Source organism: Tachypleus tridentatus, chromosome 13 (assembly GCF_004210375.1).
Source record: "Tachypleus tridentatus isolate NWPU-2018 chromosome 13, ASM421037v1, whole genome shotgun sequence".
Lineage (NCBI taxonomy): Eukaryota > Metazoa > Arthropoda > Merostomata > Xiphosura > Limulidae > Tachypleus > Tachypleus tridentatus.
The window spans coordinates 77,292,316-77,436,494 of NC_134837.1; the positions used below are offsets into that span (position 1 = coordinate 77,292,316).

Sequence of the window (144,179 nt, forward strand, 5' to 3'; positions counted from 1 at the left end):
CGTAACATACTCGGTGTACCACTATATACTGTAGGAACTCTAAACGTACAGTATTCCCGCAAGCCAGTATTATCAATAATTCTTATTAATAAATGTTAATTAAAGATATGTTGTCACAGCGTTAATAGCACGATGCTTATTACACTGAACCGTGTAGCTTTACAAAATTTAAAACAAACCCAACCCAACCCGCTTACAGTACAGTTAGAGATTACATTTCCTTAATACCGATAATGAGGTCGCATTCGGAAATGTGTTCGTGACCACATAAATGACTTATCTCCTTAGATATTACGAAAGAGCGGAAATTGCGAATAGCTTTTGATATTGGAATATATATTAATCAGGTGTTAGTTAAAACGGCTAACAAGTATGTAAATATTTCTGAAAAATAATGAGGTTTACAGAGATTACATCTGACGAACTGATGAACAACCTATTCATCTACTTATCGTTTTTTATACTTTCTTCTATCTGTCTGATATTTATTTATCTTTCTGTCTATCCATCAATTTATCTATTTGCCCTTTCCTTCAATATATCACACTGGTATAAGGGTATTGTTTACTTAAACAAAAATGCCAGCTTTTAAATTAAACCTTTTTACGTCTACTCATATTAGGTTTTTTTCTGCTGTAACATACTAGGATTATAACATTTTCAAAGCTTATGAATACGAAATCTAAAGCGAGTAAGATTTCTTATGTAGTTTAAAGAAATATGTTTTAATGTTTCAAGCATATGTAAAGAAAAAACGCTATAAACTAAAAGTACATTACAATGTTTTATATCATGATTGGTTTTGGTTTTGAATTTTGCGTAAGGCTACACGAGGACTATCTGCACTAGATGTCCCTAATTTAGCAGTGTAAGACCAGAGGGAAGGCAGCTAGTCATCACCACCCACCGCTAATTCTTGTGCTACTCTTTTACCAACAAATAGCGGTATTAGCCGCAACATTATAACATTTCCACGGCTGAAAGGGCGAGCATGTTTGGCGCGACGGGATTCGAACCCTCAACCCTCAAATTACGAGTCGAGCACCGTAACTATCTGGTCATGCATGTTTAGTGCGACGGGGATTCGAACCCTTGACCCTCAGATTACGAGTCGAGCACCGCAACTACCTGGTCATGCATGTTTAGTGCGACGGGGATTCGAACCCTTGACCCTCAGATTACGAGTCGAGCACCGCAACTACCTGGTCATGCTGTGCCAAGCGGTTTGGGAAGTCTTTATTGTCCCCATTCCATTATCAACGTGTGTTTCACTTAATAATATTTTCTAAATTATAATAGCTCTTCTCATCTATATGATTTATACGAATTTTTTTACCTTGATAAGGAATAAAACATTTCAGGAAATTTAGTGGTCTTTCATATTCAAGTATAGTATAATAACATTAGACGTCCCACTGGGCTTTGTTGATCTTAAATTAATATGGCAATTTTCCGGATAAGCTGTTCTAATAGATATACTTCTGCTTGTTTGGAAAATGTATTTTTTTCTTGCTAATACACAGTTTCTTATTCGATTTTTTTTCTATCAAATGAGATACATATCACTCACTATCTCCTGTTTTTTTTTCTCTTTTTTTAACGCATGAGTATATGAAGACTTGCTGGAACTTATTATTCCTTTCGAGTCTCGTGGAATAACTTTTAGAGTACACAACACGGTATTAATATGTTTTGCTAAGAAGATTAAGTTATTATTTACCGTCTATTAAGTCATAACCATGCTATTAAATCGCGATATTACTTTCCATTCAAAGTGTTCTCGTTTCCTCACCGTAATAGAGAAGAGGCATAAAGTTCTTCTACAGGACCTTGGCACGGCCTGGTGGTTATAACACTCAACTCGCAATTTGTGTATCGCAATTTCAAATCCCCATTACCGAACACCCTCGTTCTCTCAACTAATATGGATATCCCTCGAGCTGGTAGCTTTGCGCGAAATTTAACGTTATCATTGAACAACGAAATGTAATAACCTAAAACTTTATGTGAAATGCAAACTGTACCGTTGTTTGTAGTCCTTTTTGTAGGAAATCAAACCAACAGAGGGAATTATTTTCGTTTAAAAGGAAGATTTACTGTTATTTATATATTATGTATCTAACAGTTTAGATACGTTTACCATCAGTTATTGCGTGCCCGTACCTCATTTTATGGTTGTTTATAAATGTCTAAATATCTGCTTATGAATTTAAATATATGTACCTATCTGTTGGTCAAAGTTTGTTCTTGTCTTTTAGCCATTCCGTACGTGTGTTTGTTTAGATTGGCGTACATAAACTTATTTGTTTTCAAGCAAACATAGTTGTTTTGTAAACGTTACTGTAAAAATAGAAGCTATATTTATTAGTACAGCAGAAATTGTTTCACAATTTCCCTCTTCTCTGGTATCTTTAAATATAGAGATAATTACAACTCAAAATGCCAAGTCATTTCGATGTTATAATTTTGATAGACCTAATCCATAAAATTAAAAGGCAGATACTCTCTATATAAACTTAGCCAAATGTATAATATACCAACAGACAAAGACGTTATACAAACTAAGCTAGGCTTCACAGATTCACGTGAACATTTTTGTACGAGCGATAAGAAATTCCAGGATTAGGCAAACATTAGGAAGATTTTGGAGACTTGAATCACTGTAAATATATTCAGTTCTAGACAAGCAAAAGCAGTTTATTACATTTGCAATCTACAAAAAATGAACCAAGGCACTGGTTTGCTTCATACAACATAGCTTCCACTTGATGACGAGAAACCAACTTCAAAACACACAAACTTTTGTTAACCTGAAGATGGCCTAGGAAGGTCGAAACGTTGTTCTATGCTTATCAATAAAAGTGTTAATACCCACACCAGCCATTCTGAGATACAATAGTTTCCACCTTCTAATTCAAGATCATGAAGTTGAAGTACTCATTAGTCTTTTTTCAATGTCTGCCTCTAGAAGACACATACAAGTGGGCAAAAGACATTGAGGACCATTCTCTGCAACCCTTCAGGAGCCAGATGGTGTAATAGCTTTGAAGTCTGATGCAATTTGCAAAGACCTTACAGTAGAGAAAAGAGACACATGCTACATACTTACAATGCCTTCTAAAGATAAAGAGTCTTCTTCTAGTAAAAGTTGTAAAATGAAGAGTAAACTTAAGGAGCAATATGGTGTGTATCTTACAACACTGACAGAGACAATCAAACATCATTGTGACATATCGTTAGCCAGTGTAGTCAAGACAGCCAATGACCTAAAACAAGAACTGAATACCACACGATTTAATCTTGGATATTGTATCACACCTGAATGCGGTCAACCAGACAGCAATTGAATATTATGTCATGATGTTTCAGTGTTATGGAATGAGATGAAAAGCTCTAAAGCATCACAGTATTACCCAATTCCAAATGAGGTTGGCCTTCAAACTTCCTCTGACCACCAGCTACCACTGCATCCTATGGTTGATGAAAAGTGAAGTGTACAGAGGAGAAACTTCAGCAACTATCTGAAGACATAAAGAAGAAGTCTTTCTCGTGTATTCTTGCTTGTAGCAGAAAGATACTAACATCTCTTCAACTTGAAATGGCTATACAACTTCACCATGATCATCGATCCCGGAACACTTTGATGTTCTCAGTGCTCACAAATCAAGTTGTTCCTTTCTGTACTGGTTTTAACTAGAAAACCTCAGAAATTAATGACATGTACAGTAGTGAGATACGCTTTAGTTATTAATGCTAAGCCTGTAGACATGTACATTACAAAGAAGTTATGCTAATGAATGATGCTTTTTACACAGAATTATATCATTCAGACCATGAGACAGCAAATTTATGCTATTGTCCAGCAAGTAAAACACTCTCGACCAAAGAAGTTTCAACATCAACAACAATGGTTTACTGATTTACATACACTATACAAATTCATAGCACCAATGATAAAGCTATGGGGCAATTGTGCCTGAATGCCTTACTGAAAGAATAAAATGTCTATGAAGCGAACACAGTTGAAATTATGTAGAAAGGTTTACAATATTGCAGAGGGATGAGAGGCCTGAACTGCCATATGAAGCATTTACTGCATTATACCTTTGCTATTTAATGAATTGGTGTGAGCAGCAACAAAGACATCTACTAAACACTTCTGCAATTTTGTGAGTAGCTCGTTGAAACCAAGGGGGAATTTCACACAGAGATTGAAAAGCGTATCTTGAGAGCTGTTCAGGAGCTTAATGATGTCTTGGAAGAACATATGAGGCCACTTTTTGAGGACTACCATCAAATGGGCTTTGGAAAATCATCTTTTTACAATACTGGAACAACTGATAGATGTAGAGTTGCTGCTCATGAACATTCAAACAAAATGCGATGACAATGGGAGTTTTCACTTGCATGTATATATTGAAATGTTTTACTTCTTCATCATCAACAACAGAACTAACTATGCATGTTGGCTGATAATCTTAATCGTGGATATGTTGGATTTGTCCAATGATGTGAAGGATATCTTTAAAAATGACTAGTTATCAGTAGTCAGAAACCAGGAAGTTTGAAGGATTTATGGTCTGATATGGTAAGAGAAAAAACCATCATCAAAGATTCCAAAAGCAAAATTGGAGTAATATGTTTAACAATAAAAAACTCATCTCTTGCTTTAGCAAGATTCTGAGATGATGTAACAGTGGAAAAGATTTTGAGTCACCAGATAGGGCCAGTACCACCACTATTATTCCGTCAAGACAGAACCATGTGAAAATCAATAAAGGATGTGCTGGGCCAGAAGCATCAAAACTTATTGAGTTGCTCACTCTGGAAAAGTACTTTTCAATGTATATTTATGATGTTATGGCTGGTGTACAAATAATATGTGGTTAATAGTATCACACTTTTGGAACATTACCATTGGATACATGAGCTACCTATTTAAAAGACTTGTCAATGGTGGTAGAGTGAATGAGGGTTGTTACAGACATGACAGTAATAACTGAGTCAAAAGTAGTGAAAGAGACCACAAAAATATTAGTATCATGAGATGATACCATGACGAGTAGTTCTTACATGAAATACATTTATGGTGTGTGTCAGAAAATGAGCAGAATATGGTTAACCTCCTAAATATTTCTATAGTTCATAATGGTAGTTTTAAGCTGGCTGATCAGCGTGAGAAAAGGCTTTGTCTTGTAAGTGATATCAATAATTATGACGATTACAAATGTGTCACATTAAAATGTGAATACCCTCACTTGTTCCCAGTTCTAGGGCGAGCATGTTTATTGGAACAGGGACTCGAACCCTCGACCCTCAAATTGCGAGTCAAGCGCTTTAACCATCTGCTAGATCAAGTTGTCATGGATTAATACTACTATACTTTGACGGAGTCATGGTCTCTGAACTCCTAAAGTTTCTGTTATATGCGTATTTCATGACCAATATATGCCTTGTACTGGGCTGTGTATACGCCAGGGTACAGGAGACTTTGACAAATTTTTACCCATACCACAGACCTGGATTATTAAAGGTGTTATCATTAATGTTATTACTCATTGCCATTTTTATTAACGTCTACAAGTTGACTGCCATATGTCTTGGAAGTTTGATACAATGGACTTTTCAGGAATAAGTTAAGCACTCTTATAAATAGTTTAATGTACAGCTTCCTATATTGTACAAAATATTTTATGTCTTTTGTAAAATTGTAAAAAGACTTAAAATATAAAAGTAGACATTTCTGCTGCTTACTTTGTAGCTATTGATAAACGAATGCCTGTTTGTGCAAAATTTCATACATCTGTCTTAGTTCCAAAATCAATGCCTTCAGTGAAATGCATGCCAACCATATAAAATTTGTGTCTGATTAACGCAACTTCCCATTGGTGTGGTTTGGGTTTGTTTTAAATTTCGCGCAAAGCTACACAAGGGGTATGTGCGCTAGCCGTCCCTAATTTAGCAGTGTAAGACTAGAGGGAAAATATCTAGTCATCACCACCCACCACCAACTCTTGAGCTACTCTCTTAATAACGAATAGTGGGATTGACTGTACCAATATAGCTCTTCACGGCTGAAAGGGTGAGCATGTTTGGTGTGACGGGGATTCGAATCCGCGACCCTTTGATTACGAGTTGAGTGCCTCAACAATGCTGGGCCCCCCCATTGTTGTGTCATAATCTTGAGTGAACAACACCTTAATAATGTTTTCCACCATCAAACAAAAAAAGATGAAAAAACAAGAGATGGAACCCACTAACAATTCTAATTAAATAAATGTGTGGGTACTTAGCTGAAAAATCAATATTTGAAAACCTAACAAAGTTTTAAAATATCTTAAATTTATCCGGAGGGATTTCTTGACAATAGCTAAAACTTTACTTGGTTCCATGAGTGTTTCTTTCTAAACTTCAAAATATGTAATTTTTTAACCAAAGCAAGCACTTGCAAAATGCAATATTCTACAATAAGCTCACAGAATGGATGACGTTTGGTGTTCCAGAATCGCAAGTAACCAGGTCTCTAGAAAAGAAAGTCAGTTTTGAGCTACAATAAATACAGAGAAAATGTTCCAGACATTTAAAGGAATTGAAAATTGCCATAGGTACTAAGTATACTAAAAGGTGTTCTTCTCAAAACAGCACTGCAGGATAGCTCTACAAGATGTCTAATATTAAATAAAGTAAATAAGTTTTAAAAGTGGTTTATGTTGTGGTATGGATGACGAGGAGGCATCAATTTGACATCTTCTTGGAATCTCAAGAGGCGAACAAATTATTGTCTTATCTCATTACAGTTCATTTTAAACTTCAAAACTTTTGTTTGTTATAGAACGTTTACATATCTATATCTGTCTTTCTATCTCCTGCATTCCACGATATCTTAACTTTACGTTTCAGGTAATTAATTGTACTGTTAATACTAAGGGCTCAATTCCGATGGAAAGAAAGTGGAGATAACCCATTTTATATCTTTGCTCTAAAAGAAAAATAACTCTTTCCTGTATCTGTAATGTATGTGCTCTTTTCTTGTCATAGGTCTATTACTTAAAAAAATATCTATGTTGCGAACAAAAAAAAATTGAGATCTACATTACATAGCATTTTGGACCTAAGATAATCTTACGTATTACTTGATTAAAATAACGTGCATTACAAGTTACTCCTTCTATAATCCAGTTATATCAGTTTATTATCTTGTACATTCTTAAAGGCAAGTGGAATTAGAGTTGACCCGGTACTTGATTTCTTTGTTATTTGTACTATTTCTTTCTCTATAGCTACCATTTTAAACATTACATGGAGCGTTGTGTGATAGAATATAATGCCTATTATGTATCTAACAGTTACTAAAGAACAAAATTGCGCTACATAAATCAGTTTCCCAGTGTTTGTTTAAAGGCTATGGTCACACAGTAATCAACAGGTGCAGCTTCTAAGTATTATCTGTAGTATGTCTTCGTATATCTACTCGCGGTGATTGAGCTGTACGTTGCGGAAACAATTTCTATCCACGCAACTTTTTCACTTTACAAGATGGAGATCCTTCACTTTACAAGATGGAGATCCTTCTTTGCCATTTTGTTGAACCCGAAGATAGTGTTTACCACTAACCTTTGTGTTTGTGATTATTACTCTATCGCGAAGAGTATTATTTCTATTGGTGATAAAGCACATCAATAATTTGTGTCTGGTAACGAGAAGTCAGGTATGCAAAACAAACAACCGCGTTGAGAACAAAGAACCAGCGCGTGAAGTATAGAAATAAAAGCGTACAATTTATATTTTTTGGTTTGGTGGTTTTCAAGCAAACCAAATCGGTATTTTCCCACGTGGACGTCTTGGTCATAACTTATTGAATGTAGGTAAAGACACTTTGTCAGGGGCTGCTTTGAAACTAGATCAATGAAATCACGGCTTCACATCAACAACTTTTGGACACAAATTTCACATAATGGATGGTCACGTCACACGTGGTACTTTCAGATAGACCTAATTACATGAAAGAAATAACGTAGGAATTAGCTCTATTACACTATTTCGCTAACTAACAGAACAACCCTACACAGTTAACAATTTGAGTGTGTTTGCAGAAAGCCTTAATATAAAAGATGGAGCGTTGTCGTTTAATAGAATGAAACAAAAAACTTCTCTAAAGTTGACACTACGTTCTTGGTCTATTAGTTTCTACATCCATTTTCTGATTATTTTTTAATTTCAAAATACTTTCTGAAAATTCTTTATATTTATAGATGGAAAGTGATAATTCAGGGTACTCAAATTTAGAAAGAAAAAAACTGGTTTCATCACGATGTTCTCTAATAAACAATAACCTCAACGCAAAACTCACAATGGTTTCAACAACGAAAGAAATGCGGTATCAATGTATTATCTTCCAATGGTCACTATTATTCGCGCTAATCAACTACGGAAAAGTTTGCTACTTAATTTTCTGGGAACTAAGAACATCTTATAGTTGAGTTGTTACAACCAATGTTTAGTATTACAGTATTTCATTACCTAAAATATTACTAGAGATATAGAACCGTCACTTAACGAGATTGCAATCAACAGTAGTTTTTAATTACAAAAACACCTGAAAATTAATATATTGTGTACATTTTAATATACAATTAGTAATTATTAAAAACTAATGCAAAAATTCGCTAAAACATAAATAATTTAGTCATCCTATACACAGAAAAATAAAAGTATCTTAAAATAAACTATAATTCACAAATGAAGTAAAACGCTGCTCCCGAAACTGAATTATACAGCTTTAATTTCTCAGTCTGTTTTTTTTATAATTTCAATCATATTCAAATATTTTTCCTATTGCTCCAGTGGCTCAACAGTAATGTTGAAAACTTACAACTCTAAAATCCGGGCTTAGATACCTGTACTGAGCACAACACAGATAACACCACTATGTAGTTTTGCGCGTAGCAACAAAGAAATGAACGAAATTCAATAATGCATTTATAGTTTCTCGCAGTCTGTGTAGACAATACAAATATAAAGTTAATATAGATACATAAGAAAATATATATAATACATTATTATAATATGTGTTTCTCTTACAGAAAAACCACGTCAGGCTACCTGCGGTGTCCAACGAGGGGATTCGAACGCTTGAATTTAGCGTTGTAAATCCAAAGACCGCTGTCGAAGCGGGAGACCTTCATTATAATATGTAAATCGTCAGTATAAGCAGCCCATAACAGTTTTACCAAACTGCTAATCCTGTAAACTTATATAAGATACAGCGAAAATATTATCTTAGGAAGTACTAAAGTTCTACCTTTCGGCATTGTGAACTATCAGGCCCGTACTCAGAACATTTGAAACAAATTTTAAATTTGAATAAAAACTTTTAATGAGATTAAATGTGGAAGTAATTTTGCAAAAAAAAAAAAAAGGTAGCTTAAACAATTGCATGGTTGTTTACTTATTGTGACCCAATGACCAGTCAACAAATCATTCTGTTATAACACTGTATGTATACCTATATTTAAATTAACATAAACATGTATATTTTATTATAGTAAAGTACTGTAATATCTGTATGTACAGTAGCTATTAATTGTTAAGTTATATTACTAATTTAAACAACTCTGTACAACAATATATTTCAATCTTTGGGATATAACTAACTTATGTACAGTTTCAGTGTTGATAGAACTATCATAACGGTTAGGAATTAAAACTATAGCACTCAGACTTTCTTCGGTTTGTGTCTAATAGTAAATACCCGTAACAGTAAGTTTATTCAACCCGCCGAGAGCATATGCAGAACGTTCACATGGACACAATCTTAGTGCTAGTGTGACAAACAGTTTCAGTAATGAAGATATTTGGTATACTAAAACACGTTTTTTAAGCAGTCAGCCGATCCTACAGAGGTATAGAAAGCCATCTTGTCTTCCATCGATGCATCCTTCACAAAATAATCACGATTTGGCAAATATTCCTCGTAAAAAGTCTGTACGACTTCGAGCTAACAATTGCAAAGCGTCACCAGAAGCCATTGCACGCGACTATTTTAACCAATGAAATCCTAGCTCTTCATCGGAAAAACTGATTGATTGTTTGGAATTAAGCACAATGAAGTATCTGTGCTCTGCCTATCACAGGTATCGAAGTACCTAAAAGTGGACTTTCTTATCACATATTCATATGAAAAAATATTAATATTCAACAAATGTGATAGAAGTCACTATGTTCTATTTGTCGTATGTAGCTGTGGTTTACCGGAGGAGTTAATCTGCAACAGATGTTAGGTATATTCAAGAGTTCAAAAACTAGTGATTATAAACTCGTGTCCCAACTTGTATACGTAAATTCAATATAAGTTTTTCTCTATTAGTCTTTAAGCCTTACATAGAAGTTTGGTTTGTTCTGAATTTTGCGAAAAGCTACACGAGGGCTAACTGTGCTACCGGTCCCTAATTTAACTGTGAAAGACTAGAAGGAAGACAGCTAGTCACCTCTACTCAGCGCCAACTCTTGAGTAACTCTTTTACCAACGAATAGTAGGATTGACTTTGACGTTATAACGACCATACGGCTGAAAGGGCGATCATGTTTGGTGGGACGAGGATTAGAACCCGCAACCTTCAGATTGCAAGTCGAGTGCCCTACCTAAATCATACAAGTTCAATACAATGAGAATAATACACTTGATTTTCGATTTTAGTATTTAATATATTGCCTATTTTAATGACTGCTTACGTCATTTGAGCATTTAAAAATAATCATATTTCAGTTTATGACGACGCAGTATCAACTATCTTATTAACAACAACATGAAATATGCAACTGAAGTGCTAATTCATTAACAGTTTTGAATCGCAAGGTTTCCCTTTATGACTTGTCAATCCCTATGACGAGCTTGTAAAGTTCTGATGGACTCACAGAATTCTTAGAATATAAAATATAAATGAAACTTCATAATCAGAAAACTTCAATATATAATTAATTTTTATTCATCATAATACCGTCATTACGAAGTATAAAACGTAAATAAACAAAAATGATGTTTTAATTTTCTCCAATGAGGTGGTTGTGCCTGATGGACTATAACAACTGTAAGAATATTGGACTGAAGGTTTGTGTGTTTCAGTTTCGAGTGTCCGCGTCTTTCGTATTTGAGTATATTTCTCTGTTTGCTCAAAAGACCATTTGCATGGCTAAATCCAGCTTCGACTATGAACGAATTTAAAAAGACATAAAATGGTTATTTTCCATTTTTGACCCTTAGGTCATTATTCATCCCTTCTACAGTCTCAATGACTGGGTTCGGTGTCGACCACTTTGAGAAACCCTGGTTTGCTTAATAAAGAAGTACATTAAAAGAATAACTTTTTTAAAAGATGGTTCTTTATTAATATATTAGTTATCAAGTTGACTTTTATTAACAGAAAAGTGATTATTTATCAACAAATTCGATAGTGAGGTTGTTGTTTGTTAATGGACTAGTTAATAAGTTAATCCTTTATAGACGGATTAGAGAGTAAAGTGTTTTTTTCAGTTTCTTTTTTAAGAGATTAGAGAAAAACAATATTTATCCTTTTTACTTTACTTTTGGGATTTGGGTCACATTAAACACTGAACGCAACGAGCTTTTAATATCGTAGTTTTACTTATTTACGAACTTGCAGATTTAAAAGAAACTCAAGATTCCTTTTACTGTAACGTCACCATCTTTTTCTTTTAAAATATGTTAGTAATTAAGTTTGTAACATTAGTAACTATTGGCTATTGTATCCAACTATGGAACTGCTGGTTTATTGTTTGCTTCTCGTTTCTTACAGCAAAAACAATAAATGAACAAAATATATATCGTCCTCTTCAATTTTTTAATCAGGGGGATCCTAATAAAGAATGGTTGTCAAATGGTATTATTCCAACACGTAAGAGAAGTCCAGAAATTAGTAAACGGTGCTGTTGGCTAGCTGTCTTCCTTTAAGTCAATCAGTTCAAAATAACAGATAACCCTGAACATCATTTGTAAACACTCCAAATTAAAGAATCGTAGGAGAATATCCTTTTCTTTTTTTCTCAGTTTTCTCAAGCGACGACTGACTTAATCAAACCGCTTTAAAGCATATGAGATTGAGATTTTTTTCCGTATTTCCTGCAAGCTTGTCAGAATACAGCTTATTTTATTAAAAAAACAACAACATTGTAAAACAACCACGAAAGCGGAGATACAGTGAATTTTATAATGCTCGTTAAAAGGGTTTTTCATTGCCAATAGCTTCTGGCGATCTTTTATTTTAAAGTGAATTCACTGGAAATGTAGCAGTTAGAGACACTCGTGATTGAAAAAGTAAACCATGAAAAAAATATTTTAACGTATTTAAAGTAGCTTTCAGACACGCCAATAGGTAGGAACATTCTTCCGATAGTGGAATCAACAACAGAGTGAGAAACAACTTTAAACAACCAAGGAAAAAGCAAATGAAATCTTCGATCTTTACAGTAAGATTGGGTGATTGATTATTTAAAATTAAACACCAAGCTACACAAAGGAATATTTGTGCTCTGCCTGTCACGTGTATTAAAACCCGGTTTCTCGCAGTATGAGTCTTCAGATACACCGCTGTGCCACTGACGTGCTTACGGTAGGATGAAACAAAATCTACGGTAATAGCAGAAGAGCTACGTGCTAAAATACACAAAGTGAAATAGTTCAACAATAACACATTTCATGTGCATATCACAGGAATGTTGATGGTGGAAAAAACACCGAGAAACAGTGGTTTGATTGAGAAAGGAAATTATGATTGAGAAAAATGACTATTGTTTATTACCGGTTCAGATATGCCAACAAAAGAAAATATAAAATAAATAGCAACGTAAGGGGAAATCATGTTCGTCGATTTAATAAAATAGGTTTGTTTGAAGTTAACTACAAAGCAACAGAATGTGCTATGTGTGCTCTCCTCACAACGAGTACCGAAACCCGATTTCTAATGTTGTACGTCCTCAGACATACCGCTGTGTCCTTGGAGGACGAACTAATAAATAGGAAGAAATACACTTAAAGAACAATGATGAGTAAGGACTGATTGACATCAAAGGTCGATGTCATAACTAGCTCCATTGTAATCGTTGTTAGTCGTATAACTGAAAACGATCGCCTTAACTTGGTCAACGTTAAGACTGTCTAACTCTTCACTGATTCTTGTTGGTCGTACGACTGATGGCCATTTAGTTCAATTTTGATACTGTTTAACGCTTAATGCCAACTGTATCAGTATGATCAGCAGATCATACCCTAATTATTCTTGTAATTTTTCCAGACTTTTCAGGAAAACCACTCGGTGAACTCGAGTAATTTTCTGAAGTTAATTCAGGAACATTTTGTAAAACTAAACGTTATTATTTCTTTTTTAACGAATATATTAAACACATTTAGAACTTCTGTATACAGTTGACGAAGCCTTTAGAATTATTAAGCAACTTGTAGTGAACTCAGAAGAAAAACAGACATATGTGTGATCATAACTCTGAGGGTTGCGGGTTCAAATCCCTGTCACGCCAAACATACTCGCCCTTTCAACCGTGGAGGCGTTATAATGTGACGGTCAATACCCTATTCGTTGGTAAAAGAGGAATCCAAGAGTTGGCTGTGGAGGTGATGACTAGTTGTCTTCCCTCTAGTCTTACACTGCTAAATTAGGGACGGCTAGAGCAGATAGCCCTCGTAGAGCTTAGCGCGAAATTCAAAACACAAACAAGGAAACAAACATGTTGCCTCTTGACACATTGTTCCAATAAACACTAAGCGTTAAAGTACTTCGAATATTTATACTTTAATGAATAGTAATGAATAGAAGATAAAGTATTTTCCAGACTTTAGAGCTTAATACGTTATTCGTAAGAGGTTTGATATAAAAATTCAAAACATTCATTGAAAGTACATTACTCATCCTCTATACTTTAGCACTTTTGAGAACGTAAGACCAATAATTAAGATTTTATCTTAGCCTTGAACGAATATTATAAAATATCAATGGCGAACTGGACTCTTCAAGCACCTTAAATGCACGTGATTTAAACAGTCAAACTAGAAATTTATAGGATTCTCGAATAGCCAACTCTAAGTTTGAACTACTAAGTAAAGGGAAGGCAGCAGTGTCCACACACACAATGACTGGTTGTTACTTTTATAACGTGCTTATAATTAAAACTATGGAGCATAGAAAGTGGGATCACGTCTCGAATTCTAGACTTTTCAAATCGCAATGAGACATGTTAGCAACTAGTCTGTGACTTATTAATAAATACTCAACCAGCTAGTTAGGTCATGTCACTCGTACACACAAGTGTGCTTACTTACATCTAAAATACAAATGAACAATAAATAGTTTTTACGCAAAGCATATTTAATATTTCGTTGTTCACAAATATAGCAAATAACACATTTAACTGATACAGAAAAACAAGCTGCAGTCCCACTATTACTGATTATGTGGTTAACCAAAGAAATTAAGATACTGAAACACACATTAAAAGCAAGGAAATGTCATTCTATTTGTATGTTAACAACGTAGATTATATGGACAAAGTAACTGTTATTATTCTGCAAAATCAGACTTTGACTGATTCTATAGACAACTTGGGGTTTTGGAGACATTTTGGAACTTCAAATTAAAAAAAAAATATTATTCCATAGTGCCATCTTTAGGTTTTAATTAGAACTAAATTGTACAAATTCCTGGTGTAGATGGCAGCATGCACTTGGTATGACTTTATATATATATATGTGTGTGTGTGTGTGTGAGTGAGAAAGAGAGAGATCGAGTGAGTGAGTGTGTGTGTGTGTGTGTGTGTGTATTTCAACGTAAAATCAACTCTGAACTTGCAGATTCGTCTAGATACAATGTTTTCAATAGCTTATTGATTTAAAGGTTAAAATTACTTTGACGACAGGTTAATAGCACAAATCTCATTCTAAAGAGTTAAGCATAAATTTATTAAACTGAGAGCTGTTGAAACGTTTGCTGTTTTTGTTTCTTTTGAATTTCCTCTAAACACAGTCTTCCTTCCCCACCCTCAAAATCATTTGAAGAACAGTTTGTTCAAACTATCAACGAAACTTCTATTTATTGTTTCGGTATTCTATTACCGTAAACTCTTGTAATACCAAACTCGTTTTGTTGTCTATCACAAGGAGCCCTCTAGTGGCACAGCGGCATGTCTGCGGACTCCTATACTAAAAACCGGGTTTCGATACCAGTGGTGGATAGACCACAAATAGCCCATTGTGTAGCTTTGTGCTTAATTCAAAAATAAACTATTAGAAGGAAATAACTTTACACTTACGTGAGATAAACTGTTGAGGTTTTTAGAAAAAAATATAAAAATCTTAAGGAAACTTAACGATTACAACCTTGTTTCTCGAGTATAAGGAAAAAAATGTTTTATTATCTTTCCTATATGTTTAAAATTTATGATAACAGGAACAAAAACACTGATGAAATAAAAAGTTATATATTTCCTGAGATGCAAAAGACCGAATTGATACAAACGTTTTATTATGTATTTTAGGAGGAAAAAGAAACTGTTATATACAGTGTTTTTACTTTAGTGTAATATAAATCAAATTTTGACTTATAGTTAGAGAATGAATTTGCTCATAACTTTAGGTATGAGTGGGTCGTAGTGCTCTATTTGTGTAGTTTTTGTTTTATTGAATGTTGATGAAAAGTATGCGTTATGAGCACCCCACAGTTATGCTGAAGGTGTTTTTGATCGGTTCTTGTATTGATTATTACATTATGAAATTAGTGAAATGAATGAAAACACATACAACAGTATAACAGCAGTTATTTTACAGATTGAAACAAACAACTATCAAAGATAAAATAAACTAAAAACTACCGTGAGGTATGCAATTTCAAACTAAAACAGATGTATGCCATTTTACATACATTAGAATAGGCATTCATTTATCAGTAGCTACAAATTACGCATTAATGGACACCTACTTTTATAATTTAAGTTGTTGTACGGTCTTTCACATGACATATATAAGTTTTGTACAGCATAGAAAACTATACGTTAAGCCACTTAAAATAGCACTTATCTTATTCATTGTATCAAACTTTCAATAAAATATGAGTCAACTTATAGACATTGATAAAAATAGCATTCACTAGTAACGTTCATGATATTAGATTTAATACTTCAAGTCAATGGTATGGGTAAAAATGTTTTTAATGTCTCTTGCACCTTGATATACACATAGTTCAGTACAAGGTACGCATTGGTCATGAAATACACATATAACAGATACTTTAGGGGATCAAAGACCATGGACAGATGGTTGGGGCGCTCGATTGTTAATGTAAAGATCGAGGATTTGATTCCCCGTCGCACCAAGTATACTCGGATTTTCAACCATGGAAGCATTATAATGTGACGTTCAATCCCACTATTCTTTTACAAAAGTGTATCTCAGAAGTTGGTGGTGGGTGATAAGAAACTTTAGGTTCTTATTAACTCTACTTATGCCAAAATAAGCATCATAAATAAAGTTAAATATGGCTAGAATAGTTTTAAAAGTGGGGTTGAGACACTTACGTATAAATACATTCATTGAGTATTATTATGTTGATAGAAATGTTTGTAATCTAACACCCTGTGAATCTGATCAGTTTTTCTTCCCTCTTCATAATAACGCAAACAACAAAATTTTAAAAAAAATCAACAAAAAAAAACATTCCCGTGTTTTACCAATTTTCGATTTTGATTTGTATCTTGCCTTCTATTGTATATTTACTATATTGATTTTATTTGTTTTACGTTTTATAATTTTTATGTTTTTTACTTTTTACGGGAACTTTCGTTAAAAAAACATTTACTTCTTTATATATGCATTGGTTTGGCTTTTTTTATCGGCTGTTTGGGCCCGGCATGACCAGGTGGTTAATTAAGGCACTCTACTCATAATCCAAGGGTCGCGAGTTCGGATCGTTATCACACCAAACATACTCGTCCCTTCAGCCATGGGGGCGTTATAAGGTGGCAATCAATCATACTATTCGTTGGTAAAAGAGTAGCCCAAGAGTTGGCGGTGGGTGGTGATAACTAACTACCTTTCCTCTAGTATTACACTGCTAAGTTAGGGACGGCTAGCGCAGATAACCGTCGTGTAGCTTTGCGCAACATTCAAGAACAAACAAACAAACCGCCTGTTTGGAGCAGATACCATAGCTGCCTAGCGCCAATAAACACCAAACAAGCAAACTGTACCATAATGGTGGCTCAACTAGCTCTCAATATCATTATTCAGCACCATAATTCTGGGTCACATATAAATAAACTACAAGTGTGCCTCACTTACCTGAGTTTGGACAATAAACATTAAATGTTCATATAAAAATCGTAGTGCAGCCACACAATTTGAAATTTAATTATATCGATAAATTAAACGTAATTAAACAAAGGTAATAAATAGAGTATAAAATAACATATATTAGATGGTTAATTCTTCAGGGACTATATATTACAAATTTTGATCAGGGAACTACTCTTTACCGGCGATAATGCCCTTGCTACCAACGAACATAAAACGAACACGTGTTCAAGAAGTTTTCTCTCATCATCAGTTTTACAAAGACTGTTATGTTAGGACAGGAAGTTTGATCCAGGCGACACTTCTCGAAACGTAGTCAAGAATTTCAATTACCCTGGACTAACAGTGTTTTATAGTTTTAAATAAATATAAGCATTGGAAAAGCAACTATCATCTTTAGCAGACTACCAAAACGAGCCTGAAACGAGTCGAAACTCGCCAACAAAAAATCAGTACGTTTGTAAATAAGGCCGGTGTGTTCAGAATCCAGAGAAACAGAGGAACAGGAACAAGATGACAAGAAGACGAACAATATCCACCTACGCTGCTTACGTCACATCAAGTAGTAAATCAAAGTGACATCCAAAGAGGTGCTTCACAAAAGATGACTACCGTTCGTGACAGTAGTTTTCAGAAAGAGAGACTTCCATTCTGATTGAGAAAGAACAGAAAATGGACGAATTCGCAAGGACATGATGTATGGGGAACTAACAGAAGGTAGAAAACCAGTCGAGGGCCCAAAGTCCCTCTTCAAGGATACGTGAAAAAAGGCATGAAATGTCTTTGGAATTGACCCAAGATATCTGGAAACCTCAGCGGGTGACAGAAAGAAGAGATTCACTCTTATCCATCATGTTTGTCATGAAGAGACACGACAAGAAGTGGAAACACATCAATTTAGACCCATCCCCTGGCATCACATACAAGTGTAACAACTGTTACATAATCTACAAGTACACTATTAGTTTCTTTAGGTCACGTGAAAAGTAGCATCCATGCAACATCTATAAGCTTCACTCTTCATCACTTTGTTCGCAGATAAACGGATTCCAACAACAACATACATTGCAACTAATCAGTGTTTGAAAAAAAGTTAAGAGACTTAAACTTTTTGTTAGATTTTCACATTAGGGTTTAACAATGAAAAACAAACTTTGTTACCGTAGTAATAATTATTCTGTTTCTAGACGTAAAAAAAAAATCGTACTTGTCCACCTTACGATCTTGGAAGTAACAAAATAAAGAGAAATTACAATTTCCGGTCTACTTAAGAACAACACATATATGGTACAGATCTGAGAACCCGGGAGGTTAGAGCGCTCCACTCGGGGGATTGAGGATTCGAATTCCTGTAATACCAAACATGTTCACCCTTTCAGCACTGGGGAAGGGGCTATAATATGACGATTAATCCCACTATTCGTTGGTAATTTAGTAGCTAAATACCACAGAGAAGGCAGCTAGTCATCATAACTCATCGTCAAGTCTTGGGCTACTATTTTACCAACGAATAGTCGGATTAATCGTAACATTATAGTTTTCTCCCTCACGGCTGAAAGGATGAACATGCTTGGTGTTACAGGAATTCAAACCCTCAATCCTCCGCAAATAGCTCTCATGTAGGTTTAGACGAGTCCCCAGTGGCTCAGCGGTATGTCTGCGGACTTACAACGCTAAAAACCGGGTTTCGATACCCATCGTGGGCAGAGTACAGATAGCCCATCGTGTAGCTTTGTGCTTAATTTAAAACAAACAATGTACAGATCTGTAAAATGTATTGATTTGTTTCCATTATTATTTTTAAAACATATGCAATTAAAAAAGAAATTAACGCTTAGTGTTTGTTCTGAGAATTTTTAGAGGCAACCTACTGCCTATAGGATAATCATAAATTTGTTTATCTGTTTACTAAAAGTCCTAAGTGTTTTTAAAATATGTTAAAAGATAACACACAAGGACAATAGTATTTTATGCGCAAACATTTGAGTTAAAACACACATTTAATATCCAGATGTACGGATAGGATTTGACATTTTTAACTTGAAAGCGTCTTATGCGACACATTGGCTAAATAGTGAAATAAAAATTAAAAAAAAAACATTATATTTCAGGCATGGCCATCTTTAAGTTAGAAATGATGACCATAGGAATTATAACCAATCATCATAGCATGCCACCTACAAAGTTACTTTTAACTGAACAGCATGGTTAATTCTCACAACTGGAAGTTCTGAGCGCGATCTGCTGCATATTTTGAGCTGGAATCTCAGACCTTCTACTTCTCAGCCTGCCTAATCATTATAAATCACAACCGTCTCAAAATTAAAAGTACAAAAGGAGGTAAAAATATGATAGATAAGGGTACATGTTAATTTTAGACCATTTTGTAAGTTCGTTTAGAGTTAAACACAAAGTGACGCAATATACGATCTGTGCTCTGCCCACTCGGGCATCGAAACCTGATTTCTAGCGTTGTAAGTCCGCAAACATATCATTGTGCTACTGGGGATCGACTTAAACATTAATGACAAAATATGGTTTTGGAGAGATATGAAAAGAAATTCGAGATGTGATTTGACATCAGAGGGCTTGAAAAAAATTCCAGTAATTTATTCACTTCGTATTAAAATTATAAAAAAGCATTTGAAAGAACTACCAGATTTACCCGTAAAACAAAAAAAAATCTCTCAAATGATTCATGGGATTTGGAAACGTAATGCAATTGTGGAATTAATGTTTTACCAGTTATGAATATAAATTATTTTTCATATTTTTGTCCTAAATACACTACTAATGATTAAAAGTTTCTATGTTTTTGAATTTCGCACAAATCTACTCGAGGGCTATCTGCGGTAGTCGACCCTAATTTAGCAGTATAAGACTAGAGGGAAGGCAGCAAGTCATCACCACCAACCGTCAACTCTTGAGCTACTCTTTTACCAACGAATAGGGGGATTGACCGTAACTCATAATGCCCCCACGGCTGAAAGGACAAGCATGTTTGATGCGACGGGGACTCGAACCCGCGACCCTCAGATTACGAGTCTGATTGAAAGTACTTAGACTGTATGTATACCTCATGCAATGAAAGAAGAAACTTAAGAAATCCCATCACTACTTCTACTGGCCACCCCCAGTGACTGATCTATATTTAGCCGACACTGGAGTCATTAAATCTTGCGTTTCAAAACAAAAATAACTTTATATTTGATTAAACTATACATGATAGGTACAAATGCAAAATTCTAGGTGGAGTTGGAAGAAAAGAAACAAAGGAATTTCTCTCAGGTTATTAGTAGGGTGGTCAAAAACTCGAACTGTGAGACCAGTTGTTAGACTGTTATTTTTAACTGGCTGACAATCATCAACTGTCTTGCTCTACTCTAAACAGTTATTTCATACAAAATATTAAAAACCCTTCTTAGAAACATCACAATTGTAACCACGGAAATTGCGAACATATAATACACTATCTTCTCTCCCATGGCACTTCAGACGTGTAAATGTTACTGCGAATATAATCACTTGATGGCGACACTTGTCGTGATATAAACCAGTGATTCCCAGCCTTTTTTAAAATTGTTCACCCCTTAAGTTCGGAAAAAAGATAAAAAAGTATTGAATTAAATTTTAATTTTTATGACTTAAATATACATCAAACTACAGCTAGAGTGAATAGAAAATAAAATAAATAAATTTATCAAACTACAAGTAAAATACATAATAATAATTAATTACTTTTTCTCTCTTAAAAGGGCCCGGCAAGGCCAAGCGTGTTAAGGCGTGCGACTCGTTATCTGAGGGTCGCAGGTTCGCATCCCCGTCGCGCCAAACATGCTCGCCCTTTCAGCCCTGGGGGTGTTATAATGTGACGGTCAATCCCACTATTCGTTGGTTAAAGAGTAGCCCAAAAATTGGAGGTGGGTGGTGATGACTAGCTGTATTCACTCTAGTCTTACACTGCTAAATTAGGGACAGCTAGCCAGATAGCCCTCGAGTAATTTTGTGCGAAATACAAACAAACTTTCTTTAATTTGTTATATAAATGATAATTTACATTCACACTAACATTTAGATTTCAGTAATTTCCGAGTGAAACACTCATTCATTTGTGAAGCACTGTTTTAGATCACAGAAATGCACAGATTTTATTTTGTTTGTTTTTTTCTATTTTTAATCGTAAAATTACACAGTGGTAACCTAATATGGATATTGAAATCCAATTTTTAGCGTTATAAGCCTTCAGACTTATTGTTGAGCCACTGAGAGACAGAGACTGTATTAAACATAGATCGGGATTTTAAAATCTTGGACTTATTTCTGCTAAATTTTACAGTAGTTGTCTGTGGCTTATTGGTGATAAATTCTAAAAATAAACGGACATCACTCAATCCACTTGACTTAAAATAATATACTAGAAACATGTGGTTATAATAGCTGTATTTATGGTTTTAAATATTATATAACTGTAATTGTGCCTTTCCTCGATAACTATATATCTATATTTTATATATTCCACAAAGCTCAGTGGTGTAACTCAGATAAAGACCATGTCCATTTTGCAATCAATTTGCAAACTAATTCCAGCTAACTAACAGAAAACAAGTATGAATATCTGAAATCATTTAAACTCGTATGCACTGATGGAAAACTGTATTGAAGTGCGTAATGGAATTAAAACAGTTTCTTTACAAACAAATTGTGTAAAAAACAAATAATTTTAAGGTGTTTTAAAGATACACCACTCAGAACAAATCTTTGTTTCATTTAATTCCAAAGATGCACAATGGGTTATAGCACTATGACTCCTCCAGGGATCTAAACCAGAATTTAAATGTTATAAACACTTGAGCATATGTTGAGCCACTCGGAGTGAGATGAGTAAAATGGGAAAAATACAAAAAGTAAACAACGTTTCTTTAACGTTCAAGAACTAAAAGAACACTGGTACGTTCTCTCTAGAAGTACTACTACCCTGACATAGTTTAATACGAAACAAACAGAAGATCCATTTTCTAGGTATAATAGGTTCTCCCTCCTGGTAATACAGCGATATGTCTGGGACTTACAACGCTGTAAACGGGGTTCGTTACCAGTGGGGGGCCGAGCACAAATAGCCCATTGTTTAGCCTTGTGCCTGACTACAAACAAACCAGATATGACACACACACATATATATTTATATAAATACAGTGATAGACAAAAAATGGTTTCCTTTGAAAATGTTGTTAATTTGTTATATATTTCATTAGATGGCAGAAAAATGTGTAAAACTATGCGGTTTTAGAACGCATTCAACGAGATCAGTTTCAATGTGATCTCAAATCCTAATGTTAACACTGGCTTTTATATATATCTGAACTTCTTGTAGTTTGTGTTACAAAAACATGTATTGTGCACTTGCTGTAGTTTCTCACATCTTCTTGTTCCAAGTAGCCCACAAAATAATTTTGTTGATTTTGTTACATTTTAAAATATAATAGAAAACAAAACAAGTAAGTATCTAAATGCAAAAAAGAGGAAAATATACCAGAAGAATAACCTTTAAAATACCTTGCCTCTGATTTGCTCTTATTACGTTTCTTCAGCTAGCTATTTTCACACGTTCTTACACTGTCACGCTTTATCGTTTTAGTAACATTAACAGTCAATAGATGTCTGTAGTGAAGCTTTAATTTCAGACCGATTTACAACGAGGAAAATGTATCTAATTGTAGTGAAACTACATATAAACGCTTTATAATTAAGTTTAACGGTAATTTTTTAGAAAAATAAATGTAAATGTCAGTAAAATTAAAGGTATTTTCCTTAAGACTCATTTTCTTAGAAATATATATATATCGAAGATCATGTCAGTTCGAAATTTTTTGAAAGATCTTAATCGAAGATGGCGGTTTAGACAACGGATTTATGCTTTTATTACCTAAGACTATTATCACAGTATGTTTTAAAACATACTATTGATGTGTGAGGAGAAAGAACAACAATTATCAATTATTCTTATCGTAATTACTATTTTTTTTTTTTTATTAAACGCAGAGCTACACAAAGGGATATCGGTTCTCTGCCCATGGGTAATGAAACTCGATTTCTAGTGTTCGAAGTCCGCAAAAATACCGCTGTGCCACTGGGATGCTAATTACTACCAATGAAAAAACTAAAAACCTCTTTTACTTGTTGCCATTGGCAACAATTTTTTAATTAATTTAAAAACCATAAGCCCCCACTGTGTTTAATTACAAGCAAACAAACAAATTGAAACCATCAAAGATTTTAATTAAAATCTTCTATGTATGTATATATATTTAAATCGAGGAGCAAACATACGACAAGTACATAATAAGTGAGATGTTGTTCATGTTTGAGACTTCTTGTCTATATAAGTGTATAAAGTCGCCATCTAGACTGACAATTGTGGACGTCTCTGTAATCCGTTAAAAAACGCAGTAAATAAGATATTAAAAAAGACAAGAAGAAACACAAAGTCCGTGTCCTTTGGAACATATTAATTTTCGAAAGAAGTTTTTTCCTTGGTTTGTTTTGAATTTCGCGCAAAGCTACACGAGGGCTATCTGTGCTAGCCGTCCCTAATTTAGCAATGTAGCCCAGGAGTTGGCTACTCTTTTATCAACGAATAGTGGGATTGATCGTTCAGCTGATAGTCCAATGTGGTTTTGTTCACAAAAACAACCAAGACCAAAATAATAAAATAAAATAATGCTTTGTTAAAAGATGAAATTATACATCCTATATATATATTACGTTTGAATGAAACAAGTGTTTCTTTTTCATATTCGAACATCAGCAAAACTTTAATTCATCAAAACGTAATACAAACATTTTACATACCCGTTTGTGAAAACAAACAAACAAAACTGTTTATAGGATTTCCAGAAAGTTAAGGCGAAAGCTCGTGTTCTGAATAAGGTTAATACTAAAAAATATTTCATAGTAAAAGGACAAAGTGTACTTCTTATCAAATCAAAAGGGGAAAAATTGCCGGTTTTATATATATATATATATATATATTTATATACTATGTACAAGTGACATTGTAAGAACACGACAGAAGATAAGTTGTCAAAGGTAATTGTATTACATTGTTAATTTAATATAATATACGAAAAACTCCAATTTCTAGCATCTTGAAAATACAGTGTTTTGTACTTACATCAAAAGCAAAGTTAAAAATATAGGAAGAAGGAAATCATTTCTCATTATTGATAAGGAATTCCTCAAAAATAGTCATATTTCTTAAGTACGTTGCTTAAAACGTAATGAAATAGTTGAAACGTCCAAAAGGACAGAAAGGAACATTTTGATATCAATTCCAGGAATAATTGAAATGCCTCTAAGCTATTAGTCCATCCAATAATGTAATTCTAACAACAAATAACAACTCCAAATATCTTAATAAAACACGCCATTTACGTGTTAAAATTATTAAATAATCATTATTATTAGAAATGTGATTTAATTTTCATTGTGTTGAATGTGTCACTACTAAACTCGTTAAGTTTACAATATTTCACAACAACTGTAGCTCTGCTCGTTTAACATTAAATATGTTTGATGGCTAAAATACGGATTCTTCAGCCATCGTTGTTATTCGTGTTGCTTCTTCTGTTTGATTGTTGTCTGACGTCGACGACTTTTCAATCACACTATAGGAATGGTCAAGTTTTGCTGTCTTTTGTGTGAAAAGCAGATTACAGTTTGTACAGTCCACACATCCTGGATCAGTGACTAACAGCTTTGATAATTGAGGTCGGATTGCATTGTCCAATTCTTCTGCAAGCTCGTCCTCCTGTAGGTCGTCCTTGTTGTCATTATCATTTTTATCCTGTTCGAACCGTATCCTAGTTTGGAAGTTGGGTTCACTTGCTGTTCTAGGGGTATGTAAAACGGGAATGGCTAGAGCACTTTCATCCGTCTTCTGTTGTCTTCCTCTCCCTTTGACACGAACATGTTCATAATTGGGGTTCTTAATCCACTTTATTGGTCCTGAAAGAGGAAGAATATCAGAACTGTTGGTCATCCCCAGATTTCGAAGTCGAGGCCACGAGGTATTACGACTTAGTCGGAGACTATTTGACGAATGGTTCCTGTACAAACGGATAGATCCCTGTGAACTAGAGTTTTTGTAGCTAGTAGCTCGCTGAGAGCGTTTATCCTTGCCACCCTGCCAAACGCAACAACAAGAAAAACAAAAGCAGTAGATACTGGGAGGTCCTGTACACAGTTTCTCCCTGAAGGCTACCCGAAAACGATTGGACATAACGCTGTATAGGATCGGGTTGATGGTTGAGTTGAAATAATAAAAACAACCTAAAGAAACGATAAGAACATTCAAAGTATATTGAAATATTTTTGGCTCTCTTATCATACTGTTTGAAAATGAATAAAGTTTTGAGCTCTGTCGAAAGGTGGACCTTTCTTCTTTATGGGCAAACTGTTAGTCCTTGTAGAAGAAAGGTCCACCTTTCGAAAGAGCTAGGGTTATAGGGATTTTATTCATTCTGGACGAAGACTTCTTGAACTTAATTGTTTTTCCAACATTATATTGTTTCGATGGTATATTAGATATTAAATAAATAATTACTTATATAAATACCAAAAACAAACAATTTTGTTTAAAATTCATGGTTTATATTCTGAACCATCTACTTAATTAGTTGAAGTATACTATTGAAGACTATCCAATGTTTTTTATTATTAAACAAATAAATTATTATGTTAAAAGAGTGATACCATTCAGGTAATTTCATTATTAAATAAAGACAATATCACATAGATAAAGAAAATCATTTCCCAGTTACTTTCATTATTATTCATATTGAAGTTTTGTTAATATATTGTATGTTGTGTATTATTTACAAATATGGAATGTTTTTATTCCCTTAAAGGAATATTCTTCACAAAGCATTGTGATTTTTGTGATTCAGGGACTTTCCTTATTGGAATCTTCGGATTAACTCCCCTATCCATAAAGATATAAAAGCCACAAAAATCAGAAGAAAAAAAAAGTCCACACCTTTCATTGTATCTCTTTAGAATATTTCATTACTTTTTGATTTGTGTAACCTGAGAAGTTTTCATTTTAACAGCTGCTAATATCTACCATTGCTAATACACTTTGCATTAATTATTATATACAACGTTCAGCTTGTTTGTTTCGGGTATTCACATAAAAAAACTACTCAAGGGCTACCTGCGCTAATTGTACTTAATTTTGAAATAACAGACTAGATGGATGTTAACCAGCGAACACTATGCCCACTAACTCTTGACTAGCCGAATATTGAAATTTGATCGCTATAATAAACCATGGTTCCAAACTGTGAAGGGCAGTTTTGCTACAACGTTTTAAGAACTAATGATCATCGTTTAGCCGTGTTCAAATCTGAACACATCATTTCTTACACTGATCGCCAAATGTATTATAGAAAACAAATGATTTTACCTCTTTGAGAAAGAAAATTTTGGTTCATCTCTCCACAGCAGCTGTACATTCCAAAGAACACACTTTTTATTATAAAAATATAACATATATACATAAACAACGTAACTTACTAATAATAAAGAAAAAACACGTAATATGTTGTACTTTTAATTTCAGACCCAGCATGGCCAGGTGGGTCAACTCGTAATCTGAGGGTCTCGGGTTCGAATCCCGATTGCACCAAACATGCTCGCCCTTTCACCCGTAGGGGCGTTATAATTAACGCTCAATCCCACTATTCGTTGGATAGCCCTCGTGTAGCTTTGCTCGAAATTCAAACTAAACCAATGAAATTGAGAACAAGAGATACACACGTCTAAGCTCCCAATCTGAACACATAAAAATGATTTGATACTACGGATATTTTGAATCGGAATGCTATACGTTGTTTCCGAAAGCAATAATTTTTCGTGGCGTCACACGATTTACCTAATACCAACAATGGTAAAATATAGTTCTAATATGTGTCGTTCCACCACGACTTTATATTGGTTGTGGTTTTCTCGTGACTTGTTAATCAACATATTTATTTATTTTTCATTATTACGTATTTTACTGTCTGTATATCTTAAATGTTTTGAGTTTTTTCATAGTTTTATGATAAAGCTCACGTCTTTCTTTTGAACTCAAACTTTTTACTGGTTGTGAGGCAGGTGTGTCGGGTCGTGTGTCTCTTTTATGCTAATATCTATGGATTAGTTTAGAGTTGGTTAGCTTATTTTCTTGAGACGATTACTGATAGTATGTGAAGACATCAAATAAACCTGAAGTTGTTTTAATGGGTAACATTAAACTATTGTAATTACTTGTGTTTGAACTGATTGACTGATAACTTATTAGATCATCTAGATAAAAACTAATAAAGTTTTATTTCAATCGAACAAGACTTATCAGCAGACGTGCTCATGATTTTTAATTATTTATTTCTCTATATAAAGTAGATTGCACACTGGCTATCCTTGCCGTACTGACACGTGACGTCAGCGGTAGCCATATTGTCGGACCCGACATTGTCGAGTTTAATTGTGTTAATGGTAAGGATATCCAAATGAAGTTTGGATGTTTTGTAATAATTTCACTCTTTTAAATTCAATGATATCAATTTTTACGGTATTTTTGTAACTTCACTAAGTACAACTTAATATACTAACATGTCTTATTTGTTTTAGTGTTTATAGCAACTATGACAAAAAAAAGGCTATATGAATTACAAAAACTGGTTTATACAATTGTTATTGTAAAAATAACGAGAACAATAACTGACAATATTGTATTAGTTTACATTCATTTCATTTTTATCTGCTACATTATTAATAGAGTTCGAATCCCCGTCACAACAAACATGATCGCCCTTTCAGCCATGGGGGCGTTATGAAGTGACGTTAAATCCCACTATTCGTTGGTTAAAGAGTAGCCCACGAGATAGCGGTGGGTGGTGATGGCTAGCTGCCTTCCCATTTGTCTTACGCTGCTATATTAGGGACGGTTAGCGCAGATAGCTCTCGTGTAGTTTTGCACGAAATTCAAAATTAAAGAAATAAACAAACTTTATTAATAATAAAGTAACAAACAAGTTTGTGGTAAAGTAGAAAGTACTGTACAAATACCAGCAATTATTGATATTAAAATAGAACAAAACATATAAGTACACTAATAAAATACGGATACTACTAAATTAGGTTAAGTTACTCTCCATTGTGTATATGAATTTTGTAAAGATTAAACGTAACAACTGATATAATGAGTACTTGATATAGTTATTTGAAAACTTGTAACTCTATACTATTTGGATGTTTTAAAAACGTTTAACGCTCTATACAGTTTGAAACTATTAGTGTTTAAATAAAACTGACTTTGAAGGTTCTTCGTTTTTGCTTGCAACTTTCGCAAAATATTCCTTAACAACGAAATACATTCGTATTTTTCACATAGCACATAATTTGACATTTTTATCAAACTGTAAATACTATTATTTTCTGATGTTCAATCAGAACTTTTATTGATATCAGTCAGAAAAGTATCAAATCAAACTCACTTCTTTCAAATCAGTAACATGTATTTCATGACTAATTTTAATTGATGAGAATTTTTGCCATTTGTTGGTTTCAGAACACACCTTTCTGTTCCCTGAGAAACTTTAGTCACACTTGATGATGCCCTTATCAAACAATCCGTTGCTAAAGTTGATAAGTTTCTAGAATTTGTTTATGTTAATGCCTTCACTCCTTACAGGGAGAAAGGGTCGTTGCTGTTGCGTGTATCTTGGTAAGAACGGTACACTTTAAGATCATGTATGTGTGTCAGATATGTCTAACACATCTGCAGAACCACTAGGTAGTGCCATGTGATCTATTGTGACATGTAATATTGATGCTGTTTACTGGACAGTACAGTTTTCTGCTGCTTTTGTTTAAAGACTCATAAGCAACCTTTTATATGCAGCTTTGAACTGTTGAAGAGTTGACATTACAACTGAGAGATGACCTAATCAGTATCGTGACTAATGAGAGTGAAGCTGATAACATTACATATAACTGTTAGGCAGAACTGATTGTAGTTAGAAACCCAATAAGTGATGATTTACTTGAAGTTCTAAACATTCTCTGACTTGTGATGTCTTTTAAATGTAAAACACATTTTTTTTTCTTTCTACTAGAAAATGTTTCCCAAACAACTTATTGGAACTTTTTATTGTAATAATTTTAGCCAATGGATTTTTGGAGTTGAACAAATCAAAGAGTCTTAAATTTCTTTTTATAAGTTTAACTGTAGGCTCACGTTCCTTAACCTTCATCATACACGTTAAAATATGCACCTTTCAGTACAACTGGGATCCATATGGACCCCGCATATATTTAATGATCATAATGTTGAAGCTATGATTTCGATGTTGAAAATTTAACATACTGGCTTCTCATGGCATTGTGTAGATAAACTGTAAGAAAAACTGGGCACCATAAGTATATAATATGTGATTTATTAATACAAAGTACGAAATTTATTTATATCCATTTTCTCATATTTAGACAAAATATTGTCATCATTGACATATATTTTGATAATATAGAGCCACTTTTTCTCCAATGACATCTCGTTATTAATATTATATAAAATATTGAATGAAGAAACAGATATCTCAAATGTGTAACAAAAAACACTAAATTGTACGAAAATGTGCTTGGGGTCCGAATAGACCCAAGGGGGTCGAACTAAATCAAACTTTGTTTCAGAGATAAACTATTGCCAAACATTGGACAACATGTAAGCAAAACCTATTCTGAGTGAATATAAAGTGTTTGTCATATTTTTTACCAGTCATTTTACAAACACTCATTACACTGTACACTATGTGTGGAGTGATCAGTGCAGACATGGTTTCCACATGCTGTACAGAATTGACAGACTTTCCTGTCCGCGATTCTTAGGCAAAGATAACATTGTTTTTTGTTGTTGGAACACCTTGACCAGCATGATGTCTTGTGTCAAGCAATCCTAGATCTACAAAGGCAGATTTGACGTCTTTCTGCATTGCACGGGGATTCCGGATACATCTCTGAAGTACGTTCTACTCATTATTTCACTTCAGGAGCGATCTAAATACGTAATCACTGTTTATTACAATGGATAACGTCTGTGAATCCATACACACAATGCCTGATAAAGACACAGAGCTCCACATCTTATTACTTGGGGTCTGCACGGACCCTATGCAACTTTTTATTCACAAAAATTATTCAACTGCAAAACATCTAAAGTTTTACTATTCATGTGTCAGAGGATGATAATGCGACAGTTACATAAAGATATAACTGGTCAATAAAAATATATTAACAAATATTTATTATTGGGGTCCATATGGACCCCAGGTGTACTGATGAAGGTTAAAAATACGTAAGGTAAAATCTTTTTTGCAAAGTTCTATGGCAAAGTGCTGCAAATTTTTCCTTCTATTATTGAATATATCTTTATCGTAATTTATTTTTTAGGTGTAAACTTTTTTATTCTTGCAATTTCTGCAATTCGGAAATGAACTGATATTTAATGAATTCACATTTTTAAAGTGTTTAAGATGACACCTAGTAAGTGTCATATATTAAAACATCACATACATTTTGCATTTGTTATTACCAGAGTGGAAACGCCATATCTGTAAGTTTTCTGACGTTATACTGACATTTAGGTTTTTCAACATAAAGTAGTGGCAACATGGACCATTACAAACAAGCACCACAGTTGTGGTTGTGACATCTGACAGCTTCTGTTGGTGTATTCTCACCAAGCTTGTTCGTTCTTGTGCTGTCATGTCATTAATAAAAAAATAGACCACAGATACATTCTGGTTATGCTTTATATAAACAAAACGTCCGTAATAACCAATATATCGTCTTCTATATCTGCCCTAACATCAACATAACCATCAGATTTCTTTCTTTACCACTTCATCTGTTTCATTATCAGATCTCCATCTAACATCAAAGCCCAAATAACTTTACTTGTTCACTTATTTCCTTTCTCCTACTTGAAACCTGTTGAATGCTTGTTGTGTGAAGCCTAGAACCTTTTGAAGTACACACGACTGTAGCAGAGTTAGATTGAAAGTACGTCTTACAGAGCTGTAGTATTTGGTGCAGTAAAACTGCAGTGTTAAAGGAAAAGATATAACGTGAAGGGTATGCTTTGCCAGCCATTTTTTTCTTCGATTAGTAATAACTATTATTTAAATATTTCTTGAGAATAATAATAAAAATTGATGCTTAGCACATTAAACTTTTTGGTGGATATTAAATTTACTGTTTTTACAAAGTTTGCATAATCAATTTTAAAGAACTAGCTGTTAGTTTCAAACGCTTTTGTTGTGAAAACTTTCCTTTTTTATGGTATATTCCATATGATTAACTGTTTTATCTATATTTCTTTTTATAGTCGCTCTCACATGGGAGATATTATCTATAGGTACATGATCTGTGCACATGTTGTGCTTGTGGTAGCTGGATCAGAAGCGGTATTATACTTGGATCGATGTCTCTTTGTTCCCATGTCCTCTTTTTGTTTGACAAGCTACAAATAAATCACAAAATATAATTAAATTACAAATTGCTATAACATTTACAATATTTCCTTTTTTATAACTACTTCGTTAACTGTACAATCTGCTTTATTGTTTGACTATTGTAATTAGTTCATGTTTAATATTTACTATTATCTTCTATAGAAATACTATTGTACCATTAAAGATGAAAATTATAGTCCATGTATGTAAACAAACGTAGCACGAGCGTCATTATTTTGACTTACACATATAAATGAATATCCTTCGAAACAACAATTGTACCATAACTGATTAGTGAATTTCAAATTCTCACTGATGTTATGTTTTTAATCAGATTACTGTGAATATATAACTTCAAGTATACTAAAATTTTTAGTTTGTTAACAGTACAATAGTCCTACGTGTGGCAGCACTTTATTTCATATACTTTTTTAATCTTGTTATAATAAACATTATCCAGCAAAATATCTCAATAACTAAAATAACTAAAAACTTTATGTAATAAAAAAACCCAACTACACAGCTGAATATCAACTGAAGGTTTCACTTAACCAGAGTTTAACACTTAAACATACTTGAATCATTATACTATATCTTTTGTAGATGCTCGGGAAATTCATGTATAACAGGAAAGTATTGCTATAATAACGCCCTCTTCTGTTCTAACTAAATATTCTTCTGCTGGCTTTCTGAGTATTTACAATCTATTTTTAAACACTATGGGTCGTGACCATAGAAAGTTGTATGACATTTGAAAATTCATGAAATCAATTGAGTTACAACTACTGCATCTTAATCATACCAAAGAAAGTTATATGTGTTCAAAAGTCAATATCAGTTATAGTTAAGTATTTTTAATGCCATTAAGCCTTAAGTTACTATATCTAGCAGTTAAATAACATTAGTGCTGTTAAGGCTTAAGTTACTATATCTAACAAATAAATAAATTTACTGCCACTTAGCCTTATTATTACATCTAGTAATTAACTAACTTTACCGTCACAAAGTCTTACATTATTATATCTAACAATTAAATATAGTACTCTTAACTTTAATTACTATATTAAATAAAGTTATTACTATTAACCTTAATTACTATATTAAATAAAGTTACAATTATTAAGTCTTAAGTTACTATATATAACTACGTAATATCTAATCAGTTTATATTAGTTTATTTACCCAAAGGAAAAAGGGAAATACTTACCAGTGAAACGATTCAGGAACAGCTCGTGGTCTATTTCATAATTCCAAGCAACACACACTGACAAGTTCACGTAAGTTACAGGTTACACTCCAAGCTTTAGCAACCGAAAAAACGCTTAGGGACAAACAAAATGGCCGCTTCCGGTGGTTTTATGTGGAAGGATCAATGTTCAGTTATGTTCATTATAGATCTTAGTATCTTAGATCTCTTTAAACTTCTATATGTGTTTGTTTGTTTCTTTTAAAAATAAAGCTATAAATAAAATTTATTAATTAAAAAAGAGATTTTAAAGCAATTGACTTTTATAAAGTAGTTTCTAAGCGACAAACACATATTTTAAGATAATTTATTTTATATTGTCTTCCGATTGTAAATAACTAACAGTATCGTTGTCTGTTTTTTATCAACTGTTTTATCGTGGTAGAATTGAATTAGAATCGAAGTCTCTGGGCATGAGCGCAAACATTCTTTTCGCTCCTGTTAGAAGTAATAAAAAACTAACTGTTGCCTAACAACCTCTCAAAGTGATTTAAAGCTTATTTAAACCTATTAACCAAAATACGTTACGTAATTTTGAATTCAAATGTTTCCAGTGAAACGATTTCAATAAAAGAAATTAAAGGTAAATATTATATTAACTCAAAATAAGTTTGAGGAATTCGAGTTTGTTCGTTTTTATAACTTAGATGAAATTAGCTAAGTGGGATGCATATAACAAAATCAAACAGTTTTAAGACAATGTAAATCACTTGCAGAATTAACTAAAACAATTGTCATTGGTTACAAAGACCACTTTGAAGGAGTAAAAACTATATGCTTAGTTTGCAGATTGGTAACAACGTATGATATCATGTATTTAGTGCGAACTTGGGTGACACAGGCGGACCATGTGTTTAACCTGGTATTGGGTAACAAAGTAGGTCCACGTGTTCAGTGGCTAAACAGAAACGTCTGTTTAGTGTAGAATGTTAACAAATGAGGATCACATATTCAGCGTGGAGTCAGGTTACATACAAGAACAATGGTTTTAGTGTGGATTTGGGTAACAAAGTAGGATTTTGTAGGATATATGGAGTTTTTGTAAGATAATGGAATATCATGTGTTTCGTGTAGATTTTTTATATCAAAAGAGAATACCACGTGTTTCACGTTGAGTTTTTGTAACGAAGTAGAGCACGCGTTTACTTTGGATTTTTGTTTGAAAGTATAAAAAACACTCGGTACGGTTTTGTAACGAAGTGAAGTATCATGTGTTCAGTGTGGAACACCATAAGTTTGGTGTAAAGATGGGTAACAAAATAGAACACAGAGTGTTTACAATGGGATTTTTGTATATAGTGTAACACTATTTTGTTTATAACGTAGTTTTGTAACAGACTATAACATGCTTAGTGAGGAGTTTTGTATAAAACAATATATTTACTGTAGGGATCTATATCAAGGTAAGATACTATGTGTCTAGTTGTGGGGTTTTTGTGACAAATTACGATATGTATTTCATGTGAAGCGGTGTATCAAAGTAAAGTAATATGTATCTACTGTTTGATTTTGTATCAAAGTAAAGTAATATGTATCTACTGTTTGATTTTGTATCAAAGTAAAGTAATATGTATCTACTGTTTGATTTTGTATCAAAGTAAAGTAATATGTATCTACTGTCTAATTTTGTATCAAAGTAAAGTAATATGTATCTACTGTCTAATTTTGTATCAAAGTAAAGTAATATGTATCTACTGTTTGATTTTGTATCAAAGTAAACTAATATGTATCTACTGTCTAATTTTGTATCAAAGTAAAGTAATATGTATCTACTGTTTGATTTTGTATCAAAGTAAACTAATATGTGTCTACTGTTTAATTCTGTATCAAAGTAAACTAATATGTATCTACTGTTTAATTTTGTATCAAAGTAAACTAATATGTATCTACTGTTTAATTTTGTATCAAAGTAAACTAATATGTATCTACTGTTTAATTTTGTATCAAAGTAAACTAATATGTATCTACTGTTTAATTTTGTATCAAAGTAAACTAATATGTATCTACTGACTAATTTTATATCAAAATAGAATAATGTGTGTTTACTGTATGGATTTATATCAAGATAAAATACAATGCGTCTAGATATAGAATTTTAGTAACAAGTTTAAATATTATGTGATTAGTAAGGGAGTTCTTGGTTTGGTTTGTTTTGAATTTCGTGCAAAGTTACACAAGAGTTATCCGCATTAGTAGGCTCTAATACAGCAGTGTAAGACCAGAGGGAAGGCAGCTAGTAATCACCACCCACCGCCAACTCTTGGGCTACTCTTTTACCAATGAATAGTGGAATTGAACGTAACGTCGTTATAACGCCCCCACAGCTGAAAGGGCGAGCATGTTTGGTGTGACGGGGATTCGAGCCATCTGGCCATGTCGGGCCGGAAAGTTTTTAAAACAAAATTGGACATGCTTAATGCGATATTGGATAACAAACTAAGGTATAATATTACTTATTAGTGTAGATTTGAGTAATAGATATGTACTTTAAGTAACACACAAAAAAGATTGAACAGCGAAGCGTGATAACTTGTTCAAAATTACAGTGTAAGTGACAGTTAGCTAGAATTATTTTTTCATTAGCCGACGAGGATATAACTCTTTCTTCTAGTGGACTTTGTGTTATGCGTAACCTTCTTTAAAGATAATTTTGTATATATCCTTAAAACCGTTTTATTGTGTTAAATTCATGTTGCGTAAATAAAACTCAAATAACCTTAGACTCAACATAATGATTGAGTATATTATATTAAAAACAAAATTGGACATTCCGTATCACCACATTCGATCATACTCTATGTATTGGACTACAGTACATCTTGACAATAGTCCGTTGCAAAAGGCTTCGAACAAAGACTGTTATGTGTAAAAACACCTCTCTGTCCTTGTAGGCTTTCCATAAGCAATCCAGTGTACGAGAACGACGCTTTGACGTGTATGTTTTCTTACAGAATAAGATTAATACCAGTTTCATGTACATATACAGTATTATCAATACAACGTTTTGGACAATGTTCTACTTCAGGTATCACTAATTTAACAATAAATCTCTTTTATCTCTTTCAGTAACCACTACGCGTAATTTCCTACACATATATTTTATATAGTATAGGAGTGCTATTACTGGTATGTTACAGTGGATTATTGGATATGTAGACGAACACTACTTGATTTATAAAAAAAAAAATACGTTTTTTACAGGAATAGAATGCAGGGTATGTTGGGATGAATTGTTGGGTTTGTAGGAATTGATTGTTAGGAAATTATGGTGGAGTAAAATCGGGCAAGCACGTGCAGGGTTGGTTGTAAGTAAAATAGTGGGATTGACCGTCACTTATAACGCCTCCATGGCTGAAAGGGCGAGTTTATTTGGTGTGACGGAAATTACGAGTCGAGTGCCTTAACCACCTGGTCAGGCCGAACCAAGTAGAATTTAATAACCTAGCCATTTCATAACCATCAGATACAAGCATTACCATATCAGATACAAGCATAACCATCAGATACAAGCCTTCCTCTACCAGCACTAAAGCGTTTTATCCCCATCATATCTCTCTGTTTACCCATTATGTACTTTAAAAAATCTTTTCTGTTAATTTTTATGTTTTCAGTCAATATTTTTATGCATTCTTTTCATAAATGCATAAATAAGAATCTGTTGAGAAAATGTTGAATAAGTGGACGAAGACAAAACTGATTGAAAGGAAACATCAACAGCTGTAGAATATTGAAGAATACCAAATGATCAGGGAAAATGTTTTTGTTGTTTTTGGAATTTCGCGCAAAGCCACTCGAGGGCTATATCTGCTAGGTGTCCCTAATTTAGCAGTGTAAGACTAGTCATTACCACCCACCGCCAACTTTTGTGCTACTATTTTACCAACGAATAGTGGGATTGACCGTAACATTATAACTCCCCCACGGCTGAAAGGGCGAGCATGTTTGGTGCGACCCTCGAATAACGAGTCGAACGCCTTCACACACTTGGCCATGCTGGGCCTGATTAGAGAAAATGGTAAAAGAATAAAAAAAAAAAAATGGATAGCGCGGATAGCACGTAAGTACGTAGAGGCAAAACTAATATTATTGCATATTATAGAGGAATATTATTTCTCTTGACATTAGCATGATAAATCATGTTTAATAATAATATTACGTAGATCTTAGCATGATGATAAAAGTATTTTTTAGATACTTGTATTGGACTACATGCTAAATTATACGGTGATAATTCTGTATGTGTTAGGCTCTTCCCATATTTTCGAACGTATATTCAATCATTTTTTGTTTTGTTTTTACATTTCGCGCAAAGCTACTCGAAGGCTATCTGCGCCAGCCCTTCCTAATTTTGCAGCGCAAAACTAGAGGGAAGGCAGATAGTCATCACCATACACCGCCAACTCTTGGGCTACTCTTTTACCAACGAATAGTGGGACTGACCTTCACATTATAACGACCCCACGGCTGAGAGGGCCAGCATGTTTGGTGCAACGGGGATCCGAACCCGCGACCCTCAGATTACGAGTCGAACGCCTTGACCCTCCTGGCCATGCTGGGTCCCTATATTCAATCATAATTATTCATTTGATTTTTCAAATGTTATTTTCTTTATATGATGCTCCCCGCTAGTACAGCGGTATGTCTCCGGATCTACAATGTTAAAATCAGGGATTCGATTCCCCTCAGTGGGCTGAGCAGATAGCCCATGTGGCTTTGCAATAAGAAAAACACAAACATACCCTTATAGGACACAACATTAACTGGTAAAAAAGTAAATATTTTTTTAAATAAAGGAAGAATAGAAACAAAAAATCAGCAATTGTATCGGAGTGTAATTATATTTATTTTATTCTCTACTTATTTATAAAAACTGTAGCTGACAGAAAATATATAGAACAGTAATTCCTTTATGATCCCCAGTGGAAATCTAATCTTGTTTTTTGCTGAGAAGATGCGTATTTTCTGAGTAAAAAACATTACTTACACTGAGTTTCATTAAAATGAAATGAATTAATTTAGACGCGCAGTTCTTATCTGTTTATAAAACTCAACTACTACTTGAATAAGAATCTGTTTATAGCACGAAAATACATTTTATAAACAGAGAAATGGTGGAAGATCGTACAATGCTGTGATAGTCCTAAATTTAATGGTGTACTTGCACGCTTCAGTAGTTATAAAAACGTGCAGTTAAACTTGATTTAAATGTATTTATCGGTTGAACACTGTTATTTAAGGTATATATAAATGTTTGTTTGTTTTTTGAATTTCGCTCAAAGCTACTCGAAGGCTATCTGCGCCAGCCCTTCCTACTTTTGCAGCGTAAGACTAGAGGGAAAGCAGCTAGTCATCACCATTCACCGCCAACCCTTGGACTACTCTTTTACCAACGAATAGTGGGATTGACCGTCACTTATAACGCCTCCATGGCTGAAAGGGCGAGTTTATTTGGTGTGACGGAAATTACGAGTCGAGTGCCTTAACCACCTGGTCAGGCCAAGCCAAGTAGAATTTAATAACCTAGCCATTTCATAATCATCAGATACAAGCATAATCATCAGATACAAGCATAACCATCAGATACAAGCATAATCATCAGATACAAGCATAACCATCAGATACAAGCATAATCATCAGATACAAGCATAACCATCAGATACAAGCATAATCATCAGATACAAGCCTTCCTCTACCAGCACTCAAGCGTTTTATTCCCATCAAAACTCTCTGTTTACCCCTTATGTACTTTAAAAATCTTTTTTGTTAATTTTTATGTTTTCAGTCAATATTTTTCATACATTCTTTTCAATCTCCTAATTTCCTGTTTGACCAATTCTCTAAGTCTTCTATAATTTTCTAAATCTTCAATAATACCACTCAATTTAAATGTATTAAACTTGTGATACTTTTCTATAATTTTATCTCTTACACCCTTTGTGAGCCAACCCGGTTCTCTTGCAGCTGCTCTTTTCTTTCTGTAAGTAATATATTTGTTTTGAATATGGAAATATTTTTATTTAAAAAGTTTCTACATTTACTCAGCGTCTCCAAACAACTCACTTGCTTAAGTTTTAAATAGACAATTATTATTGTATCGTTTCGATTTTTTTAAAATTTAGAATCAAAATATCATTATTTTAGATTTCCATACGGAAGAAAACATCAAACCTAATACAGTAGTAATCACTTGTATCTGGGTATTCCCCAATCTCCATCCTCTCAACCATATTTGTATTCAAAGTTAATAAATGTAAAATAGCATTATTTCTAGTAGGTTCCTTGAAACGTTGGTGAAGCAAATCATTTTATACAGTTTCCAAAAACATTTCTCCCTCATGGTTTGACTCTAACAATTTCCAATCTATGCGTCTGAAATAGAAATCAACAATATTTATGACTTCATTAACAACTGAAATCTTACTCCCATTGTAAAGTTTTTACTATTTTCATCAGTTTCATCTGGTGGTCTGTAACAAATTCCTGTTAAAACTTTTTTTTGGTGTCCACTTAGGTTTCTGTTACCTTTAATATTCTCAACGTCAACAGGATGTAACTCACACTTTACATACAAGGCAACTCTCTTTACTAATCTGTCCCTATAACCTATAACCACGTATTTCAAAGAAATCTTTGTCATCAAAATCATTTATATTTAACCACGTTTCAGTTATTTCCATTATATCAAATTTTTGTTCCTACCAGTGCCCTAAACTCATCTACTTTATTTCTTATTTTTCTAGCATTACGATTGTAACAATTATTACTATTCTTTTAATTATTTTTATGTTTATTTTGTTTGTTAAACTTTTTTCTACATCTCAATTTTTTCATGTAATTTATTATTGCCTTCACCACTGTCCCAGCCTAAAACTTCTCTTACAGCTGGGTTAATAGCCCTTAGAAACATACCAAACTCTTTTCTATTTAAATATAAACCAGTCATTACAAAAAGTTCCCTCCTTCAACGGGCCCACCACTAGTACAGCGGTATGTCTTTGGATTTACACCACTAAAATCAGGGGTTCAATTCCCCTCGGTGGGCTCAGCAGATAGACCGATGTGGCTTTGCTATAAGAAAAATCACAAACACAATCCTTCAACGAAATTGGTCCCAGAAGTCTACCAGCTAACCTGCTTAACTTCACATATTAGTTTCAGTGTACCATTTAGCCCTAGTGACCTGCTCAAAATTTCATCTCCGCAATTAATTCTTGACAGTGTCTCTGACACAATTAATAAATGGCCTTTATTTTTAAATAATGTTATCAACTAACAGTAATTATTAATAAGGTGCTCTAACGTACTTTTCTCTATATTATTAGCCCTTTCGTGCGCAATAAAAAACTGTACCGTTGCCCGTCCCCTTCATTATATCTCTTGTTCTGTCAGTTATGTCGTCCATCAATGCCTCAAGGTAGCATAATCTAACTCTTTTCTCCATACCGTACCCCAGAGACTATTCTATCCACACTTATAACTATAACCTGTTTGAGTTCATAATTCACATCCTTTTCTATTTCTTTTGCTTTTCCTCCCTCCAATAGTCTCTTGTCTGCATAAGATAAGGACTGAAATCTGTTGCTCAATAGATCAGGGTCTTTACAATTTAGTTCATTACTTTTAACCCTAATAGTGCACTTTTTAACTTTCTGCATGTCATTGTTAATCTTAGCTGATGCCTCCCTTGCATGTTAAAATAACATCGGACGTATTCCATCACCGAACCTTAAAATATTTAACTTTCGTTTTTACTGACAGTTAGACTAAGCTAAAGATGTATGAAAAATTCAAACTAAACTGAAGTTTCACGTGCAATGCACGTGTAAGAGAATTCAACTACGTTTCAAAGTAACGTGGCTGAAAATCATCACATAGAATGTAAATTTTAATTGTGTTACCTGCGAGAGAGAACAGGTAGTGGTTCACTGTCCGTAACTGGGTCGTCCATCTTGAATAAAGAGTTACATAGAGAAAGAGCAGACGTTGTGAATGGAATGGGGCCCAACACACGAAGAAAGCAATAACAACAGCACCTAGAGAGAAAGGAAAACATGGGAAGGAATTTTGGAGCACCATTAATTTTCAAACAGCTATATAATTGGAGAAATTTGATTAAACATTTTTACTATTTCTTATCTTTTACAATATTAATACCAACCGGTGTTTTTTAAATCTAAGGTTTTTTTTATTACACGTAAATTGTTGACCTACTCAGAAAACATATATGAAGAAAATAATTTCGTGAAAGGGATTCGAATTCCACACCCTTAAATTGAGCATCCTAACCACTAGGTCATGATAGGCCACTCTAAGAATTAGTTAACTTTAGAAAGTAAGAAAAAACACAAGATTAAATAAAACGGTAATGTGAGAAAAAACATACATTATTACTTTTATTTAGCAAAACGAAATAAAAAAAACACTCAACGTTCCGATTATTAAAACTTTTCACGTTAATTTTTGTTGTTATGGTGAAATTCTGAAATATTTTGGTAAATTAATTCTATTTATATATATATATATATTTTAGAAATGAAAGTTGTTTTACACTTAATAATATCCTGGATATTATTATCTCGACAAACTTTTAATGTCTTACTGTTATTTAAGGCGTTAATAAAGTTATTTAAAAGATAATATGACGCTGCTTTACTTAACATGCGGACCACGATTCGTCGAGATTGTATCTTTGATCGTTCTCTGTCTCCTCGATAGGTAGCGCTCCCTTCGGATGTACATCTGCGGAGGTTTTTGGATTGGTGTAACGCCATGGCTATTCTTACATACAAACCTATTATGACAGTCATTGGAACAACAAAAAAAAGAAACGTGGAACATAACATTAAAGTCTCCCAGCTTCTATCTGGTTTGTTGAAAGGAAAACCACACCAAGCTGAAGATACGAGTGTGATGCCTTTATCATCCGTTAGGTAATTCACTCGGGTAAATATTCCATAGGGCGTTGCTCCAACAAATGATAAAATCCATATTACAACAATATTTCGTACCGCACGGGAGAGCTTTGATTTGGTCTGATGACGTATAGGATGACATATAGCTATGTAACGTTCAGTACTAAACGTTACTATAGTTAGAATGGATGCGTAGGCGGTGGTTTCAGGAATGATAGCACGAAGCTCACAAATCAAACTTCCCAATTCCCAAGGATACTGCTGCCACATTGTATAGAGCTCTAGCGGCATGGCTGAAAGGAGAAAAACAAAAAAACGTCAGTCAATGAGAAAAAAAATCATCATGAAATGTTATCGCGCGGGTTGATACAAAATATGTTCCTAAAAATATATATAAAGATCAAAGTGCACACTCTAACAGCCTGAAACTAAAATAAATTCAATATTTGCTATATAACTTAAAACCAGAAGATCCAATTTCGCTAAGATGGTCCACTCAATCCCAAAACTATTTTGGCTAACCGCAGCGCTCCAAGCGGTAATTTCATAGAAACCAGCTGTGGTAACGATGGTTACTGCTCAGACAGACCGACGCATAAAAAGCTTGTTTGTTTTAGCTACATAACACCTGTCTTTTCTGTTTAGGATGGAAAATTCGATTCGTTAATTTAAAGTTGTAAGTCTCTAAACTTAGTTTAGACCTACGAAGGCATCCATATAAACATATATATATGTTCAGAAACTCAATATCTAAATGAACCATAACTAACTGAATGAGAAACTTAATTTCCAGTTTTTATTTAAGTATTTAGTAAACGTACTTAATTAGCGACTGCAGAAGGTTATTTTGTTTAAAACATTAGCCTTTGTTTCATACCACTATTTCTTACATCTCCCAATTTCTCTTACATACTTTAATTTTCCAACAGACCACAATTTCAACTAAACATATGCCCAAGAGTCAGAAAGATAATTCGATTTTAACCTCATCAAATCATCAGGTACATGGAATGCGACTTTCACAGTCGTCTTTCTCGTTGTCGTATATGCAAACGCTGTTCTACCAGCACTAGTATTTCATGTGCGTGAGAAGTGTCAAAAATTAGCCACGTGTAGTAGAGACGACTGAAGTATGTTGGCCCCCGCCAACTCTTATTACAACTCACAGTTTTCCCAAATAAAACTTCTACAATTAAATATGATCACTTAGGAATTTGAACTAATACACACTAAAACATTAAGTATACAAATATTTTATTATTTCATCTGTTTATATCGTGTCATAGCAAAAAACGAATAACATTCTTTATTATAAACTAAGAACTTTCGAAACTATAATAAAGTGTGCAATTGAATGGGTAGTTTAAAGAAACAGCTAGCATGTGGTGTATTTCAAGTTTCATTACAATACTATGAATTCCGTCATACCAAACATGTTTGCTCTTTCAGCCGTGGTGCGTTATAATGTGACGGTCAATCCCACTATTCGTTGGTAAAAGAGTAGCCCAAGAGTTGGGGGTGGGTGGTGATGACTAGCTGCCTTCCCTCTCGTCTTACACTGCTAAATTAGAGACGGCTAACGCAGATAGCCCTCGAGTAGCTTTGCGCGAAATTCAAAAGAAACCGAACCAAATTCTATGAATAGGAAGACGGCAATGTTAGCTTCATAGGTCTTTTGACATTTAAATAGGCAACTTAAAATATCTGCCACACATGTACTATACAGCCTCGTACATTAACTTAAACATGCATTACACTGCCTGAAAACACCCTTAGTTAAAAAACATTTTACATAACCAAAAACTACACTAAGCAAATACGCACTACATAACTAAAAGTAAAGTTCTTCTAGATGGAAATTCTAGCGTTGCTACGACATGTTTTATATATTTAAGTCTATAGATTAGTCATTGCATATCTGTTCCGTTAACAAATATCATTGTCAAAAACTACACTTTAGTAGTAAATATAGTAATAATAATAATATATGGATGTATTGGGCTAAGACTTCTTCCATAATGAGTGTCTGTGATTTGTTGGCTATAAATTTAACAGTAAACGAACAGAATGCACTCCACTTATTTTTAAAATAATATATATTTTTGAAACAAGTTAAATGTATGTACAGAAGTTCTTTACACTATGAAGAGCATAGTCCCATCTTGAACATTATATAGTTCTGTTATTTATGTCAAAAGATCCCTTAAACCAATTTTATTGCTTTAAAATTCAGTTGACAAGCTAAACTATTTTTCTCTATTTTTATCACAATAGTATCTATGTATAATTCACTTACGATGTTTTGTGAGTTACCGCAGTCGTATCCTGAACTTCCATTAGTCGCTTGCTTTTTGTCTAAGTCTACACAAGCGGGTTCATTTAGTTTAAAACACTCTTTGACAAAACAAATTATTCTCCTACATCTTTCAAACTGTTAATTTCACTCAAGTATTTCAACCACTTGACCATTTACTCCCACGACGATTAACTTTACGTTTTCTAACTTTTCTATAACAGAACTTCTTTTTCACATGACTTTACTTTTAGTCTATTTTCACTCACCTGGTCATAACTGTTTATACATCTGTATCTCAAGACGGCTGGTATGTGTATTAAAAATTTTAGTAAAATAAAGTAGAGAACAACGTTTTGACCTTCTTAGGTCATCTTCAGATTAACCAAAAGAGAGTTTGCAACTGACCGTTGACGGACACGTGTCTTAGGGATGAGAGTGGAAACGGGTACGGGATTGTAGAGGATATTGCAGTATATATTAGATTAGTAATTAGTGTAGATATAAAGATATTCCTTTATATTGGTTTAAATTTAAAGTTTTTTGTATAAGTAGGGTTTCTTTGATTTTGTGTTTGTTTGTGTTTGTTTCCCTACTTAGTATGTGGGTGTTTTCTATGGTTATGTTGTGTTTATTTGATTTGCAGTGTTCAAAAACGTGTGAAGTGTTTTCTGTATTTTTTGAATATGGTTTCCATTTTTTTTCTTGTTTCTCCGATATAAAAGTTATGGTAGTTGTTGCGTTGTATTTTATAAATTATGTTGGTGTTATGTTTGTCACTGTAGTTTTTACATAGTATGGACTTCAGTTTTGTACCTGGTTTTTGAATAAATTTAGTGTTTACTGGAATGTTGTGTTTTGTTATAATTTTTTTCAAATGTTGGTTATTTTTTGCTAATGTTGGGAATATATGGTATACAGCAGTGTAAGGTTTTGTGGTTTGTTGTGTCTCGAAATTTATTATTGTTTGTTTGTTGTTGACTGTGTTGCTGATTTAGGTTGTGTGTGTGTGAGTATAATTTTTTTCAACGGTTTTTTGGAGGAAATTTGTCGATGTTGATTAAGTGTTGTTTTATTTTACATCTCAGTGAAGATGCTAATTATATTCTAACGGAAGTGATTAACGTTTAATTAGAATTAGTGTTACGTTTAACCGGAAGTAAGAACGAGCTTGTTTTAACTGTAGATGTAGTTGTTATGTAAATAAGGCGACAGTTTTAAATATTACTTTTAGAAACACCGCAGGATGAGAGAAGCAAACTTAAATTGCATTAAAACCCTCAAAATCAGCGGGATAAGTAGGGGGTTTTGTTTGTATTAACAATAAATCTTCAGTCTGAAAAAATTTCTTCCAATTGTTTGTTTTTTTTAATTTCGCACAAGCTACTTGAGGGTTATCTGTGCTAGCCGTACGTAATTTAGTAGTGTAAGACTATAAGGAAGGCAACTAGTCATCACCACCCACCGCCAACTCTTGGGCTACTTTTTTACCAACGAATAGTGGGATTGACTGTAACATTATAACGCCCCCACGGCTGAAAGGGCAAGCATGTTTGGCGCGACGGAGATGCGAGCCCGCGACCCTCAGATTACGAGTCGCACGCATTAACGCGCTTGGCCATGCCGGGCCGTTCTTCCAATTACTTACGGGTTTTAGTGGGCTTGACTTCAGTGTGCATTTACTTTTGTAGTAGAATTCCTGTTTGAGTAAGGATTAACAAAGAGTCACAAAGGAACTGCTGGATTCCTAAGGAACTTTACAAGCTAATAGCCAAATATGTCACTTACCTAATAGGAATAACTGAATGAAACCACTTGTAAAGGGCCGAAATATTTATATTTTATATTTAATTTGCAAGTCGTGAAATATGTTTGTGTGTATGTGTATGTATGAATGACCATTAAGGATATAATTGGAAATTTATTGAAATTAGGTGTCCCTTAAACACCTAGATTATTTTTTGGTTCTCACACGGTTCTCTCACACTAAAATCAATGTTGGAAATTTAAAAAAAAAAAACTAATTAAAGTTAAGGCAGTAAGATTAAATATCTCTTTAATTAAAGTTCATCATAAACATGCCTATCAAAAACAAGTGACACTAAAATAAATGACTGCACTAGGGAAATTATGTTAAACTGGCCACCTCATATAATAGATCGTTAAAGCGAAGTAGTAGTGACGAATAGCTGTAGCCATATGACATAGACAGTGGAGATAAAATAGATGAAGTTGGTCTTCAGATACATTATAGTTTCCTAATATAAAAAAATCGGTTATGGATTAAATATGAAGGTGCTCGCTGAATTATTACATCATCAAGTATTAAAAATATTAGAAGTATTAGAAGAGATATTAGTTTACAAGGAATAAACAATTCTATTTTTCATGGTAGTTTTTGTCAAACTTTCAGTGCCCTTTGTGGTTCATCAGTGCAAAGGTTACGATATCCGTGATGAGCAGAGCTGGAATAGCCTATTATGTAGTTTTGTGCTTACCAACTGCCAAACCAAAGCACTTTTTGTATACCACTCACTAGATATCGAAAGTTATATTACGAGTGAAGTAATGGCATAACGACGTCAAAGTAACTAATCATTCTATGTAAAACAAAAAAAAATCCCTACTTATAATTGATTGGTCGAGAAACAACAAACAGAGAAATGCCAAGTAATAGTGACAGGTTAAGTGTTCCACCATGAAACTGAAATCATTGTTTTGGGCTATTCATAAAATCTGACTCATGAAAAGTTACTTAAAGTGAAAAAAAAAAATTCATGAAGTGAAAACATTTCCTTCCCAGAAGAAACTTAATTTGAAATGGTTTCATAAACAGAACAATCCTTAATACGGATATCTCTAAAACTGTAGGTTATGAATTCATTGTATTTATGTTTCAAAACACTCTTTACATTATTTAATGATACTCCAAATATCAAATGAATTGAAACTTCCGATATGTTTTTCACTGTTATAACAACTTTGACACAAACAGCATATTTGTTTGTAAGTTAAGAAAACTTAATTCCTTAAAATTACTCGTCGTGGATTTTAAAATAATTCACGATATTAGGAGATTCTTCAATTCCAAAAACATTGATAATTATTAAAAACAAGGTAATACCAAAAAATATTTATTACGAAAGTTCAAAATTTCCTTAAATTCTATCATTAGCGTTAATATATCAGAAACGTTAGTTCATAATATTTGAACAACAAAAACAATATTACCATTGAGCAAGTTCCGTATTTAATCAGAGATTTATGAAAAAACAGATTTAAACATTATGGGCGGGGGTGTAGGTGCTCAGTCCTTATTTACTGAAATCCCACTTGAGAAAACAAAGTCATTAGTAAAATATTATTCTCATCTAAAAATTCCCTACACTCAAATAAAAAATCGAACAGCTTTTTAAGCTGGCCCTCAAAGTTAATCACGAAGTGTTTATGGGATCACTTCTAGTTCAATTTTGCAGATACTGTTTTCTGCTATTATGAATGCCATTGGTTGGATAATTACAATCTTTATTATAAGTCCATCGCTGGGACAGTGGAAAGTATATGGATTTACAACGCTGAAATGAAGGATTCGATTCCCCTCGGTGGACATAGCAGGTAGCCCAATGTCACTTTGCTACAAGAAAATACTCATACACACTTTATTATAAACCGGTATTATATAGAAGATACTTTAATGGCATGTTTCTACTTTTTCACAACACTGACCATGCCAAGAAGTTTTCAGAATATCTGAACTCAAAACATCCATGTATAAACTTTACATGTGAGATGAAAGAAAACAATAAATTAGCTTTTTTCAGACATCCAACTAAAAAATATCAACAATCTCTTCTGTTTACGGTAAGAAAACATTTACTAGCTTGTAGATTCTTCTCAGCAGTTTCACACTACACTCCTTCAAACATAACTTTGTTCTAAACAAACCACATAATATCTGATCTGGCTACTTCTGTCTTCAGACAGAAATTTAAAAATCTGTAGAATATTACAAAGTAAGGGTTATCCATTTATGTTCTTACATTCTATCGCACAAACATTTCTGAAAAATAAATAGGGAACTACCAAAAGCCACACGCCGTCTGGAAATAGCCAATAGTTCTTATCAATCTTTCCATTGGCAAACAAAGTTTTAAACTCAGACATGAAATTCAGAAAATGATCGAAACATATTACTCACAAATTAAGCTACGTTTCTTACCTACGTCAGCATTTAGAATTTTAAAAAAATCGTTTAAAACCAAAGGCGTTCTACCCATTCCTATGCGGTCGTGGGTCGTATATAAATATACTTCTGGTAGATGTAAAGCTACCTATGTTGGTAAAACTACACGTCATCTACAAATACGTGCACTCGAGCACATGGAAATTTCAGTAAAAAGTGGATAGAAACTAACTAGTCCACTAGAGACTTGTATCCGACTGCACAGTGAGAATAACAAACACATCATACCTCCAGAAAACTTCAAAATTCTCGACTACGAAACTAGAGATTACGAACCCTTTAGTAAATAAATTTTCTTTGTTTTCAATAATAACCAACTAAATAATAACATTAACTTCTTTCTGTCGTCATTAATGTAATAAAGTACGGATTATCAGTGTTTTAATTTGATATTTATCATTATTAAAAAAAAAACAGTGTTTATATTTTTACTTAAGCCTTTCTCTGTAATAGTTTCTCTTAACAATGTTATTTATTAAAGATATGTATGCTGCACGTATTGTTGTACACACTGTTACATTGTTCCCGCTTAAATCGTTTCTTTATAAACTTCTGATTGAAAACTAAACTCACTCATTACTAATGTTGTTGTCGTTATTTCTTGCAGTTCGAACATTACGAACTAATTTTTTTAGATATTAAAGTGATGACGGAATTTAAGGTATTAAAAATGGTATTACTGTGTTTTTAATATTTATTACAAAACTTTCATTTCACCTGATAAATCAGTTGCAAAAATATTAATATTTAATTTTTCATATTGCGTGTATAGTCTGTTGTGTTGTGGCTTAGCTATAATCAAACAAATCTAGTGAAAAATTATGTCACCGAGTCATCACGAATCTAAAAGTGTATTACTCACTTGTTTAGTCATACGTGCTTTTCATGTTTTATGAATGTAGCACTTGATGTATATATGTTCCGATTGGTACACGAGGTCAACTAAATATGTTTCTTGTAACTTGTCTATCTGACTGCCACCTCGGAAGTCAGTATGCAATCTTTTAACGATATCGTATCATTGCTTGGGCCCGGCATGGCCAGGAGGGTCAAGGCGTGCGACTCGTACTTTGTGAGTCGCAGGTTCGAATCCCCGTCACACCAAACATGCTCGCCCTTTCAGCCGTGGGGGCGTTATTATGTTACAGCTAATCCCACTATACGTTGGTAAAAAGAGTAGCCCAAGAGTTGGCGGTGGGTGGTGATGACTAGCTGCCTTCCCCTAATCTTACACTGCTAAATTAGGGAAGTCTAGCTGAGATAGCCCTCATGTAGCTTTGAGCGAAATTCAAAAACAAACAAACAAACAACCATTGCTTAGGCTATGACATAAGCAGTCAAATTCTATATCTACTGAAATATTTACTATTTTTGAGACAGGGAACAGTAACTGTTTTTATACATTTTAGTATCACAAAACGTGATCAACCAAACAGACTTGGATACTACTTGTTAGTTGTTTGCTACTTCTGTAGACTAGTATCTCACGAATGTTCATATGTCAATAGCAGTAAGACTTCTTTAGTTTGTAATAAATGACAGTAAATTTTATCGATACAAGTAAAACCACCTCACTACTCTTTATCAGTATCCAGATGATCACTTGTTTTAGACTTTGCAGGACCTGGTGTAACGTGTTTTCTATTACATGCTTATTAATTGAAAAACTACAGGTATTTGACCAGGAAAGTTTATAGATTTCGAACATTACAAAACGTTCAACTTCAGAGAATTATCTTCATACGTCAGCATTTCTATGAAAACATTGTATAAGTTCGGCTGTGAACTCACGTAAAGCCATTTAGGAATCGAGTTTGCTAGCTTTCTCCTCAAATTAATTGTATATTTCTATAAACATAGAATTAATTCGTTCATCGTGAACTGTTGATAAAGTATTCAGTTCCAGACCAGACAGAGGACTGAGTATTGTTTGTAAAACTGTTGTATGTAAAACAATATTTGCAATAACCATTATTATTAATTACACTGTTGTTCGTGTATTAAAATATAATTGTGTTAAGAACGAAAAATTTTGTATATCAATCTTGTTGGCAACTATCATAAATTTCGTACATATTGACATTCTATTCAGTTCTAAATTAAAACTAAAATTTCCAGCTACTTGAACGTCTGTAACATTATAAATCGGATGCTCATCCGAGATTCATTATAATATGTAGCAGTGGTGGTTAGAACATTCGACTCGCAATCACAAAGTTGCGGGTTCCAATCTCCTTCACTGATCATGCTCTCCCTTTAAGCCGTGGTGTTGTAAAGTGATGATCAATCCCACTATTCCTTACTAAAATGTTGAGTGATGTTGACCACCAGTCTTCCTCTAGCCTTTCACTGCTAAATTAGGGACGTTTAACGCAAATGGCTCTCAGATAGTTTTGCACGAAACTCAAAACAAACTAATTATTTAGCCCTAAATCAACCTGTTGTATATTTTCCGTATAACAAGAGTTGGCGTTTGGTGGTGATGACTAGCTGCCTTCCCTCTAGTCTTACACTGCTAAATTAGGGACGGCTAGCACAGATAGCCCTCGAGTAGCTTTGTGCGAAATTCCCCAACAAACAAAAAAAAAAAAACGTAGAACAAAATTTTGCGTTATTTTAAGTTGTTTTTTTTCCTAAGATCGACATAGTGTTCTGAATGTGTCAAAATTAATTCCTGTGCGCACTATATAAGGGACAAGGTACATTTTAGTGGTGTTATACCATAAACTTGTACGAGTAGAAGGTGCGTTTAATGGTGTTACACTATGTAAGACACTAAAATCAAAGAACAAGTATTTTCAGACAACAGTAATAAGAAAAAATTATCAAAAAAAATTTAGCAGATTTTATCGAAAGAGAACCAGAATGTGAAAACGGTTAAATTAACTGTCCGGTCATTTGTGTGGTGAACAAACCAGAACATGAAAAAACATTCAGAAATGAACAAATTAAAATAAAAAATTAAAAATATATTTCAGGAGTTAACTTCTAATTTAAAAATAGTGGTAAAATTTGGTTTAACTGTAAGTGTTTTGACATATTTGTTAACATTAAAGCTTCACCAACTAAAACGCCTACAGGATTAACGTTCAATTTAGATGATTTGTCTGTTTGTTAGCAATTAAGCACAAAGCTATACAATACAATACATTAGGCTATCAATGCTCTACCATCCACGGTTTTTGAAAACCGGTTTCTGACATTGTTAGTCTACAGACATACCGTTGTGCTAGTTGGAAGAATATACAGGGAAGAAGTGTTTGTTGATAAACTATAAACACTTTCAATGTTATAATTTCCATTCATCTAGACTTTCTAATCAAGTAGTTATTTGGTCCATATTGTAAATTCAAGGGTTTGTGGTTCGTGTCTTTCTGCCACAAAACTCCGCTCCGCACATTGAGTCCATTGGTACACTATAAAACTGAAGATCTAATATTATTATTTGGTCAGATGACAGTTCTTCAAAGGTTGGTGGATGATGATGCTAACTAGCTGTCTTCCAACTATTCATCAGTTCAATAAATAATAGGTTTATGCGAAGATAACCCTTCTGTAGTTTTTGCACAAATATTCTAGAACAAAGAAACAGTTAAAAGTTAAAACATCAAGCAATGTTGAAAGGAGAAAATATTTTCTAGATTTTACGTCAAAAAGGTTTGAAAAGCTTCTCTTACAAAGGTCCAACTTAACACATCTTAAAACTATTGTTGAAGTTTAGCCTTATAAAGCAGAAAGTCCTTTAAGTGGACCTGACAAGAGCTACATTCCACAAAAACCAGGTACAAAACTAATCAAATAGATATACATACAAATTCCTAATTTTTAAGTATAATATCCTTGACTTCGAGAATTAAGAATATATGTTGTCCGAAAATGAATATACCAAAAATAAAGTTGAATAACTTTAATGTTATTTGAGATAACAACAAACAATAAATACAAATATAAATAGTAGACTTGTAAGTTTTGTTGTAATAGTTTCTTTTTCTATTATGAACAAACTGTTACTGGAAATTTGTATCCAAACATGCTACAAGGGTTCTTTGTTCTACAAATTCGAGAAATTCCTGGCTTGTTACAAAGAACTATCTTCCAACAGGATGGAGCACCACCTCACTTCAGTCGAATTGTGTTTTTAAACCAAACTTTTCCAGAACGTTGACTGGTGGGGGAGAACCTATCAGAGGGCTCCCTCGTTCGCCCTTTAGAATTTCACCTCTATGGCTTTTGAAAACAAGAGTCTACTATAACAAATCAAAAGATTTTGGAGAACTGAAACATTGGATTTGTGATGCTATCTTATTCGTCCCCACTGGTGTGTTGGAAAATATTTTATCAGAATTTGGATGCAGAATTAAATTAATTATAGTGAATGATAGAAGAAACGTAGAACTCAATTAATTATCAAAACTAAAACTTACAAACCTACCACTTGTATTTATATTAATTTTTTGTGATTATCTCAAATAACAATAGTGTTATTCAATTTTATTTTTGGTATATTCATTTTCGGACACTGTATATATACATAGTTTGTAGTTTTGATGCGTACAAGTAACAAGGAAAATGGCTGTAACTACATTACTGATAAATATATGACCACCTTTCCTACATTGCTATCAACTATTACTAGTCTTAAACTAATGGAACACCACTGATTATTCTAGCCCCGGCATGGCCAGGTGGTTAAAGTGCTCGACTCGTAATCTGAGGGGTGCGAATTCAAATCCCCGTCACACCAAACATGCTTTCCCATTTAACCCTGAGAGGGGTTATAATGTAACGGTCAATCCCAAGACTAACCCCAGAGTTGACGGTTGGGTGATGATGACTAGCTGCCTTCCCTATAGCCTTACACTGCTAAATTAGGGACGGCTAGCTCAGATAGCCCTCGAGTAGCTTTGCGCGAAATTAAAAATAAGCCAAATCGATAACACTAAATTAACGTTAATGTACTGAACATTTGCAAAATTTGAAATATTTGATAAAACATTACTTCAACTTAAAAAATGGATCTATGTCGTCATTACAAGTTTGTAAATATGATTATTACGGATTTCTTTATAGTATCTATGCTTTTATCTATTTAATTGTTATTTATTTTTTATTCGGGTAATATATTTTAAAACCCGCTAAATTAAAAAAAAAAAAACACAAAATGATCGCTTCATTTGTTTGTTGTAAGTATAAGGTAGAATGGTATGTTTGTTCTGTGATCACCACAAATATTAAAACCTCTGTTTTCAGCGTTGTTTGTTTTTAATTTTGCTACACGAGGGATATTTACGCTAGCCCTCCTTAATTTATTAATGAAATACTGGAGGGAAGAGAGCTAGTCACTTTCACCCACCGCTAACACTTGTGCTACTCGTTTTATCAAAAATCAGTGAGATTGACTATAACTTATAATACCCCAACAACTGAAAGGACGAGCAGGTTTGGTAGGACAGTTTGAGGGTCAAGCGCTCTAACCAACCAGACATTCCGGGATTGTAGAGTTATAAGCCTTTAATTTTACTGCTAAGCCTCTTGGGCCTAATATTTTAATAAAAATAAGAACTTTCAGTCGTTATTAACAATACTATCGCGATCTATAATGTGTCCAGTTAAAAATAAAACGATTATAATAGGTCTTGGTGAACTATGAGAACAAGGTGAAAGTAAATCTTTAAGTAAACAATTTAGATATCAAAAACTGGAAAATATTCTAACCATTTATTTGTTATAGTTTTAAATCCCCTATTATGTGTTTGTTAGTTGTGAATTTCGCGCAAACTGCCTTTGCTCTAGCCGTCCATAATTTAGCAGTGTAAGGCTTGAGCAAAGGCAGTTAGTCATCACTACGTACCAACAACTCTTGGGCTACTCTTTTATCAACGAATAGTAGGGTTGACAATCACCTTATAATGCCCCCACGGCTGAAAGTGGAACATGTTTGGTGTGACGAAGATTCGAACTAACGATTCTCATATTACGAGTCGAGCGCCCTAATCACCTGGTCATGCCGGACCATTCTTCTATTATAATTACCATAAAATTCAATTGGATAAATTGTTTATTATTTTTTTAGATAATTCGTCTACACCTACATTTTACCCCTGGTATTTTAAAGCACAAGTTCGTAGTTTAGTTTTGGTCCCTAAGAATACCGTCATTTAGTCAAATCTTCCATGTTAAGCTGACACATAGGAGGATCTTGGGCTGAATTGCGATTTAATTGGAACAATCAGATGAGAATGGCAAAACAAGTTCAATCGTAGATTAATTCCCAGCTTTTTAACACTACTCATCATACAGCTAGATGAACTTAAATAACTGGGGTCAAGTGTCTTGTTCAATGACGAAACAGTACGATGCGATCCAGATTCGAACTCAAAACCATCTGACTTACGAGTTCAAACCGTGAAACAACTGAACCCGGCTGCGTCAGAACACCATCAGTTAGTTGTAAATACCTGATAAAGTCTACAGTACTTGAATATTTGTTTCAGTAATTTTCTGTAACTCCACTTTTCTACGTTTATGCCAAGTATATAACTATAAGGGTCGATGTTAAAGACAATTATGGCTTCTTAACTTTAGCATCGTAGAGGTACAGAGTAAGCAAAATAATAATTAAAATATTTACAGTATCCAAAAAATGTGCAAGGAAAAAGAAATTAGTTTCAACTCATAATCTTATGATTTCTTCTACAAGTAATGCATAAGGATTTAGTTATTTGAAATCTGGGTTTTTTACTAACGGTATATCAATACGCTCACGACGCTAAAAATAAGACTTCGATACCTGTGGTAGGCAAATTGCAGAAAAAGAGCCATTGCGTAGCTTTGCGCTTAACAACAACCAAACATGTGTTTTGTAACAAACGCCTTAAGGGCAATTCTGTTTAAAATCACTATTGAATTAGCAGAATGTTTATAAAGAGTGTCCTCAGACACATTTCCTCTGAGTTACTTGGTATGGATTCAATTGATTTTGTTTAACACGTCTCAATCAGTAATGAAGTTATTGTAATTTCCTAAATGGGTCATAAGCAAATACCGTGTGTTTTACAATAGCTTTGAAAATCCAAATCTATTCAGACAGCACAAGCCTTCAAAGTGTACACATAGTTGGTTGAGGTTACTCTTGTGGCACTTAGTATATGAAATATCGTGGACATGAAACCAATATGGCCCTAATTAAAATGTCGTAAGTTTTTCACTATGCTTAGATGAACAATATATAGCACGCCCAACCACATAACTTGGATCACGATCAGCTAAAAAACCAATGTAACGAAACTCACATTAAAAGCTAATTATAAACTTTACAGCCGAACTGAAGGATATAAGGAAGCTTAAAAAAAGCGATCCGTACAGCTGACCTTTAGAACTTAATGGTATTTCATTAAGTACAACTCGCATAGGTATGCATAAATTCACTTATTTATACAGTTTCATTAATGGCTTCGAAGTCACGACTTCCCCTTCAGCTTCCAAGTAATTAATTAAATAGAACTTCTCGGTAATTAATTAACCAAGGAATAACATTTACAAAGAACACGTTTTAGCTTTAACAGCACGTCTCAATCTTTTTACAAGAAGAGAGGACTAGAGAACTAACTAAGTTAAGATGATAACAACCCAAACTTTTATATTTCGTCAATTGGTCATAAAACCAATTTTCAAGTCACTTTGGACAGAATAGAAAATGTTCATCTTTCCTTCAGATACCACTATACTGAGATTTTTTTGGTTTTGTTCTATTCTTTCAAATGGATAAAATTAGAAAATGTCTTCGTTTAGTATAACTCATATATTTAAGTCTTAGAATAACAAGAAAATATTAAACTCAGTTTCAGTTAAATATTTCAGTATACATCCAGCAGAAAGAACAAAACCAAAGAGTTAAACATTTCAGTACACATCTAGCAGAGAGAACAAAACCAAAGAGTTAAACATTTCAGTACACATCTATCAGAGAGAACAAAACCAAAGAGTTAAACATTTCAGTACACATCTAGCAGAGAGAACAAAACCAAAGAGTTAAACATTTCAGTACACATCTATCAGAGAGAACAAAACCAAAAGTTAAACATTTCAGTACACATCCAGCAGAAAGAACAAAACGAAAAGGTTAATTCCAGTTGAAAATACGGATATTTAAAACATTCTTCCACCGTAACAGTTTCAAAAGTGTGTGTGTAATAAATTTCAATGCAAACGACTAAACAGCTTGTATAGATAATACCCTATTTTATCCACTTGAGCCAATATGATCTGAGATACCCTGAAGCTGTCATTAAATACAAATAGTTATGTTTCGAATACATTATTTCAAGTAAGTTTTCACATTCAGTTTTATTAGAGTGTTCTACATTGTTAATGTTTTATATTACTTACAGCAGCACAAACAAATAATATTTATTACCTTAAAATATTATATTATTTTGACCACAATTTTGTGGACAGAGGAATGTAATTACTATGTTACTGACAGAGAAATCGCCGGTGAGAGGGAGCAGAAGGTTGTTATAAATGGACTTCAGTCAAACTAGATTAATATTAAATATTGGGTACCTTAGGGCTCTGTGGTATAATCTTTGCTTTTTTTGATATAAGTGAAGGAATAATCAATAAACTTTTGAAGTTTGCTGATGGTATTAACATTTGGTAGTTACAGACTGTGAGGAAGATGTTACAAAAGGATATCGATTATTCGGTGAGTTGGACGAATAACTGCATGTGGGATATCATAATTTGATTTATTAGTATAATTGTGAGGGGAATATCCTTAACAGCGTTGTTTGTTTGTTTGGAATTTCGCGCAAATCTACTCGAGGGCTATCTGCGCTAGCTGTCCCTAGTTTAGCAGTGTAAGACTACAAGGAAGGTTGGTAGTCATCACCACCCACCGCTAACTCTTGGGCTACTCTTTTACAAACGAATAGTGGGATTGACCGTCACATTATAACGCCCCTACGGCTAAAAGGGCGAGCATGTTTGGTGTGACGAGGATTCGAACCCGCGACCCTCGGATTACGAGTCGAACGCCTTAACACACTTGGCCATGTCGGGCCTTAACAGCGTTGTGGAAACCAAAAAGGTCTTAATATTCTAATTGATAAATATTTTAAGCCATCCAAAAATGTGATATTGCTATTGACAAGAAAAACTAGGATTTTAGGTTGTATTTTAAGGAAAGCATGTAGTAATTACCACCCTCCGCGAGCTCTTGAGCTACTCTTTTTATCAATGAATAGTGGAAATGACCGTGACGTTATAATGACCTCACGGCTGACAGAAATAGCATGTTTGGAGGGAGGGGTATTTGAAGCTGCGAGTCTAGCGCCCTCGCATTGCCGGCGTTAAAGGCATGAAGGAACTTTCCTAAATCCGTCAGTTAATCACTGCAACTAAATAAACTAATATTACCTACATGGGTTGATACTTAATATTGACCAAACCCTCAGTGGTAAGTTTGAGAGCTTACAACGCTAAAAATTAGACTTCGATATCTACTTTGAACAGTGCACGGTAAAAACCATTATGTAGCTATGTGTCTAATAACAAACACACGAGGAAAATAATTTAATTGGTACTATATTTATAACATGCGTTATTGGTTTTTACTTCTTTAGTTTTATAAGCAGAAAACGTAAAACCACATAAAATCACCATACTGGTTTTCATGGACCTTAAGGGTTACATCAGTTCGACGTTTACATAATTCATAACTATTCTTCAATAACATTTGTTGGCAAAATATCTTAACATACGAGTGTTCAGATGTTCCTTTACAGTAGAAATTTTGATTACATAGCTATAACATTTTGTTTGCTGGAGTTAAACCAACTTAAATTACAACATACGTTTGTGCATGACAATACTGTTATGCAAGATGGATAGCTGTTTTCGAATAACTTCTCAGAGGTAACTTAGCTCTTTTTATAGAAAATGAATCCTGTGCTTAAAATAACTTTGAGTGGTAAATAACGCAAGTTTATAGTTGCTTGGGAACTTCAAATTCTCGTATTTTATTTTAATAACTTGCATTACTTAAGAAAATTCCACATAGAAAACTGTAAACCCTCTGATATTTCATAAATACGCGACTTCAAGAAAGGTTTATTTCAAACGATGTGAAAAATAAAGCTCAACTTCGCTTATTCAACCTGTATATAATTAGAGTATTTCTGGCAGAGGTGAGATAAACGTCCAGGCCAAAGACCGTATGTAATTGTATCTTTGGAACTGTATATTAACACACACACACATACACACCAACCATCATACTGCTATTACGACTTAACTGTAACGTGGAATTAGCTGCAAGTAGCTCGAACCTTGGACTTTATCATTTGCAGCTTAACACGCTATCCACTATGCTATGTCCAGCACAGATGTATATGAACATGCTAATAAACTCTTAGATCTGCTTTATACAGCTATTATAATAGTATATATGTACAAAAACAAACATCGAAGTACTTTCTAACATAAGGAATAAAAATACAAAAAATGATAAATTAAAGGTGAGAAAGCTAGAAATATTGAATGCTTTCATGTCGGGTTTTTCTTTATTTCTAGTTTAAATATCTCTCCTACAATACTTAAAAGCAGCCTTTGTACGTGATTATTTTATAAGAATAAACTTGTGTATTAGATATTCAAAATTTTAATTCTTAAAACTTGCAGAGGTATTAATAAAAAGTGTAGGTAACAGGTAGATAAAAATTAACACGGGCCTGAACCGGTAAACATTTGACACCTTTAGATGCATTTTAGTGTATAATAGATATCTTTATTACATAGTTACAATATAGTGTGTGCTCGAGTCAAGTGAAATCAAATTACAACACATGTTTCTGCATGACAACTTTACTTTACCTTAAAAAATATTAATACTGTGACAATAAAAATTGATAAAAGAAGAATCACTGATTCGGTGTTCGAATTTACGCTTTTAAGTTCTCCCCCTGTAAAAATTTATTCATATGTTAATGATGTAAAGTGCAATAAAATATTATATTGCCGTTGCGGTTGCAGCTATCGTTAAATGTATTTCAACAATTACTTAATAATAGCGTATGTGTTTTATTTATTTGTCTGAAATGCATACAAATCACCTTTGTCTACTGATAGTCATAAGTCAAAGTAAAAAAATAATTCTACTTTGTGATTTCTCTCGTAGATACAGCAGTTTCTTGTATCTCAATATCTTCTTGGAAATGCAAACTGAGCTTTTTCGCTAGAGGTTCGTCATAGTTTTGATGTTATAAAATTTTATATGTTTTGTGTATCGTCACGACATTTGGTAACGTTTTAGAAAACCTTTTTAAGGTTTTGAGTTTGTGACTTAAAGAATTACCCATAAAGACCATCATAGTTTTGATGTTATAAAATGAAAACTATAATTTTCTCTGTTATTTTTCACTTTAACTCTATACGGTTCTGATCAATTTGACCGACTTTATACCCACCATGAAAAACACAAAATAAATCTAAAATGCCCTTTGTTCTGTTCAGAATTACTGAAAATTATAACAGGAAACTACAATTGTTTATTCTAAGTAGATTAAAACTAATAGTACCTGTGTTTTTACATACATGTTATTGCTCTTTGAACAATCTCTCCACAGTAGCGCAGCGGAATATCCGCACACTTACAACGTTAAAATCCGATTTTCGATACTTGGGGTGGGCAGAGTACAGGTAGTTCTTGGTGTAGCTTTATGCTTAGTTACAAACAAAGCCTTTTGAACCATCCCTAAATAATAATTCCACGCACAACATTAAACCACTCTTCGAACCTGTATCTCACGTTACCATGTCTAGTCGTGTTACACACAAGTTGCTCGCAAGCAAACCTCGTAAAAAACTTTTATTATTTTTTATCATCTTTTCTAAATCTAATCTTATATAACCTAATACGTTCCTAATTTTTTACCTTTCAGTTACTTTTAACATAATAAATTAAAAATACACAAGAAAAAATAGATATGGTACTTACTTCGGTATTCTTGTTTTTTGTTATAATATTTAAGTCTATTTGTTGTACTAATGGTACTACTAAACAAAATAACTTTTATTGAATTAAATGATGTACCTAAGAACACAGGATAATAAGATACCCAAAGCCTCCAATGTCCTATAATAATCATAATTTATCTGGCTTTCTTGTTTGTTTGGTTACTCGAGGGCTATCTGCGCTAGTCGTCCCTAATTTAGCAGTATAAGACTAGAGGAAAGGCAACTAGTTATCACCACCTGGCGCCAGCTCTTGCGGTACTGTTTTACCAGCAAATAGTGGGATTCACCGTTACATTATAACGCTCCCAAAGCTGAAAGGGCGAGCATGTTTGGTGTGACAGGGATCTGAACCCGCGACCCTCGGATTACGAGTCGAGTACATAAACCATCCGGCCATGCCGGGCCCATCTTGCGTTCTAAGTACGTGAAAAGAGCCTTTAAAAAATTCAGCTCAGCTTATCGATAAATTTCCTGTTTCTCCGTCGCACCAAACGCTCACCCTTTCAGCTTCGGAGGCGTCATAATGTGACGGTCAATCCCACTATTCGTTGATAAAAGAGTAGCCGAAGAGTCGGCGATGGGTGGTGATGACTAGCTGCCTTCCCTCTAGTCTTAACTGCTAAATTAGGGACGGCTAGCGCAGGTAGCCATCTTGTAGGTTTGCGTGAAATTCAAAAACAAACAAACGAGTTTCTTGTTAGGATAAGGTTTCGAACTGTGTGTGATATAGACAATGTTCTAGACAGAAACAATGTTATATGATATGTCTTTTTATATGTTAAAATGTTGGATTTGTATTGATTATAAATAATATGGTATAAAACGTCGGAGAAAACTAGTAACAAGTAATTTTTAGACGTTTTTGATGATTTGTGAATCATAAGATGTGATATATGGGCGTGGCAAGTGGGTCTGATTTCCTAGTTTTGTTTCCTTATAAAAATATAATTGAGGCTCTAAGAGTTATACTTTGCTTGAGTAATATCTATATGATAATTTGTAAATGATGGGCTGTGACAGGCAGGCGTAGCAAGTAGGTCTGATTTTCTAAATTATGGTTCTCTATACAAATATGATTGAAGATTGTAAAAATTATAGTTTGCCTGAGTAATATCTATATGACAACAGCAGGAGTCAGCGTTATTTTTGTTGTTCTTTTAACAGAAAGTACCAGTTTTAGTTGTTATCTTATGAATGTTTATAAGTAGAACGAGTGAGTATTATACACATCTGTGCAAATTAATTGAAACAAATGGTCATTTTATAATATTTTCAACATGGCGGCCAGTGTAGGCTTACTGGACCCGCTGATTTCCTTTAATAGTCATTTCTTCACACAGACGGCGTCATTAGCTGTGTTTTGCAGTACGGTCGATCTATTTTTGAGGAATATTACGTCATTCGAAATTGCGTTAGAAGGGCAAGGAGACCAGTCAAAAACAACTTCTTATCAACTCAATGAAGAGAAAACGGTATCAATGGGATCTAAAATACAAGAACTGGACGCAAGAACAATGGAGTAAGGTTTTATTCAGTGACGAGACTAATTTCTTCGTACAGGGTCAAAGAAGTCTGCATGTTTGCAGATCTCTAGGTGAAAAACTTCTAGAATCTCTTGAAGAAGATGTTTTGGGGCTGTTTCAGCTACTATGGCGTCGGAGGCTTACATATCATAGAAGGTATGATGCGAGGACCACAGTACATCGAAGTTTTGCAGAAAAGAGTCATTCCAGAATTGAAAAAGAGATTTCTAGATGGATCTGGTATTTTTCAGCAAGATCTGGTTCCGTGCCACACATCGAAACTTGTGAAGAATTTTATGACTATAACGCGAATAAAAATGCTGGACTGGCCTGGAAACTCTTCGGACTTAAATCCTATAGAAAATCTTTGGGCGATTTGTAAAGAAAGACTTCGGGAAAAACTGTACTACGAAAGATAAGTTAATTGAGGCCATAATTGTGTTGTGGTATCGCAATCCAAAAATTAGTAAAGATTGCAGGCAACTCGTGGACTCGATGCCAAAGCGAATTAATGATCTTCTGAAAAATAAAGGCGGTCATATCATGTATTAATTTGTGAATAATTTTTGAATTATCAGAAATAAAACGCAAAAAATTAAAAGAAATCGTAATTTTCCGTATTTTTTCAATTAATTTGCACAAGGGTGTATACTGTTAGCTATATGTTTTAATCGCAGTAAATATTACAATATGTAAGAAAATTTTTACTGTTTCTTGTTCCTGGGCAGAAAGTGTTATTTCTCAATTGCTTATGCCTAAAATAAATGGAAAAGACCTGTTTTTCTCATCAAACTGAGTATTGAAATTTTCAAATTTAGCCATTTTCCAGAACATTCCAGATCAAACAAAGTCGACTGCCGAGCTTTTGACCTCTAAACTCAAGGAGTGCGATTTGTTAGATGAAAGTTTGCAAGTCGCAAGTCAGAGGAAGCGTCACCGACATTTTTCAAGCTTCTTCTCTCGGTACGATGGGCTCTGCTTCTGCGGCAATGTATCCAGTCTGTGCGAGGCAATTGGAATTGCCTGTAACCTGAACGAGTGGCGTCTCGTCATTGATAGCTCATCCAGAAGCCTCAAAACTTTTTAACGGGAATAAGTATCCGTCTCTTCCCCTGACTCATTCAATGCACCTCGAAGAGGAATACAACAACGTCAAGACCTTGCTAGAAGCCTTGAAGTATGATGAGTATGGCTGGGAGGTTATTGAGGAATTCAAAATGGTAGCATTCCTGATGGGTCTCGAGGAAGCTTTACTAAGTTTCCTTGTTATCTTTGCCTTTGGGACAGCAGGGACACTGCAGTGCACTACAACAGGAAGCACTGGTTACAATGGACCGAGTTCTCTGTGGGGAGACACAATGTCAAGTGTGAGCCACTAGTGGACCTCCAGAAGGTGTTGATCCCACCATTGCACATAAAATTGGGTCTTATGAAACAATTTGTCACAGCTCTTGATAAGGAGTCTGCAGCCTTCGAGTACCTTCAAGTTTTCTTCCCTAAGCTGTCTGAGGCAAAGATGAAAGCTGGTGTATTCGTTGGGTTACAAATAAAGAAGATCTTGGAGTGCACAGGATTCCCCAAGAAGCTCAGTATGAAGGAAAAAAAAGCTTGGGGCAGTTTTGTCGCAGTGGTTCGGGGTTTCTTGGGCAATCATAAGGCCGAAAATTATATGGAACTGGTTGAGGCTCTGGTGAAGAACTACGGCAAAATGGGCTGCAGGATGTTCCTGAAAGTCCATAGCCTTAACGCTCATCTTGATAAATTCAAGGAGAACATGGAGCATACTCAGAGGAACAAGGCAAGCGCTTCCATCAAGATATGCTGGACTTTGAACGCCGCTACCAAGGAGCGTATAATGAAAACATGATGGGAGACTATATTTGGGGTCTGATACGTGAAATTGATTTACATTACAGTCGCAAATTTCGAAAAACTATTCACTTTTAAACATTTTTGTTCATTTATATAACTTTAGTATAAATACATGTATATCTTGAGTCATATGTTGTTTTATTCAGACCTTATGTAAATGAAAATGTGCGAATTTGCCCGATTTTACATAGAAAATAGGTTAATTTTTTAATTTCATTATCCAGGTCACAAAAGCAAAGTTTGAATGGAATGATGGCCATTTTATGTACTTTTATAACATAAGCAATTAAGAAGAAATAACACATACTATCCAGGAACAAAATTTGTGTTACATAGTGTTATTGTTAATTACTAAAGATTGCATATTTTAACAGCAGTAAGTATTATTGTTAATTACTATCAGATACGTATTTTAAAGCAATAAGTATTAATGTTTGCTGCTATCAGGCAAATATCACTGAGTGAAAAGCAATAGTGTTAGCTGCTATGATGTGCATGTTTTGACAGCAGTATTATATTATCAAATACAGGGAAATATGGAGTTATTTCAATACATATCGTTCAAGCAGATAAGAAACTGAAACGATAATGTTTTCATTTGCTTTTATTTGCTGATGTATCTTACAATGATGGAGAAAGATTTCGTCAAACTCTTGAAAGTGAAGGTCCTTTTATTGATGTGGTATAAAATGTATATTATATATCAGCGTAATGTGATGTATTTCCATAAAAGACGAATGAAATCTGTAGCTTGATACAATACGATGCTTTTGTCTGGGGATTGACAAAGTATCCTTGGTTAACATGAAAAAAAAACGAACCAAGGATTTGTATTGAATAGATTACGTTCATTGGCGACATGTTTTAAAGATAGATGTTTAGTGCTGTTTGCAAATTATACATTTCTTAAGTAATAACAAATCAATTTTTAATATAAGTTATTTTTATAATTTTTAAACATTATGGTAGTTATTGGTTGAATATACTACATTTTTATATATTTATTCATGGATGCAATATAAAGATCCCCACTTTTATAACTATTGTAATTAAAAACACTACTTGTCTTTCAGGGTGATTAATTTTCACTCGAAGCACACTGATAATAGGTTAAATTATCCAGAAAAGACACCCTGAGAATAAACTTAATCATTCACCAAAGATACAATGAGAATAAACCAAATCATTCATTGAAGCCACACTGAGAAAAATTAAATTATATAGTAAAGGCACATAGAAAATAAACAAAATCCTTTATCAAAGACACAATGAGAATAAAATAAATCATCCAGTAAATTCATACTGAGAATAAATCCAATTATTGAGAATAAGATACTGGAAATAAATTAAATTAATCAGAGGAAATAAACTAAGTTATCCAGAAAAGATACACTGAGAATAAACTGAATTATCCAGAAAAGTATGAAAATGTTACAAAAATTTTGAAAAAAAACCGTCACAGAAAATGTTTGATATCCTTTCTGTTATTCTTTAAGCCTATCCTTACACGAAAATACTACGAGCATCATCTGTTCTAGACAGTGTTCATTGATCTCTGCAACCATATAGTATCCTGAGCACTGACACGCACTTCATTCTAATCACCAGTTTCGTATTTTTCAAAGAGACAGTAAGAAGAAAAATAAAAACGACGCTATTCCGCAAGAAAATCGATTTTGGTACACTATATAATGTGGCTTCCAAACATTCTGCTCGATTTCCAAATCTTCCTGAATAAAGAGCATTATATTTTAGGTGATTCAGATGAAGTGTTTTCTTCAAGACATAATCATTTTAAATATAATTTACTTGTAAAAACCATCCTGTATTTTGTGATAGACATTAGTCACATGTGTATACATTATTAATCAATGTATTATACTTATTTAAGTGTGTTTCTTTGAGAAATTTCTATGTTTAGATATAAAATAATCTACATATCTGTTGTAAGCAACTCAGAGTATACTTCTGGAATTGGAAGAAAAATACACACAGTAGAAGCCACAAACAATTATAGATTCTAGTATATTTAGGATGATAAAATTACGTCTGAAAGATCTTCTATCAAAAAGATTATTTTAAGACACGGAAGAGAATGAAGAGAATGCGTGTTTCTGACTTCCTCTGAATAGTTGTATAGAACCCAACCTGCTACAAGAGAGAAGGAAACACTGATGAGTTAAAGCGTTTAACATTATTATCAGAACACCATTTCACTGTGAAGATAATCACAAATCCGACGAATTTAGTATTCTTAAATATTAATTTAATGCATTTGTATCACAGATGTAAAACATTTAACTGTGTTTATTGAAAATAAGTAAAAACGAAAAGATATAAAAATGTAAAATTGTCAGTCTTCTAGCAAATAGAAGATCTGTGAGTTAACTTTAGTTCATATAACTTGTACTAGTACCAATATTATATAACTAGTACTACCAATATTAATATAACTAGTACTACTACCAATATTAATATAACTAGTACTAGTACCAATATTAATATAACTAGTACTACTACCAATATTGAAGTCACGAATACTACTCACTAATACTACTACCAATATTAATATAACTAGTACTACTACCAATATTAGTACTAGTAACTAACTAGTACTACTACCAATATTGAAGTAACTAATACTACTACCAATATTAATATAACTAGTACTAGTACCAATATTAATATAACTAGTACTACTACCAATATTAATATAACTAATACTACTACCAATATTAATATAACTAGTACTACTACCAATATTAATATAACTAGTACTAGTATCGATATTAATATAGCTAGTACTACTACCAATATTAATATAACTAGCACTGCTATCAATATTGATGCAACTAGTACTACTACCAATATTAATATAACTAGTACTACTACCAATATTAATATAACTGGTACTACTACCAATATTAATATAACTGGTACTACTACCAATATTAATATAACTAATACTACTACCAATATTAATATAACTAGTACTACTACCAATATTAATATCACTGGTACTACTACCAATATTAATATAACTGGTACCACTACCAATATTAATATATATGGTACTACTTCCAATATTAATATAAATAGTACTACTACCAATATTAATATAACTGGTACTACTACCAATATTAATATAACTGGTACTACTACCAATATTGATATAACTGGTACTACTACCAATATTGAAGTAACTAATACTACTACCAATATTAATATAACTAGTACTAGTACCAATATTAATATACTAGTACTAGTACCAATATTAATATAACTAATACTACTACCAATATTAATATAACTGGTACTACTTCCAATATTAATATAACTGGTACTACTTCCAATATTAATATAAATAGTACTACTACCAATATTAATGTAGCTAGTACGATAATCAGTATTAATGTAACTAGTACTATTACCAATATTAATATATCTAGTACGATAATCAGTATTAATGTAACTAGTAATAGTATCAATATTTATGTAACTAGCTTTACTACCGACATTAATATAACTTGTACTACTACCAATATTAATTTACCTATTACTACAAACAGTATTAACATAACTAGAACGACTACCACTATCATTATGACTGGTACGACTATCAATAATTAATGTAATTAGTACTATTATCAATATTAATGTAACTAGTACTACTGCTAGTATCAGCATGACTAGCAGGACTACCACTATTTCTATAATTACTAAGACTACCACTATTTCTATAATTACTAAGACTACCAATATTAATGTAACTAGTAAGACTATTAATGATAATATTACTAGTACGACTATCACTGTTAATATAACCATCACAAATATCAGTATTAATGTAACTAATATTACTTACTACCAATAATAATATAATTAGTATGACAACCATAATAATATAACTAGTATGAGTGCCGATAACAATATATCTAGTAAGACTGTCAATGATAACATAACCAGTACAACTACTACTATTAGTATAGCTATAGCTAGTACGGCTATCAATATTAATATAGCCAGTTTAACTATCAATATTAATATAACTAATATGACTGCCAAGAATAATATATTTAGTATGACTATCTATATTAATATCAGTAGTATTAGTGTGAATACTAATATAACTAGTAGGACTGCCAGTAATAATATAATTATTACTGTTACAGTTTTGTAGCAAACAGGTTATTATCACATTTTTTTTATTTAAAAAGAAAAACATTATCGTGAACCATAATTTTGTTACTGATGATATGTGACTTTTCTAACAATAGCAAGTCACTGTAAGTTTACCACAACAATGATAATTCAAACAGGTATGACGCAAGCGGAGATTACAATGAATGTACCAAAGAGAACCATTTTAATCTGTCATTATCAGGCGCAAACACAATTTATGATGAAAACTTGGTTACGAAGCAGGTCTGAAAGTGCTAATGATACACTGCAATCTTTGAAAGATAAAATTCTTCCTGTTTTTTATTACTATTTAATATTATAAAACTCATTCACGTTCAGAAATACAATTCAGAAATGGTCCATATCTGTATAATGATCTAAGTAAGCCTTTGCTGTGAGAATATAACAGCTTTTACCAAAGATACTTGACACTGTAATAGTACTACTTGACTGACAGATCCTTGATAAGCAATAGTTTTATCGTTATATGTAGCAGTGACACCAGCCGTATAGGTAAGATGTCTTGAATAACTCCATCTATCGTGCAGATAGATAGACAAGCTGTTCGATGAAAATAGTTAGAAATAAATAACTTGAAACAGACATTGATGTGAACACTTATAGACCACGTTTTCAGGCTTAACCTGTCAAAAGGTAGAGATTAGATAAGCAGAGAAACAAACGAATAAATAGTTAGATATTCTATTATCTTTGAAGATGGATCTCTAACAAAGTAATAAATAGACGAACTGTGTTAAAGAATAGAAACGGTAAAGGTACATTAAGTAAGAAAGTCTTAACAAAAACAAAATAGCTGACACTGAGTTAAAGATATCACGATTAGGAACAAATACAACATAAATGAAGTTATGGCAAAATAATGACTTTTATGATACTTTATAAAGTTACATAATAATTCTATTCCGCTATATTGTAGTGTTTCCAACGCTTGACAACGTTTTCTTACACATTGTATCGACTCATCTACTCACACACTTGCTGGAATTCAAGAGGGCCTGAAAGGAAAGCGAATTTCACGTTCCGTCACCGTAAATAGATTTGACATTTGCTCAAGAACTTCGCAACCTAGTACACTTTTAATCCTGTATCTAAAAGTGTCATTATGCCACCCATTTAACATCAGACTACGAACGCTCAGGGTTAAGTTGCACATTCAGATTAAAGTAATTAAGTATTACTTCAATACTTTTGTTTTAAGCATTCTCCCAATTAACCCGCATCATAACCTGAATGTTCTATTTATGCCATTATTACAACTTAAAGTAGACGCTTTACCTTTGTTAATAAAGACATGAACACGATAAAAAAATCAGTAGGAAATAAATATTAAATCGAAGTGAATTTATTTTCAAATATGTTCCTCAGTTTTACACTACTACCCTGACTCCACCAGTGGCACGGCGGGTACGTCTGCAAACTTAGAATGCTAGAAACAGGGTTTCAGTCCCTGTGGTGAGCAGATCACTGGTAGTCCTGTGTTTACTTAACCACAAATAATCCAACAATTCTCAGTTTTATCATTTAAAATATGTCTCAAGTATTAATAGATAACCGTTTGGTATAGAAGTAAAGACCTCTGACCTCCACCATTAAGGACTGGTGAACTAATTGATGTAAATGCTGTTTAATTTCAGATAAAAATATAAAAAAATAACTTCTTTTCAGGTAGTTTTCAGTTGGGTTAGCGATCTATTTATGTGCTTGCCACCATAAAATCCGGGGTTCATACCTCACACTAGACAGAGCTCAAACAACTTGTGTGTATCTTTGTGCTAAAACGAGAACAGCATTGTTTTCCGATTTTGTAATAACAAATTAAAATTGCAGTAAAAGGTAAGTTTCCACAAAGTTTCTAGGACTATTTACTAAATACCTCTTGGTTAAATAAACGAATAGGTTAATAAATTAACACTACAGATACGTTTCAACTAAAGTACTCTAGGAATCCACTGTTGTGTCACAAAACAAGGTAATTAAAAGATATATATTTTATCTAGACTGGTTTGAAATACGTCACCTATAGGTTTAAACACACTTATTATAACTATTATTAAATTCCAGAAAAAATATATTATTTAAAAACATTATTCTTAAACAGTTTGTTTTTTATTTTAGCGTAAAGCTACACGAGAGCTATCTGCGCTAGCGATCCCTAATTTTGCAGTGTAAAACTAGATGGAAGGCAGCTAGTCATCATCACCAACCGCCAACTCTTGGGCTACTCTTTTACCAACGAATAGTGAGTGGGGTTGTCCGTCACAATAAAACTCCCTCATGGCTGAAATGGCTTGCATGTTTGGTGTGACAGGGATTCGAACCCATGACTCTCAGATTACAAACTGGTCGTTCTATCCATCTAATCATATCATAAATTATTGTTAAAAATCTTTGAACAGCAAAACAACAATTACTTACGAGCAGTATGTTTCTAAAATAACGTTTTCGTTGTAAAATATACAGAATATCGAGTAATCGTACTTTAAAAGAGATGTAGTGATACCACGGTATTCAATATTACTGTTTAGAAATAGTTTCAGGTGAAGCAATAATCACTCTTCCTGACCTTTTCTTCTACACCTGTTTTAAACTGTGATATAAAGTTATCTGATGTCAAGGGTGTTAACTGATCGGATAAAATAGGTTTATTAACACCTTCCACTGAATTATCTTTTGTAGATAAAGCAAACTCATATCACAGATTAATTGAAAATTAAAAATACAATAACAAACTTCATGATAGGTGAATTATTTCTGTTGTTGTTTCAAAATTACATGAATTTATCGGTTTTGTGACTTTGAGATACAATCAGAACACGCTTTTGAAACAAGAGATTATAAAACAGAAAACAATCAATATCTTATGTCTGGCAACTGGTAATTATATCATATACGTGAATGATACGGCATTTTAACAATGTAATACGTATTATGAACTAATAGATTTTTTTGTGTATGGTTGAAGCTTAGGCATTAATTTAATTTTAAAAAATAAAATAGTTTACTCTACTTTTTAAACAGTTTACGAAATGAAATTTTTACACAACTCAGTCTGGAAAACATTTTAGATGTGCATAAAACATAATAACTGAATATTTGTCAAATGGTTGAGATTATATTTGGGTCTTTCAAGCTTTCTGCTGTGTCAAAAAGTATGACTAAGGTAAACCGTAAATAGCTGATTTGTTATAAAAATTTCCTCCAAGTGTTAGGTGAATGTATCCCAGTTTCCCTTATTCATATTTTAATTCTACTTTTAATTTTAAACGGATTAACGGTCATCACATTATGATGTCATCTTAAAATATATGTTTTGTTTAGTTTTGTTGTTATGAATGACTGTTTTTTTTGTGGTTTTTTTGGAAATGTGTAGATAATTTGAAAACAAGTTACCGGTGGTAAGTCAGGAAAAATAATAGTCTACAGATCTTTGAATAGTGTAATGGTTCTGCTTTGAATCAAGTTCGTCTAATTAAAGAAAAACAAACCACCCAAACTTAGCCTAATTTATATAAACAAACACAATTCCTACCACACAGTAAGGTCAACATGTCTGCAACCGCAAGGTTGAAGAGGTAGCAGTTGGTGGCAGTCTGCATGTATTGGTTGCGGGCTATGACGAGACATGTGCAGGTATTCCCCACCATCCCGGTCAGAAAGATCACAGCATATATTGTTGTTAAAGGGATCAACCAGCGAAGAGTGAGCCGTTTTGGGCCAAGAACTGATGCAATGTAATCCTCTATAGATGCGGATGTTAACAGATTCGATGCCAACAGGGATTCCGTCACATTGAACGGCGAAACTGCTGTACTATTGATATTTTCTGTTGGTGACCGTGTGGCTAGCACCAGGGCCATATTCACAATAATTAGCATCCATAAGTAAAATCACCATTCAAATTCACATTATTTTCGCACTACTTGCTTTACTCAATCTCTAAAACATTGCCAAAGCTGCAAAAAGTGATCAATTATAACCCATGTTTGATTCGGTTGGAACCATTTAAAGAAAAAAAGATAAACGTCACACAAAGGAGATTACAGCACATTAACTTAGTAAAAGCACAAACACTGTATGTATTAATAGAACATGGATGTTTTTGTTTTTGGAACATGCCCAAATTCACCTTGTGTTTATTTTTTCTCTCTGAGTCTTATCTCATGCAACTGTAGCATTCCGATAGGTGCAGATGTTTTTAGGTTTAAACCTCACCATGTAATTCTCAGTTGTGCAAAGCTTTACTCTTTCTCGGATTATCTACAGGCCTGAAGAACTGGAGTGAATATTCCAGTTAAGAACAAAAGCAGCTCCAGCGCAGAGATAAGAGATATCTACCACTCTCTTCAGCAGCGAACACGTAAAACAAATCACTCCCTAACTGTTACTTCTGTTTATAATATTTTTAAGTTACATTGACAGCCACTATAAGTTCTGTTGATTTAAAAATAAATGAAATATTAAATATCTCTTCTTAATCTCTCAGCTTCGAAGATTCACCCAACACAAATTGTCTCTATTTTATTCACTAGTCTCCAAGGTGGCGTGACTGTTAGTTTGCTTACGTCACATCTCGTAGTTGCGTGAATGCATCACGACGCCTCATTGCCCAACTGGTAGAATTTTTTTTGTTAACGTTTTAGCCTCATATGTGCGGACGTATTTTATATTCATTTCTGACTGAAGTTGTCCAAGAAAACTCTGTAATATGTAAGAACAATCGGTTGTGGTGAAATGTTCACAAAGAACTAATAATACAAGTTTCAAACATTGTATTTTATAATACTAAAGCATCAGATAATAATAATAACAAATCATTATTATTGTTTCACATTCATGATTAATAATGATAACATTATTATTAACCTTATAGTAGAAAGTCATAACATGAATTTCATTATTTAAGAATACAGTGAATTTTCATTTTTCATTTAATAATACATTATTTTGATATTTAAAGTATATTTGTTACACATAAGTATCCTACTTAAATCATACTGCATCTAGGATCATACAAATTTATTTCTTTAGTTCTGTTTGAAAACGCCCTCAGTGGCACAACGATATGTCTGCCGACTCACACTGCTAGAACCCAAGTTTTGATACCTGTGGTGGGCAGAGCACAGATAGCCCATTGTGTAGCTTTATGCTTAATTCTAATCGACCCATCGACCGTTTGAAGATAAAAAAAAATAATTCGAATAACGTGATTTCTTGCCCACTTGGCAGGCTTACAAAGCTAAAATTCTAGTTTCGATTTTCGCAGATCTACAGAACGTAGATATTCCACTGTGCAGCTTTAGGTTTAGCAAAAACCAGACCAGCACTTCTACTAATACACTAATTAACTAAAAAGCACAATCACAGAGTTAGTGATAGTAATTTTGACTTAAATGAACCGTAGACTAACAAAAATACTTGAAATGATGTCCTATTTAACTGACAGAAAGAGGAACAGTTAATGGTTGTGATGTACTACTTACCTAAAAGGTATATGAACGGTGCTACCACCTGAGTTACTACAGAGTTGCTCATAATGATATACTATTTTCCTGAAATTAAGATAACAAAGATAATGATAGTGGAATAACATTTAACTGCAAGTAAGGTAATAGAGGTATCGGTAGTAATATACTACTTAAATTAAAGATGACAACATGTAATGGTAAATACATGTCTCCGCCTTGCAATCAGAACATGGCCAGTTTTGACACCAGAAAAATCGTCAAAAACACAGAAAAACCGAAAGCTCTATATATCAATGCTTGGGACCTGCAATAAAGTATATTTGTACCAAACAAACCTCATACAACTTGGTTTGTATAGTTTAGGAAAACTCCAAATTGTACTTTTCTCCCTCAGAAATTCCAAATTTGTCTTACCTTTCTTTAGATCCTGTAAATAATGTTAATCGTATTATTCGTTGGTAAAATAATAGCCCAAGAATTGGCGGCGTGTGGTGATGATTAGTTACCTTTCCTCTAGTCTTACACTGCTAAATTAGTGACGATAGACCAAATATTCTTCGTCTAACTTTGCACGAAGTTCAAAAAACATACAAATGTCTCTTCTTGGAGGCATAATTAAAATTATGATAAAAGAGCTATTGAAAGTGGTCAACTACTTAACGTCTAGCATGATCAGGTAGTTAAGGGTCTGAAATTAAATATTTTATCGACGGTTCGCGATAAGCAAATTAGTATCGAGTTGATATCATTACAGATCCTTTAACGTGTAGTTAGCTAGTTATCTTTCTTGGCTAGTCTCACGCCGTTTACAAGCTGACTTTTCAGTGATAAAAATATCTAATGTCCTCGTATAAATACTAACGTCTGAAGTTAAACGGATTATAATGTTCGAAATATATAAACATTCCTGGTCAAATATCTGAAGTTCCTGATTGATAAGCGTTAATCACAATGATAGCTTCCAAAATTTATAGTATATCAACTGTAGTAAATCAATAATATATACTGTCCCTTGACACCTTGCGTTGGTTACATTTACAGGCTTGAAAGAAGAGTTTCTAAAAATGTCAACCTGCAAAACAATACATTTACATACACATATACGTTGTTGATATTTACACTCGAGAAGCTTCTACAACTTCAGTGAATAGGCGAGAAATTCGCAATACGGATCTAACAGTATAAGTTGCATTCATTGCTAAATATATATTTAACTGAAACAAGAGTCCATGTTACAATAGATGCATAATAGTAAATCCATCAATACATTATGTACCACTGTTAAAAATTATTGTTATAATGCTGAATGATTTATATCTGTTTTTCCTAACTGTCTATTTTAATATACCATGGGATGTTCCCCACATTTTATTCAAATGTGCAACATCTGTATAACCTGAAGCATATGTGCTTAAAATTATTTCTTCCAGATTCCGAGTAAGTTAAAATTGATGCATTCAATAGTGAATATCTTGTCTTCTCAAATCTTGTTTTCTCTCATGTGTCAATTGAAAGACCCTAATAAAATTTTATTAATCTATTAATCTTTCATAACTTGTTTGCATAACCTCTAGAATCTCCGACATGAATATCACCGATTTCTTAAGGTAAAATTTATATTTTGTGTGATATTTTCGTTACCTAAGACTAACTATAGCTGAATTATGAATAAAGTTTAGAAATTTAAGAAATAAAATTAATATACTTCTCTTTTACTTTCTTCAATATATACACTATTCCAAGTCCTGAGTTGATATCTTTTCAGATATAGTTCATATTTAATTTTATTTGTTATTTGTATTAGTTTTCTTGATTAATATAAAATTTATTCATACATGAAAAGCAACACATCACAATGGGAACATATCAAAGGGTTTGTGTACACCTGCTATTAAAGTTTTTCTAACTTCTTTTCCTAAAACATCGCTTACCTCTCAGATACACACGATAATACACAATACACTGAAACAAGATAGCTAAAACAGCTGTATTTTAACTGTCTTTCTAACTGAAATATAATTAGGCTAAACAAATTGCTTATGCTATAAGAATCAATTTTGCTTAGCAACAAATACATTACAAAACCGAGACATCTAGTCTTAGATTTTTGTAAATTGGGAAACGACCATTTATGTATGAAACTTAAAGCAATATATTTTCGTTTGTTATAAACATATATGTTAAGTATTATTAATGTGGTTTTTAGAAGTGTTTTAGTAAAGTAGGATATTGAAATTCCACACTTGATCTTGTGCATCATCTATATACTGTGTCTAGATAACACAGGAGGTGTACTATAGAGATGTGGAAGTTATACAAAACAAAAAGTGCTCGTACGTCACTGTGAAAATTCATCATTTTTTTGAAATTACAAATTAAAACTTAGAAGCTATCATAATTTGAATTATATTTAATGCTAATTATATTAGCATACATTAATAATAAAGTTATTGAATTAAGTGTTGTAAATAACACTGTGTAAGATGTTATAACACAGGGGAGTGAAGCTAAATAAATATAGTTAAATATTCCCTTTCAAAATTAAGAAATTCAAATTTATTTAATGTAAAATTTGAGCCACGAACAGTATTTTAATGCCAAATTTATTAATATATGTTGAAGATAAAATAAAAAAAAATTGAAGATTAAATATAATTATGTGAAAAAAGCTATGGCAAACAAACTTTGAACCTTCCATGTTTGTAAGGTTAAAGTTATGTTTGTCCTCACGTCAGGTAATATATATTCAGGTATATATTATACGTTTTCTTGCTCTTCACTTGCTAACAACTGTTTTGTGAGTACGCAAAGGACAAACACTATGTCCTAAACTACGTAAGGTTTCATGTGGGTTTGGTAATGGGCTAGTGTACTTGACAGTGATGTGAAGGTTTAATCTTCTAAAATTTATTTGTTAACCCTAGTTTACTATCTTTCTCAACGTTTTTACTACTTTTCTTAGTTGCTAATTGCTCTTAATTGAAAACAGATATGTAGCTCCTGCTTTTTATGTGACGTAAGAGTGACCAGATCTATTAAAAAATGTAACATTAGAGATATTTCAGAATTTTTAGCAGTTGTGGCAATACTCCAGATTTGTCCAACTGCTCAGCAGTATATTACCTCTTTCTAAGTTGTTTGAGTTATTATTACTTTGCCTCCAAGATAAGTCAAATATTTATCATTCGCTGTAGTGGTTTGGCCCGGCATGGCCAGACTGTTAAGGCACTCGACTCGTACTTTGTGAGTCGCGGGTTCGAAACCCCGTCACACCAAACATGCTGGTCCTTTCAACCGTGGGGGCATTATAATGTGACGGCCAATCCCACTATTCGTTCGTAAAAGAGTAGCCCAAGAGTTGGCGGTGTATGGTGATGACTAGCTGCCTTCTCTCTAGTCTTACACTGCTAAATTAGAGACGGATAGTTACCTGTTTATTTAACAGAGGTAAGTGACTGTTTTTTAACTTACCACATAAAGACTGGAAGATCCAGTCCAGGAGATGAATTTTTATTTATTATAACAATCAGTGGTCCTTTGTTAACAGTTAGTATCAAAAATATTTTTAAAATGAAACATAATTTACGATCACCTTTCCACAACTGGTTGGAGACAATGAAGAGGATTATAGACAGGACGTCGTGAGTTTGAGTACTCGTACCAGATCCGTAGTGTAGTCTTTGTTTGTCTTCATTAAATAATCTTTTGGAAAAAGATGCTGCTTGTAACTTATTTACAGGACTGATCTGATAGACGACTCATCTCTACTTTTCAATAGAACTACCTTAGCAGACACCTTTGGCTACAAGGCAGATTTGTTAGATTCTTGCAGTAGAATTGTCTCCTGGATTATTATTATGAATTCATAGCTAAATTTATTTTTTATTTTTATTTATTCTTCGTTTGTTATGATGGTTTACTCTTTTATGCTGGCTAGAAAACACATAATATTAAAATTTCATAAATACGTAATAGCTGTTAAATGTACCTTCAAGTTTTGATTGATACATTTTTCCCTAACTGGTGTTGGCTCTTTATTATATTATATCATATATACATGCTATGAAACTATAGATTAAATAAAGGTAGAAACAAAATCAGAGAGAAGTTGACAAACTGAACTACTAATCATAATATTTATAAATGCTGACAGCGAGCTGTCTTATAAATGTTTTATTCAATTTATTTAAGTATTGTTTAACTAACAAGTCATATCCAGGAAGGGAGAGTCAGTGCTCCGCATCTAGTTTATCTTGTTTGTTGCCCATCTCAATTTCAGAGCTTGAAATCCAATTTTCCTTCCGTGCCTTCACACCGTGCTTAAGAATTGGATTTCCAACTGTAGATCTATCTTAGGATCAGTAGTGTCGCATTTTATTCCTAGATAAACAGTTTACTGCTTCAACTCTAAGTTGTTTTTATCGACAATAGCGTCAAACTTAGATAGACTAATTCTAGTCTTCCTCTGGCCTCTAATTTTTTTTATTTTATTATCCTACCTTCATAGTGTAATAGTTTTTTTTTATTTTATTGTCCTACCTTCATAGTGTAATAGTTCCTGAATCCAGATATTTAAAGCCATGTTTGTTTTTCAAAATAAACACATGGGATCAAGATAATTACCTTAGCTTCTCTTTGTATTAAAATAAAAATCTAAACACTTCAGCCAGCTGGTTGAAATTTGTAGATGTGAGATGTTTCAATTTGTCTTTCCATTCTCTACACATGTCTATTCTGTTGATGTAAACATCTCAGATTCAAATTGATCCACCATCTGTTGAAGGATTTACCTGTACGTGAAGATGATTCTTCTAATCGTATACGCATATTTTATGTTACAAGATCTGTCGTATTCAACTCATGAATTTTTATTTGTGAAAACTGCCATTGATAATAAACGTTATTACAGAGAAAATGTAATATTTTGAGCATTTTAAAATACTTATATTTCGCTTGTAGTATATAGAAGTAACACGGAAAAGGGTTTCGAACATAAACTTTACGTATTTAAAACAAATACACATGAAACAGACATACATTACGAACATTTTAGGTTATTTTTTTCTTAAAACGTTCTCCTTTACAGACCATAGAGTCTAAGAAAATAAAAAATAACTCTGGAGGAACTTATGTACATGAAATTTTCATATCCGTGGTTGTTAACGTTTTATACAACACATTTATATATATATATATAGGTAGATATATTATTTTAAGTACAAAAAACTAATGTTAGATGTTTATTTTTCAGAAACACAGTTATAGTTTTTAAACGTCATTTAGGGTTAGGTTAGACATCTATTTAGTAATCATTGTGTCGATTGGTGTATCGAAAGACCCAAGGCTCGAGCCCAAGGAATACTGTTAAACATGCTTCACACTTTGAAGGATAAAGATGTTATAACGAATCCCAATATTCTCTTAAGAATACTCTAGTAGATGGCATGTATTTCTAATTGGTTGTTATTTCTTTGATCAGCAACTTAAAATTAGGGATATCTCTACTTGGGCTTTGAAAGTCTGGCTTAAACACTTAGCAATATATTACATAAGATGTCATAAAGGTTGAAAACACCAAATATTCTAGATGTGTAGGCTTAAAATGCTAAAAATTGGGTTTCATTACTCGTGATGGGCACAGCACAGATAGCCCACTGTGTTGCTTTGTGCTTAAAATAAATAAAATCAACAAATGTTATTAAATCTGCTGTTCTCGAACTAGTTTACTCTATATATGAATATGTTTCAGATTACCAGTGTGTTAAAAAGTAAACACATATTATATATGTTACTCCATTAGCTTAAGTCACATGAAAAAAAGAATCTGCTATTTGTTACTTTTGAATTTCGCACAAAGCTACTCAAGGGCTATCTGCGCTAGCCATCCCTACTTTTGCAGTGTAAGACTAGAGGGTAGGCAGCTAGTCATCACCACCCACTGCCAACTCTTGGGCTACTCTTTTACCAACGAATAGTGGGATTGACCGTCACATTATAACGCTTCCACGGCTGAGAGGGCGAGTATGTTTGGTGTGACCGGGATTCGAACCCGTATCCCTCGGATTACGAGTTGAACGCCTTATCCCACAGTTAATAAATTAATAAAAAAAATCTGATAATCTGTTCTTTATTTCTAATTAAAATAATTTTTTATACTGAATCACTGAAAGAAGTATATTATAAGAGATAATAACTGTATTCTTCATAGAACATTACTGGAACAAATGGGCGTATTCTGGGTTTTCAGGCTCATTGACAAGGTCTTGTTGCTAAATTTGGTTTTATCCAAATACCTGTAGCATCAGAGTAGATGGAATCACTAAATGGTTGTGTCCTTGACACTAAAATATATATTGGAAAAATGAGTCATCCATTTTAATTGATATAAATATTAGTGTTTGAATATTTAAAAAGGAAACATTTTTACGACTAAGCTTAGTTCTAGTTATATTTGTATGTAAGCTGAAAATGAGTCAACAATAAATAGGTTGGACTGCGGAGCGAAAGTTTTGGATTTCGCAATTTAACGCTGCTGAACACGCTCAGCTGTGGGAGCGTTATAAAAGTAAGAGTAAATCGAGTTATTCGGCTTAAACTACCAGTTAAACTCCTGTGGAAGCGGAAGCTGTCTGGCTAGTTACCTTCCCTCTGGTCATTGATTCATACATAATTAGGGACAGCCATATATGAACCGTAGGAGCTTCTGGATTCATACATAATTAGAAACAGCCATACCTGAATTGCAGGAGTTTCTGGCCTGGCTGTTTAGTGCATGTATTGTATAAGGTGCTATTCTCCAGATAAAATATTCCAATTCTTGAAAGATCTCCATAACATTGTGTTCATGTTGAAATGAATTTATTTTTTATTTAACTTTAATCGACTCAAAATTAACGAAGTACCTAGACTCATGGATCAGACCGATAATATAAATATGTTTTACAGCAGTTTTGAAATATTATAATTCTTGAAACTTCATTGGAAGTCTGTTGATTCTAGCAGAGTTTGTTTTGTTTTTTTTTCTTATCTTATTGTCAAATTAAAATTGCGTGTGATAAACAAAACGAATGTTTGAAATATATCTTTTCATCAAACATTTTGCAAATAAACGTTTATTTGCAGTACCATGTTAATTTATGTTTTCTTTTGGATTGAAGTATGTTTTGTTATGGTTATCTGAGGCGTCCTCCAGTGGCACAGCAGCATGTCTACGGACTCACACTGTTTGTTTTTGAATTTCGCGCAAAGCTACTCGAGGGCTATCTGCGCTAGCCGTTCCTAATTTAGCAGTGTAAGACTAGAGGGAAGGCAGCCAGTCATCACCACCCACCGCCAACTCTTGGGCTACTCTTTTACCAACGAATAGTGGAATTGACCGTCACATTATAACGACCCCACGGCTGGGAGGGCGAACATGTTTGGTGCTACCGGGATTCGAACCCACGACCCTCGGATTACGAGTCGAACGCCTTAACAAGCTTGGCCATGCCGGCCCCTCACACTGTTAAAAACCGGGTTTCAATACTCGTGTTGGGCAAAGCACAGATAGTCCATTGTGTAGCTTTGCGCTTAACTACAACCAACTATCTGAGGTTCAATAGGGTTATAGGTTTCATAAGGATTAGCTGAGAATTACGTGTACTTAGCTACGTTTTGTTACGGTTATACGTTTCTTCACGATTTATTAAAAAGCTTTTTGTTATACTTACTTCATATAGTATTTTTAAGCGTTACTTGAAATAAGCTTTGCCAGGTTTTCTTGAATTACGTTTATTTAGCGCTACTTAATACATTTTGGCAGCGTTACATGTATTGTCAAGGCTATTTGAAAAACGCTTTTTTAGATTTTCTTGAAGTATCTTTTGTTAGGATGAGTTGAGGTATGTTATTGAGGGTTAATTTAGATATATTTTGTCATGGTTCATTAAAGTATGTTTTGTCAGGTTTACTTAATATACGGTTGTTTTCTTTCTTCGAATTTTAGGATTATTTGAATTGCGTTATATCTAGGTTACTTAAGTTAGATTTTGTTAAAGTTAATGTCGTACGTTGTATTAGAATAAGTTTAGGTACGTTTTGGCAGGGTTAGGGAAGTAAGTTCTGTCAACTCTTCTTGATTTTTGTTTATTTAGGGTTACTTCGTATATATTTTATCGCTGTTACTTGAGGTAGATTATTTAGGAATAATTGAGGTATAGGTTTTTTCAGGATTATTAACTTTGACATCACATATCAATCATATATTTTTTTCTATTTGGTTTTAGTTTTGGTTTTCATAAGTATAGTTATTTGTAAAATTATGTTTGTCGTTGATTTGAATAAACACGTATACTACTTCACAAGAACTCACTTTTAAGGTCAGGTGGTTTGTTGCCTAACTAAAATTTATTTTTTGCTGAGTTCTCTTTTTACGTCTCACTTTTTTCTTTAAGATGCACCAAGTTTCTTCTCATGCTGAAAATAAGTATTCCAAATTTAAAAGTAACTGACAAAACAAACAAAAAGACTATAGTTAGAAAAGACACAGAAGTAAAATCTTGAACTGTGCCAGAAGCGATAGTAAAGAGAATCTTTCGAATAAAATAAAGTAGTTCATTTTAATCTGAAGGTAAAAAATTACAACACTGAAACGATTATTGTATTTATAAGTATGTTTTATTAATAATAATTTAGTTTTTAGGGTTAATAATAATAACATCAAAACCTACTTCAAGATTTCGTTAGTCCTAATGTTGAGTGACATAAGTTCGTGCTTACATTAAACATAAAAAAGGCTAGGCATGACCAGGTGGTTAAGGATTTCGACTCGTAATCTGAAGGTCACGGGTTCGAGTCCCCGTCACACCAAACAAGCTCGCCCTTTCAGCCGTGGGGGCGTTATAATGTGACCGTTAATCCCATTATTCGTTGGTAAAAGAGTAGCCCAAGAGTTGGAGGTTGGTGGTGATGACTAGCTGCCTTCCCTATAGTTCTACACTGCCAAATTATGGGCGGCTAGCGTAGATAGCCCTCGAATAGCTTTGCGCATAATTCAAAAACAAACCAAACCGTTAGTGAAAATACGAATATGTATATTTCCACTCAGTCTCAAGGATTGTACTGTAATTAAGTTGTTTAAATTGACTGTCTGTACTTGAAAGCATGGAAAGTTTATTTATATAGTACATGTAAACATGTCATCAACTTATGGTTTCAGTGTTCTTATTGCTGAGAAACATATGATATGATAAGCATACGTCAGAAACGTTATGGTATATTGTTGTCTCAACGGTGGTTTAGGTAGTATAGATTATTTCTGCCTGTTTTCAGAGATGGACGACGATAGAATTCGAAACTTTTCTATTTCAGAAAAAGGCAAAGTCCATCAAAATATATTGATTTTAAACAATCCACGTGATTTACAGTTGTATATTTTTTGTTTTTCCTGTCCATAACGGGCATATTTTATTATTCCCTCGTTAAAAAATAGAGATCTATATGAAAAACAAAAAACTTTCCAGCATGATAACTGAAATAAGACAAAAAACATTCATTAATGCAACCGTTTGTAGTATTGTTTGTAAAATACGAATCCAGTGGAAGGCATAACTGTTTGAGATTTTGTACGTTTCTTGTGATGTTAGGTTATATAAATAATTACGAGTGACTGAGTGTTGGGAATTAAACACGAAGCTACACAATGAATAAAATGTGCTCTTCCAGGGGTATCGAAGCCCGATTCCTAGAGGTGTGACTACGCAAATAAAAACGAAATGTAATAAAAGAAAACTATAAAGATTCCATTAAATTGAGTTAAAATATGCTAAACTGTAAAAAGCATAAATTATAAAAATAAATGAAGTTAAAAATTAATATTTCATTAGTGTTCACTGACATTATTAATATGACGTTAAAATGTTGTTTGTTTGTTTTTAACTTCGTTTGTATGTTTCACTTCTTCATTTTACATTGAATAAAAGTTTTTAAATAATGTAATTTAAGCGCTTACACATTCTTTCAACGATAAAATTATTTTTAAAAAATCTTTAATCTTTTATATTCGGTAATTAGAGCGATTCAGATAAGTTAATCTTAAGAACAGTTAGCGAACAAACTGCGATTATTATATTCTGAACTGGCGAAGTGTAGTTTTAAGTAACTTAATGGTATATTCCGTATAAGCGCATAAATGCGAATACAGCAGACGAAATTAAACAAATTCACCATGTTTAACTATTCATAATTTCTTATAATAAATTTTATGATGCAATATTAGACAAAAGTGTACATAAACTTAAAGTAATGTTATGAACAAAACAGTGACCTATCACGACTGTGAAATGAAAAGTCAGAAATAATATTTGAATCACATTCACAACGACTCATGCATCTAGTATGACCATATGTGAAGTCCGAGTATCTTATTTCCCATGTTAATGCAGGTGCTATGGTATCAAGGGCTCAAAACTTCGTGTTATGTTCGTCATCACTTGATGTTGACAACTATTTGTGAACGTCGTGAAATGGTAAATGCTGTTTACTAGATTTCGGAGTGATGTTTAAATATAGGTCTGGAGACAGCAGTTTAAAACAGCATTTGTAATTACGTTGTTCTAATGAGAAGAAGATTTGTGCGAAATTCCAAAACAAACAAACAAGAGTTGAGAATAAAACCTAGAACTCCGAGTGCATTGCTTTTCGAGAAAAATGATGAAAAACAAAATATGTAGTTACAAATATCAATACTTAATGTTTTCTAAACATTCTTCATTTTGTATTCTTCTCGATATGAGAGAGCAAACAATATTTTGAAAAAACACATTTGATGCGGATAGTTAAGTGATGCATAAGCATTAATATATCAAAAAAATAGCTTTTAGATTGATATTTAACGATTTTTTTTTTTGTTTTGAATCTCGCACAAAAACAACTCGAGGATTATTTTCACTAGCTGTCCATAATTTTCCAACGATAGCCTAGAGAAAAGGTAGTTAAGTAACCATACTCACCGCCAACTCTTGGATCACTCTTTTACCAATTAATAGTGTGATTGGTCGTCACATTATATCATCCACATGGCGAGTATATTCGAGCACTTTAACTACCAGACCATGCCAGGCCTAGTATTTAACCAATTACAAACGGGAAGGACTGTGTACTATCTATTTCTATTTCATAACCTATAAAAATATAACATTAGTATGATTATATTTCATGTTACTACTAGCTGTAGTAGTTTAAACAAACTAGTGTTGTTAATGAAACATCTAGCACAATCATTAAAACTACTATGTTACACAATGAAATAATTATTTTAAAATACTCGCAAATCTAACATACCATCCTAATGAATACACAGTTTCTTCGATAAGTGAAGCCCTTCTCGTTACGTTTTCCTTCCGAGAAATTTGAGCATTCCATAATATTTAACTATAGTCTTGAGTGCGCTGTACGAAAATGATTGTAAACTTGCATATCACCAGCTCACTTGACAAATACAGCTGATATAAGTCGCGGGAGAACATAATGTATCAGAGCTACATTTTGACATTGGTGTTTCAAGGGTAGTGTGTTATCAGTATCGCATTTGAGAAGATCTGTAAAAACCATTTCCGACGAAAGAAATTCATACCTTCGGATTACAAAAGTGTTTTTAGATTGGATGTTTTGAATTTATAAGACGGAAGACATATACAGGACATCAAGAAAGAAAGAGAAATGTCGATCAGTTTGGAGAAGGCCTCTTTTGTAGTAGTTTTTTTTTTTTTTCAAAAAATATTACATATAATCAGAGAATAAAAATGTTTTTAAATGGGAAATATAGAATTTTTTTTAAACCTGAGATATTCCCTGTAGTTAATGACATTAAAAAAAATTAATTTAGATCAGCTTCAATATATACAATATTTTCGTCAAAACAAACGCATCAACTTTCCTTCTTTGATATCCTTGGTACGCAACAAGAAAGGGTTGGTTTGAATATGAACTGTATCGTTTGAAAAAAAAACATGTTTTAACGGTTGGATTCTAAAGTTATTACAAGTTAAGATATCAGTTCGCTGTGCTCATAAAATAACCAGTTCAGTTCTCGCAGGAAACAAATGTCATTAAGGTAGTTTTAAACATAAATGGTTTTCCAAATTTCCAAATAATAGTGTCACTTATAGACGGTTAACAGTGTCAAACAAATAATATTTAATATTCCAAAACTAAATATATCTTTTGTATTATTACGTAGAAGTTATCTGCGCCAAAGCCCAAGAAGATACTAAAAAAACATCTAAACTGATATGTAATTTTGCCCCCAGCTAGCTCGTTGGTAAACCTAAAGATTTATAACATTAATATAAGGTTTTCCCATCCGCGATGAGAACAACACAAATAGTTCAAATGTTATTCCAGTTCAATCACTAAGTAGATAAAAGCATAAGTAAACGAAAATACTAATTTAGTGATGAGAAATAAATCAAACATAAGTGATCACGTGCTTGGTGAACGTGTTCAGTACAGTCACACGTCACTAAAGAACGTGACGAGAGCCTGATTATATGTATTAGATATATATATAGAAGATTAATATTCAGAGTCAAGTAGAATAAAACAAAATCAAAATCAAGAATTGCGTTAAGGACTGATGCAAAAATTAATATTTAATGGATTTATTAAAGAAACTCTAAATAGAATTATTAAATTATTCTGTAATAAATATAATAATTTATTAAATAAAAATAAATAAGTAAAAATGAAGGAAATGTGTGTTTCTCTTATAGCAAAGCCACATCGGTCTATCTGCTGAGCCCACTCGAATGGAATCGAACACCCTTATTATAACGTTGTAAATGCGTAGACTTACTGCTGTACTAGCGGTGAGCATTAGGGAAATAAAAAGTGACATCCAATTGAGTAATTAGCGGTAAGTTTGCCGACTTACGAAACTAAAACATGGGGGGTCGATTCTGCGCGGTGGACAGAGCACAGATAGTCCAACGTGTGCTTTTGTGCGAATAACGTAAACTGTCTAAACATAAATGTTTAAATAAAAATGATTACACGTAGAGATATTTGCAGTAATGTTGAAACACGTGAAAACTACTTGGCTGTTGCTGCTGGTGTATTTTAGAAAGAATTAAAATTAGGTTTGTTTAGTAACAACTGCATTGTGTTTCGTTGTGACGAAACTAAAAACCCTAAATTTAATAAATACAAGGGTTTTGGCTATAAATGATATTAAAACCTGCAGCTTTCCAATGGCGACGTAAACCGTTTAATTGACAAACTTTCCTGCACGGGCCAGACTCTGTTTTTCCACATTCACAATCACATCCTAAGTTTCTGTTAAGATCACAAACTTGAACACATTTTCTTCGACAACCTTTCTTGCATCTTTCGCGACAAAGGTGTTTTTCCAATCCACTGGGTAGGTTTTTACAGAATCGGTGACAACGGTTCTCGCACAGTTCATTGCACCTTCTGGTACACTGTTGTTTAGTAAAAGGCTTAGAATCCCGCTCAGCAACATTATTCTCACAATTCTCTTTGCACTTGTCTATACATCTATCGCCGGAACTAGGAGAGCAGTCTTGTTTGCACTTTTTGTTTTCATCAGAATCCTCGAACTTCTTATTGCAGTGTTTCTTACAATTACTTTCGCAATTGTTATCACATCGTTTCTTACAATATCTTTCGCCTCCATCGTCCCAATATGAGAAATTGTTACTTCTACCTTCTAAAACAGTTTCGTGTTGGAACGCGACAGGTTTTTCACTCTCCAAATCCTCTAGTAAATCGACTGTTTCATCATAAACATTATAATTATAGTAATTATCTTGAACATAAAACTCACTGTATCGAAACTCAAAAATATACTTTTCTATGTGATATTCCAGTAAGACGTCCATCTCTGGGGAGTTACTGAAGTCATTCAAATCTTGAACTCCTGTTGATATGTCTTCATGGGTCATAGTTTTAATAATTTTTGTAAACGGAAATGTCATCTGCCGTGATGGTGACCGACGGTCTCGCACTGAAGCGTCGTGTGAACTTTGAAAATTTAAAACGATTTTACCAGTTGTTCCATTAGCAAATCCTGCCATCTGGCGACCAGCTGCGAAACGAGTATAAATACCATCACTCCGGGGCCCGACACCGCTCTCATCTAGTAAATCGTTACTTACAAATGATAAAGTAAACGGAGAAATTGTGGCTAAAAAAGAAAAAAACAAACAATATTGATCCATATTTTAACTAGTTATTTCGAAAGTTATTCAATATAGCTGTCATAATCTAACTACTTTTCCAAATAAAATAAAATGTATACTGGTGAAATAATCAATCATTATAATATGAGATACAAAGTGCGATGTAGCTACTCAAGTGCCATACATGTGCAGACAAGCATTCAAAAGTGTCTTTAAAGACTATGTTTTTAATCATTGACTTCAAGATTTGATTTGATTGAAACATAAAAGGTACATGACTCACATGTTACCACTCCAGTGGAAGATAACCCTACGCCACAGAATCGATCACCAACGTTTCCTAAGCTTTTTCTTCCCACTGACCCGGTAGGGATAAGTAGATATGCTAATGTGCAACACTGGGCACCAACAGCTGGCTTTTTTCCTGGACCAATATCAAAGTCCTTACGACTTTCCCCTCTGTACTGGAAAAAAAAAATACTATTTTAAAAGAATAATGATCGTTATCATAATTATAAAACAATAATGATCAGTAACTTCGATTTCTGATTGTTTAGCCCCCCAGTGGTACAGTGGTAGGTGTGTGGCCTTATACTACTAAAAACTGGCGTTCAGCTGTTTCTAAAATCGTATTAATATTTATTCTCACTAAAATTTGGATTATGTTGAACTCTCAGCGCCATCTACTCATTAACTTTTTTTTTCGTATGACACACGTAACATCAAAATACCAAAATTATTTTTCTTTCATTTCCATCTTATTTTTCTACAGTATTTGCTCTATGTTTACTAAACATGCGCCATCTGTAGGTACGATATTTTCAGCACCCTAGTTATTTCCTCGCTGGTCTGGTTGGTCAGAATATATTCTATCGCAATAATTGAGCAAAATAATGAGTTTATTTATGTTTTTTACACAGAAGAAAAAATAATTACAAGATAGCATTAAAGTTTCACCACGTAGATAAATATACTTACAGTAATGGAACAAAAACCCAACTCGCGTCGAACACACATTGTGTAGGAGATGTCATTCAGGAAATGGACACCATTTGGTTGTGGGTTGTAATTAAAACTCGTTATTCTATTAGTTGTACCTGTGTAGTACTGCAAACATCCAACAGGTGCTGCAAACAGAGAAAACAGCACAGCTATAACTGATTACTTCCATTGCAGATTCGAATTTCTTTTTCGCGCTTACTTAAAATCACAACTAAAGTTAACGTGAACTAAATAACCAATGATATTAACTCACACCACACCTCATTGTAGTACATGAACTAATATTAACAATAAACGTTAATGCATTTCATTTTATTGTTTTATTTAGATAATTGATCAGATTATTTTTACCCTAGGAATTCGTTTGTATTTGTTAATGACTTATGTGTTTGGTATTGGCGTAAATCTACAGGAATTGAACCCTGGGTTTTAATTTTATAAGTCTGTAAACTTATCGTTGGTCAGCAAGGATGACTTTATTTGTTCAGTCAATGCTGCAGTCTAAACCATTATGTGTGTGAATTTGTTTAATAACGATATTACAACAACCGAACTAAAAGGGTAAACTTCCTGTGTACATTTTTCATATAAGCATGCGTGTCGACTACTTTTGTTAACTCTTTCTCTGTTGTTTTTTTTTTTGTATTTGGCGTAAAGCAGCTCGAGGTATATTCGCACCAGATGGTTAGGGCGTTCCATTCGTAATCTGAGGGTCGCGGGTTCAAATCTCTATCACACCAAACGTGCTCGCTCTTTCAGGCATGGAGACGTGATAATGTGACAGTAATAATGTGACAGTAAATCACACTACTCGTTGGTAAAAAAGTAGCTTTGCAAATAATTAAGAACAAACCAATACTGTTATTAGTAATATTAATATCACGTGCTTAAAATATTGCCACACTTTCGTAACTTCCAGTTCTGAAGCTTCTTTTAAACTTCAGTTAAACCTGATTTGAAAACACAAGTTCTTTGTTGCTGTGTCATTACATTCTTGGACACACTATTGGGTGGTAAGTGGAACTTCAACTTGAAGGTTATATAATCTTTCTTGCATCAAAAATAGATCCATATAAAGATTAATTCTACTCGAATTTGTAATTAAAATTTGACTACGTGATAACTTATATCCCTGAGGTAAAATTATTAAGAAATTCCATATATATCTCAGTAAAGTAAAATACTGATTTATAGGTATATATTTCAGCGTGTCACTTTGGTCGACAGCTATATATATATATACCATTTAACGTAACTAAACGACTGTAAATTAAGTGGGAAGTTCATACTTTTTCGTGGTACAGAAAGAAATGGTTGAAACGAATGAGAAATTGAATTCAGTGTCGCTCAGAACTAAGTAAAATATAACTCGTAGAAACGCCATTACAAGAAAGAATGACTACCAGCTATAACGCTAGGGTGAGGATATATTTCTTTAGCACTTTAGTTATTTCATGAAATCGTGATTTAACAGTTGCACAAAGGTTCGCAATCGAGTTTTAAAATGTGAAACGTTTAACATTTGTGATAATGTCACAATAGATTAAAATCAGGGATGGAAAAATATCTGGAGAAAAAAAGAGCAGAGAACATAAACAGAAAAAGAGACGAAACTATATTTGTTTTTTGTTGCAAAACAACGAGTTATCGTAATCTAAAAAGTATTTGTAAGACGGATTTTAGAGCAAAGTCCACTGGGGCAAATTAAAATATGCTTAGTTTATTTGTTTTTAAGTTCGCCCAAAGCTACACAAGAGCTATCTCTGCTAACCGTCCCTAATATAGCAGTGAAACACTAGAAGGAAGGAAGCTACTCATCACCACCTACCATCAAGTCTTGAGCTATTCTTTTATCAACGAATAATGGGATTTATCGTCACATTATAACGTACCCACGGCTAAAAGGGCGAGCATATTTGGTGTGACGGGGATTCGAAACCGCGACCCTTAGATTGCGAGTAAAGCGCCCTAACTACCTATCTCATCATGCCAGGTCCAGGCCTCCTAAGTATGATTTGAACTGTTTTCTTTATAGTTAAGCAGGAAGCTACACAATGAGCTATATGTATTATGCCCACCAGAGGTATGGAAACTCTGTTTCTAGCGTTGTAAGTTTGCCCACATAACGCTGTAACATTGATATGCCTTAACAGTTTTATTGGAAAATGTTTGATTTAATAAATATTGAGAAAAAAATATTTTCCTGCAATTTCAGGCACAGCAATAAAGTGATAAGCCTAAAACGTCTTGATTTATACAGTATGTTTTACTGTTGTAGTTTCTACTCCTAAGAACTTCCTAGTAATTCCCTGGTTTCAGTCATTTTACAGTTGTTCTTCTAGTATGTCCAAGCAACTTTAAAAATATCGTTATGTCTAATGTTAATTTTTACCACGTGCTGGAGAATCACAGGGAATCTGTAAAACCTGGATCGCCCACTTTCGAGAGAAAGATTCCGGAGAAACACGAATATTAAGAATTGCCTGCTGACTGAGAGTTACGTCCACGAACACTGTTGATAAAGAAAAACATAAGACGTGAAATTAGCACTGTTTATCTTTATAAAATATTCCGAGTTTTTCAAGGAAGTAAAATCTATGACAGAAACATTGAGCAAACCACAACGGATAAACGTTAACATATTCTACCTGTACACTAGTTTACACTAGCCTAAGATATTCAATGTAGGCAAATAAAAATTGTGTCTACATATACTAGATAGTGAGACAATCATTATACAACGTCACCTGACTGAACAGAATTTTTCAGTCGTGTTAAGAAAAACTCTTATCCGTCGTGACTAGACTGGAAACTTTTACAAAAACATAGAAAACGTTAATAATGTTTCTCACAAAATATGTAAGAAAAATTCACTTTATGCGGAAAAGTGAAAACATATAACGTAGATAAATAAAAAATAAAAGCTCGCAATCAAGTTTTAAAATGCGAAGCTGACATCATCTGTGATAATATATATTTGACACCATAAACTTCAATAAAACCATTACAGTTCAAAGACAAGGAAGAAAAATCTATGAATAAGAGCACGTAGATCATAAAAAATATAAACAATGAGGGAAACCGGAACTACATTTCTTTCAGCAACAAAACGAGCTAGAGCATTCTTACTGAAAAGTAAATTTAAACCTGTTTGTGATCTCTTAATGTCCATTCTATTTTTGCATTAGTCACTAAGAATAGCACCATTATTATTATATATTATTATTATTATTATTATTATTATTATAGAAGGCTAGATGCCATTACCTTTCGGAACTTGATATGACCTGGTATTGAACTTGCCAATTGCCAGGACTCGTGTTTTGCATACCGTTGCCATAAAAATTATCTTTGAATTTTGGAGCCATCAATGCGATGTAAGGGTGACGGTTTGTTTGTTTTTTTGTTGTTGAATTTCGAACAAAGCTAGATGAGGGCTACCTACGCTAGTCGTTCCTTATTTAGAAGTGTAAGACTAGAGGGAAGGCAGCTAGTCATCACCACCCACCGCCAACTTTTACATTACTCTTTTACCATCGTGGAATTGACCGTGACATTATAACGCCCCCACGGTTGAAAAGGGCGAGCATGTTTGGTGCAACGGGGATTCGAACCTACACCCCTCAGATTACAAGCTGAACGCCTTAACCAACTGGTCATGCTAGGTCAAGAGTAGCGGACAAATTGCACTGAGCCGTGAGGTAATGGAAGTGCAAGAGTTGATGTGGGTGCTGCAAACTAGGTGTCTTTTATTAGCCTATCAGTTCAAAATCAGAGACGATCACATGCAAACAGCTGTATGTGTAGTTTTGCATGAAAATCCTGAAATTACTTCTTTGCTTTCTGGCGGCAAGTAATCCAGGAAGTAACTATATTATGTTGCCTATTTTCATACTATTGTGGAAATGCAAATTTAGTTTTCTTTGTAAAGAAACTCGAATTGTCATAACACGTAAAAGGATTAAGTTTTGAGGCCTGAGGAACTAGTATTAAACTTAACTAAAAGCGCATAGTACAATAACAATAATACATCATCTGAACACTCACCATGTTGTCCAGAGTTGTCTCCACAGAGCGAGGGCACCTTGCTTCCTCCTCTGTCAACATTCACAGTAAACACATCGTCTAAACACTTGCCACTGCTCGGTCTTTCAGTTCTAGGTGGTGTCAAGGAGAAATGGAAGAAGTCAAGACGGAGTTGGCAGACATTTGAGTCAACATCAACAACCGTTTGGCAAGATTCTGGTCCCAAAAAACCTTGCGGAAAATGTGGGTTTCTGAATATTGTGCCATTGTAAGTTATTACATCTCCACAGGTTGCGCTAACTGAATATAACATATATTTATAGAATGAATTAGTGATGGAAATAAATTATCTTTTTCTTTGCTTTTTAAAACATATATAATACAGTGATTCAAATATAATGATTACTTTTATAACCAGAATTAGTTAGATTAATGTATATTAAGGACAATAATTTCTTAAAGCTGTTGAAGATTCACAAAAAACTTTTAACCATAAATAAAAAACATAAGTTTATTGAACAAGAGATCAACACTCCAAACTGGACACTATTGTACTAAAGACGACACTAAATTCTGCTCTTTCTAATGAGTGAGTTTACAGTTGATGTTTTCTTTTGTGTTCCTTATTTTTCGCGTGTGTTTCCAATCACAACAATAACTGTTTTGAGTTCGATCAGCTTTCCTTTGTGTGTTTTTTAGAAATAGGTTACTGAGCCAAGACTTGCAGTGAAGTCTCTTAGACGCCCTTTCTCCAGTGCTCAACTTGTTGACCGTGTATGTTAATACAACCTTAAATATAGATCATATTCGATGTTCTTTATTTAACTACGTTTTCCTTTGGCCCAGCATAGCCAAGTTTAACCACCTAGCACTCGACTCGTAATCCGAGGGTCGCAAGTTCAAATCCTCGTCACACCAAACATGCTCGACCTTTCAGCCCTGGGGGAGTTACAATGGCACAGCCAATCCCACTATTAATTGGTAAAAGAGTAGCTCAAGAGTGGGCGGTGAATGGTGATGACTAGCTGCCTTTTCTCTAGTCTAACACTGCTAAATTTGGGACGGCTAACGCAGATAGCCCTCGTGTAACTTTGCGCGATATTCAAACCAAACCAATCGTTTTATTTCTTCTTTTTTAATTCACTTTCATCAATTTATCTTATTTTTAGTTTCTAACTCAACAACGCATTAGTCTTTATTCCTTTGTTTGTCTTCAGTAAAATAATGTTCAGTTTTTGTTTAACTTTTAGCTGTGTATTGTTCCTTTTTCTCCATCTACAAAGAAATAGCTGCAACACACTTTCTGCATGATAAGTTCACAAAATTCAGATAACTGTGTGCTATGTATATATATATTATTAGTAAAATCTTTAAAATTAATTGAGTGGCACTTAACTTACTTGAAATGATGTTCGACTAAATATTTCTATTGAAAAATAGATAAAAGAAAAAAAACCGAAACGTTATTATTATTACGTATTCCTCCGCATTGTTTACACATTTATTCGACCTAACAACATAAGAAGCACACAGAGCGTATAGTACATGGCGCCAATGTATACATAATTGACCGGACTATCTTCCTCAGACGTCAATGAAAAACAAAACAGAAAACAAACATAATTCAACTTAAAGTAAAACCTAACAAACACACTAGTTCTAAGTACTTAAACAAGTGACGCCGAGTAATACTGACAATCAGCAGTTTGCATTCTTTCAGTGACGTATAACACCACTAAAAACTAGATACTGTGTGATTTTCTAAACTGTCGAGATCCATAAAGGATTGCAAGTTTTATAGGTAAGTAAACAACTTTAAATATGTTAAGCTTAGTTGTTTCTTAAACTTCATGTTGTTATTTATATCTTACTTTAAGTTGGGCAATGATTTATTTCTATTCATTTGAACTATTGAAGCTGGAATACACGCCATGAAATAAGTTTTTATATAATGTATGGTTATCTGGTGTAACTGCATAAAGCAGTAATCAATTACGTAGAAATTACTGCAAGGAGTCCACTGAAAATAATTATTAACGAGCTATTATTGTTTTAAATATGATTACACCTAACTCTGAGCTCAACTGTATTTTGTTACTTTCACTCAAGTAAACGAAGCTTCAGACTCAAATTCTGATGAACACTGGCTACTGAATGTGTGAAAAATCCTGAGGAAAAAATCACTACATGAAACCTATGGAAACAACTATACTCTTCAAAAAAAGAAACGCAAAAGGCAAAATATGAGACAAATTGTTACCAAGTTTATTCCAGGTAGTTCTGTATGACATATGTGAAACTTTGCACATTCACTGCTGAACATCCAAAGTCTGCAAAGGCGAAGTCCACGCTCACTAGGTGAAGTTTAACGTCACTCAACGTCAATAACGAATATGCCCCCCGTGAGCATCAATAACTGCTTGGCATCTCCTGCCTATGGAAGCGATGAGATGACGAATCACATCCTGTGGAATGGCTGTCCACTCAGCCTGCAAAGCTGCTGCAAGCTGAGGTAGAGTCTGCGGTTGAAGTTGTCGCCGTCGCAGACGTCGGTCCAACTCGTCCCAAAGATGTTCGATAGGGTTTTAATCTGGTGATCTGGAGGGCCAGTGAAGAACGTTGATGTTGTGGTGTCTCAAGAAGACAGTGGTTGTCATGTTGAAAAACGTCGTTGACGTTCACCATGATGGGTTGCACATGGGGCTTAAGAATCTCGTCGACGTATCGTTGAGCCGTAAGATTCCCTCGAATGTGCAAAAGGTCTGTTCTGGCATTGTAGGCGATGGCAGCCCACGTCATGACGCTGCCACCACCAAATCTGTCAACTTTCTGCACACAGTTTGCTGCAAAACGTTCACCTCGGCGACGGTAAACACGGGTCCTTCCATCCTGCCTACGAAGCATAAAACATGATTCATCGCTGAACCAAACATGCCTCCATCGTCGATGAGGCCATACCCGATGTGCCCGAGTCCACTGCAGCCGTGCTGGACGATGTTGCTGGGTGAGGATGACGCCTCTGACTGGACGTCGAGGTCGGATTCCTGCATCTCGTAAACGGTTGCGTACTGTCTGATCGGAAATCCTACGCAGTCCTGGTATGGTTGAGGCAGTAGACGTCGCAGTGGTGGTCCTATCTCGAAGGTGACGTAACTGGATGTTGCGATCTTGTGCGGGCGTAGCCACACGAGGTCTGCCAGATCGTGGACGGTCACGAGTTGATTCATGTTGTTGGTGACTATTCCGTAGCCTTGTGATGGTGCTTGGGTGGACATTCACAGCTCTGGCAACATCTGATCGAGATTCGCCTGCTTCCAATCGACCAATGGCGTTGTTGCGTTGTGCTTCAGTCAGTCTTGGCGTAACTGTATTGCGTGTCGATGGCTTAACACTGAGCTATGAAAACCGAGAACCCGTCACTTTTATAGGGGATTTTGCACATGTTGCACTTGCAGAACATGCAGATCTCTCAAACAAATTTATTGGACACGCATGCGTTTTGGCGAAAAATCCGATGTTTTCAAAGTGCACAACTTTTATTGTCATTTTGGTCTGACAATCAGTGCCTTAACACGTGTAACATCACATACTATGAGCTTGTAACGTTATTACATATATTTCTCTTTAAAATAACAAAAATATCCCTTTTGCGTTTCTTGTTTTGAAGAGTATAAGTCGCACAACTGTTTAAACATCGAGTGATTAATTATCCAAAAATATACTGAAGTTATTTTTCTGTAGACTTTTAATTTTGTTTCATCCAGTACACAAAACATTACGTTTCGAATAAGGTATTTTCATTGATACCTGAAGACTGATTGAAATCTGTGGTGTGTTGCTGTTTTTTCAAGACAGTAAAACGTTTCGATATAGACAAGAAACAAGGGTTTGTAAAAATTGATAAACTGGCAAAAATAGTATAACATGAAAATTTCCTCTACAACAAACAAGAAATAAACATGATTTTTGAAGCATTATGTCTTGGTGATCATTGCATTACATTACTTATAGTACAGTAAGTGGCATTTGTTCTAACAGTATATATTTCGCTGCAAACTTTAGTTTCACTATGATTAACTTATTAAGCACATGTCCCTCGCTGGTACAGCGGTAAGTCTACAGATTTACAACGCTAAAATCAAAGGTTCGATTTCTCTCGATGGACTCGGCAGATAGCCCGGTGTGGCTTTGCTATAAGAAAACACACATTAAGTGCATGTATATTTTATTGAAGGCAAATTCTCAGTCATTCAACAGTGCTATTTTGCCCGGTAGGTTCATGACTGGACAGTATCATAGAGTGAGATTTTTTTAAACAGTTAAGCTAAATGATATTTTATTTTGAAGAATATGGATTTTTAAATTCTCTACATAATATGTAACGTAATTGTAAACTACTAATACGAAAGAGAACTTTCCAAACGAAAACGTTATTGTGATATAGCTGGACACGACAAATGACACCATTAACAAAGATGATAAACGAAGATTCATAATTTACGAAGGCTCACAGCCCAGAAGTTCACAAATTTTAAATCCGACTGTTGTTTCTATGAAAAAGATTTACGAATAATCCGAAACTACAGAAGATTCATTTTACCACATACCTGACCACATATTCACTGAACTTTCGCGTCTTTAGTCTGTTTAAAAATATTCTTTGAATCTGATATCTGCGCACGATAGAGAGTTTCTAAATAACTTTTCGAAGTGTGTGGTTTTAAGATTTACCTGAACGTCACCTACTATCAACGATAGCAGAGAACGCAGAGCAACGTACTTAAATAATATGATTAACCTCCGTATATATTTTGTCCTTTATTCTTTCATAGAGATGTAAGCTCTCAAGTGCCTTTCATGTGGTTTGCAATAGAAGCGTCAAATTTCATATCACATAACTAACACGAAGAGAAACGTCCTTCATTAAGTGTACACGCCTCATATAGTGATGATTACTTATATATTCCATTACGGTCCAAACATTTATGGATAATGTTAGTGTTTATTGTTCCATGTCTTTGAACTTGAACACTGAGCCTTTGGGTATTTTATCGGTCTTACTTAAAACAAATACAGTGATTTACAATGTTTACTTACAAACACAACATTTCTTAAAGTCGCGACGTCCACCACTACGTTCTGTTCTGCAGTTCCCGTTCACTTGACCACCTTGTTTAAGGCAGTAGCTGGTAGTCATACAGATCCCGTGTTTGCTCAGGTTAGAAATACAGTTAAGGTTCTTCGGATTCACTATTTTCTGTGTATTTTTAAAACCCAGTACTGAAAAAGAATATAATTACATCACTCATTATATGAGTATTTTATTCAGTAATACGTACATATTTATATGAACATACATGCAGCTGGATGACTTACCTTTTAAAACAAATTTGTGTTTGTTTTCTTCAGTAATACATACACACACACACACACACACATATATATATATATATAAACTTGTAGATGAATGATTACCCTTTGAAAGGATTTTCTTACGAACATCTGTAGTTTTCTGAAAACCGTGACGCGTGTTATTCCTTTCTCCAAATCATATACGAGACTCACGTTGTTATTTCAGTTTTTTTTAAAGCATGAAAAATGATAAATTTAAAACTGTAAAAATCTAGATATAAATAGCAGGAAAAATTGTAAATTGTCTTATTTGACCATATTCTAAAGGAATGAGTCATCTATTATTCTGACAATGAATCAAGTCTGTAAGTTTTGAAGTAAAGGTTGCTTATAAGATAGACAAACATCGGACTAGCTTAAATGTTCGGAAATACATTTTAAGTATTTTTCCAAAAGGTTTCACTGCAGTAATTATGTGCTGATTTTCCAATACTATACTACAAATGAAATAAAAATAATAAGAAAAAATGTGTTAAAATGATCAAATATGTCAAAGTAAGAAGAAACAATACCGGAATTAAACTGAAAATTATAAAATATCAAATTATATTGTCAAATGTGCCCATAAAATATCAAATTATATTATCAAATGTGCCCATAAAATATCATTATATTGTCAAATGTGCCCATAAAATATCAAATTATATTATCAAATGTGCCCATAAAATATCAAATTATATTATCAAATGTGCCCATAAAATATCATTATATTGTCAAATGTGCCCATAAAATATCAAATTATATTATCAAATGTGCCCATAAAATATCAAATTATATAAAATATATCAAATTATATTATTGTCATAAAATATTAATTATATTGTCCCATGTGCCCATAATATATCAAATTATATTATCAAATGTACCCATAAAATATCAAATTATATTATCAAATGTGCCCATAAAATATCAAATTATATTGTCAAATGTGCCCATAAAATATCAAATTATATTATCAAATTTGTCCATAAAATATCAAATTATATTGTCAAATGTGCCCATAAAATATCAAATTATATTATCAAATGTGTCCATAAAATATCAAATGATTTTTTTGCTTCTGAAACGATATTGTTTCTGATATTCATATAAAAATAATTGTTTAATGGAATTATGTTCAGAATTAAATAATTAAAAAAAAACTAAAGAAAATTGGATACCATCGCTCATAAATGATTCCAACAAAGCTCCAAGTGGTTTGAACAGTTCTGAAGATTTAAATTAGGCCTAAATATATTAAGTATTACTGCCTATAAGTTTTTTTATGGTACTCATAATTCATCAAACGTAGTAAAAATTTAAAATATATATATATTAAATACTGAGAACATTTCACTAGATAATAAAAATAACTTAACATTTTGTTTAGATTTAATTACTTACGTCGTGATAAAATTTCAAAGCTTCTTCCATTTCTTCTGTTTTCATTACTTTTCTCTCTGTTCGTTGTGTCCGACAGAACATTTCTGTATGTTTTATTGACTGAAACCATTTGATTTTCGTTTCTGACAGATCTTTGTCTACTGTTTTTTCCATGTCAAAAAAACTCCTTTCATCAGTGGCAACTGTAGTCAGGAGAGCTGCTGTAACCACGAGCAGCACCACGCCAGAAAATATCTGAGGAAAAAAAACACCTCAGATTAGTATCAATATCTTTTTCCTGATACGTACAGTAAACACGTATCAAAGACTTCCTATTACTTTGGTTTAAAAAAATCCTCTTGAAAATAATAAAAAATTCTAAAGAAGTGTGTTGCATATATATTGTTCATTAACCTTAAAAAGAGTATACAATGACACTGCGGTTAGTTAATGGTAACCGGATTTGCGGATACAGCGTTCGCGCCCTGTTAAAGAAAAAAAATCGTGCTTCGAGTGTTGGGGTCGTGAGTGACTGATAAGAGTTGGCGGTGGATGCTATTGGTTAGTTTCCTTCCTTTTAGTTTATCAGTTATTTCAATCGCTAACAATAGATGGAAAATTGACAATGTTTATTACCTACCGTGAATGAACGTGGCTAGTTACCAGCAGAATGATCATTGGTCTAATTTTTAGGAAACAAACGCTAGAGGGACAATGATTGTTGTTGTTTTGAATTAAACACAAAGCTACTCAATGGGCTATCTGTGCTCTGCCTACCACGGACATCGAAACCCGGTTTTTAGCGTTGTAAGTCCGCAGACATACCGCTGAGCCACTGGGGGCTGGGACAATGGAACTTCAACATTTAGTGAGAATTCTGTTAAGAAACGAACTTTGGTCATGGTGTCAAAGAGTTAACACAAGAAGAGCAATGATACAGGCTAAAACTTCACTTTATATTAAAAACGGATTTTTATCATTGTACGATTTTTCCCAATTATTCCTAATTTGGAAGAGTAATCCGACTGTCCTAAAACGACGATCTGGCATGGTCTTAAGCTACTCTTTTAGCAACGAATAGTAGGATTGACCGACACATCATAACGCCCCCACAGCTGAAAGAGCGAGTATGTTTGGTGCGACGGGGATTCGAACCTGCGACCTTCAGATTACAAGTCGAACGCCTTAACCCACGTGGCCATGGCGGACCAATGAGAAGTATGATTGAGAAAGTTCGCGGATATTATTCACAAAGCGAATCAATCAGAAAAGACTTGCATTTTTTTCATAAAACACGGATATTGTAAACGGTCAACAGCATAAGCAGTGCTCCGTCTCATTTGAAAATTGAAGTCAGCAAAGGGTTTTAGTTCTTATTTTAAAAATAATTATGTCTCATAATATTATGAAGCAATTTATTTGTTTATTTGCCTCAAGTATTTAATATACAACAACATTTCATTTCAGTATTTATATTTTTATCATTATAAATAATAATTAATTGTACATATGTTACAATCTATAATATCATGCCTAAAAAGCTAGAAAGAGACTTGGTTGTTGACACATAATGACATCAGGTGACAATTTCCGCGTCAATCCTCGTGTCAGGAACGCAAAGTTGCTTACGTTATTAAAGCGCAATAATTATCTGTTAAAAGTTTAACAATAAACGTAACGATTCAATTAAGGCAAATGATCTGTATGTTTTATGTCAAGATTGATACGAAATAACTTTTCACTATCAAAGCCCTCTGTGGAATCTAACAAATAGTGAACTACAAGAATCAAGAAATCCAATATTGTTTTTTTTTTAATGTTCAATTCTATAATAGAGTTATTAAAGGTTACTTACCTTTTCGTTTACATACATTATATTTACTTAATATTAGATATTTGTCCTAAACAGTTGCTACCAGACCGTTTTATACAAAGCGCGATTCTGCTATTACACTAATTGCTTTATACCTTAGAAAAACCAACTGCCGATTGGCTACCAAGACATTCGTTCGTGTAGTGGTATTAAATTTTTTGCAGCAAGCACCGCCTTAGGTGAGTCAGTCGATTTGATATGCAACTGGTATGTTAACTTGTTCCGTAACCTTTCAAAATACACGTTTTGAGAGTCATCTATTACTTTATAGCTCTCCTCTCTCTCTTGACTGGATTTCATTAGTTTAAAAAACAACAGTTTCAAATATTGCGGCCATATTAGTTCATATGAATCATATCTTCTATAGATATTTACAAAATAAAAGTTTATTTACGGTGGTCACTTTTTGAACTTGTTTACCAGTGCGTAAAACAACATGGTGACATGGTAAACAACGCTGTGCGTAAGACAACATGGTAACATGGTAAACAACGCTGTGCGTAAGACAACATGGTAACATGGTAAACAACGCTGTTTTATTTCTCTTCTTAGTCAGTGTTTTTTACATATTTTATGTCTAATCTTGTTATGAACGTGGCCACAAAATAACTGAGTTTCCTTCAACAACTCCACTGGTGTTCAAAATGAGATACCCAAACACAATACACAATACCCAAACATCATTTGTCAGTAATGTTTTGTTGAAATTCTTTCCAGTTTTTGTGTTCGTGATACAAATGGTTTTTGGAAACAACACTAACAAACAACTTATTCTACTTAATATTGAAACTGTTCAATTTGTGTTTTAAGTATACAAGAAAAGGAAAATTCTGTAATTTTCTTCATCTTTAACTTAATTCATTCTTTTATATTTGTTTTTTTTTTATTGTTTACACTCAAAGGTCAATACCACAGGTCCTACAAAACAGAAAGTGTAATTTTATTTTTCCAAACAAAATTTACTTATTTTTCTCATATGTTTAAACAAAATTTCATTTACAAGCTATAAACAATAGTAATTTTTCTTGAGCACCTTAATATAAAGATAACCCATTATGTGTGTGTTTACATGTGTCACCGAGAGGTGGTTGGCTCGATTGATGTCAATTTCTGTATGTCATTTTAGGAATAAATTGGGTGAGTTTCAGTATCATTTCGAGGTTTGAAAACACGGTAAAGTGAGCACTAGCCAGGGTTATGAAAATATAGAAATAAATACTGTTACACTTCCCAAAATTTCTGATATTTCACAGAGATGACAACTTATTGTTTTTTTTTAAGTGCATACACAAATATCAGTGTCTTTACCATTAACATTTAAATAAGTAAATTTTATTAGTAACAAATAATTCTTATATGTCTCTTGTTTTTTTAAATTAAAAAGAAGAGAATTACCAAACAGAATTGATTGTTTAACGAATCATGAAAATACTTTCAGAACGTATGTTATTAAACATATTCCAAAGGACCCTAAGAGGTAAGACCAAATAAAGAAGACAGCTATTCTGGTTATATATGAAAAGGAAACTAGTAGAATAGATGAGACCACAGAAAATAACTGTACATTCTTGGAGTGTAGAATATGTAAAAAAATTCTACTTTAAGAGTCCACTGAAAATATGCAGTTACGAATGGACATAAGGTCTTCAACAAAGCACTGTGCATTAACTCTAACAGCTTAGTTTACGAATGTAGATCCAATTTGTTGGCAACACTTTAGGAAACTGAAAACTTACTAACAACAAAGGATCAACTCCGAAGCAACATTAAGTCCTCTTACTCTGAAGCACGTCATGAGTTGTGCAGAATAAAGATTGAGGATAAGTAATTGTAGCTACATGAGATAAATCATTACAAACGGGTTCGAATTAACCTCGATTAGCAACTTTTCAGATTATGCATTGGTTTTATATTGTTATCAAATCTGATGAGTGAAATATGGATAGTTTGGCCTACAAGGCATGGCTTCAGTGAGATCTCGAAACACATCCTTTTTTATTTCACGGTCCAACTTTCAATTTTCTTCAACGTTTATCACCTACAATTTGTAAGTTAAAACAGCTTCGTACTTTCTTGTGTTAAATTACTGTATACCTCGAGTTATAAACCTTGTTGAATAATTCAAATCGAACAATGAATTTTGTTGAGTGATTCAAGTCAAGCAGTTAACCTCGTTGAATAATTCAGATTAAATAATTAATTTGTTGAATAATTCAAATGAAGTAATTAATTTGTTGATTAATTCACATCATATAATGAATTTGTTGAATAATTCAGATCATGTAATGATTTTTGTTGAATAATTCAAATCAAGTAATGAATTTGTTGGGAAATTCAGATCAAGTAATTAATTTGTTGAATAATTCAGATCAAGTGACGAATTTTATTGAATAGTTCAGATCAATTAATGATTTTTTTTAATTATTCAAATGTGATACGTCTACGAGAATAGCGTTAATTTTTTTTGTAAACCGAATTTATTTTCTAAATGTATTCTTTGCTAACTGGTTATTTATTTTATAATAACAGACAATTATGAAAAAATGTTCAAGAGATCCACCATAACTACTACATCCTCCAATGAAATTAATTACGTTTTTTTAAAAATTATTAAACATCAGTTTGAGAAGCAAAGATGACGTTGTTTAATTAACACCTAATTCAGGTTTATCTACACATTTTCTTTAGTATTAGCATTATTTTACTGTTTGAATGCCTCAAGATATTAAAGTGTTTTTAACTTTATCTGAATTAATCTTTTTCTATTCGAAATTACTACAGTATTGCCTTTATTGGGCTTAAAAAATACTAAATTATCAACTGAACTTATATGTTTTGAAGCTAAACACTCTTCTTTCGATAAGTTCGTTAGAATTTTTTTATAACAAAACTGTAATATCCTGAAAATGCTAAGCCTCAAATTTCGGTAACTGTGTTATCAAATGAAACATTTTATTCGGCTGCTGGTTTGCGTTTTAACTAATAACTGCTCAAAACTATAATCTAATTTTATTAATAATTGCAAACTTTTAACCTCGTTATAATACCTTTTATACAACTTGAGTTAACAGATAATCTGAGATATTATAAAGAATGTTCTAAGAAAGTAAGTTTATTTAACTTTTCACACTTTTTATTTATTTTAAGCTTATTTCATTCAAAATATTATTTTTATGACAAACAATCACCTTATAATAATGTACAAAATCTAAATTTGAGATAGCTTGTTTCAACTTTTCTTCAGTAGCCATTTATTTATTTTGCAACTGTTTATATACTTTCAGTTTATACCTCAATTCTAAATTAACAAAAGAAAGACGTTCACAGAATTATTTGCTAAAAATTTTAAAAAGAAAGTTTCGTATTTCATGTCATCTATAGTGAAATTAAACTAGTTGGTTCTCATTATGGCGTATTTTATTGATTACCTAAAATACGTATATTAAGTTGTTCCATTAAACCAGTTGAATAAAATATAGGTAGGTACCTTTACTTATGAGTTACCAGTTTTTGTAGTTTTGGTTAATTTCCTGTAAGTAATGAACTTACGCTGAAAAAAAAGGTTTCATTTTTCCAAAGATGAATCTAAATTGATTTTAACGGACTGTCTATATTGCCAGGTTTTACATCGAGTTTTTATGTAAAAAAATATCGTTATATGAAGTAACTGAGTTAAGTAGTAATTCAACTTTTTTAAAACTGTAATGTTTTTTTAGGGGTATAACTAAACGTGTAAGAATTTGTCACCAAATATTTAAAAATGTTTTTAATGGTTGCCACTATTAACAACATGATGGAGCAGTCTATGGGTTCAAGGGTTGCACCATGTTTGGTTAATTTGTTTTAACTTATTAAGAAAAAAGTGGTTAAACATTCTTTGATACATTGTTTAGGCAGAGTATTTATGATAAAACTTTGCCGTCCATTCTACAAAGTTTCATCGAGGTTAAACATTGTCTGCAGTTAAGTTGTTGCGATGAAAATTGTCTGGAAACATTTAAACAATTATGCAATAGAAGATGTGTTGAGAATACTTTATAAGAACAAACCTAATATTCGTTTGTTTTTGTTTTTGAATTTCGCACAAAGCTACATGAGGACTATCTGTGCTAGCCGTCCCTAATTTAGCAGTGTAAGACTAGAGAGAAGGCAGCAAGTCATCACCACCCACCGCCAACTTTTGGGCTACTCTTTTATCAACGAATAGTGGGATTGACCGCACATTATAACGCCCCCACGGCTGGGAGGGCGAGCATGTTTGGCGCGACGGGGATGCGAACCCGCGACCCTCAGATTACGAGTCGCACGCCTTAACACGCTTGGCCATGCCGGGCCCCTAATATTCAATAATTTCCAAATTATCTGGACAATCAACATAATAATATTAAACTCACAGTTGAAGAAAACAGCTAATAACGTATCTATTTTAGATACCAAGATTGGTAATTTAGGTTGAAGTTTTAACACCAGGTGCTATCACGAGCAACTTTTACAAAACAATATTTTTCTTTTTGATATTTTTTAACCTTTGAAATTAAGAATAATCTAATTCATAAATTAATTTATCAGGGTTATAACATACTTTTCTCTCTTTCTATGAAGAAATACAAAATATAAAAATTGTTTTACAAAATTAGCTTTTCTGTACAATTAATTGATAGTGTTGTCAGGAGTTATTTCAAAGCTAGGCATGGTTAAGGGGTTAAGACACTCGACTCATAATCCGAGATTTGCGGGTTGAAATCCCCGACACACCAAACATACTCGCCCTTTCAACCATGGGGGCGTTATAAAGTAACGATCAATCCCACTATTCATTGGTAAAAGAGTAGCCCAACAATTGGCTGTGGGTGGTTGGGACTAGCTGCCTTTTCTCTAGTCTTACACTGCTAAATTAGGGACGGCTAGCGCAGATAGCCCTCGTAGCTTTGCGCGAAATTCAAAACAAACTAAACCAATCAAAGCTTTGTCCACTGCAAAAATTAGTAAACAGTTTGGAAACAAAAAATAGTTTATCACATTCAACATTTAGTGATAATAATGATACAGAATTAAGGGAACACAATTAAATATATCGTTAATAATAAAAATATTAAGTTTAGAATTGTCTTTAAGTCGAAGTTTCATTTAAGTAATTCTTTCAAACATAAAGACAAGATTCCTATAACACATCGCTTTCACATCATATATAAATTTATGTGTCCAAAGTGTACTTCCGGCTACGTGTGGCTTTACAATACGTTGTTTGAGCTCACGTACGTAATAGCATGCATAAATATACAGAATATAATTAATCATCTATCTTACCCCACTATTTACTGTGACACATCCTGGGGAGTTCGGAGAGTAAAAAAATGCTAAGCACTGAAGAAAATTTGTGGATAAACAAGATGTGTCCTCAATTAAATGTAAATTAGATATAATTTTTCAATACACAATACTACAATGTACATATACGTGAGATCAATAATGCTATATGCGATAACAAAACTATAGAAAATTTCAGTTTTGTTTTCGTGTGTAACAATATAATCATTGTATTTTGAGTTATAGTCAATTTAAACAATCTATAAACCTCATTCCTTTATCAAATAGAAATCGGAGATATGTGTTAACATTCAAACTCATTATTATAATGACCTTTATCAAATAGAAATCGGAGGTATGTGTTAACATTCAAACTCATTATTATAATGACCTTCATCAAATAGAAATCGGAGGTCTGTGTTAACATTCAAACTCATTATTATAATGACCTTTATCAAATAGAAATCGGAGATATGTGTTAACATTCAAACTCATTATTATAATGACCTTCATTAAATAGAAATCGGAGATATGTGTTAACATTCAAACTCATTATTATAATGACCTTCATTAAATAGAAATCGGAGATATGTGTTAACATTCAAACTCATTATTATAATGACCTTCATCAAATAGAAATCGGAGATATGTGTTAACATTCAAACTCATTATTATAATGACCTTCATCAAATAGAAATCGGAGGTCTGTGTTAACATTCAAACTCATTATTATAACGACCTTCATCAAATAGAAATCGGAGATATGTGTTAACATTCAAACTCATTATTATAATGACCTTCATCAAATAGAAATCGGAGGTATGTGGACCTTCATCAAATAGGTATGTGTTAACATTCAAACTCATTATTATAATGACCTTCATCAAATAGAAATCGGAGTGTTAACATTCAAACTCATTATTATATGACCTTCATCAAATAGAAATGTTAACGAACATTCAGGTCTGTGTTAACATTCAAACTCATTATTATTGATTATTATAATGACCTTCATCAAATAGAAATCGGAGGTCTGTGTTAACATTCAAACTCATTATTATAATGACCTTCATCAAATAGAAATCGGAGGTCTGTGTTAACATTCAAACTCATTATTATGTGTTAACATTCAAACTCATTATTATAACGACCTTCAAATCAAATAGAAATCGGAGATATGTGTTAACATTCAAACTCATTATTATAATGACCTTCATCAAATAGAAATCGGAGGTCTGTGTTAACATTCAAACTCATTATTATAACGACCTTCATCAAATAGAAATCGGAGGTCTGTGTTAACATTCAAACTCATTATTATAATGATCTTCATCAAATAGAAATCGGAGGTATGTGTTAACATTCAAACTCATTATTATAATGACCTTCATCAAATAGAAATCGGAGGTATGTGTTAACATTCAAACTCATTATTATAATGACCTTCATCAAATAGAAATCGGAGATATGTGTTAACATTCAAACTCATTATTATAATGACCTTCATCAAATAGAAATCGGAGATATGTGTTAACATTCAAACTCATTATTATAATGACCTTCATCAAATAGAAATCGGAGGTCTGTGTTAACATTCAAACTCATTATTATAATGACCTTCATCAAATAGAAATCGGAGGTCTGTGTTAACATTGAAGCTTATTATTATAATGACATTTCTACCCTTTCCTAGTCTTCTTCCTTCTGGAATTTCTAAGTGTTCAGTTATTTCATTTCCTTTATGTTTCATGCCTCCTGGCGACACAAAGAAATATCTCACTAGTTATAAACATAAATGCTAGGTTTCTATTCACGTGGTTGGCAGAGCACAAATGGGCTATTACATTTTTACATTAGTAAATCTTTTGTTTATTATAATTTATTTTTATGCTTTTCTCCATTCAAGGCTTCTAGCAAGTCAAGTAAGCGCTTTACCACCTAAGTTATTAGGTTATTCTTTAAACGACTCCTGAGGTAACAGGTTTCCAGAACTGAAACTACGAGGTGTTCTTTCACGTGTTATTTTCTGGTGGCTGGAAGGAATGTATATCTTACGTTTTAAAGTTAAACTGATAACAATGCTGTTATAAGGTTTATTTTTCAGCGGTCATTGCCTTTTCGTAAATAGCATAATCTCGTAAATAATCTCCAACTGTTAAACTTTATAGAAGTAGATTTTCAGTCGTACAACTTGAAACGTAAACTAGCTAAGTATTTGAAACTTGTCTGTAATAATAAATATAAACGTGATGAAAATCGTTAGGTCCGCAACAGCGTGTACTGAACGTGATGAAAATCGTTAGGTCTGCAACAGCGTGTACTGAACGTGATGAAAATCGTTAGGTCCGCAACAGCGTGTACTGAGCAATAAATATTTTAATAGTTTATTTTTGCCTCTCTTTTGGATCTCTGCGGAGAATAAGAACAAAAAGAGCAAATATAGTTTTATTACCTTACAGTATGGGACAGTTTTGTAGTTAGATATTCAGTTTAAATATTAATATTTACATAAACGCATGTTGATACCTGAATCTTTAAGTTAACAGTACTTGATGGTAAAAAGTAGATCGCTTTAAACATGTGAACATAATTAACACAAATCTTTCCTTGTTTGTACTCTTCTTCACTGTGTTTCAGAAACACGTATAAGAAACGGTTGGAATGTTTCTCTGAGGCATTTGTAATGGTGTTTAACTGGTGGTTCCAGTCAGAAAGGTTTAATTTTTTTTAAGAAATGATGATAACTCCCCCTCCACACAGGTGACTACTATGAAGGCTATTTACATATTCAGTAGAAGCAAAAATTAAGAAGGGTATTTACATATTTAGTAGAAGCAAAAATTAAGAAGGCTATTTACATATTCAGTAGAAGCAAAAATTAAGAAGGCTATTGTACACATTCGGTAGAAATACTGAAACAAGCAACTTACAAGTCGTTTATGCTGGTTTGCAAAAATAGTATTAAATAATATAATACAGACACATACAATTATGGTAACATGCTGACTTCTTGTTGAGTTAAACGGAGACACGTCTATTGAAAATAAATATTTTGTTTGTTTAGTAAAAGTTTTGATACAGTTTTAATTATTTTATGAACATTATATCTGTTTGTAATTTAACTTTAAACTTACGGGTAACATTGTGAAATAGTTTGAAAATGTTAGACTTTAAATCCATTATGATAGCTGGTAAAATATTTAATGTGAAACAAACTCATACTATATCTTACAAACTTTTTAAAGTAGCACTGACTCTTGAAAATATAAACTTAGGAAACATGTTAAGCATTACCTATGACCTTCAAGTTGAGCACAAACAAAAGTATAATGTCTCAGTACACTTCAGTCATATATGTCATATGCATTATTAATATGGCATGGATGAAGAAGTAACACAAACTGTGTTAACATCATATTTATTCAACAATGATAAATACAAGGAAAAATTGATACCCATGGTTTTTGTTGGCATCTTTATAGCTTGAATTAAAAACATTTTACATTCTCTGTAGCGTTCACGAACTATGGACAGTTAATTTGTATTAATCCCTTCGTTAGTGGTAATTAGAATTGTAACAAAATAACTGTTAATACATTTTTATTTTTATTCAATTAAAGCTGTGGATAAGTGTAATGTTAACAAGTCTGCTAAGTTTGATGCTGATAATCGCTAAAGACCGAACATAACATTAACTGGACAACACATTACATAATGATTCTTTTATTTTTGATTTTGTTCTTTGTTTATTATAGAGCACTAAGCTACACAATGCATGAGCTAAAACTTACCGCTTTTTTTTTCAGAGTATTGTTAACATTTTTAACGAGTATTTAACTCGTATTTTTATTATAAAATAAAATTTAAGGATTCAGTAGTAATGAAGGAGTTATCTTAACAACAGAAAAGGACGAAAAGTAATGTCACAATAACCTACGTGGTATTTTAATAATGTTTGTTTGTTTTTTGAATTTCGCACAAAGCTACTCGAGGGCTATCTGTGCTAGCCGTCCCTAATTTAGTAGTGTAAGACTAGAGGGAAGGCAGCTAGTCATCACCACCCACCGCCAACTCTTGGGCTACTCGTTTACCAACGAATAGTGGGATTAAACATCACTTTATAACGCCTCCACGGCTGAAAGGGCGAGCATGTATGGCGCGACGGGGATGCGAATCCGCGACCCTCAGATTACGAGTCGCACGCCTTAACACGCTTGGCCATGCCGGGTCTTTTTAATAATGAAGAATGAGTTATCTTAACAACAGAAAAGGACGAAAAGTAATGTCACAATAACCTGGGTGGTATTTTAATAGTGAGTAAGGAGTTATCTTAACAACAAAAAGAAGCCGAAAGTAATGTCACAATAACCTGCTTGATACGTTGAGGTGAATGTGGCCATAATTTAACCTAGTTTCCGTTCTGTTTGCAAAAACGCAAAAATTGGTAAATTCTGTTTTCATTATCGTAACACCAAACATACTCGCCCTTTCAGCTGTGGGTACGTTATAATGTACGGGTCAATCCTACAAGTTGTAGGTAAAAGAGTAGCCCAACAGTTGGCGGTGAGTGGTAATGACTAGTTGCCTTCCTTCTAGGTTTACACTGCTAAATTAGGGACGGCTAGCGCAGATAGCCCTCGTTTAGCTTTGCGCAAAATTGAAAACAAACAAATCGTTTGCTGAATATTGAGTATTTCTCAAGCGTGTTAATGATAAACATTTATCATGCTTAAATAAATAAAATACAAGTAATTCAGTAAATTCGAAACCAAAAAATGTTTTATAAAAAAAGAAGCACGTGGATTTAGATCACGTGGCATTTGCTCAGTGATTAAACAGGATCCCTACAAAAATTTTGTATTTATAACAACTACTTACAATCTCCTGAAAAAATAAAACGCGCACGGATAGTTGATTAACTTGTTGATAACCATTGTCGTTGTCAAAACTCTCGAATTTTTCATGATAAATGTACTATAACGAAAATCGTTACTATAGAACAACAGTCATAATTTAAGAAAAAAGTTAAACTTCTAATAATTCATGTTACTATCGGCTCTATTTACTACTACAACTTTATCACTTTGGTAAGACCTTCCTTCTTAGTACTCCATATATTATAATAAAATAACCTGATTATGTAAGTGATGTTTTTTTGAACAATAAAGGTTATCTTTATTACACATCGTAAAGGTTTGAGATTTAAAAGAAGATGTAAGGATTTTTGTGCATTTAACGACAAGCTGAGATTTTTACATAGATGTCGTTTTTCTGCTTGTATAAATCGTCATAAACATCAGAAAAAACTAAGACAATAAAAGCAACAGAAACTACTCATACATCTAACACCTTTTTTCCAACCTTTTTTCTGCCCCGCACCCATAAAAATTTTAATATGTTCTCGTACCCCTCACAGAAATTATTTATTTCAGAATAAAAGTGAAGGTGGCCAAAACAATTTTTTATAATTAGTTTTTAATGAAATAAAATCGAACGTAATATTTGAAATATAAACAAAAAAAAACTGAAATGTTATCTTGCACCCGCTGGAACGCTATTTCACATCTCCAAGGGGTGCGAACATCCCTGGTTGGGAACCACTGGTCCAACAGCTTCCTACAGGAAGACTTTTTCAAAACCACTCAGTAACGTTATATACACAGGGCTATTTCGTTTACAAAACATTATTAGAGTTTTAAGAGTTTATATAATAGTTAGAACGGAGATTCATAGAAAAAAAACTAAACCATTGAAAGCTTCGTTGATAACGATATCGTAAATGAGATTTCTTTTCTGTACATTTTCAAAAGTTCATACGTTTGGATACTGAAAATGATTTATAGTGTTCACAAACAATAGTCATAGAAGCAAAAAGCTCACACAAATTTTAATTCATTGAATAGAATCAAATCAAGCATAACAAAAAATTAATTGCTGAACATTTCGTAGGATTTTAAATGTTTTAATATCAGTAAATGTGTCTCGGATTTTACAGTGCTGAAATCAGAGGCTCGATTACCTGCGATGTAGCAGATAGCCCAGTGCGTTTTAGCTCTACAATAAACACCACTTTAACACTAGAAGTGCATATTATGTTTTAAGTGTTCAAATGTTTTGGAATATGAAAAACTGCTGCCAGCAAGTCTTGCCTTAGTAAGGACAATATTTGAGACACATGATACGTATGATTCAACTTATGGATGGCTCGAGGTTGTCATCTAACATGTAGAAACAGAACCTGTTTTTATTAAGAATAATGATTGATCCATCAAAGGGGAATGAACTAAAGTTTACAACCGGATGACGCTTAAAGTGACCGTAACACTTTTATTAAAAATAACTTAGTACAAGGATATTCATGACTGCAAAAGACACTTAGGAGATAAAAAATCGTTCAGTCACTTTCAGAAAAACCCGAAAATCCTAATGTTTTTTCGAAATGTGGAGCTATCTTCATTAGGACTAAAGGTTTTTGCCACTGAAAGAAAGATACTTCGATTTCTACAAATAATTTCTTTATTTTTCTCTATGGTATTATAAATATATAAATTTCACATACTATTTACCAAGCAAATCAAGTTACGTGTGATTCAAAGTTACTTAAAAGTGAAAGGCAAAAAACACAAAACGTGATTCAAGGTTGAAACGACTTATTCTTAATTTACAACTTAAATTTATCTTAACTAGTTAGGTTAATAAGTAAATGTTTCTGTAAGACAACTATCTTAAAAAATAGTTAATTTGTTTAGAGTTGAATACTTTCAAAGTCAGAGTAAGTTACATTTGTCTTAGCTGAATCTGTTAGTTGGTTTTGTTTGTTTGTTTTTTAATTTCGCGCCGACCCTAATTTAGGAGTGCAAGACTAGAGGGAAGGAAGCTAGTCTTCACCACCTACCGTCAACTCTTGGACTACTCTTTTATCAATAAATAGTGGGACTGACCGAAACATTATAACACTCCCAAGGGTGATAGGGCGAGCATGTTTGGTGTGACGGTGATTCGAACCCGCTGTCCTCAAATTACGAGTCGAGTGCCTTAACCACCTGGCTATGCTAGGTCTAGTTACAGACAGATGTAAATAAATAGAAGCCTCAAAGTTCATTTTAAAAGTACTCGAAAGGAATAAAAAATTACCACGATGAAACAACGGTAGAGTATTTGTGTATTACCTATCCCATGTGTTTTATAGTCTTTGGTGGGTCATTAAGTGTAAAAAATGTGTCTTTTTTACAGGATAATGCTTTCCGCAGTTTTGCAAAAGCATTGTATAGTTTTTATTTGGTTTTCTCACTTTTTATTCTTGCTATTTATAGTACATGCAGTCATCTGAATTAAATACTTTTCACGTATTCAGTTCCTCACAAAACTGTTAAAACTCAACTCCAAGCAATTTACAGTAACCCAACGGTAAACTAACCTGTTCCGTCCTAAAACCTGATCTTAAAATCGCTGGAAAAAAATTCTTTGTTTTGCTATCAATACTGTGTACTATACACAACATTTCTATTCTACGGCAATGTTTCTAGTTTTAAAATTGCTCAAATACACAATGTGGTAGTTCAGGAGTACAATCACTTTGATGGCATAGCGGAATTAATTGTGTTTTTTTATCCTTATTTGGACTCAATATTCAAGCAATATTGCGTCAGGTATTGAAACTGAGTTACACATCATAAATCTTTATTACTTATTATTCATTTATCTATTTATGCAGGTGTGGACGTAATGCTCATGCTTTGAACTGCTTTTACTGCGCAGTTCTGGTCCTCATGAACCAGTCTGTACTGTTGTGAGTGTACTTCGTAGTTCTTCAGGGTCATCCAATTAGAGTGAAGCTGTAATCACGTCTCCTTTGCTATTTATATACACATATAACATTTTCATTTTCAATGTGTCGCAGCTGTGGCGAAAAATTTGGACACACCTTACAGAACATTGCTTTTTTCTTCTTCCAGAACATTTTATTTACGTGTTTAATGTTCTAAAGAACATTGTTTTAAGGATATGTTATTCTGATTAATTTAATTTTCTGACGGACATATATCATATATCAAAGCAAAAACTGACAGAGATGTCACAACTTAGAAAATTCAATTTGGCCATGTCGATATAACTAAGGAGTTTATATTTAAAACGGGTTATTTTAGTTTATCTTGAGGGTCAATAATAAGCGAGATATGAGGCGCTTTAGGCATTCAAGTTTCTTGAGTACTGTTATATTACACTCATAAAAGTATTGTTTTTACACTTTATTACTTCTTGATATTTGGAAGTTCAGTTCCAGTTCCGTTATGACCACTGTAATTTTGATAATAAGGATACGGTTATAAAACCCTGTAGAGAGACTGAATTTTGTTTTTCTTAGAAGTATATTGTATCTGTTAACCATTGGCTTTCATGCGTATCAACAAGGATATATGTGCACTTTATATCTTACTGGGCATTTTCCTAAATCTAAATTGCGAACTAAAGTCGTTTTTTGTGGAGTGTTTTTCAAAGGGTGACTAAAGGTTAGGCTTGCCCTACCTCTGGACACTTATCGAGCCATATCGCTTGTGCAATACCAGCAAACTCATTCTATTAAGCGGCTTAAATCTCAAAATGTGCCTACATGCCCACTTATTTTGTACTTAGTTCAGCAGACAGCATGTTGAAATAAAAAACAAAAACATAGCACTAGTAAAATATCTGAATATATTTAGCATTACAGAGTTTTCGTGGTATAACAGTGTATTGAAAACGACACGTCATTATATTTCCTCGGTATGGCGTATTAAACCTCAGTATAATATGAAATGTTATTCTGTAACCCCTCAGAAAATGTCTTCAAACTTATAAAAAAAAAATCATACAGTTTAACCCAATGAACTTACTATTATTTTGGGCTCGGCCTGGCCAGGTGGTTAAGGCACTCGACTCGTGATCCGAGGGTCGAGGGGGTTCGAATCCCCGTCACACCAAACATGCTCGCCCTATCAGTCTTGGGGGCGTTATAATGTTACGATCAATCCCACTATTCATTGGTAAAAGAGTAGCCCAAGAGTGGGCGGTGATGACTAGCTGCCTTCCCTCTAGTCTTACACTGCTAAATCAGGGACGGCTAGCGCAAATAGCCCTCGTGTAGCTTTGCGCGAAATTCTAAACAAACCAAACTATTATTTTGTTTTATGCAAACACACAGATGAGGTTATCAGCACCTGGAAAAAAATGATTATCGGATGTTTACCCTATAATCCCAGCATGGTGGCTGTTGGTTACCTTTAGGATACTTTTCAGCATAAGAAATGTAGCTTCAGCCTATGTACTATATAATCTTCATCTATCATAAAGACGTCAGAAGCTCTTTAAGATTGTTCGAAAACTGCTTCTTTTTCCAGCAGAGATAATAAGAAAGTAGTATATTCAATACTATCGTAATCAAAGCATGCTGGTGCCTGAGGATATGAAGGGGTGAGAAGGGTATGCTTTGAGTTTGTGAGGTCACTTGGCCTATGACGAGATGAGACACACATAAATCAGTACAGAAAAGACAGGTTTTTCTCTGATTTTTATATCACAATTTATATAGAAGCATACAGTAGTTCCGTTTGTGGTTGTAAATTCTAAGCCATTAAAATAACATGGTATAGCTTCAATAATCTAAGTAAAATTCTATTACTAATACTGGAATAATTAAGTAGGTGGCAATCATAACTATGATTTTCAATTGTTAATGTTAAATCAAATTTTCTTAGCAATTATTGTTCATTAGTAGTCACTGGATTAATAATGTTGTTTGTTCTAAAAGTAAATATTGGAAGTAAAAGCATTTTCATTGAAAGTAATGAAAGACCGTTAATTACAAGTCAGTTTTAAACGAAATCATCTTTTTCAGAGGGCAGGTGATGTGATAACAACGAAAGTTATTTACCCTTTGAGAAGGATATACTACAACCATTTCTAATATAAAATATTCATACACTCAGATCGTAAAATTTCCAAGATTGGGATATTCATTATGCGCAATCATACAGGAAAACGACAGAATGTAGATCAATTTGTGGCTCCAGAACCATTTAGAAAAAAGTTACTGCAACAAGTATTACTCCAGCTGTGGTACGCAAAACGAGGTGTTTTGGTAACAGGATATAATCCAAATCATTTAGAGATTAGAGGTAAAAACCGTTCTCGTGCCATAGATAAGAATATTCAGCGCAATGAAAAAGGATTTCATCAAGAAAAGCAAAATAAAAATCACATGAAAACAACTTGTTTTCATGACAAATTTGGACATCTGAAGAAGACATACAAGTCAAGTCGCCAGATGCATTTCTAAAACTGCTAAAATCAATAGCCCTCAAGTATCACAGCAGTATGTCTGCGGACTCATACTACAACAAACCGGGTTTCGATAGCCGTGGCGGGCGGAGCACAGATATATATATGCAAAAACGGCTCGTTTGGGTTTAGAAAATATTTTACGTAAAAGAGCGAACAACGTTTCGACCTTCTTCAGTCATCGTCTGGTTCACAAAGAAACGTTGTTCGCTCTTCTACGTAAAATATTTTCTCAACCCAAACGAGCCGTTTTTGCATATATATTTCTCTACAAGTGGGTTTTCTCGACATCACTGGAGCACAGATATACCATTCCATAGCTTTGTGCATAAATACATATATATAAACAATAAAATCAATTACATTTATCATAAGACATTTTGTTAGGCCTATTAGATTTTTAACCCTAAATTCTCATCCTGGCACCTTATAATTTTTCCAGAAATATAAGATTTTACAATAATAGTATTTCAACCACACTATTTTAGTCATATCCATGCCGATATAACTGATCCATATCTGATATAATTGATTTTAATGATGTTTTCAAGCTTGTAAAAGTCGTTTACACAATATCTAAAGATGGTAGTTTATATAATTATTTATGTTCTATTGTAAATTCTCTGTTTTCATCTTTTCTACTTAAGTAATCCAAAACATTCTATACATATTATTATGTTTTAAAATACTGAAGGTTTCATCTACGTATCTGCTGTAATGAATAAGCTTCATGTTTTCCAACGTTTTGCTTAATAGCATAGGAACAGATTATTCAGTACTGGTGCTAATCTAAATCCAATAGTAACTCCAACTGTATGTTATTTTATCAAACACAAAATGTAATTGCTTTGTTGCTAAGTCTAGCATCTTTCTAAGTATATTTTTAGAAGCCCTATTTTGGTTTTCAGTATTTTAAACGAGATTAAAATCAATGATGCATTACAGCTAAGTGTTATAAAGTCTATTATACAGATAGACTTGAACCAGAATTAAACGGGAAAAAAAGCGCTATAAAAATTATTATAGATGTTTTCAACATGTCATTTTTGTTTTGATTTATATGAATCATTTAGTAGTTGTCAGATCACATGTTGTCATCATCTGTGAAATGTACACAATTTCAGACAATATGTGTACAAGGGACAATAGCAATATCATGTTTACTGTGTTAACGTAGCAATGAACTTGAACCATGAAGTTCGTCCCTCTACTTACGTATTTCGCCTATTTTATAGAAGCTGTACTTTTTGCAACACAACTCATCCACTGCACTTCAAGAAGACTGTTGTAGACTCATAAGAGTCCTAGAAGCAGTCTTTCACAACAACAGAAAATTTTAGCTCACATAAAACGTTTTTAACCAGTAAATTTCCACCGAATTTCGGTGTTCGGAAACAAATGGTTGCAAAGTTAACATAGACTGCTTTTCTACCGGCGTTTACTCACAGAATTCACCAAAAATATTCAAATATATATCTTTAGTTAAACTTAGATTATATATTACAATGCTCTCATTATCACATTTAACATACTTATTTTATTTTGGTTTTGGAGAAACCAATTATCTAGAGACATGTTGGATGTATAGTGCTTTAATTTGGCTGACGCGTGCTAAGCTTCTGTGAACTTCACAGAAATGTTACAGTTCGTAATACATTTTCTTTGTCTATCGTAAAACAAGATATGCTACAGCTCAAACTTTAACTTTCTTTCTCTTGCTGTTGTTCCCCTTAGTGGGAAACATCTCTTAGCTCGATGTGGCTTTGCTATAAGAAAACACACATACTCTTACTGTTGTATCACAACATCTATTTTGATGCACCTTGACCAACCTACTGATGCACGACTTCACATACGTTAACTGTTTCAAAATGCAGTCATTCTATATATTCGTATGGACAATGCACAAAATCTGCATTAAATGGAAGACCCTGCATAATACCCTCTGGGAGCTGTATATTTCATATGAACGTCAAATGATTCAGAGAACAAATAAAGAAGTTCTACTTAATTATATGATAGGCCATTAGAACACAGGATAAGCGCTCACTTCAGTCAGTTTGGTCAGGGTTAACAAGGGCATGTCGATTTTCTCAACTATCTGATAATCCAAATCGTCAGGTGAGGATAATAAAATTTCATAAAGAGCACATTTTCACCATATTTAACACCCAACGCAAGTCTGTGACAGTTTGTCGTCGAAATTATCTTCTTGATCAGAGTGGATTACTCCAAGTGTTTCCAAACACGACGTATGTTTGTTTTTCACTCATCTATGATACTCAGCACTAACATGCTAACTATCAGATAAACTTCAGCCAACTTGGTGACGTAGTCAGTAATAACCAAGACATACAGATTTTTGTTTGAGTTTTGGGCGGAGAAGCAACTACATCCAGGACTTTCTCTCAAGATGAAAACATACGGTCCTGTGATGGAGTTTTTCATTGTGTGGAGATTTGTTCTTCTGGTTACCACGCTGTATACAATATTACACAGCGTTTATGACTGAACTGTAGCCAAAAAATATTCTTTACACAAAGTTTGAAGAACTACATAAATTGTAACTCTAAGACTGTTAGCCTGATAACATCACAGGATAACCATCATATCTCGGTGGTTCATAATAACACTATAACCACGGCATTCTGGACTCGTAACTGACTAAACGAGTGCTAGATGTTGCATACGTCAGTTCACTAGTTTGTGACACTTACACTATACTGCACGGACATTAACTCCGATAATATGGTTTCAGCAATCATCGCAGGATTAGTTTTCAATAATTATCGTAACGATTACATAGGGTGTTCGGAAAGTCATTGTGCACTTGTATATTTATTAACAGACATGTTTCAATATAAAATACAGGAGGTAAACATGAATGACAATTATAAACAATGTTGAAAGTGACCCCCGTTGGCATCAATACAGGCCTGGATCCTTCCTATTTTTTTTCTAAACACCACTATCAGTTGCTGGCTTGAAATAGACTGAATAAAATATTATTACAAAACTGCACAGTGACTTTCCGAACACCATGTACAAAGGTTAAGCGGTACTACATATAACATCCTGTAAGCCATTTAAATATGTTTTCGCTGTCGGATCCAAAACATAGTTTTATTTTTATATTTTTATACCAAAATACTTTGAAAGAGTATTTAGCATTTATTGTAATTATTATTTTATATTTCAAAATCTCACACTGAAGTTGCTTTTTATCTCGCTTCCCTGTAGGTTTGTGGTTTGATTCTATGGCACAGTAATAACTAGGAAGATCTAACGTTATAATTTTATTTTCGTCTAGTTTATCTCACAAACGTTATGTCTCAACAACAATCAAGTGAGTTTTTCAGTCTCACCAAAAAGGATGGAACATGATAGCGGATGGCTGTACACAAACGAGGCTTCACAATGTTTAATGGCCATAAAATTGTTGTAGCAATTGCGTATCAAACTTTTAAGAAAATATTTTAGTTTCTGAGTTAATCGTTTTTCTTTTCTTGTTATCAGCTAATAAAATATTCTTCTAAGGTCAGAACTGGCTCTGCAGGTGTGACGAGTTTGTGTGAGTGAATATAAAAAATGTGGTTAGTACATGTTATCCTTGAATTATCTATGAGCACGTGACCTGCGTTTTTCTATATCTTTGGATTTTCCGTAATTTACCTCTTTTATCTTCTGTTTAAAAAAAATCGCAATGCATCAGCGAACTTCAATTATCTTCAGATAAATTGTACGTTGGGGATTAATGTCTAATTTATTAACACAGTAGAAGCCGGTAAGCTAGACGGTGCCATGTTTATAAATCATCAGTTAACTAGATTTAGCTTCAGTGAATAGTAGTGTATTACAAAACTGCTAAACGTAGACTTTTGTAAATACTCTTGATTGTTTTCCAAGTCAAATTTATCAAATTTAAAATCATTAAACTTCCTCTACCTAATTTAATGCCAAGTATTTAGTACATAAGAAAACCTTTATCACTACTATAAAAAACCTTAAGAATTATGCTTCTTCATCTCCATGTTTTAGACCAGAAAGTGTTAGGTTCAAAACTGAGAGTGTTAGGTTCTCTGAAATTGTTACTTTGTTTACGCTAATACTCAATCCTAGGTCATAACCTTTGTTACGTTATTGCGTTACTCATAGTGTGTTAAATTTTGTTCATTCTCTACAGTTTTTAATTAAAATACCTTTTTCATACCATGTCCAATTCATGGGATAATATTAACTCGTATATTTTCACTGGTTTCACTCGTGCGTGATAGCACTTTCAATCTGTGTTCACAATACAATCCTGCTTTTACGTACAAAACCCTTTCATAACAGAGTTAAGATTTTGTTTAGGATTCACTTAGTCTCGCACTGTTTGCCCTGTGAGTTTCTTATTTATGATGTCCAGAGGGGACAGGTGCATAAAGCTTGGTTCATCAGTTTATTTCTCTTTATATTTTTTCTTATAATATTGTAAACGAAACAGAATAATGATAGCACATCCGTATTACCAATTAGGCTAGATAGACTGTAGCCAAGAGGCGTAATGAATATATGAGTACTCGTGTTTCAATATTTTTTGAAATACAGGCTGAACGATCATTGTTTTTTTGGTACAGTGGAATGCAACAACTCCACCAGTAATTCCTGTTACATGGGTGACCTTGGTATAGGGCAAAAGTGCTGATAAGGGTGTTTGAACCTTGCCATGTAAGTTTACAATTACCATTTTGTCATCGTAACTGTGTGAGTTTTTATTACAAAATTTAAGGTGGTAACGATGCTGTATTGTATCTGTTCTACTTATTGTCTGCAACCTATAATAAATAATTACTCCGTTGTTTCATAAAGTATGAAAGGAATAATAACAAGTTTAGCAGATCAAATGACGAAAACTAAAAAAAAAAGAAACGATTCGAAAGAAAGCAAAAACTGTTAGTTAAAGTCCTAACATTTTACCAAGTGTTTATTTTTCAGTAATCAAAGTTCGACATTTATGGAGCCTAAAAATCCAACCGATCGAAATGTGATTGAAAAGCCTACTCCGTATTTCTCATTATTTGTTAATTGAGCTAATATTGAAAAAAAGGAAGAAAAGAAACTGTGAGTCGAGTTAATATACATGTTAACAGTACTTACGATGATAACAAAGTGTCAGATTCTGAGACTAGAGGTAGCCCTGATTTAAGCAAAAGGCCTCTCTCTCTCTCGTTGTTTAGGTATATGTATGTGTATATACCCAGGAGGGTCAGATGCACTTGACCTCTCTCTCCTTCCTTTTCCTTGTTGGTAAGAACTGCTTAGTATATTAATAATTACTACATAAGGGCCAAAGTAACCCACATTTACTTGGGGCCCTATCAGGGCAATGCCTATGTATTTTGCACCATCAGTTCCTTTACTAATATCTAGCTCATATGTGACCACTTTTTATTTTTATTTAGTTATTTTTTATTTTTTGAATTATTTAATAATTTTATCTTAATGATCTAATATATAAATTAATCGGAGAGAGGTGCTTAGGACCATCTTCATTATATATACAGTATCTGTCGAGTTCTCATAACAGTTCATTTTTTCTTCAATTTTTATCAAAATATATTATTGTACTGTGTAGGAGTCTATCTGCTATTGTTAGTGTGTTTGAATATTTATGCACAAACATTGAAGATATGGTTCTAGGTACTTTATATGCTGTCGTAAGTAGTGTATTTTGTAATGGCTGTAGTTTGGTTTTCAATTGTTCTTTGCTTACATTAATCCATGCGGGAGCTGTATAGTCTATTATAGGTCTTGTATATGTTTTGTATATTTTGAAGACGTTTTCAGGTGTTGCTCCACTGTTTTTACCAGTTAGACTCTTAGCACAGTTTATTCTTCGGCAAATTTTAGTTTTTATATTATTTACATGGTTTGTCCATGTAAGTTTAGAATCATACGTTAATCCGAGAAATTTTGCCGATGTAGCAGTCTGGAGAAGTGTTCCATTCATTTAAATCTGTGTTTGTGCTTTATGATGTTTCGTTGACTTTGAAAATATCACTAGTTGGGTTTTTGCTGTGTTTATTTTGATTTTATATTTTTGGCAGTATTCACATATACTGTTTAATTGCTGGTGTTGGGTCACTTTACCAGATTGTTACATCATCAGCCAACTGTGAGGAGTATCCATGATTTGGATCTTCAAGTGGCATATTATTCACATACATGATGAAGAGAACCAACCACCCCTCCTTGAGGGACGCCGACTTCTGGAGTGAAGAACTCCGAAAATGTTCTCTCTACGTTTACTCTACATTGTTTGTTTTCCAAAAAAGTTACAAAGCCAGCGAATAATTCCACGCGGTAGTCCCATTTAATTCATACGGAACCGGAGACCATTAAGCCGTAAAGTGTCGAATGTCTTCTCAATGTTGAGGAAACAAGCGACAGTGCATTCTTTTTTTATTAAAGCTATTTATTATTGTTTCATTTAACCTAACTAAATGAGCAATAGACGTACATGATTTGTTTATTTGTTTTGAATTTCGCACAAAGCTACATGAAGGCTATCTGCGCTATCCGTCCCTAATTGAGCATTGTAAGACTAGAGGGAAGGCAGTTAGTCATCACCATCCAATGCCAACTCTTGGGCTACTCGTTTACCAACTAATGGTTTGAGTGGCTTTCTGATTCCGAGGATTTTTAATTATACAACTAGCATCCAATATGGTTAATAAATCATGTGGACCCATCACACCAAACATGCTCCTTCTTTCAGCTGTAAGGGCTTTATAATGTGACAGTCAATCAAACAATTAAACATGTTTTGGCGCATGTTTTTACTTAAATTGCGTGAATGGAGAGTATAACTTAGAGAACGATTATTTTATTCGAGAACTGCTATCTGTGTTTATTGTATAGTAAGGTGTTTAACGACAAGTTATTGGCCAATCAGTTCTCTGAATTCGGATTCAATGAAATCATGATAAATTTTGTCTTACGTTCAAATTTTCTTTTTCTAAATAAAATTGATACAGAACGTTACAAACAGTGTTTACCTGAATGAGACTACTAGCATACCCTGGGTCGGAAATAAAACGAGGCTTTCTTAGAAGATTACAACATTAGGTTAAGAAGACGAAATGAGCAGTTACAAGTGATTCAGACAGAGACTTTCCCCACAAATGTATTTATTTTAAAAGCATATATTACTTAAAGTTATACAATAAATAACATTCCAGTTACAACAGCGCAAATACTTCTTAAATTTGCCTAAAAGAAAAATAATGAAAGTTCTCAAATTTAGATATGGCACTGAGGATGTTTTTCTTCCAGTAAGATAACGGTCAGTTATGGACTCAAACCGCAGACAGCCAAATATAGCTTTGTTATAAAAATAAACGTGATGTTTTGATGATTCCTAGCAATAAACTGTAGTGGACAGTGGCTATTCTCCTCACTAAAGAAAATAAAAACCACGTGAGGAGATGTTTGTTTCATGAAATATTGCCAAACTTAAGTATTTAAATTCAGTGTTGCTTACATATATAACTTTAGTTATTCATTGACTAAAGTTTAATTGAACAAAATTTATACCACTATCTTTCTCTCATGTTTATCTGATGTATACATAAAGTGAAAAAAACGACGTTACAGGACTTGCCAATTTGTCAGCAAAATATATAAGCATAGGGTAAATAATTTGATAATTTGCCACTTTTAGCATTCACAAGATAGATTTGCATACCAGATCGTTTATGCTTAAGTCAGAACTTAAGGAAATCCGATAATTGGACCACTTTGGAGAAAGTGCACATTTGTGTTCTTTGTCACTTTTTAGGAAGAAATATTTGCTTTGTGAATCACTGGGTTTATTAAATTGTGTCTTATATTGATAAGAATAAAACCTTGCTTAATATAAGAGAAAACAAAGGGATAAAAGTACCTGTTTTACTATCCGAAATGCATTCATGTTTAGTGAGATTAACACAGATTCTGCTGTTTTAGACCACTGCCATTTTTTCTAGTTTCCCTATGTTACTATTTATTTTTCTTTTACTTTTATACTCACAAGTCTACTGATTTCCTTCTTAAACTTTTTCGTGGCCAGGCGGTTAGTTGCTCGACTTGTAATCCGAAGGTCGCGAGTTCGAATACCCGTCACACCGAATATGCTTGCCATTCAGCCGTGAAGGCGTTATAATGTAATCGTCAATCCCACTATTCGTTAGTAAAAGAGTAGCCCAAGAGTAGGCGGTGGGTGGTGATGACTAGCTGCCTTTCCCTCTAGTATTACACTGCTAGATTAGGGACGGCTAGCGCAGATAGCCCTCGAGTAGCTTTGTGCGGAATTCAAAACAAACCAAACATAAACTTTGTTTTTTTGTTTTGTTTCTCGTAGCACTCTTTGATCTGATTCACATTACACACTTTGGAAATCACCATCATGCTCTGTTTTATTTCTTACTTTTTTATCGTTAATATAAGTGTAAATTGTACTGCAAGTTTATGTTTTTAGTTTTCTTGCAATTTTTCTTCGGCCAAAACTTAATGCTTTTAATGCTTACAAAACTACTATAGTAGATGACGTGTTCTTGTATACAACAATACTAAAAATGTTCGACGATAAATCTCTGTACCTACAACAATACCGAAAATGTTCGGCGATAAATCTCTGTACGTACAACAATACCAAAAATGTTCAACGATGTATCTTTATGCGTAGATCAACACTAAATATGTTCATTGCAGGCTTAATATACCAACTATTAAGGATTATAGTTGACGTATAAACTAAATTTTATCTAAAAGTCAATATTTAGTTCATAAAAAGAAGAACTAAGAAGAAGACGAAATGAAATCATCTAATTATAATAGACATGAAAGGTTTAAGTTATTCAGTTGGTCCAGTAGAGTAAGAAAGAAACAATAGTAAACTGTGAAGAATTAAATAATACTTCAAACGCAGAATCCTTTTAAACTGTCAATTTTTAACAATATACTACAGGCAACATTTGTTACTAAACCTTTATTTAGTAAGAGATCCTTTTCGATGTTTAAATTTTGTTTTTACATACTTTTCTTTATAATTCAAAGAATCTTTGGTTAACTGAAAAGTCAAGACAGGTATTTACGGTTGGAGGTTTATCTGTTTATTATACTGTTAGGATCCCAGAAACGATTTTCGTACGTGTTCAATTATTTCTTTATATTTTCAAGTCTGATTTTTTTAAAAATAAAAGTTACCCTTGTATTTTATCTTCTTCACGTGAAACGTTTCACACTGTTTCTGAACAATAATTATGTATCAGTGCTCACTGTGTGTTCAGGTTGGGTAAACGAAAACCGTGGTTTAAGAAACAATTACAATCTATAAAAATTTTTAGCTTTCAATACATTTTGATTTCGATTATATTAATTCCACAAAAAACAACGCAAAAAACTTCGATTCAGTCAAGTTGTTGCTTCTTGTTATTGCTAGCTTATAATGACTTTGAGAAAGAACACGTGATTGCACACGAACAACAACAAAAAATTCCATGCCAGATTACTACAGCACCTTCAAAAACAAAAGTGAAAAAATACGAGGAAAAACATAAATACTGGGAAATAAGCAAACGTTAACACAAATACAAGTGGCTACGTGGCTTGACTCGTAATCTGAGGGTTGCGGGTTCGAATCCCCGTCAAACCAGACATGTTCACCCTTTCAGCCGTGGGGGCGTTATAATGTGACGGTCAATCTCACTATTCATTGGTAAAAGAGTAGTTGGCGGTAGGTGGCGATGACTAGCTGACTTCCTTCAAGTCTCACATTGCTAGATTAGGGACAGCTAGCGCAGATAGCTCTAATGTAGCTTTGCACAAAATTCAAATCAAACCAAACCAAAGAGATATACATCTGTAAATTAGACAGAACTCCTTCGGATGATCAAAACAGTTTAGATATTTAATTAGCAAATTACATTTTCCATTGAGATATAAATTGTACTTTACATGAAACCTGTAGTATTTCGTAGTTTATTGTTGAATATCAGAAGTACTTCAATGCTTTATTATAAAGATTAGTAAATATCGTCCACAATTTAATCATTAGCTGGACTACAAAAATTGTGATCCAGATTTGTCTGCAATGGATTTACCATTATACGTTGATTTCAGTACCTACACTTGTTTCATTATATTTTTCTCTTCAACATGTAACTTATATTGTTGACTATGTATTACGCAAGTCCCACCTGTTCTCAAAATTTGTAGAAAGTACTTGAAAGTACAAATTCGCAATAGTTGTTTTGTGAAAACTCTCACAGATAGCCCATCGTGTAGTTTTGTGCTTCATTCCAAACAAACAAAAACGCTAGCGTGTTTGCATTTTGGTGAATGTTCTAGAGACTTACGTAATTCGTATAAAAACCGAGAGACAGTGATAAAAGATTAATATTATTTTTTAGCTACAGTCATTGTGCTATAAGTCTCGGAAGTTTTAATTGTAATTAACGCCTAATAATCGGAAATCTACAAAATTTGACTAGAAACATTTATAGATTTCGAACATTACAAACCTTTCAACTTCACTGAATTACTTCGGACGTTAGGATTTCTACAAAGACATTAAGTATGATAATCGGTAAAAGTCAGCGGTGTGAGGCCAGTAATGCTAGCTAGCTTAATCGAGATGTGGCAGTATAAACTGAGAATTAATTTGCTTGCAGTGAGTCTGGACCATCGATAAAATATTCAGTTCTAGACCGGGTATAAGACTCAGTAGCGTTTGTAAAGCTGTTGCATGTAAATCATCATTTGTAATAATTATTAGTAATATAATAACCGTTGTTATAAATTGTATTGTTTTTATTTGTATATTGAAATGTATTTGTATTAACAAAGAAAAATGTATGTATCAACCTTGTTAGCAAATACCATAAATTCGATACATATTAATATTTAAAATTTTTTCTAAATTCAAATTTCCCCTTATTTGAAATAGTAATACGTATTAGGAATATTTGTGTTTAATTTATGATTTTTACGTTTCATTAAGTTCATTGAATTATTTAAAACAAGCTCTAAACCAGTTTATGATTTTCAAATACTTATAAAATGGTTAATTTAATTAACTTCGAACTTGCTGCGGCATACTGTAGTTATTTAAAACCTTGTTGCCTTAGTAAACTGTTATTCTAATAGCCAATTTAAACAGTAAGAAGTCTTCATTGTTGTCTGAAAGCATTCCCCAAAAAAATCTGGACTAAAGCTTAACTCTGTATAACAGTCTATTCTTCTGCGTGAAGTTAATTGTTGAAAACTGAAACTTTTAAATAGTCCATCACTTCTGAACTGCGGGAACAACGTGTAAAATTTCACACCTGTACGAAGTGGCTACTTATAACGGTCTCTGTTTCCCCAACGGCTTGTTGTTTTGTAGTGCCGGGAGATCATTCGTTACGTGTCATCAGTTTATATTCACAAAATTTCTTAGCGGTAATAGTAACATCTGTGTTTCAGTTATGTTCGTCTACAAGATGAAAATAGTTTCGAGGCTACTATTTGTGACCTTTGTTCTATGATGCATCTGGTCCCTAAAGTTGATGTTAGAAGACGGATGTCTATCTGATATCCTTCACTTTTCTTCTTTTTATTGAATGTAATGTATAAACGGTTATAGACTTAAGGAAACAGTTATATAATTTTAGGTAGGTGTTCCTCATATATAATTTTCCAATTGAGCATTTCATTTCTGAAACTTGATAAGTGCTCGTTGTATGAAGGGTATTGTTATAATGAAAGTAACAACTGATCAACTAGACCTTAGACATAACTGCAACGGTAACAAGTGTTATTGTAATAGAGCTTATAATTATTATTAGTGTTTTAACTAGTTTCAGTCTTGTTTCATTTTTCTAAGTAACAGCAAACAGAACTTTTTTACTGTCACTTACGGTTTGTAACACTCATAGAAAAGATTTAAAGCGAAACGTTGAGTGTTCAGTTAAACAAAAACAATAATTTGTTGTTATACGGTCGTTTCTTTTTAGTATTAAAATGTATTTTATACACCAGTGTGCACTATGGAAATTAAATAACTTTTTTCTTATGAATAGATGGATTATTTTTAAGTTTTTGTGCAAGCTACGCGTGACGTATCTGCGCTAGCAGTTCCCAATATTCATTTGATGAACTAGAGAGAAGATAATTAGATAATTAGATATAAACATTCTCGAGGGTTTGTTTGTAATTAAGCACAAAGCTACACAATGAGCTATCTGTGTTCTGTCCATCATGGATATCGAAATCCGGACTCTAACGTTGTAAACCCACAGATATAATGCTGTGCTTTTTGGGGAAGGACTAGATTATTGTACTACATCTCATTTTATTTAAATAGATTCTTTGTGGCACAATGGATAACTAGTGTTTCGGATTGCTGGTCGAAGGTTCTGGACTTCTTAACTTAATGACACTGAATATCCATCGCTGTTTTGGCTATGAGCGCGTCATAGAAGTGACTGTCAATCCTGATATTTTTAGAGTAGTTGTATAGAGGACAAGTTTTATTGGGTTAGCTGCTCTCTCTCTTGCCAGTAGATCAAAATCAAAATAACTAATTACTAGGTATTTGTGACCTTGTTCTTTATTCCGAGTTTAAACTTGAAATTCTACTTTAATTGAAAAGAAAAGTCACGTTTCATGAACTGCTATTTTATCTGTGACTGAATTCTCCTTTTCTCTTTGTTCAAAAATCATTTAGCATCGATACAAAACAATAAATAAGTTATACACGTCTAAGTAACTGTTTGACATCCCATTATATTTAAAACTTACAGACGTAAAACTCAGTAACTTCATGTCCTGCACGCATGTTTTCGTTTGACTATCTGTGCTCTCGCCTCCACGGGAAACCAGGTTCCGAGCGTTGTAAGTCCGCAGACATGCAATTGGGAAGCGTACACCCAACTTCCAGTGGGTTCTTAAAATAATAAGTTTTTCTAACAGAGTGTCAATTTCAATGTGTATGAGAAATTTTAATTATGGTAAGTAAATTTAATATATACTGATGATTAATTATGGTAAGTAAATTTAATATATACTGATGATTAATTATGGTAAGTAAATTTAATATGTACTGATGATTAATTATGGTAAGTAAATTTAATATATACTGATCATTAATTATGGTAAGTAAATTTAATATGTACTGATGATTAATTATGGTAAGTAAATTTAATATATACTGATGATTAATTATGGTAAGTAAATTTAATATATACTGATGATTAATTATGGTAAGTAAATTTAATATATACTGATGATTAATTATGGTAAGTAAATTTAATATATACTGATGATTAATTATGGTAAGTAAATTTAATATATACTGATGATTAATTATGGTAAGTAAATTTAATATGTACTGATGATTAATTATGGTAAGTAAATTTAATATATACTGATGATTAATTATGGTAAGTAAATTTAATATATACTGATGATTAATTATGGTAAGTAAATTTAATATATACTGATGATTAATTATGGTAAGTAAATTTAATATATACTGATGATTAATTATGGTAAGTAAATTTAATATATACTGATGATTAATTATGGTAAGTAAATTTAATATATACTGATGATTAATTATGGTAAGTAAATTTAATATATACTGATGATTAATTATGGTAAGTAAATTTAATATATACTGATGATTAATTATGGTAAGTAAATTTAATATATACTGATGATTAATTATGGTAAGTAAATTTAATATGTACTGATGATTAATTATGGTAAGTAAATTTAATATGTACTGATGATTAATTATGGTAAGTAAATTTAATATGTACTGATGAATTAGAAAAATGAGTTATGACAGCTGGAGTAAGTTTTTCAAGCTTACGAAATGTAATTTTCAAACTGTGTGGGTTCTTTTTGATACGCAAATTTAAATTTCAAAATACCGAGTCTTGAGATGTGGAATGTTGTTGGAGTGTACAGAATAGATGTAGTCAGTGAGAACTTAACTCTGATTGTTTAAATATTGAGACTTCAGATGTGGAATGTTGTTGGAGTGTACAGAATAGATGTAGTCAGTGGGAACTTAAACTCTGACTGTATAAATACCGAGTCTTGAGATGAGAAATGTTGCTGGAGTATACAGAATAGATGTAGTCAGTGAGAACTTAAACTCTGATTGTTTAAATATTGAGACTTGAGATGTGGAATGTTGTTGGAGTATACAGAATAGATGTAGTCAGTGAGAACTTAAACTCTGATTGTTTAAATATTGAGACTTGAGATGTGGAATGTTGTTGGAGTGTACAGAATAGATGTAGTCAGTGGGAACTTAAACTCTGACTGTATAAATACCGAGTCTTGAGATGAGAAATGTTGCTGGAGTATACAGAATAGATGTAGTCAGTGAGAACTTAACTCTGATTGTTTAAATATTGAGACTTGAGATGTGGAATGTTGTTGGAGTGTACAGAATAGATGTAGTCAGTGGGAACTTAAACTCTGACTGTATAAATACCGAGTCTTGAGATGAGAAATGTTGCTGGAGTATACAGAATAGATGTAGTCAGTGAGAACTTAAACTCTGATTGTTTAAATATTGAGACTTGAGATGTGGAATGTTGTTGGAGTATACAGAATAGATGTAGTCAGTGAGAACTTAAACTCTGATTGTTTAAATATTGAGACTTGAGATGTGGAATGTTGTTGGAGTGTACAGAATAGATGTAGTCAGTGGGAACTTAAACTCTGACTGTATAAATACCGAGTCTTGAGATGAGAAATGTTGCTGGGTATACAGAATAGATGTAGTCAGTGAGAACTTAACTCTGATTGTTTAAATATTGAGACTTGAGATGTGGAATGTTGTTGGAGTGTACAGAATAGATGTAGTCAGTGGGAACTTAAACTCTGACTGTATAAATACCGAGTCTTGAGATGAGAAATGTTGCTGGAGTATACAGAATAGATGTAGTCAGTGAGAACTTAAACTCTGATTGTTTAAATATTGAGACTTGAGATGTGGAATGTTGTTGGAGTGTACAGAATAGATGTAGTCAGTGAGAACTTAAACTCTGATTGTTTAAATATTGAGACTTGAGATGTGGAATGTTGTTGGAGTGTACAGAATAGATGTAGTCAGTGGGAACTTAAACTCTGACTGTATAAATACCGAGTCTTGAGATGAGAAATGTTGCTGGAGTATACAGAATAGATGTAGTCAGTGAGAACTTAACTCTGATTGTTTAAATATTGAGACTTGAGATGTGGAATGTTGTTGGAGTGTACAGAATAGATGTAGTCAGTGGGAACTTAAACTCTGACTGTATAAATACCGAGTCTTGAGATGAGAAATGTTGCTGGAGTATACAGAATAGATGTAGTCAGTGAGAACTTAAACTCTGATTGTTTAAATATTGAGACTTGAGATGTGGAATGTTGTTGAGTATACAGAATAGATGTAGTCAGTGAGAACTTAAACTCTGATTGTTTAAATATTGAGACTTGAGATGTGGAATGTTGTTGGAGTGTACAGAATAGATGTAGTCAGTGGGAACTTAAACTCTGACTGTATAAATACCGAGTCTTGAGATGAGAAATGTTGCTGGAGTATACAGAATAGATGTAGTCAGTGAGAACTTAACTCTGATTGTTTAAATATTGAGACTTGAGATGTGGAATGTTGTTGGAGTGTACAGAATAGATGTAGTCAGTGGGAACTTAAACTCTGACTGTATAAATACCGAGTCTTGAGATGAGAAATGTTGCTGGAGTATACAGAATAGATGTAGTCAGTGAGAACTTAAACTCTGATTGTTTAAATATTGAGACTTGAGATGTGGAATGTTGTTGGAGTGTACAGAATAGATGTAGTCAGTGAGAACTTAAACTCTGATTGTTTAAATATTGAGACTTGAGATGTGGAATGTTGTTGGAGTGTACAGAATAGATGTAGTCAGTGGGAACTTAAACTCTGACTGTGAGACTTGAGATGTGGAACAGAGTAGACGTACTCAGTGAGAAAGTAAACTCGGATTGTGTTAACTACTCTGAATCAGATAATGAGATCTGACTGTCATACTTACAACTCACTCACGGCCCTAAAATGCAGAGCTTTTCCTTTTTTTTAAGTAACGGGATACAAACCGCCGACCTACAACTCGGACGCGCTCGTTTATACAAAAGAATATTCTATTTTTAATGGCATACAGTGCATAGAATCATGCAAAAACTAAATCTTTCGAATACAGTAATTACAAACAGTATGGGAACAGTTTAACACACAAATCTCTTCATGCAGTTAAAATGTGTGCATCCGAGGAAATAGTTTACAATGTTTACTTTTTAAAGAAGAGAAAGACCCATTCTTCTTCTTGGGGTACTTAAAGACCTGAATACGGAAACACAGCGTGAGCCATGAACACGGAAGGACTTTTAGAAGCTTTACAGCTAAAGTTCACTCTTCCTATATGATTTAAAATATCTTTTTTTTTATTGCCTTTGGCTAATGAAAGATACTAGGGTGAAGTAAGGGCATCTACGTAACCCACCTGTTGCCCTTTTACATTCGCGTGTCTGATAGACATCGCACGAAAAATATTTCGCCGTGAGTGGAAATGACAGCAGTGTCCCAACAGACAACGACTCATCTCGTTATATGTGTGGCCAACCGTTGGAGCCAGCAGCAACGAGCTTCTCGGTTCAAAAGCTATTTGTTCTCGTTCTATGGCGGATGGAGTACGACTAGCATAGGATGGGTAGTTATAATTACACTGGTGGCGAGGGCGTTCGATTCTCGATCTGTGAGTAGTGTAACTTAATCCAGGTGCTGAACATGCTCGATTTTTCAGCCGCAGGAACCCTGTAATGTAAACGGATAATACCACGATTCGTTGGTAAAATAATAGTTCGAGAGATGGCATTGGATGTTGCATTTTTGTTTTTGAATTTCGCACAAAGCTACTCAAGGGCTATCTGTGCTAGCCGTCCCTAATTTAGCAGTGTAAGACTAGAGGGAAGGCAGTTAGTCATCACCACCCACCGCCAACTCTTGGGCTACTCTTTTACCAACGAATAGTGGGATTGACCGTCACATTATAACGCCCCCACGGCTGGGAGGGCGAGCATGTTTAGCGCGACGCGGGCGCTGGATGTTGCAGACCTGTTGCTTTCCCTCTAGTTCAAGATTAGGAACAACAGCAAATAGTCTAAGTAGTTTTGTCATTAAACAAATTAACAAAAATAATCATAATTATTACACCGTTCTTACTTGTAATTATTCTTTAAGAAGAAGAAACGAGATTTTTTTTCAAATTGACCAAACTGTATTTTAATAATAGTTTCTAAAACCAATCGTTTTATTTTAATGCAATCTTACGTTTTCTTTAATAACACAGAATATTCTGGAAATCAGAAGAGACAGCTATATTAATTCGAAGATTTTCCGGCTTGTAACAAGAGTATAAAATGAATGAAAGTTAGCTGTTTATTATTTATTTTAATCATTCAAATATCAAATATATTTAACACCGGCCATACGGTTACGATAACTGAGGTACTCGAGAAACTCAACATTAGTCTGAGCTCCGAAAGACTATAGAGTAAAATCGTCCGTTAAATAACGCCGGGTACACTGTGGCGACAACTGCAGTACTCGAGGAATGAGATATTAGCCTGAGCTCTGAAAGACCACGCAGTAAAATTGTCTGTCAAAATTATCCAGAATTTATCCATAACATTCTGTATTCTGGAGGAAAAACGACTGTTTTGAATACATATGATACATACAGTAGTTCTTCTGTGGTTTAATTCTAGTGTCAGTGAAAAGTGTAGCACATGTACTATATTTTTAAGATTTCTGTAAAGAGAAAAGACTAGTTCTCTTTCTATATAAAACGTGTTTTTTACACTTTAAAATCAGCTTGTGTTCTTATTTCTGTGTACCCTAGTTTTTGTTGTTGCTTTTAGGCAATGAAAAATTTATGAATATTACTTATTTATTTTTATCATAACAAGTAGGGCCCTGCATGGCCAAGTGGTTAAGACACTGGACTCGTAATCTGAGGATCGTGAGTTGGAATCTCCATCACACCAAACATGTTCGTTCTTTCAGCCGTGGGGGCGTTATAAGGTAACAGTCAATCCCACTATTCGTTAGTAAAAGAGTAGCCCAACAGTTGGCGGTAACTGGTGATGACGAGCTGCATTTCCTGTAGTCTTACACTGCTAAATTAGAGATAACTAGAGCAGATAGCCCTCGTGTAGCTTTAAGTGAAATTCAAACGAAACCAAACCAATCGTAACAAGTAAAATATAAACCATATAAGTAATGGAGATAATGAAATAGAATAATAAGCTACGAAATCGCTAAATTTCATATACACATATGTCTGTGTGTGTGTATAAAGTTTAAAGGTTTTACATCGATTAAGTTTGTGTAGAAAACAGTCACCCATAACAAAACACCTACACGTGCCGCACACAAGATCTCATCATCTCATAGTGACACTTTTGGAACTATCTGCCCCTAGTAGTACGCTTTGGAACCATTAGCATAGGAGACCGCATCGTCTCCTTGTAACATACTCCGCAGTTAGAGGTCACGTGATCTTCCAGTCTTAAGGTGACAACCAATTAACAATGAGATGGGCAACTGGATCCTTAATTACTGACATCAGACTGACCTAAAGTTTTAAGTTCTGTCCGGCTTCACCAATTTAAAATCTTATTACAAACTTTTACATATTAACTTCCTTGTTATTTCAAATACGTACTGCCATAAAAATTAATTTTGTCCCATAAACTCTATGGGACGATTCCGCAATGGACAGAGAGTATATCGTCTGTTGTACAGGTTTGTACTAAAACCTACCAAAATTGACTTGTAAAACTCGTCTTTACTATGGATCGAGATTTATTGTTTTGTTCAAGAAATATCTTTTGTTTCTTTTTTCTTTCCATAAATTTACATTGGCGTCGTATAAGTTTTATATACAACATTTTAACTTGTATTAATTACATTAAAATTGTTGTGCAAAATATAATTTTTCAAACGTTTAAGTCTGTTGATTTACAGATAAGACTGTTTGAATCACAACATTTAAGTACACGCGTTTTTATGAAAGTGACATCCAAGTCCAATAGAATAAGCAAAGCACTAGAGGTTTTATTGTGAAACTGACATATTTATTAATCCATCTTTAAACTATTGCAAAAGCACTGGAGTTTTGGTGGTGTTCTAGTTGGCTTACACTTTAAAATGACGTCATTTCAAATACACCAAACGACGTCATTTTGCTTCTTCAGGAATAAATCATTGAAGGTAGAATCCATTACTTCTTAAGCTATACTTAAAAGTGAGCAATATTTAAAGATACGAGTTTATTAATTGATGTTGTCAGCAGACAAGTTACTCTCATCAGTAAGCTGGATGGTCGACATTTGAGGGAAAAATGAGGCGTTTGACTTTAAAAGCATAATGTTTAAACAACAGTATATGAGATAGGTTAAAATAAAAATGTATAATGATAACAAGTTAGTGGTCAAGAATATCAATATTTATACTGATTCTGAATGTGTAGTTTAAGATAACACTTGTAAGAAAATTTAGACGAATAATAAAAGAAATAGATTAAGACGACTAAATTTAATCTATCAGACTATTTCAAACCGTACTCCAATATATTCTCAAAAGATGGAGTTAATGATTATTTAAATATGTTTCATGGCTGTTGCGAAGTTCAAATCTTTGTGAGGGAATAAAAATCGAGATTTTGTTAGATAGGCGTTCACCGATATATCCCTTTTAAACGGTGCACTGATTGCTGTTCCAATACATTGCTTCTCCACAGCGGCTTGTCTGAGGGTTCACACCGCAACAAACTGGGTTTTGATACCCATAGTGGGCAGGGCACAATGAGCCCATTGTGCAGCTTTGTGTTTAACTGAAACAAACAAACCAATGCATTGCAGCACGGCCACTTATAAAAATACCTTAATCAATAAGTAGGAGATTTAGTCACGACTTAGATTGCACCAGTGATTGAAGTCTGAACTCCTCAGATTAAGCCCATCACCTAGCCCTAGAGGAGCTCTATAGTTTAGCTGAGTGAGCTACTCTAATTTGCTGATATTGTTAATGTATGAGACTGACCAAAAACCACTTTCTTTCACAGTGGACAACCACCTATCTATAAATACGTAAGCACTTAATACATAAATCTCAATGCAACCTACACTTAAATATTCCAACTACAAATCTTCTCGGTCAAACTGTTCACATGTTTGCACACACCCTATTTCTCACCACAACTTCTAAATTAGACAGACCTCTCACATCGATCCATAATACTTATGTCCATCGGTAAAATTCCATTGCAAAGAATTGCGGTTGAAGAATAAAAGTACTGAGCATTATTTAGAAAACAAACAATAGTGCCCTTTCCCAGTGACGGAAAAACTAAGTTAATTTATTAATTTAAATTGTTTCATGGAATTTAAAAATATATAATTATGTTACACTCTTGGTTTCACTCAGAACCAAATCCCTGAGCTACTTATATCATCCACCATCAAATGTAATTGTCGAGAATATTAATCATACTAAAATCCGCTCAGTATTAATGTACTGTAAATCTACATTGTGATTTGTTAAGCTGCGTCACATGTTTTGAAATGTGAACAATAATGGGAATAATTACTAACACTTTAGTGCAGAATATCCTGCTCGAAACGTAAAATTTGGCATCAACGTTATTCGTTCTCTTCATATTTGAATTGAATACTGAACGTTATCTGCGTGTGCAGCTTTTTAAACATGAAAAACACCGCTACTTGCAATACTTGTATATATATATAAGATGATGTACGGTTTACATATTTCGGCTTTCCTGAAGTATATGGATTCATAATAATTTTGTTGCATAAAACGTCACAGGTATTGCCCATCCCGATACAGTCACATTGGATGCACGGAAGATGCTGTGAAAGTTAGCTTTGACTTTAACATAAACTTCTTGAATGGATTATTTCACACTAACAAATGATCGTTTAGTTTTAATTATTTTACATCACTTTGGTCAATTGAACTGTAAAAAATCAACAAATACTTTTACAAATTGGAAGTTTTAACTTCTTTTAATACGTTATTAACCACGTGAGTTACATTTTACTGACATGAAGGAACAATAAATTTTGACAGACTTAAATCTTTGCTATTTATTTATCCTACTAATCTGTTTCAGAGTAGCTCAGCAATACCTCTGATGATTTATAACGCTGAGTTTCGAGTATCGATACCAACGATTAGAAGAGTACAGAGAGCCTTTTCAGTAGCTTTGAACTTATCGACAAACAAATTAAATCAACACCTATTAATCTGAGACAAAATGCACTAAATAAAAACCAATTACAATAGAATTGAATTTTAATACTTTAACAGAAATAATATTGATAACAACATAAAATTATTATTAATTTTGTAATTATTGTAACGGATTTACTGTTATACATTTATTTTAAAATTGATGTTTATTTTAGTTGGGTATATATTTAAAATTGCATGTAACTCATACTGTTAAATGGGTAATGCAAAATTACTTAAATTTATAGAAGATTCTCAAGAGTAAGAATCAACAATTTACTTTGTGTGTATGTAAATACTAGTGATTGCCAGTATTTTTGCTAGCTGAACTTTCGAGAACCTAGCCTATAATTTACAAATCAATGCGCCAAGAGACAGATTTTTTTATTATTGTTGGTTTGCTACAGTCAGTATACTATAGACCTCGGAACCTCTAACTGTGATTAACGCTTATTAATCGGAAAACTACAGATATTTGACCAGAAACATTTATAGATTTCAAACATTGTAAACTGTTTAACTTCAGGTGAAGAGGTTACCTAGCTACCAGTTAGGTGAACTGCACCGATATCTACTTGAAATTCATTCGCCCATCGTGAACAGTCGATAAAATATTCAGTTCTAGACTAGATACAAGAACTAACACTGTACGTTTGTAAGTTTGTAAAAACTTTTGTAAATAAATTCAATATTTGTAATAACCGTCATTATAAATAATATTACAGTTTGTATATTAAGATATATTTGTGTTAAGAAAAAGAAAACTATGATATTTGAACTGTTAATTCATAAATACCTTTGCTCGAACAAATTACAATAACCATAATGTCGATGTACGTCACAACTGGATAATATTGAAAAACTCACAAAAACACTGCCAACTTGTAAAATACACGACTGAGCTCATCAATAAATCTCTTCGTGTTAAAACACAATGATGAAAAAGAAAGAAAGAACTCAGTACCCAGCAATGTAAAATAACTTGAAGAAGGTCAGTTGACACAACCAGACATTAACAAAGAACGATGGCTATTGAAACAAAAATAATAAAAAATAATTACCATGAACTAGAATGTACCAAGGAAAGCTATTTAAACTAAAGTACAAAATCTAATTACCATGAACTACGATGTACCAAGGACAGCTATTTAAACTAAAGTACAAAATTTAATTACCATGAACTAGGATGTACTGAGGAAAGCTATTTAGGAAAGGAAAGCTATTTAAATAAAGTACAAAATTTAATTACCATGAACTAGGATGTAGGCTATTTAAAATAAAGCCCAAAATGTAATTACCATGAACTAGGACGTACCAAGGAAAGCTATTTAAACTAAAGTACAAAATGTAATTACCATGAATTAGGATGTACCAAGGAAGGCTATTTAAACTAAAGTACAAAATGTAATTACCATGAACTAGGCTGTGCCAAGATAAGCTATTTAAACTACAGTACAAAATGTAATTACCATGAACTAGGATGTGCCAAGATAAGCTATTTAAACTAAAGTACAAAATATATATGTAAAAACGGCTCGTTTGGGTTGAGAAAAATTTTTACGTAGACGAGTGAACAACGTCAGGTTTACAAAGAAGGAGAGAGGTAACTGACGGGAAGCTGACCACTTGTTTGAAAGGGGTTGTGTAATGAGTGTCGGAATGTAGAGGGCGGGCTTAGATGTTGAATATACAATTTTATATTATTTATTTATTTTTTATTATTATTTATTATATTATATTTTAATATAGATATAGAGGTGTTCCTTTGTATTGGTTTATTTTGGGCTTAAGTTGTTGTATAAGTAAGGCTTCTTTAGTTTTGCGTTTGTTTATGTTTGTTTCTTTATTTAGTATTTGAGTGTTTTCTATGGTTATGTTGTGTTTATTTGACTCTATATCGGAGACCCTAACCCATCTATAGACATTCCCAGCAACCAATTAGCAACCCTCATAGAATTCACCACGATGAAGACAAACTTCATCTTCAACAATCACAACTATATACAAACAAACAAAACGTTGTTTATATCTAACAACTGTCGATGTACTTTACACGAGTTCTCAAGGGGCGTGAAATCAGTGGCGTGAACCAGTTTTACTCCTCGTAATTTTTGTGATTCCAACAATAAGTTTTTATTGCAAGTGTTATTATCTTTCAAGTCCAACATAAAAATAAGGATTGTTGTTAAGAAGTAATTTATGGAATATTTTCCTCATTCAACGCAGTTCTGTGCGTTTTGTGAAAAAACAAAATTACTTTAAATGCTTTTGAATTAAAAGTAAAAATATTACAGCACTTTTTCAGCCCTAGAAAAGATTCGACCGAAAGCATGGGACGACGAACAGCAAAAATATTTAACTCTAAAGTAAAAATAATAGTAAGAATACATTATTACAGGTTGGGTACGATTAAAGACACAAGTATCGATCAAAATATTTGAATATATCAAATTATAATGTAGATATACATTTTAGGCTCAATTTTTTTTGCTATCCTAATACTTGTTAATACTAAACTTAAACTGATTACTCAATCTTTAAGAATGAATCATGAATAAGAGAAATATTGATGTCACTTTAATAATACATACTTATATAAACACATAAATCTGTATATATTTTATTTGTATTTTTTATTTTTATTTTTCTTCTTATTCTTTACTTCGGGTCCCCCGCTGGTACACCAGTAAGTCTACGGATTCACAACTTTAAAATCAGGGACTCGATTCCCCTCGGTGTTATTGTTACCGATTAAAGCATACAGTTATATAGCCCTATTAGCAGGTACGTCCTGCATATCCACAGTGTACAACTGTGAGTAAAATATTTTTTGTAAATTATGAGTGATCTGTAACAAAAGCTACGTATATATTTGTTCTTGTTTTGAATTTTGCGCAAAGCCACACGAGGGTTAATTATATTAACCGTCATAATTCAGCACTAAAAGACTTGAAGTTAGACAGCTAGTCATATGCCTACCGCCAACTATTGGGTTAATATTTTACTAACGAATAGAGAGATTAACCATTTATAACGCCCCCTCGGCTGATAAGGCGAGCATGTTTGGTGGAACAAAGGGATTAGAACGCACAGATTGTGAGTCAAGAGCAATACCAAGTTCCCTTAAGTTGTGATAAGTTTTCACACAAAATTAACGTTTCAGTTTAAATAAACACATTACTGCCTACTAGGTTTTTGTCCTTAGAATCTTAACTCTTTTCGAGTTTTGTCATAATATGTTCCTTATCAGGTTTTTTGTGCTTGTTTTTTGTTTGATTCTACACAAAGATCTTGAGCATAACCATAATAAGCTACTGCAAAAGGAAGTTTTTTTTAATGTTTTGCAAAGAAAATGTTGCAAAATCATGACACGGTTAAATTACATTGGCTGGTGTGATATGAAGCCAAAATGATAATAATATACGCATGCTCTAATGCTGTAAAAAATCTTTATGGTTAAACCACTTCTCATTGCCTTACAGTTCTCATAAACACCCTAAAACTTCATTGAACAAGACATTAAAATAAAAACAAGAAAAACTTAACAAAAAAGGAGAAATCTCCAAAGAATAAATGTAAATAAATATTGGAGTAACATATATTTATGAACACAAGCAGCTGCATGATCGCGAACACTGGAATAACATAGTAGCTGTGTGATTGCGAAGTACAGGAGATTAAAAGGGCAGTTATGTGATTGTGAGGTACAACAGATTAACATACCAGTTATATGTTTGTAAGGTACAGGAGATTAAGATGGTAGTTGTATGTTTGTGAGGTACAGGAGATTAAAAGGGCAGTTGTATTATTGTGGGGTACGGGAGATTAACATAGCAGTAATATGATTGTGAGGTACAGGAGATTAACGTATCAGCTTTAGACTGAGAAAGGAAAAGATTAATATGTCATCTGTCAAATGTCTGAATTTGTGTAACAAAAAATGTAAGACTATCAAGTGACAAAAACAAGTTAATTTTGTTACACATATTTTTTAAATAATCTATATCATTCTTTGTCTTACGAACTAGATCGGTGATTCATATCTCGAATAAATATTTCAATTATGAAAAAGTAACTATTGTATGCTGATCATGTCTTCCAGCATAAATTCTATTTTCTCTGTAATAATTGTGAGATTTTATCTAAATACTTTTCACTAAAGAGAAATAAATCGTATATTATTAGTCTTTAAAAACAAATTCAACTGGTAGCGCTTGTTAATTTTACAGTAAATCAAATAAAGTGCAATAAAACGTCTTTAACCAAATACGATCTCTCATGTTTGATGTTTTTGATGATTAGCTTGTGATCTCATTGGTGAACTGATTGTCACATGATTCTCTACCTTCAACTTAACTTACCTACGTACAGAATTCAAGTAACTTAAGTAAAAGGGGATTAAAAGTGTTGTGAAATTACATTCGCTATCAAAATCACAAAGTGTATTATGAGTAACATCACCATGAATTTCACCACAGTAACTCGTATTTTAAATCTTTCATTATGTCTTCACTATAAAACCCAAATGAGCAAAACTTAAAAATCAATAGCGGAAAAATTTGCTAAAATTCACTGTTCGTATTTTAACATTTTACTATTAAATTAAGTATAATACAAATAAAGTCCTTCTACAAGATTCGTTCACCATTGCCGGGTGGTTAAGGCACTCAACTCCTAGTCCGAGGGTCGTGAATTCGAATCCTTGTCACACCGAACATGTTCGGCCTTTCAGCCGTGAGGGCTTTTTAATGTGATGGTCAGTTTCACTATTCGTTAGTAAAAGAGTAGCCTAAGCATTGGCTATCGGTGGTGATGACTAACTGCCTTCCTTTTACTCTTACGCTGCTAAATGAGGGACGGCTAACGCTTTGCGCGAAATTCAAACAAAAAATAAACAACATTTTAACTTGCGTATTAGATAAGTACTGTATACGTTACTTTTGACACCTATCTTGAATTAATACGTTGATGGTAAGTATACCTTCTCCCAGAGTCAAGATTTCTACGTGTCAAAACTCATGTTTCATTAAATTTTCGTATATTATGTAGGATATCAGGATGAAGGAAATATTACTCTATGACCTGCTATTTTTTGTGTTAGTTGAATAAAAAGCTGAGAACTTTATCTGCAATCCAAAATATTTTATTTTTCTAACGTATTTTTGTTGTTCCTGCACTCTTCTATCTATTTTGTTTGGTTTTTTTTTTTGTTAAAATGTGATTCAGTTCGTTAAATATTCTTACATTTTTCTTTTCGCGTATATTATTTATAAGATTTATCCAAAAGCAATTTTTTAAATTAATTTGTTTGCAAAAAGTTTTTAAACTAATCTGATTCCACGTCATTTTCGTACGTAATTGTTTGGTTTGTTTTTTCTCAATTGATAAAATCGTGTTAGAAAATATTTCACCCTATCTTGTTAATTATATTAATTATCATGGATCTTTTTTGTTGTTGTAGTTTAGATACTCAAGTAATATTCTGTTGCCCAAAATAAATGATAAAAAAATTACTTCAATGTTTGAATTTCGTGCCAAGCTACACGAGGACTTTCTGCGTTAGCCGTCCCTAATTTAGCAGTGTAAGACTAGAGGGAGAGCAACTAGTTATCACCACCCACCGACAACTTTTGGGATACTCTTTTGCCAATGA

The 144,179-nt window shown here is 33.3% G+C and overlaps 2 protein-coding genes across 2 annotated transcripts; both read right to left on the reverse strand.

Moving 5' to 3' along the window:
* Positions 1-24,148: 24,148 nt before the first annotated feature.
* On the reverse strand, positions 24,149-101,603 carry LOC143237255 (uncharacterized). Its single transcript, XM_076476308.1, has 11 exons — positions 101,530-101,603; positions 99,696-99,929; positions 97,998-98,180; positions 92,922-93,200; positions 91,267-91,386; positions 88,851-88,999; positions 88,156-88,336; positions 86,909-87,877; positions 41,820-42,371; positions 41,065-41,199; positions 24,149-25,696 (listed from the first exon to the last, which is right to left on the reverse strand). Exons 2-11 carry the CDS (start codon positions 99,802-99,804, stop codon positions 24,945-24,947), a joined length of 3,429 nt encoding a protein of 1,142 aa, XP_076332423.1. The 5' UTR covers positions 99,805-99,929; positions 101,530-101,603; the 3' UTR covers positions 24,149-24,944.
* LOC143237256 (neuromedin-U receptor 2-like) lies at positions 51,850-86,871 on the reverse strand. The gene is made up of 3 exons (XM_076476310.1): positions 85,015-86,871; positions 71,760-72,928; positions 51,850-52,189 (listed from the first exon to the last, which is right to left on the reverse strand). Exons 2-3 carry the CDS (start codon positions 72,103-72,105, stop codon positions 52,149-52,151), a joined length of 387 nt encoding a protein of 128 aa, XP_076332425.1. The 5' UTR covers positions 72,106-72,928; positions 85,015-86,871; the 3' UTR covers positions 51,850-52,148.
* Positions 101,604-144,179: the final 42,576 nt, after the last annotated feature.

Coding starts and splice junctions, on each gene's coding strand:
- LOC143237256 (XM_076476310.1), bottom strand. CDS start 72,105: ATGCTAATTATTGTGAATATGGCCCTGGTGCTAGCCACACGGTCACCA. Junction 52,190..71,759: donor CATGTTGACCTTACTGTGTG/GTAGGAATTGTG, acceptor TCTTTGTTCTAG/AATATTTGTGCAAAAACTAC.
- LOC143237255 (XM_076476308.1), bottom strand. CDS start 99,804: ATGGTTTCAGTCAATAAAACATACAGAAATGTTCTGTCGGACACAACG. Junction 89,000..91,266: donor CTGTGATTCTCCAGCACGTG/GTAAAAATTAAC, acceptor CTCTGTTTGCAG/CACCTGTTGGATGTTTGCAG. Junction 42,372..86,908: donor TCGCCATTGGAAAGCTGCAG/GTTTTAATATCA, acceptor TTCTCCTTTCAG/CCATGCCGCTAGAGCTCTAT.